The sequence below is a fragment of the Rattus norvegicus genome, chromosome 3, assembly GCF_021556685.1.
Source record: "Rattus norvegicus strain SHRSP/BbbUtx chromosome 3, alternate assembly SHRSP_T2T, whole genome shotgun sequence".
Classification (NCBI taxonomy): domain Eukaryota; kingdom Metazoa; phylum Chordata; class Mammalia; order Rodentia; family Muridae; genus Rattus; species Rattus norvegicus.
The window spans coordinates 154713673-154857851 of record NC_141536.1 but is presented as its reverse complement, the minus strand read 5'-3'; the positions used below and the strand labels follow the sequence as shown (position 1 = coordinate 154857851).

General features: G+C 50.0%; 4 long non-coding RNA genes across 8 annotated transcripts; 1 reads left to right on the top strand and 3 right to left on the bottom strand.

The window, feature by feature from the left end:
• Positions 1 to 24902: 24902 nt before the first annotated feature.
• On the bottom strand, positions 24903 to 27463 carry LOC147995814 (uncharacterized). The gene is made up of 4 exons (XR_015684850.1): positions 27387 to 27463; positions 27172 to 27306; positions 26395 to 26480; positions 24903 to 25912 (listed from the first exon to the last, which is right to left on the bottom strand). It is a non-coding gene; the product is annotated as an uncharacterized LOC147995814 (long non-coding RNA).
• Positions 27464 to 75244: 47781 nt separating this feature from the next.
• LOC108350523 (uncharacterized) lies at positions 75245 to 102802 on the bottom strand. Of its 4 annotated transcripts, none has more exons than XR_015684843.1 (6): positions 102651 to 102802; positions 81245 to 81450; positions 79654 to 79989; positions 78979 to 79047; positions 78455 to 78571; positions 75245 to 76593 (listed from the first exon to the last, which is right to left on the bottom strand). It is a non-coding gene; the product is annotated as an uncharacterized LOC108350523 (long non-coding RNA). The 4 variants fall into 4 exon arrangements; XR_015684844.1 differs by lacking the exon at positions 102651 to 102802 and adding an exon at positions 84733 to 85233; XR_015684846.1 differs by lacking the exon at positions 78455 to 78571.
• Positions 79570 to 81961, top strand: LOC134486477 (uncharacterized). Its single transcript, XR_015684847.1, has 2 exons — positions 79570 to 80233; positions 81030 to 81961. It is a non-coding gene; the product is annotated as an uncharacterized LOC134486477 (long non-coding RNA).
• A 9303-nt stretch (positions 102803 to 112105) lies between the features above and the next one.
• LOC147995813 (uncharacterized) lies at positions 112106 to 123771 on the bottom strand. 2 transcript variants are annotated; one of them, XR_015684848.1, is made up of 3 exons: positions 123455 to 123771; positions 118790 to 118901; positions 112106 to 115498 (listed from the first exon to the last, which is right to left on the bottom strand). It is a non-coding gene; the product is annotated as an uncharacterized LOC147995813 (long non-coding RNA). The 2 variants fall into 2 exon arrangements; XR_015684849.1 differs by lacking the exon at positions 123455 to 123771 and adding an exon at positions 123128 to 123297.
• Between the last annotated feature and the right edge of the window lie 20408 nt (positions 123772 to 144179).

The window sequence follows — 144179 nt, the reverse complement described above, 5'->3', positions numbered from 1 at the left end:
TGTCTCTCTATGCTCCTGGGCATGAAGAGTCCGCCTCCTCGGTGATAAAGGGTGGAGTCAACCCAGCCACTCTCAGGGATTTCTGTCACCAGAAGTCACACCCAGGTCAGCAGTGATGACTGCAAATCACCCTCCCCAGATCAGATTCACCACAGGGCATACAGCACAACAAAGCCCATTCTCCACCCCTGGGACAGGAAATCGATGGTCCCCACGCCCAGGGCAGATGGCTGATTTATAGGTGTTGTCCTCCGCTGAGGAACTTTCCTTGGGAGCACAGCCCTCTCCCATGGCCGGGCAGCATGAGAGCATCTGTATGCATCACTGTGCTTATGTAGGGAACAGATGGGAAACCTTCTGCAGGAGACACGGTGTATATCATTGCATTTCCCAAGGGGGCAGTGGGGACAGTGGGGACAGTTCCGATGAGCCAGCTTCCTGGAACCAACCACCCAGCAGTATTCAGGATGGGAGAAGGGGGTGTAGGAAAAGCACCAGCGGCTCTGGCTGCTACCACCTTGCCAACTGTCATGAGACCCGAATCTTCTCCCTCTACCTTGCAGTCCTAAGCAAGTCCAGTTTCCTGACACGTTCTTGTGGCCTTCTTCAACTATATCTAGCGCCTTTCTGCCCCGTGACTCTCCTTATGTGGACAAGGTCACATGAGGCAGAATTTAAAAACCTTCTCTCTGCAGTGACCTTGAAGAGAAAGGAGCCTCACTTTGTTCTTTGGAACTTGAGGACTCTCTCCCTTCAGGACCCCTGTCCTGATGTCTCTCCTAATACTCGCCCCTTTCCAGGACCCCATGGTGGCTATCTGTGGCCCTAAGCCTAGAACTCTCTTTGTAAAGCTCTTCTGTAAGAGTCATTTCACCTCAAATCCCTTGCTACGAATCCAGTGTTTATCTTATTTATAACTAAAGGAAGGGGAAGATGGAGAAGCTCAAAGCCTGGCTCCACAGTTGCCAGAGGGAAGACCCGGGCAAGGTTATTCAACTTCTCTGTGTCTGAGCTTAAGAGGAGTTAATGATGACCGACTCTGGGAGGTGGCTCCATGAGTCAGGACACCAACACTGCAGCAGGCCTAAGCTCCCCTATTATCCAAGCTTGTTTGTGTTAAGTCACAATGCTTGCTGGCCTCAGGGATCTCCAGGCTGCTGCTCCCAACCTGGTAGGCCTCTCTGTGCAGCTCCACCATCACCTGTGACCTGTCCCATGAAAGCAGCTGGTCCCAGAGAAAATACCTTCACTGTCTTGTCACAGGCCTGCTGCTGAGAGAGTGGGAAAGTTCAGAGCATTACCTCCAGGCAGGAAAGGGCCCAGAGTGGGCAAGCTTCTGGGAGATGAAAAAGCTCAGACCCCACCCGTCCTTGTCTCTTCACCTCCTTTGCCTGAGTAGAATTTGTGGGTTGGAATAGAACTTTCTGGGCTCTTTCTCTTACCTCCATATCAGCTGCAACTCCTGGGTCCCCAGCCAGCATCTTAGCCAGCTTCCCACAGGAGATGCTTGCTGATCGCATGCAGGGGGCTGCCCAGTTTGAGGATCGGGTGCCTCAGCTCCTTCTGCTAGCAGCTCCCCGTCCCTCAGCTGCAGGCTCAAGATGGCCACCACATCTAGATTCCCACTGTAGGAGAGGGACAACACAAAGAGTGGATCCCAGCCTAAAGTGGCAGAGACAACTTCAATTCACTCTGGTTGGTCAGAACCTGGCCATGTGACTATTCTCAACTCCAGGAGGCTGAGATGTAGTTATCTGCATATCTCTACAGCCCACTAGAGTTCTGGAACATCGTTACTAGGAGAAAGAAGACAGCAATGAAAGACAGCATGATCTAGCCCACCCCTGACCCCTCACTACAAAGTCCCAGCATTTGTGACCAAAGAAGTAAATGGTGGCTCAGACAGGGTTCTGGGTGTCTGGTTCCTGCTTTGAGGTGTGTGGAGAGGATTTGAACTGCCCATATGTGCCTATTCCTGCCCCTTTCTGCCACCTACCCTAGCTCTGCTGGGAGGCGGTGGGGTATCAGTACAAGTGATACCCTCTCCTAGCTGCTGATCCTCCGTGTCCCCATCTCTAGCCACCCTTCCTGTATTTCCTTCCCAGTGACAGACTAGAAGGCCAGCTCTATCCCAGCCAGATGGACACACGTCAACCAGGCGTGCCACACTCCTCCTTGCCGGGTCACAGCACTTGGCCAGGGATGTCCACTCTGCCAAGTGCCAGCATGTCGGTTATACACAGCATGGTGGCATCTCCCAGTCTCCCCAGGGCCATGGCCAGCTGCTAGTCAGGGCGGGCGGCACAGGAATTGGGGTAAGTCACTTGTCTGCCTAGGAATAGTTTGTTTAGGCAATGACCAGTCTACAAACAGCCCTTTCCACTGTCCTGCCCACCTGTCTTTCTAGAAATTCAAGGAATGAGTTTTCTACTGTCCTTTCCATCTCTGGCCTCAGCACCTGGGGACCCCTGGTTCAAGGTGTTCTGAGGGGAAGGAACATTATTGATAGGGCTTCCGGTTTCCACCTGCCCTCCACACAATCCCCATTTGGGTTAACAACAGTTGACTCTTCCTCTGGGGAATCACATACACCTCAGGACAGATAGTCTACTCTACAAGTGGTCACGTGACCTAGGCCTGGCCAACCAGAAGAGTCCATTCCCCTAGGCCGCGTGGCATGGAAAGTCGTCACATGACCCCAGCAGGCCAATAAGAGTTGGTACTAAGACCTTGGCCTGGCGGTCTGAGAAATGGGCTCTCAGGGAGTGAGATCTTCTTCCTGCCTTGCTAAGCTGCAGGATGCCTCAGAGCTTCAGTCAGCAGCTCTAGCCTCACAGGAGAAAAGCCTGCCTACGAACAGAGTGAAAAGGGAAGCAGAAGATGGGGTGAGAAAGGGGGTGCCCAAGCCCCCCCACCCCGGGCCCCACTTTACATCAGAGTCTGTTTCTGGGGAAGAAAAGATCTCTGTCTGCTTCTGCCACTTCTTCCTTGACATGCAGCATGGTCCTCGAGAAGCAGGGGCCAAGACCATGCTAACAGGTCACAGCCCAGTCCCGTCATGGTGCCATTTTGTACCAACTCCAAACCAACCCTCCCATGTCTCCTCACCCTATCCTCCAGCAGCCCCTCATGCTCACCCCAGCCCGTTTCCTTTCTCTCAGACCTGGTGGGTTTTATGCAGTGTCTCTCTGACTTCCTCTCCTTTCTTCTCCTGTGTCTTCCTCCACCTGAGACTCCACCGACCAGCCCTAAGGTGACATCACAGCTGCCAGGGGTTAGGACCAAGACTGCAGCAGGGTGCAGCGCTTCTGCGAGCCTTGCCCAGCTCCCCGTTGCTGTTACCGTCTCCTCTCAGCTAATACCGTTTATTTCACTATTGTGCAGGGGGCAGAGGGGATCGCTCAGTCTGTGGAGTGCTTGCCTGGAGAGCACAAGGACATGAGTTTGATCCCCAGCAGTCCTATGGTGCAGTGGTGTGTGCTTGTAATCCCAGCACGGGAGAGGCAGAGACTGTCAGACCTGAAGTGTGTTCATATACACAAATGTGAACCGTACATATCATAAAACCTACCACTTAAGTCATATGTGGCACTGTGTGTTCACCTCCACCAGCCATCCACAGAACCCTTCCCGTAACAAAACTGGAATTCTAACAAAATATTTACATTTTCTCTCTACTTCCCCAAGCCACAGACATCCACCCTCAACTTCCCATCTCTACAGCTACATCATGGGAGGGGGATCGTGTAGAATTTGTTCTCATGAGAAGACTGGCTTGTTTCACCGTAGTGTAAGCCTTCAAGCTTCATCCATTTGAATTCTCTCCCTTTCGGGAATGGAATACTACTCCACTGTGTGGATAGATCACATTGTCTTTGTTTGCTCATCTAGCAAGGGGCACATTGAATGAATTATATCATCTGTGTGTTTCCAATAATGCTGAGAACACAGGCGCGTGTGTACACTCTCGTTGCCTTAAGTTGTGGAAATCCATTCTTTGGAACAGGATGGAGGTGGAGGGATCATACATACAGTATGTGAGTTAGCGTTTCCTAGAGGAAGTGATCAGTTTTGTTAGATTGGCTAAAACAGTATCATCTGGGAAGTCCAACAATGGCTGTCTCACAGCGCAAAGGCCGAGAATCCATGAGGGTGGATGCTTCTGCAGGCCCAATCTGACCTAGTTGGCCTGGAAGAGTCCTGGAGAGTTGCTGGGTTTCTGTCCACCTTGAGAGTCTGGTTCTAATATCAGCGAAGGATCCTGCAGCAGCGGGATAGATGAACCAGTTGGCAAGAGTGAGAGCAAGCAGGAGAAAAGCAGCTTCCTTCTGAGTCCCCCATCCAGCCGCCACCAGAAGGACCTACGTGCTTGAGGTAATCCAATCAAGAAGAGCCCTGAGCTTGCCTCTTAGTTGGTTCCAGATCCAGTCAAGTTGTTTCCTCATTGGAGCTGTGGGGCAAGCCTGGAGCCTCAGGGGTACTTGGCAGCTGTTATTCTCACTTCTTAAGGAACTGCTTCCGGCATTGTCATCATACTGCTTCCGGTGTCGTCATCACACTGCTTCCGGCGTCGTCATCATACTGCTTCCGGTGGCGGCGTACTGCTTCCGGGGCGCCCTTGCTATTTTTACGTTCCCACCACCAGTGAGTGAGATTTACCATTCTCCACATCCTTCCCCCAAACTTATTTTCTGTTTGTGTTTGTTTCCATAGCAGCCATCCTAGTGGGTGTAAAGTGGCTTCTCAATGTTGATGTTATTTTTAAGATCTTATTATTTTTATTTAGTGTGTACAAGAATTCGCCAGCGTGCACGTATGTGCACCAGGAGTGCGCAATCCTTTGAGGCCTTTTCTGGGGAGTAGGAGCCCCTGGGACTGGAGTTTCAGAGAGCTATCAGCTGCCCCGTGAGTGCTGGGAACTGAACCTGGCGCTTCTGGAGGAGGAGCCAGAGCTCTTAACCAGTGTGCCCCCTCCGGAGTTTTAAATTAAAACCCCCGGAGTTTTCAATTTCCATCTCCTTGATGGTGAGTGAGGGGTGCACACCTCTTAATGTGCTTATCTTTCCTGAAGAAATATCCATCCAAGACGTACAGCTCACTCATTCATCACTCTCAGCCTTTATTCTTCCATTCAGCAAACATGTCTTAGGCATTCTCCATGTTAAAGATACAAAAGTGACCAAAGGCGGGGGTGGGGGGCGGGGAGGGATGTGGGGGGAGTGGAGGGTGGAAATCAAAGGAATAAATTAAATCAAAGGTCATGCCTCCACGACACCGACAATCTTCATCTACTTATAACTTGATTCCTGCCTCTAAGGGCGGTATGGAATGAAGTCATACGTGTGAACCCCTAGCAAAGACTGGGTACTAGTCAGCTTCGCTCCTGTGTTTAAATGTTTTCCCTCCCCTGCTCTCCCCCCACCCCCAGTCTCTCCACAATCTCTCCCTCTCCCCCTCCCCTTCCTCCTCCCCTCCATCTCCATCTCCCTCTCCCTCTGATAGTGGTACTGAGGATTGAACCTATGGACTTAAAAGTGCCAGGCAAGCCCTCTGCTAGTGAACTGTACCTCCGATTCTTTTGTATAGTGTTTCTTTTGAGATAGGGTTGTGATAAGTTGCCCAGGCCAGGTCTGAACGGTCTGAACTCACTCTGTAGTCCTCATGGGCCTGTTCCTGCTTCAGCCTCCCTAACAGCCCTCACCATTTTGTCTCCAGGCTGCCACCTTTACTGCCTTTGCACTCTCCACTCGGCTCCCTCTCTGGTCTTCTCTCCCTCACACCATTTTGGCTCCCCTCTGTCACCTTGTCTCTGAGCTCCTGGCATTACATCTCCCCCCCCCCTTTTCTCTTTGTGGGCATTTGAGTTTGGAGCCAGAGCCACTATGGACCTGGTGGAAGGGTTCATTCCTTCTTTAGTTTTTTTCCCTATTGCTTGTAAGCTCTACCATGAGCACTGTGCTTTTTAGCCCAGATGAGACCCGTATGAAGAAGCTGCTTTGGCAAGAGCCACTTCTGATGCATTTACTAGGAGTCTTCTACAGGGCAAAAGGTATATGAAATCTGAAAACGCAAGAGAACTCGGGTCCTCACAGTGAGGATAGACACATGGTATGGCTGTGGAACGAGGAACACTGACCATGAGCCACAGACGACTGGCTAAACACAGGTCACTATCTATCCACTTCTGGAACTTTCTACCCAACATGACAGGGTCTCTCAGCAGAGACCAAACAAGTCTTCCATGTCCTTAGGAAGAGGTGAGCAGTCCCCTAGTGAAGGCCCACCTTCTTCTCCAGGCTTCTCTTGGTCTTGTTTCTGTGCGTTCATGGAGGGATAGACCTCAGTGCATTCCTGGTCTCTGGAGGGTTGCATTCTGTACTGTACTGTCTGCTGCTGCTGGACTGACCCAGTAATATGAGACAGGAGGGAAAACACAGGAGGCAGCCAGCCGGGCCCTCCTCCATCAGGACTCCGCAGACCTGCATGTCTGAGCCAGGCATCCCATACAGATGGGCTCTGTTAACTGTGCACATGGCCAGGGGCTCAGTTCACGTCAACTTTGTGATGGATGGTGATGGGAACCAGCACTGCCAGCCAGCCACAGGAGATCTGAAACACACGACAGCACCAGGCTCTGGACCTGGGTTGGGGGCAAGCATGAGTCTCCACAGTGTGACTTCTACTAAACAGATGAACTCAGAAAGGTGTCAGCCACGATGAGAGCAGAAAAATCCACTCCTATGAAAATGCAGGAGGGGGTTGATGCCTCATGGGGTCCTGTCTTTCCTCTTCATGACTACTGTCCAGGTCCCCAATACTTTGAGTGCCTAGAGACCAGCCTTTTGTCCTTCCTGGGCTGCCCATGCAGAGAGCCAGTGACATTCATTCTGCCTCTTGGAAAGTTTCAGGTGTTTGCGTGTCTCCTTGACAACTGTGTGGTTCTCTGAGCTGCACCAGTCTGAGAAGCGAGTGCACAGGCAAACGGATGAGTCACTCAGAGTTCCTCCCGACAGTGTCTCTGATCAGCTTAGGAGATAAGAAGGCCCTGGCAAGATGCCGAGAAGGTTCCAGCACCCATCGGAGTCTCCCTGCTTGCTTGACTTTTGCAGGCAACGGGATAAAGGCTTCGTCTGAGTCGGCCACTGTCATACAGCAGACGAGTCTCCTTGGGACATTATTTCCGTGACAGTAGAGGCAAAACCCACTCTCAAGTGACTGCAAGTGGACGGTGGAGTCTAGTGTCCTCTGCATGGAGTAGGACAGCCTAAGGGTCAGCCCAGAGGGGAAAAGGAGAAGTGAGGGAAGGCAGGGAGGGGACTGGGGATGAAGATGCTACTTGGTGCCATCACGGTAGGCCGTCATGAGTGTCTTCCTGCGAGCCGCGTGACACATATTAATCCCAGGATCAATTGATCGACTTAGACCACTCTCGAGAGTAAGGAGGTCCAGTGGCACTATTGGGGGTTAGCATTACTTCAGGGCTGTCCCCCAAGCCAGAATGGAGGGTCGCACTAGACCTACATGGGTTGCTTTATCTCTTTTCCCTGGACCCTTGGTCAAAGGGATATCCACCTCCGAAGAGGTGATGTGAAGACCGCATTCCCTCCCAAGAGCACTTGGAAGATCCAGGAATGGAGTAAAGCATCGACACGCGCCAGCCATTGACAGAGTGGTCCTCGTTGTTTGTCCCCATTTAAAGTCACCTCGTGTCTAGAATTTCCCATCTCATAAGCTCACACCTCCCTGTGTGAGATGTTAGTCTTTTTTTTAAAGGTTTACTTTATGTATATGAGCACTTGTAGAAGGCATCGGATCCCATGACAGACAGTTGTGAACTACTATGTGGTTGCTGGGAATTGAACTCAGGACCTCTGGAAGAGCAGTCAGTGCTCTTAACCGCTGAGCCATCTCTCCAGCCCGAGATGTTAGTCTCTAATGAACTTTTTTATGCTTACTCAAGCTAAATTCATTTCTCCTCATTGCAGCTAAGTTGCATAAGGGCTAAACCCCACAGAGCCAGCCCTGCCTGTCTTTTTGCTCCCTCGACTTTTCTGTGAAAGGACTCCTACCTTCCAGTCTAGTCTGGATCGCTGTTACTGCTCACCGAGGCTTAACAAACACACACATTCTGTCAAAGGGGACGGGAGGGGGCAATAACACTTTCAAACTATAGGGCTTTAATGTGCCCCTCTCCACAACTGTAAAATGCATATATTTTCTCTTTGTTTTGTCTGCTTTTAGTTTTGACATCAGGCCCTATGTAGCCCAGGCTGGCCTCCAGCTCAGTGGGTAGCAGAGGATGGGCTTGCATTTCTTCTGGTCTTTCTATTTCTAACTCCTGAATGCTGGGATTATATGCACGAGCTGCTAAGGCACCCTCTTGTTCACTCATGAGTCCTGTAAGCAGACGGTCCCTGACTGCCGCAAAGCACAGCCAGGTATCTCTGGTCTTCGTCCGAGCATTTCCCACTCGCTACCTTTGAAAATGGCAACAGAGACTCCAGCTTTGCTCTGGCAGGCCTGGAGGGATCCAAGTGTCTTTGCCTTCACGCGAAAGGCCATTGTCTTTGCAAGGCCTCTCTTTCTGCTCTCCTTGGACTTGGGGTGTCCCAATTCCTAGAGAGCTTTGTGCATGTATCAGAACGAGAAGAAAACATGAAACGGCCTTGGAAAGCCACAGTGCCCGCCAACGCCCTCCCACCCTTGGTAGAGTCAGCCCTGAAGAAGGACAGGTCTCCTGAGCAGGCCAGTCCTCTGTGAGCCCTCTCTGACTGGGCCCGTTATCAACACCCCCAAGTAATTTATTTGGATATGAAAGAAACCTTCAGCCCAAGAGAAAAAATTATAAACATCTCTGGGAATAAAATCCCTATTCTGCTCCCAGCTCACAGTTCTGGCACTGTTTCTATACGTCCTGTCAGGGCCGGGCGCAGGGAGTGACAAATGGGGCGTCGAGCCCCGGCTGAGCTGAGTCTGTGTTTTCACAGGCAAGCACACATCTGAGGCTGCCTCTGAAGTGTGCAGCCTCGTCCTGATCCCCCTACAGGGATTTGCGTGTGGCAAGCCAGGAAGTGCATCCCCCACGGAAGGCAGCTAGAACACTAGGTTACCCTTTTTTAAAATTATTGTCATTTTTTTTTAAGAAACCTGGGTATGCTTTGAGAGACATCATCAGAACTATGTGAATGTAACTACCATGTTTTAAAATTATTATAGAGAAAACCTGGCCTTTATGTGGGGCACAGACCTGTGAATTTTAATGTGTGGACCACTTAGTGTAAACACCACCGTAGTCAGGATTCCCTCCCTACCTCTAATCCAAACCACCTCATTCCTTTCCCCTAGAGTCACCCCAGCCACACCCCTCCCCCCAGCCTCCTCTCTATGTCAAAGTTACACAAATGGAGATGTATGGTGTGTAGTTATGGAGTCTGTTAATGTTTGCCACATCCAGACACGTCGCTGTGTTTGTCTACGGTTCCCGCCTTTGTATGGCAGGTGTCAGTTGAGGCCCCACCTCGTGCCTGGACCACCCGGATTGTTTGGGCTATGACATCCGTGGCTTTGCGTTTCTGTGCAACTGTCACCAGGATCACACAGGCTTGGGCTGCTGGGTCGCCTGGCAGAGACCTTGCTTACCAGGGTGACAGCTCCACTTCTTGCTCTGAAAGCAGAGAGCAGGTGCTGTTCATCAGGCTCTCAAAGAGGCAGAGATGGTATCTCAAAGGGGCTTCCTTTGCATTCCCATAAAGGAGGAGGATGGGGAATAGGCTTCTTTAGTTTGTTTGTTGTTGTTTGTTTTGTTTTGTTTTTGTTTTTGAGATCCGCCTGTCTCTCTTTCTCCCGGTGCTGGGATTAAAGGCATGCGCTTTTTGGGGGTGAGGGCAGGAGGATATTTTATCCTGCACAATACTGCCCTCTGCTTGATCTCCATCCAAGAGTTGGTCCAAGGCTCCTATTGGGGCCTTTGTTTCCCTGCCGATTTGTTCTAAGTTGTTGTTGTTGTTGTTTGGTGATGATGATGATGATGATGATGATGATGATGGTGGTGGTGGTGGTGGTGGTGGTGGTGATAATGATGGTGGTGGTGATGATGATGATGGTGATGATGATGATGGTGGTGGTGAGGATGATGGTGGTGGTGGTGGTGATGATGATGGTGGTGGTGGTGGTGATGATGGTGGTGATGATGATGGTGGTGACGATGATGATGATGATTATTTGCAGAACTGGGGAGTGAACCTGGGCTCCCTCAGACATGCTAGGTGCACGCTCTAGCACTGAGCTACAGCCCCAGTCTGGGTTTTAAGACTCCTTTACATCTGTTGGCTATGAATACTTTGTCAGATTTTTTTTTAAATCAGCATTTATTTATTTCTTGTGTGCATGTGCATGTGAAAGGGGCCCAAACATGCGGTGGCATGCACACAGAGATCAGAGTGGCCATCAGTTGTCTCCTTCTGCTGGGTAGGCTCCAGGGATCGAACTCAGGTTGTCAGGCTTGGTGGCAAACCCCTCCCCCGACCCCTAGCCATCTTGCCAGCCCTGGCCTGGGTTCTTTAATTCTTTTTATCGGGCCTTTCACACAGTGAAGGTTTCCTGAAGTCGATGTTGTCAGCTTTTTTCTTTTGCCCATCTAGCAATAGTCTTCCTGGGCTGGAATCACATCTAAAACCCTTCTCCTTACCCAAGGGTGGGAGCTATCCCCCTGTTCCTTGCTTGGGTTGCTTTCAATTGTCCTTGAATATAGACTGCTTCTCAAGTCATCGGAGAATGACATTTCAGTGTCCCTGTTTGCAGCTCTCCTTTCTGGTGAGTTCTGAGTTCCCAGGTTCCTGTGTGCCAACAGATATGACTTCATCCTGAATGCTGCGTATTATGGAGTGAAACTCTGGTCTAGACCTTGCCTGCCAATGTCACAGGGTCATAGGAAGATTGGGAGGGAGGGAAGGAAGCAGAGAGAGAGTTCAGACTGCCAAACGTACCCTTGCCCAGGACTAGGGGGTTCTCCAGGCTCACCCGAGAAGTAGTGTTATCTGCCATTTGTTATCCATTCATCCATCCATCTGTCTATCCATCCATCTATCCATCCGTCCATCCGTCCATCCGTCCATCCGTCCGTCCATCTGTTCATTCATCCATCAATCCTTCATCCATCCATTCATCCATCCTTTTATTCATCATTTCTCTATCCACCCATCCATCTGTCCATCCTTCTGTCCATCCACCCATCTATCCATCCATCCATCCATCGCTATCCCTGCCTGATTTTATCTACTTCCCTGTCTCTTATTCATTTACTGTTTCTCTTTCTTTTTTTTTTTCTCTACTCCCCACCCCTACCTACTTTCAGTTTTGTGGATTAGGTCACATGAACACAAAATGTAAGAAAGTCACCGGTGCGGTGGAATTTGAATTTCCACCATCTGTATCAATGGCAATTGAGCCAGAGTCCCTTTGCTCCCTACTCCAAAAGGCCCAATGAGTGGAGGAAAAATTTCTGGAGCACCCAGTGAGATGGGGGCTAAGTGACCTCAAACACCCTCTTGTCGCACCCAGCTGCAAAGCTCCTTTCATCAAGGGGGAAATTGACCGCCCCAACCTGGCCACTGGTGATCATTGGTTGTTATATGGGAAATGGAGATGGGGCAGATTCAGGTATGCGGCCTTGATGAAGGGGCCTCACAGGGAGCAGGCTGTGTGCTCAGGGATTCAAGGGCTGTTCCTTGCAAAGGATGCTGCTCTGGCTTCGATATGACCTGTCCTCTAAGTGCTTGTGTGTTTGAGAGACTTGAAGGACTTTGAAGGTGATGATCTGAGAGCTCCGACAGAAAGTTGACGGCCCACACTTGTGCAGATCTGGAGAGGATAGTCACAATTGGGCAGAGTTTCCTCCTCAGGCTCCAGCCGATACCAGTTCTGAGTTCCCTTGGTGGCAGTAAGTGTCTTAAACACCTAGGACACAGATCTTTCTAAAACATGGAACTTTATCATGAGAACCAAAGGAAAGGGGGGCTCTCTCACAGCATCTACTTCCTTATCTTGAAACTGTAACCATTTCCCTAGCCCCAAAGTGGGTACATGTCCATCGAGTCATCAGAACCAGTGATGAACCACACGATTGCTCTAAGCCAGCATGAGGTCACCTTAGAGCTGGGCTTTGTGTGAGACTTGCCTTCCAAGCATGCCTGAGAAGTGAGGGTGCGTTTCTCCAAAGGAAATCAGTCTGTAAGTTGTGGGGGAGGAATCTGTGGTAGCTTACTACATAGTAGATTGTTTAGCTCAACTTTGACTTGAAACCTCAAAAGCGTGGTCTTGTCTTGGTTTCATTATTCAAAGTGATCTGTTGGTTCAGATGACCAATCAGATGATAGGTTTGGGGCATCAGGAACAGTTTCATCAAGGTTCCTGCATTGTCATCATTGTCTTCTATTATTATTACTATTATTATTATTATTATTATTATTATTATTATTATTATGCCCATCTCCTCAGCACAGCTTTCCAAGGTGACTCAAATACAGCTTTGAGGCTCAAAATTTCCAGATCCTTCCACACCCAGAAAGAGATTTCCAAGGAAATAGAGCATGTCATTTGTTGGGCCACTCTGGGCACAGAACACTGCTGGTTGGATCCAGCCTACATTTACTGATCTCATTCTATGGCAAAGGGACTGAGACCAACGGGGCTCACTGCTCTCTCTCTCTCTGGGAGTGTTAGTTTCTTTGAGCCTGGAAGACTACTGAGGGGAAAATAGTGTCCCCGGGAGAGTGTGGTGGGGAAACCAGACACAGAATTGGCAAATAGACACTTCTAAAACTGTCAGATAGAGAAGGTGGTCTTTCCGAACCTGAGAACCGAGCATGCCTCAGATGCTCGAATGTGCATGCCAGTGCTCACAGAGTACAGCATTTAGCAGACACTTGACAAAAAAGTGTTTCTAGTGAGACTGAATTAAGAGGACGGGGTGATCAGAAAGGCATGCATCTCTAATGGCAGTTACATCTGCTTCCCAGCGTGTTTATCACAGTGGTAGACGCTCTCGCCGAGGCAGGTATCTTTGCCGTACTTGCGCCTATGAAGAATTGTCAAAATATTTTGAAGTTAGGTGATGATTCTGTATCTATTAAAATCCTCTCCTACAAAGTCCCTCTCCAGCACACAGAGCATCGAGGGCAAGGCACACCAATGTCAAAACATTCATTTTACAGAGCCTTATCTTAGCTCCCAGACTAACCAAGCGCTGTCAGAAAGTGACACATGTCACAAAGCTCCAAACATGGACAGTTCTTAGGAAGAGAGCTGATGGCCGGCGTTGACACAGAGCCCCCCAACCCCCGCCGGGTGGCACCGATATCAAACGATGTAGAATTCTAAAAAGGGATTGTGCCTTCAAAACTCTTGGTCAAGGTGAGATTTGAGCAGAGGACCGAGAAGCTGATCTTGCAAGCCAGGTCACTGCTCTGGCGGAGAAGAGGGTCCCCAAGCAGAGCTGTGGAATCCAATAAAGGCGGGGGTTATATCAAAGGGCCCCCGAGCACACTCAAAAGGCTTGTTGTGATGTCTCATATCCCCCAGCATCCCGTCATCCATCCGGGCTCTGATTTAGTATTTACTTTAAGAAGAATTAAAAAGCTAAATGGCCCTGGGAAGAAGGTGCCTGGAGAAGCTGGTACCAGCTTCCAGGAACCCACAGGGCATGCTGAGTCCCCGACAATGATACCACATGAGGAGTGCTGTCAACCAAGGAGCTGATGAAAAACTGCTTGGGGGCTATGTTGGGGGGTAGCCATGGGACCTTCCCCAGTTTAGCATCGGTCAGGATTCTGCTACCGGAAGCCGAGCTGACACTCGGGGTTTGAATAGCAGCTTCCGTACCATGAGCTGCTACTGTCTGACAGGAGGCTCAATGCCTGAGTCCCAGCCAGGAGCCAGCCTATGGAGCCAGGCTCACTGTGGCGGCTCTCCTCTGCGTGACGATCACTTGCCCAGGCACTAAGGTCTGGTCTGTCTTTTTCTCCTATGGCTCCAGGCCATTACTCTTTCTTACTGATGTGTTTTAAGATCCTTGTCATGGTAGACCTTCATGGGTAAGGGGCTGGGCCTAGAGCCAGCTGCCCCATCTTCATCCAGCAGCAGGCGGGCAGGGGCATCATCTCCTCAAAGGGCTGGGGTGGCAGGGACCAAAGGACTATTTTAGCATCCACGGTGCAAAGGAGTGAGAAAGAGATTTTTTTTCAAGTGACAACGTTTACCTAAAATCCTAGCACATGGAAGGCCGAGGCAGGAGGATTGTCAGCCTGAGACCCTGTCTTACAAAAAACAACAGCAGGGGGCTTGAAGGAGTGCCCAGCAGATAAAGTGCTTGCCACACAGCACGAAGACTTGTCTGGATCCCCAGCACCTTGTAAAAGCCATGCACGGTGGCACATGCCTCTGACCCCAGCGCCGTGGGCAGGGAGCGAAGACAGACAGACTGGAGGTTTGCTGGCAAACCGGCTTAGCTGAAATGTTGTGAGCCCCACGTTCAGTGAGAGACTATTGTGTCTGCCCTCTCACACCCCAGCAGGTGCCTTGCCCTGAGCAGCCAGCAGACCAAACCCTGTCATTGTCTCTCTGTCCACCACCTGGGTTGCCTTTGGCTACAACTCTCTGCTCCAAAGATTTTCTCTGAGAGCATGGGGCTGCCTCTTGTTAATTTTTTGTTCAAACAACACTGGTTTCCATGGTAAGGCTTCGCTTCCTGAGGGTGGAGTGAGGGGTTAGACAAATACCAGCTTGATACCTAAGAGATTCTTGTTCTCCCGTGGGATTCTGGGAAGTAACCTTGCAGTTGCCTTAACAAGTCAGGCTTGGTCTTGCCTCCGGGTCTTGGCACTGGTTGCACAGTCGCCTGCTGCACTTTTAAATGCACTCTAAGTTCAGCGTGATCCTCCCTCTCCTTCTCTACCTCCTCTGGGTGAGCTTTCCTGGTCCCATTATAACAATGATTCCTCTTCTATTATCTTGTGTGTGTACTGTCCAGTCCCCACCGCCATCTGATGTCCAGCGTGAGTGAGGACCTGGGTTCAGTTCCCTATCATTGAAAATATAAAAAGAATAACACTGGCAAAAGCGGCCTCCCTCGGGCTCCATAGAGGACCTGGAACCACAGTAACCTGCCAGCTGTGGCCAGCCCGGCATACTGGTTGACAGGAGTGGAAAATGCTCACCCGCAGGGGTGGGCCCTGGCGCTGCTCACACAGGTCAGCTCTGCAGACTCTTCCTCAGCCGATCAGAGCAGGGCTTCAGGCAGCAGCAGTGAATAGGTTCAGAATAACTCCTTCCATGTTCAGCCTGGGCCCGCTGAAAGTGAACAGAGCTACCAGGACATATACCCTTGTCAAAGCCAAGCCCAGGCCCAAGAGCCAGCCAAACTATAGCTGCACATTTTATGTCCCCTCCCTGCCTAACCAGCACTCATGCCCGCCCACTGGTCAAAGCAACCTCTAGGCTGGCTATAAGAGACACACTTTCTCTCCATCCCCACGTGTGGTAGTCTAAAGGAGATGTGTCCCTGCTAGGCTCGTGTATGCAAACGCTTGGCCCCTGGATGCTCCTGCTGTTTGGGAAGGTCAGGGAATCTTTAGGAAGTAAAATCTTGCTGAAGAAAGCATCCCTCGTCCCTCGGGGTGGCAGGCTTTAGACTTGAGAGCCTTGTTGTATCCCCCCAACCCCCTACTCCCATTTGCTCACTCAGGTCTGTGTTTGCAATTCCAGATGCCATCTCTGCTTTCTGCTCAGGCCTCCCCTCCCCCTCTGCTATGCCTCCCCCACCATTAAGGGCTCTCCCTCCCTCTGGAACCTCGAGCCGAAATAAAAATTTGGCCGTAAGTCACTTTGAGTTACAGTGCGTTATCACGACCACAGAGAGCAACTTATACACCCCGTGAAGGAGGGGAAATGTGTTCTAGCCTGTGGTTCTCCAACCACCACACAAAACGGTGTGTGGCCCTAAACGGTGATCCAGCCCCATCTAATACAGCCGTGGGCTGAGTTTTGCCCGTCGCATTGCTTCAGTGTGACTTAGTTCGCTGACACAAATGCCACAGGCTGATATTCGGAGTGACGAGCTGGTGCAAACACATGCCATGGCTATGTGTCAGGAACCCCCGAAACCAACTGACACCAAACCCCCCTGGTAGATTGACCCCAAGGCATCTGTCCAGCTCAGGGGCGTGGCTGGGAGCATCGCTCTCTTAGCAGGTGGATCCGCGCATGGCTTAGCTCCGATTCCCACTCCAAACGGCAGCTGCTGTCGCTGCCTGGGGACCCCTATCCTTTTATTGTTATTGTAGACTGGTTGCCCCCTGCGGCAATAAAGAACCCTCGATGGGCTGTCTGGAATGACTGAATCAGTGCAGCAGAGCCTGGCGGGTCAAGAGGTCAGACGAGCTGCCCTTCAGGGGTAGGTGTGAGCCTCAGGTGAGCAGCCATAACTCCAAGCTTCGTAAGGCCACATCCTCTCTTCCTCCAGTGCCAGGCATATATCTAATCCCCTACAGAGCAGTAGAGGGGCCGCAACTGGAAACCGATGGACATGCCAGGAAGCAGAGGTTTACCCATCACAGTCAGCACTGGGAAAGCACCCACCAGCAGCGTCTTAAAAATCTTACTTGGTTCCCAACTGAGCTTTCACCATCCCACAGTTAGGCAGACGCTAGAGCAGCCCACATCAAGTGGGAACCGTGGGGACCCTAGGGGGTACATGATGTTTATAAAAGGGTCCCAGACACCTACAGCTCTAAATTAAAAAAAGAAAGCCGATCTCAGACCCTCAGTTGAAACGCATCTTGTTTTTCTGCTTCTTCCCTCGCAAGTACTGGTTTCCACCTTATGGAGCATGGAACTTCTGGCCAGGACAGTCGCACCACACAGAAAGTCACTCTAACTGGGCAATGAGAAAGTGTGACAGGAAATATGGACAAAGATACGGATGGCTGAGGAAAGGCACAAGGTAGCACATCCCCTGGGGTCTAGTGGGACTGTGGCTGTTAATTTTGTTATCACATGTGTCCAAACATCTGACGGGAACAACTTAAGGGAGAAAGGGCTTATTTTCGCTTATGGCTTCAAAGTGTTCCGATCCTGATTGCTTTGCTCCTTGGGCGTGGGCAGACATTATGGCCGTGACCCCATGGACATATGCACACACATGCACACACACACACACACACACACACACACACACACACACACTGCACACCTTTACATCTTGGTAGACAGGAAGCAGAAACCGAAAAACAGAAAGGGGCCAGGAATAAGACACAACCCAGGACCATCCCACTGCCCTGCTTCCTCAAGTTCAGCATCACCGCATAAAGTTTCCCAAACCTCCCAAGGTAGCAGCCACACTGTGGCTCCAGCACTTGCCACCTGACCTTATGGGGAAATCTGATATTCTAACTCTAACAGGTTCGAGGCAGGGCGAGGGGAGGGGGAAGTCTTTCAAATAAGGAGAAAGAGAGGCTGCATGGAACGTGAAGGCTGCATCATTCCGAGTTACAAACAGGTTTAACAGCCCTGGGAAAAGGTGTGCAAGCTCGCCATTCCCCGCCCCCACCCCTGCCATTATTGCCCAGTGTAGGAACTCTCCACCCCTAACTGGAAGCCACATGGGAAGAGAGCCCAGTGACACAGGTCACACAGCGGCCGGAGGAAGATGCCCCCACAAAAGATGTCACTCACCTGGAATTTTACGAGGATGCTATTCCTGCTGGGAAAAGCTCTCCAGGGAAAGATGCATTCTGAGATATTGGCTTTGTGGTCTGGAACACCTCCGATAATCCAGGACCGTATCTGGGTACAACCACATTCTTTGATGAGTCTCTTTTCAGTTCTTCCAAGGTCACTGAAACTGAAGACATCCCTCATTTAAAAACCATCGCACAGATTATAAAAAATATCTTTTGCGGAGGTCTTGGGAGATGGATCAGCAGGTAAGAGTGATCGATACACAAGCATGAGATTCTGAGTTCAAATCTTCGGCAACCACACAGTCTAGCATGGCCACACACATGCCGGTACCCCTGAACTGTGGTGGGGATGGAGATGGGAGGATCCCTGAAGCTTGCGGGGTGCCAGCCTTGCCTCATGGTCAGTGACTTTGTCTCAAGGGAATAAAATGAAGAGTGACATCAAGGAACACCCAGTGTCTACCTTTGGCCTCCATTTAAGACCTGCACAGACACACACACACACACACACACACACACACACACACACAGCACACACACACACACACACACACAGCACACACACACACACACACCATACACACACACAACCCCATCATATATACACACCACACACACACACTGCATACACACACATGCACACACACACATACTGCACACACACACACACACACACACACACACACACACACTGTGTGTGTGTCCTGGCTTCTTTGGCACCACTGCCCAGAGCCTTTCCTCATAAACAGTGAAAAGAGCAGGCTTATGTTGAATGTCACCAGCGAACTGTATGGACTCCTCTCAAGGTGCGTGCTAAAGCCATACTGTGATTGATCGTGATATGTTGTGTGTGTTTGTGCAGTTGAGTGTGTGCATGGTATGACAAGCAGTAACCATCCCTCAACTCAGTCTTTGTGAGCACAGCCTCCACCATGATGAAGGACAAACGCATCCCAAGGAAATGGTCTCTTTTATGATTAGTTTTTATCATGAGGTGTCTTATTTACATTCTGACCAATCGTGTTCTGCTAACTTAAAATGCTTTCTTTCTTTTTTTAAGATTTATTTATTTATTGATATATGAGTACACTGTAGCTGTCTTCACCAGAAGAGGGCATCAGATCCCATTACAGATGGTTGTGAACCACCATGTGGTTGCTGGGATTTGAACTCGGGACCTCTGAAAGAGCAGTCAGTGCTCTTAACCACTGAGCCATCTTCCCAGTCCCTAAAATGATTTCAAGTAAAATAAATTATTCTAAACTTCGAAGACGCTAAAATTTTTAAATTGTGTATGTGTGTATGCGCTCCCTGAATCAGCGAGTCCGGCCAGCGAGCTTGCTCCCGGGATCCGTCTCCATCTTCTGAACGCTGCGATTGCAGGTTGTTGACCACACACACCGGACATTTACCCAGGTGTTAGGGATCCAGAGTCTGGTCCTCTGCCTGCTTATCAAGTGGTCTGCCCAGCGAACCATCTCCTCAGCCCCTAAATTTTTAAGTTCTCAATTTCAGTCTGTGCCCGTATGTTTGCTGTGACACAATAGAGTGATCAACAAAGGCTTTCCAAGAATGAAAGATGATACTTAAGTCACATTCTGCAGGTTCAATGAGAAACAATGCAAAATTCCTGACAGAGCGAGGCTCCAATGTGTGCGTTGTCAATAAACTGACTCTTAAGAGCATCGGCCACCACGGTACCAAGGTCAACTGCTCAGGCTTGAAAAGTTGTTTTAAAATAGTCTCTTAAATATCAATATTTATAACGCGCCAAGTAATATCCACTTATTCATCTCATGTAAATATTCCAAATGCCTATGTATATAAAACATAGCTTCATCCAAATATGCATTAAACTCGAGATAAATATTCAGAGGACCGTCACATGACGTTTAACTCTAGAGGACATAATACAGGGTGTGTGGCAGAGTTCAGCAGGAGCCATGTTCATTAACAAGTGCCTTGCCTTGTCTGCCCATTGCCTGCTGACAAGACAGAAGGAAAAATAAAGCTCTCAGAGTCTGTCAAGGAGCCGTTACTCCGTGTGCCAAGTGACAGGGTGACCTCATACTGTCAGGGGTGATGACTTCTGGGACCTCAGGTGACCACGTGAGATTAGCAAGGACCTGAAGGAGAGTCAAAGGAGCTTGGTAATGTGGAGAAAAAGAAATACTTAGAAAGAGGCAACTTTGGGACTTGGGTCCTCTCACCTGCTGTCAGCTGAGCCTGCTGACTTGTCACTGTATGTCCTAACAGCCACACAGAGAGGGTAGCGGGCCCACCGCTGTGTACTCAGTAGTGTTTCAGGCATGGCTCTGAGACTCCTACATACACTGAGTATTCATTACCATCTCACGGTGGCAGAGTGTGACAACTTGAGGAAGGGATTGTGAGGTGGCTGTTCACATTGTGTCCCCAACCTGTGCTCAGCGGGCTTTCTTTTCTCTGTTCGGATCTCAGCTCATGGGATGGTGCCACCTGCACTCAAGGTCAGCCCTCTACCTCCTCAGTTAAACCTATTTGGGAAAGCCACCGCAGACACAGTTGTGTCTCCTAGGTGATTCTAAAGCCAGTCAAGTTGACCCTCAAGGTTAACTAGCACCCAGCACTCATTCTGAGCCACGGGTCCCTTATTGCTCCCCTGTCTCTGGGTGACACCCAGGCAGTCATTTCTTCTTTCTTTCGCTCTGTAAACGACTGTTGTGCGTTGTCATGCCGGGTGACACATAATGACAGTTTGGCTAATGATGGATCGAATGTGCAGCAGTGTAGTCCTGTAGCGGAGCTAGAAGGTCCCAGTTTCCCACCCAGCGACACCGCGGCTGTCATGATGTCACAGTGCAGTATGCTTCTCACATATTTGAATGGCACGGGTGTGAACAGCCCTGTCACTCTGCCAGCTGCTCACAAAAGGGTGCGTGGATTACAAACTGCACAATCTCGCTGAGGATGATAAATGACTATATCACAGGTTTGTAAATGTACTTAGAGGCTGGAGAGACGGCTCAATGGTTAAGGGCACCCACTGCTCTTACAGAGGACTCCGGTTTAGTTTCCAGTACCCAAAGGGGATCTCAAACCATTTTTAACTTCAGCTCCAGGGAATCAAATGTCTTCTTCTGGGTTTCAGAGGTATGCACGTGCATGTGCATGCACACACACGCCCACACACATACACACACACACACACACACACACACACACACACACATGCGCACACACACAGTGATAATAAACCTTAAAAAAACCAACTCTTTCTTAACCATGGTTTTCACACTGCTCCTTCTTCCAAAGACACAGCAACTCTAGCATCGGAGCCCACAGCATCTGGAGCTTTTAGTCAGAATGGTCCCCCAAAACACCCACACCCTTAGGAAGACTTCTAGCCCATAGGTAAGCTGTGGTGAAGCTTGAGTTTTCCTTTGGCTACAGTTTTCCTCCACAGTGGATAAAATCGCATCCGTGTCATATAAATGTGGCTGGTTTGTAGCTAGAATAGCCTCTCTGCAGTCAAGGAGGGCCCAGGCCCCTTCCGCCTTGTGGCTCTCATCTGCTCAGAAATAGTCTTTTCATGATGGCTGCACACATCTATTGTGGATAAGACCCCTGAGCCTGTGCCCAGTCAGCAGCAAGGGAAAGAGACACTTCCGTGGTAATATTCCCTCCATGAGCTATCTCTCAGAACTTAAATACAACACTCGGTATCGGGGATGTGTCTTGTGCACTGTGCATTCAGATGCTGATTTCTGTGCCCAGAGATCTGGTTGCAGTCTGGACATTGGCGTTACCAAGCATCTCCTGTCTCGATGGCGTGTGAAAATTGTTTCTGTCTGATTGGCTAATAAAGAACTGATCAGCCAATAGCTGGGCAGAGAAGAGAAGAGGCAGGACTTCCGGTCCCGGCGAAAGGGATCTCTGGCGGGGATGGCCACCAGATCTCAGGAGTGGCCATGGGGATGTGCATGAATGGGTCACCAGAGGAGTCTCCATGAGGACACTGGTGGAGCAGGGGCAGCCAGGGCACATCAATTATGGAAGGTCAAGGGCCACATGTCTGGGTTGTAGGCAGACACAGGCGAGTATCTGCCCAGCTGTAGATGAAGCTTTTAGTAAATATAAAGTCTCCGGCTCGTTACTTGGGAACTAGAATGGGTAGAAAAGCCCCCAAATGTACTTCTATAACTGAGCTCATCTATGAACTGGAACACAGTGGCCACATCTCCCAGCAAACCCGGACAGGAAATGTCACATTCACTCCGCACACTATGCTAAGGAACACCCTACCCCAGCACACACGCAGAAGGCTGATGCAGATCCTAGGAATGGGTCCACACCAGTGTGCTGCAGGGACTCCACACAACCTTCCCATCCCGGCTTGTGGCACCTTTCCTTCCTCTGGTCCCATTTCTCAAGGTGCTTGACACCCAAGCCTCATTCTCCCCACCTGGGATGAACCCTTTGTATTATCAGCAAGTGTTCGTCTCCATGGCTACTAGATCCAGTACTCAACAGCTCCAGGGACTTGAGCATCTCTGACATGTCATGTTTTAAATTTACAGAGAACATGCCCCAGATGAGCCCTTCCATCGATTTACAGCTCCATGCTCGTCTTCCGAGGAGAAAAACAAAAGTAAATAAAAAATAAAAAATATTTCCACCTCATTGGTCTGTCAGCAGCAGATGATGTCACCAGGAGATGAGCAGGAGGGGCCACGCCTGCCTGTCACTAGGGTGCTGGTTGTGAAGCATCTACCAGCTGTTCAGGCCTAGTCAGGAGTGCCTGCACGTGTAAGGTCTGTGCCACATCTGCTAGGTGCCTGCAGGGAGGGCACCCAACTAATGGTGTTAGAAATTCTTTAGTGGGAACAGCAACGCCGAGTGGTTGGATTCTATGCGGCCCAGAAAAATGTGGTATACATAGAGCCATGAGCTGGAAAACACAAGAAACTTCAATTTTTTTAACCACTGCCCCCTCATACACAAAAGGGCTCAGCATTTAAGAATATTTGCTGCTTTTGCAGAGGATACAGATTCAGTCCCCAGCCCTTAAGTCAGTCAGCCCATTACTGTTTGTAACTCCAGCTCTGGAATGACATCCAAGAGCAATGGCACATACACACACATGCACATGTGTACACATGCACGCACATGCACACCTGCACACACACATGCACACATGCACACACAGGGACACACACATGCACACACATACATGCACACACATGCACACATGTACACACAGGGACACATGCACACACATACATACATGCACACATATGCACACATATGCACACACATGTACACATGCACACGCATACATCTGTGTACACATGTACACATGCACACAAGCCAGATCTTTTTTTTTCCCGTCAGAAGATCTCTAAACAAGAAAGCATTGGAAGGAAGGAAGTACTTGAATTGTTCCGAACTTTGCTTTTAGAACCTGAACAGGGGAATCCAGGATCTCATGAACTCAGGTATCCCATACAGAACAGAACATTCAGGAAGCCAGCTGTGGCAGAGCATCCAGCCCCTGGGGTAGGCGAGACAAGAATACTAGGAATTCAAAGTCATGTCAGCCTGAGCTATATGACACTCTGTGTGTGTGGAGTAGGGGTCAGGCTACACGACACTGTGTGGGGTTGGACTATACAACATTGTGTGAGGGTTCGGGTTACATGACATTGTGGGGGTCAGGGGAAAACATCCATGTTGCATCCGGCTGTTGCAGCTACTTCACCAAGATGTCAAGCCAGTTATTCACAAGAAGGGGCCGAGAAATGAACAAGCAAGACTGGGGGTACTTGCTTCCAGGCCTCGCCAGCTGTGCAACCCCCCTCAGTTTGTCACCATTGTAGCCACAGTGTCACATAGCCCAGGCTGGCCTTGAGGGTTCTGTGTAACTGAGGCTGACCCTGGTCCTCCTATCTCCACCTTAGGAGTGCTGGGGTCCGAGGCTAGCACCACCACACCCGGTTTTCCAAGGGCAACTGCTAACATCCTGCAGGGCACTTTCCCCTTCTTCCTCCTTCTCACCTGAAGTAGATAAACTATTGATTTTGCTTCCGGGGTAATTTAAGAAGCAATAGAGCTCCAGCTGGTAGCAAACACATTTAAGTGTTACGATTAGTTATTTCGGCCATCACATCTGCCTGGGGACAATTGGGCCAAGGGACTGCCGTGTGGGCTACCCAAGCAGTATGCGGTGGGTGACATTAAGGGATTAGAGAGCAACTGCCCAAGGTTAGTGGATGCTGAAAAGGCCCTGCTTCCCCTCATGGCCAAAGCCCTCCCCAGCCCATGCTTGGAGAATGTTCTGCTATGTCCCTCTGCCATTCAGCATCCCCCGTCCCAGACTCCCCAGGGCTCTCCTGGCCCATTTCACTCCACTTCCCCCTCAGCATACAGATTCTGGGTTTCCAGCAACTTTACTGTCCAAACCTCGGCCACATCCCCACTTGTGTGCCTCTCATGACTTCACAGCGCAGAGGGCTGGGGCTAGAGCGAACCTCTTTTGATAAGGATGTGAGAGCTACCCAGAGTGTGGTTCTCCTGTCTGGTCCTTACAAGGCTGTGGGAAACTCCCAACCCCCTGCGTTTCATTTAATCATGAAATGGCCTTGGGCCAAAGGCAAAAAAAAAAAAAAAAAAAAAGACAATGTGACAAACTTTTCACGGTGGCTTGCCTGCGTTGATGAGCTGTGTGTGTTCGAAGCATGCGTGAATGTGTGTCGGCGGTACAGACTGCAAGGCCAGTGCTTCTGTCAGAGCTTGATTAGCACCGGAATGACTGCGTGTGACTCCTTATGTTAAATACACATGCAGAACTAATCTCTTATGCTTTTAGATGTTATAAATACTTAACATGGTATTGATCCCATTGCATTCTTAGTGCTCTGAGCAGAGTCCTGATTCCATTTTCAGGCAGCAAACAAGGAAACTGAGGCACAGTGATATGAAGTAACTTACCCAGAAAGTCATACGTGCAGCACTGAACCTTCTCCAAGAGAAGATGGGTGTGGCCTTGACTCCTTCTGGCTAGCATCATGTGGGAGGACCTGAGAGGTGTCCCTTTGGGGTCGATGCCTTCTATTATCATAGTGTTTCTCCCCCAAGTACGTCACACCCCTGGGTGGAGGGGGAGCTGTCACCACAGATACATGTGTTGCCGGGGTGAGGGACAAGTCTACCTTTATGAATGTGAATTCAGATTTGAGTTAACAAATTACCAACTCTGGTAAATGAGTCCATTCTGTGCGTTTCTTGTTGACAGATGGTGATGTACTCAAACTTTTATATTTGAAAAAAAAAAACTGACTGTGTACTAGAAAGAAGACTCCACGGTTAAGCTCATTGGTGACTCTTCCAGTTTTCCAGCACCCACATGGCAGCTCACAATTATCTGTAGCCTCGGCTCCCAGAAGCCTGATGCCTTCTTCTGGCCATGCAGGTATCGAACCTCTACCTGGCACACATACACACACGTAGGCACTCACACATACACATAAAAATACACAAAAAGCTAATAAAAATATTTAAAGAAAAATCTTAAAAATCACTCGAGACAGGCCTTACTATGTGTCCTAGACTGGCTTCCTCAAACTTAACGGCAATCCTCCTGCCTCTGCCTCCCAAGTTCTGGGATTGCGGGTATGCACCACCATACCTGGTTTGGTCAAACTTTTTTTAAAAGATTATATTAGTGTTTGCTGTTCTGTTACATGAACAGTTACGGTCTCATTAAGGACATGTTCCCTTAGGTAGGGGTGATCAGTGTGACTTAACTTGTTTGTTTTTAGCTAGTGTTCCTAGGGGCTTCCCCTGGCATCCACCACACACTGTACAATGCTCCTAGGGCCTCACAAACATGGCCACTTCAACAAGACACTCAGCTTTGGGTTAGGGTTTATGAGCATGGGAAACAGCGCCAGGACTGGCCAGGCAGTTCATGAGTATGATGTCTTTGGTGTCCAAACTGTCATCAATCTGTAGTTCAGAGACTATGAGAAGGCCCTGGCATTTCACTTCCAGAGCAAGTGAAGACAAGAAAAAGGCCGCCCCATCCCCTGCAGAGGAGAGGATCTTGCCTTTAAAGTCCAGGGATTGTCTTGAGCTCTCTGGATGCACACAGAGTAAGACCTAGGGAAGGCCTTGATCAGTCTGTCCCAGGGCCAGGCCTGTAGCAGAAAGAATGGTGCTCTGTGAGTGTGAGGTCTTGACCCATGAACCACAGAGGGTCAATGGAGCACACAACTTTCTTGATGTTCCCTGGGCAAAGTCTGTATCTGATCCGTACACAGGAAGGGTGCAGTTCTCCATGCAGCAAGGAAGGCCCAGTGAAGCCTAGCCTCAGGGGAAGAGTTTCCCTCCCTTCCTCCCTCCTTCCCTCCCTCTCCTCCCTCCCTCCAACCTGCCTCCTTCTCTCCCTCTTTCCCTCCCTCTACTCCTTCTCTCCCCAGTCTCCTCTCCCTCCTTCCCTTTTTCCCTCCTTCCCTCTACTTCCTCCCTCCCACCCTCCCTCCTTCCCTCCCTCCCTCCCCTCCATCCCTCCCTCCCTCTTTCCCTCCCTCTACTCCTTCCCTCCCTGCCTCCCTCCCTCCCTCCCTCCCTCCCTCCCTCCCTCTCTCCCTCTTTCTCCTTTCCATTCTCCCAGCATTACAATTGTGTCCTTCTCATTCCACGATGTCCTCAGGGGAACAGGATGGAGGTTGCAGGGAGCTGTGGCTCCCCTTCTGAGTCCCATCTCTATTAATTAGAAGACAACAACTAATATAAGAATTAAAGACCCTTTGCTTTACAGAAAATCAAATATTAATTAATAAATAAACTCAAGGACTCAGGTGTTTAAGAGTTTCTTGAGGGCCAACTCTTATATTGCAACTTAATTAAGAAACTCGTGGAGGAGCACAGGGCAATCAAACAGAGGGTGTCAAGTCCGTGATTCAGGGCTGCAGAGCGCCGCAGCCTTCATTAGTCCCGCTCGCTTCCCTGAAAGCAAAGTAGGCTTGTGCTCCAATCGGGGACTAATCCATTTGTCACTGCAAAGTCTCCAAGGACAGGGATGTCCATTTCAAACCTAATTTGCAGCTACTTGCTCACGTTAGTGGTTTTAGAAAGGAATTCGTCTGCTTCGACCCTACTATATTTGGTTGCTCCACACAAATATGGAGGTGCTCCCCTCCCCTGTCATGAAGCTGCGATGTAATATTCACAATTCGTTTCCCTGATAGCAGCTGTGTTTGTCAGAGGCTTGGACTCAGGCCCATAGAGAAATGTCACTCTCAGCCGCCACTTGGTGATGTGTTTTTGCAAGTATCATGCATGGCTTCGTTCTGTGATGATGGAGAGAAAAGACCTCATGGCAGAGGAAGGAAGGAGAGGATAGAAGGGGGTGTCCAAGAGGTGGACTGTTCAGACAAGAAGACCTCGCACTCACAGAAATGTCGCTCCCCTTCAAGGACGAACAGAGTCCCAATGGAACAGCAGCTGGCTGTACTGTGAGGTCCAAGGAACAGAACTAAGACGGGCCGGTGTTGGTCATTCAGGTTTCCCTGGGCCTGGGGCGACAAGCCTGGAGGTTGGAAAGCAGAAGAAGGGTTTTCAAACTTAAGCTGCCTCTCCTGGGGACATGGATACGCCTCATGTACTCACAGGTAAGGACACGTAAACACAGTACGTTCTGTCTCCGGAGCAAGCGCTTGCTGGTTCTCCTTTCTCAAACACTCTGTGTCTGTTTTCAAACAATAAAAGGCCACTTTTCCCTGCGTGGAGCCTTCCCATAAAGCTTTGCTTCTGATTATGAGAACCTCTCACACATTCAGTCAGGGAAGAGCTTAGAGTAGCAGTATCCTGAATTAGGGCATTAGGAACAACCCCATATTGCCACAAAACTTAGTTCCAAGGCTTAATAAGTATGCATGCACACACATGTGTGTTTGTGTGTGTACATGTGTGTATGTATGTGTGTATGTGTATGTGTGTGTATGTGTGCATGTGTGTATGTGTATGTGTGTGTATGTGTGTGTATGTGTGCATGTGTGTATGTGTATGTATGTGTATGTGCATGTGTGTATGTGTATGTGTATGTGTGTATGTGTATGTATGTATGTGTGTATGTGTGTGTATCTGTATGTATGTGTGTGTATGTGTGTATGTGCATGTGTGTATGTGCATGTATGTATGTATGTGTGTATGTGTGTATGTATGTGTGTTTGTGTATGTGTGTATATGTATGTGTGTATGTATGTGTATGTGTGTATGTGCATGTGTGTATGTGCATGTATGTATGTGTATGTGTGTGTATGTATGTGTGTATGTGCATGTGTGTATGTGTGTATGTGTATGTGTGTGTATGTGTGCATGTGCATGTATGTATGTGTGTATGTGTATGTGTGCATGTGTATGTATGTGTATGTGTATATATGTGTGCATGTGTGTATATGTATGTGTGTATGTGTATGTATGTGTATTTGTGTATGTGTATGTATGTGTATGTGTGTATATGTGTGCGTGTGTGTATGTGTATGTATGTGTATGTGTGTATGTGTATGTATGTGTATGTGTGTATATGTGTGCATGTGTGTATGTGTATGTGTGTGTGTATGTGTGTATGGGTATGTATGTGTATGTGTGTATGTGTATGTTTGTGTATGTGTGTATATGTATGCATGTGTGTGTATGTGTATGTGTGTGTATGTATATGTGTGTATGTGTGTGTATGTGTGTGTATGTGTGTATGTGTTTGTGTGGTGTATGGGTGATGTATACATGTATGTGTATATGCAGGTGTGCATACTTTGAGTGGCTCCAGTTAATGGGGAAAGTAAGAAAAAGTATAAAGCCCAAATCATGGAAACTGGATGGTACACAGCTGAGGAGAGAGTCACCTTGGCGATGTCCCACACTGGTGCGAGGCAGAGTGGTCTTGTTTCACTTCGTGAATCAACCGCTAGGCTGGCCCTGCAGAGCAAAGGTTCAGCAGCTGGGGAGATGGCTCAGGGGGTAAAGCGCTTGAGCTCCAAGTTTGAAAACATGAGTTCAGATCCCTTCAAACCTACATAAATGTCTGGAGGGTGTGGCTGCCAGCCTGTAATTCTAGCTACAAAAAAAAAAAGAAAGAAAGAAAAGAAAAGAAAAAGAAAGAAAAGGAAACAAACCAGAGCCAGGGAGCAGGTGCCCAGGGCAAGCTGTCTAGCAAGACAGGAAATATTGGCAAGCTCTTGGTTTGATTGAATCCTGCTTCAAGTGCAAGAACAAAATGGGAGTCTGAGGTCAGCCTGGACTACATTAGATTCTGTCTCAACAAGAAAAGCTAAAAGGAGGGAGGCAGACTTCAGAAGGAAGAGGTCCTGGAAACGTCTGCGCTTCCCTCCCTGTGAAATCTTCCCAGGAAGAGTCCGGAACTTGGTGTCTCTTCCACACCCATGTGCGTGGTAATTTTCCTGGATTTGCTTCTATGATTGGCTGTGTAGTTAACTCTTCAAATTAGCAGTATTGTGCTGTCTTTTCTACTCTTTGCCTTAAAAAAAAGTTACTGTTCTTTTCTGTTTCGTTGGGGCAATGTGCTTTCCTCCCTGCAAAACACACCCACTGTGGTTTGTCTGTTGATTGTCAGGACTTGAGAAGGAGCTGCCAAGACATCTGTCTGCCTGCAGGGACTGGGACTTCCTCCTGAGCCAGGTCAGTAACTGTCAGGTACAAATCAGAGCTGGGATCCAGGCACGAGCACAGCCTGGGCTGGACGAGAGAGATGTGGAACATTGCGAGAGACAGAGACAGAGAGAGACACAGAGAGATATAGAGAGACACAGAGACAGAGAGAGACAGAGACAGAGACACAGAGAGACAAAGACAGAGACAGAGAGAGACACAGAGACAGACAGAAACAGAGACAGACAGAGACAAAGAGACAGAGAGAGACAAAGAGACAGAGAGAGACAGAGACACAGACATAGAGAGACAAAGATACAGAGACAGACACACAGACGGAAACAGAGACACAGAGAGACACAGAGACAGACAGAGAGAGACAGAGACAGAGACAGAAACAGAAACAGAGACAGACAGACACACAGACAGACATGGACACAGAGACACAGAGAGACTCAGGGTCCTTGTTTCTGTCCCCCACGGAACCTCCAACCTCCCTGACAAGGACTAAGACTTGGACCCTCACCTCAGGACTAGGCCCGGTGTTAGTCAGATCTTCCTTTTATAACGGCTATGTTCCTCCTGAGCTCAGGCTGTCTACACTGTGCTTGGACCTTCTGGAGAGTGAAGTCTGTCCTTGGGGGAAGGGCAGAATAGCGCCCAAAGCAGGCAGGAGAATTGAGAGCTGAGGCCAGGGCTGACCCTCTCTGCTCTGCCTGAGGCCAGGGAACAGTTTCCTACAGTGGGCAGAAATGTCACCTCCCAAAGAAGGTAGACCTAGGTTGGGTTGGGTCTGTCAGACAAATGGTTCTAAAGACTTGAAGTACCAAACACCAACTGTCCTTAGCAGCAGGGCCTCCTGCATTCCTTAGCCCAGGTAAGGCGCCTCAGGCAGAGCAGCCATCTAGTGTGAGGAAGGGTGGGAAGAGTTACGCCACCCAAACCTACATGCATGTGTGAGGAATACCCCCTGAGCTCTGCTCCAAGCTTCTAAGTGAATCCCTAGTGGGCAGAATTTATGTGAAAGCACTTTCATGCCAGAACCCAAGCACCCGACTAAGACTTAAAGACCACACCTATTATCCCCCATAATGGAGGGATAAGTAGCCCAGCTTAACCTGCTCAGCCTCCCTCTGCTCTGCCTACCTTGGTTTCTTAGCTCCATTTTCAAGCTTGTCTGCTCACGCTAACATCGTGGTTGCTTTGGTGGAGTTTGTATGGCTGGTTTCTGTTCGCAACCTCAGAGCCGGGAAGAAGAATTTCTTCTCAGATCTAGTATCTGAAAGATCTTCCCTAGACAATGTTTCCACCCCAGGATGTTTTCTGCTGTGCCTTGTAACTGCTCCCAGCTGAAAAGGGGGCCTCTCAAGAAACCGGGGCCACACTGAGGCTCGATAGTGGGAAGCATCCTGTGTAAGACAGGAAGACCAAACTGGGGCTGACCACCCGGTGACCTGAAACTCCTGCCCCAATAACTGGCTCATCATGCCAGGGCACATAGTAGCATCCTTGGTCCCTCATATGAAAATTCTAGAAATCAGAGTCAATTACTGTGGCAGTCCCCTCTTAGATGTCTTCAGGTGATCTGAACCGACCTTGGACAAGATTTACAAACGTATGAACTTGGCAACATGGCTCCTGGGGGAGCCGGGTGCAGAGGGTGCACTCCACAGTCAGCCAGAGAAGCTATGTCACCAGTCTGCCTCATACATGGAGTTTGTATAACAAGTTTCCTCCCTCTCCCTGTCCCTGTCCCTGTCCCTGTCCCTGTCCCTGTCCCTGTCCCTGTCCCTGTCCCTCTCCCTCTCCCTCTCCCTCTTCCTCTCCCTCCCTCTTTGTCTCCCTTCCTCTCCCTCCCTCTTTGTCTCCCTCTCCCTCTTCCCTCCCCCTCCTGCCTCTGTGTGTGTGTGTGTGTGTGTAGGTGTGTGTGTGTGTGTGTGTGTGTGTATGTGTGTATGTGCTCACATGAGTTTACATGTTCTGTATGCATGCGGGTACACCCGGAAGCCAGAAGAGGGCATCAGACCCCTTGCAACTGGAGTTTCCGGTGGTAAGCCACCTGACATGAGTGCTGGGAACTAAACCTGGGTCCTCTATAAGAGCAGCACCTTCGTTCTCTTACCAGCTGAGCCCTCTCTGGCCCAGGCCTGGTGTTTCCGAACCCTGAGAAAACAGCTGCAGCTGGCAGACAGACCACCGGTCTTCTGTTACAACTGTTTCTGGAGTTCAGCCCTACGTGCACCAGAGATGGGGCTCAGGCATTCTCCGTGTCACCGCCCTCAGTCAGGGAGAGCTAAAGCAGTTCAGACAAAACCATCCTAGCCATGACTGAGTTCCCTCCCTCCCTCTCTCCCTCCCTCCCTCCCTCCCTTCCTCACTTCCTTTCTTTACATTTTCCTCACTCCTTCCTTCCCCCAAAATTCCCACATTGATGTTATGTTGGAAACAGAGGGAGAGTTTCGGTTGCAATTTTTATTTCTTCTTTTATGATGGGATAATTAAACTTGGCCTGGGATCCTTGCAGTTCCTTTCCCCCCAGGATATCTGTCTCTCCCTCTCCCTCTCCCTCTCCCTCTCCCTCTCCCTCTCCCCTCTCCCCTCTCCCCTCTCCACTCTCCACTCTCCACTCTCCACTCTTCCTCTCTGCCCTTTTACCTTCTCCCCTCTCCTCCCCCTCCCCTCTCCCTCTCCCTCTCCCCCACCCCTCTCCCTCCCCCTCTCCCCCCTCCCCTCTTCCCTCTCTGTCCTCTCTGATCTCCAGGTGGCCTGAGCACCTCCAACAGAGGGCTATAATCCCACTGCTGTAACAGAGAACCCCTAAGGGCGCTCTGGAGACTTGTGTGTTAACCCCACCCCTTTCCCAGAGTGATGACAAATTGATCTGGGGTCAGGACCAAATGTGACTCACAAGGCTCTAGGGACACAGTCCCTTGTTCTGGTCTTCTTGGATGACGGACGCCCGAGGGCGGTTCCATCAAGAGCATCGGGGGCTGCCTAGCGTGGTGAAGTCCGAATCCTTGGCCCAGTGTCTGTTGTGTTCTGACACAGACCATCTCTGTGTCACAGACCTCGCACCACAGAGACGGAGAAACGGGCGAGATGACTCAGCTGGCTGCAAGCCCAGACGATGCCTTCCTGAAGACAAAATAAAATTATTGAGAGGCAGAGCAGAGAGTGCTCTGCCTAATGTTCTCCAACCCGTCAACACGGAGGGATGATAATTTGCTAAAATCCAAATAGTCCAAGAAGGAACGACCGTGAGAGTCAAATTGCTTATTAAGTCAATTTATCCATCCCCACGCTCATTTCCCTGCCGGGGAGTACTCGCCACTGTCTCTGGACATGTGCTCCGTTCACAGATCTTCCTGACCTTAGAGTCCTGCAGACAGATGCCCACTCTCAGAAATAAATCAAAAGAAAGAGGCGGGTATTACTTCCAAGAAGACACAGTGGGATTCTCTCTACTCTATGTCATGCTGGTCTTTGGAACATGTGTCAAGACAGCTCCACCTCCATCAGACTAGATCACTGGTCCGCTGTGCCTCCTCCATCAGACTAGAACATTGGTCCACCAGTGAACGAAAGCCTCCCACAAACCCACATTGAATATATAGAATGTGAAGAGTAGGGGTGGGGATGGGGCATCACTCTCAGCAAAAACATGAGGACCTGAGTTCAGATCCTCCATATCATGTGAATGTCAGGATGTGGGGACTCCTGCCTGTAATCCTAGTGCTAGCAAGACAGAGACAGGAAGGTTCCTGGAATTCATTGGCCAGGTAGTCTTGGAAAATTAGATGAGCTCTAGGTATGGTGAGAGACCCTGTCTCAAAAATAAAGTGGAGAATGGAAAAAAAAAAAAGCACCCAGCTGTAAAAGTAATTTTTATTCGCATGAAGTGATTTTCATCTCGGAGGCTTACTGTCTCTGTCTGCTAGCCTTGGCCTAGACCTGGAAGCCTCAAGCCTCTACACAATCCAATCTAGGCCTTCCTTGAATGTTTTCAGCCTCTGAGACTTACTGCTAAATAAGCTCACCCTTTCTAGCTCTTTCTGAACTCTGGCTGGCTGGTTCACCTCAGCTGTTCTTACTCAAACCCCACTCCAAGCTGACTGATTCAATCCTGCCTCTCTCTTGATCTCTGACTTAATTGCTCTGCTTGGCCTCATACCAGCTTTGGCAATCTGTTCTAATCTTCTGACTCCTCATTCTCTGTCTCAGTATGCCTTCACCTGCGTCTAGCTTGTTCTCTCTTCAATCTAGCTCTCTAAAACTCTCCTGGGAAAACTGCCTCCTCTCTCTCTCTCTCTCTCTCTCTCTCTCTCTCTCTCTCTCTCTCTCTCTTTCTGCACTGCCCCACAAATAGCTTCCATTTTCTCTCTCTTGAAAGTTGGGCATATCCTATTCTGTCAAATCTTTTTCTGATTCATCATTTTTTTCTGCCACTCAGTTAGCCATCACTTTCAAACATGGGTGTCTCCTTCTACAATCTAATTTCACCTTCATTGTTTGGGATTAAAGGTGTGTACTAAGGGCCTGTCTGCACTCCAGCCAGAAGGATTAGAGGTGAGTGCTAAGAACTAAGCCACACCACAACTAGAATCTAGGTTTTTCTGTTTAGTAAATAGCACAATCTCAGTAAATAATACAGTTGATCAAATATCCTGCAACACCCAGCATAGACCACTAGTCTTAACACACACACACACACACACACACACACACACACACACACACATACACACACACCACTAAAGGGTGTGGTTTTGTTTTTTTAGTCTTTGTTTTTCTCTTGACTTTATTAAACTATAGAGATTTGGGTCCTGTTTGTTACCTCGGCCCAATCTCGCCCACCCTTACTATCATGCCAACGTTCTCCTCTACAGTGTCCGATGGATACACACCATGAGGCCCTGTGTGGTAGTCAACATCAGCTGTCAACTTGAAAGGCTGTAAGAGACAAGCGTTTGAGCGCATCTTTAAGTGAGATTCTAAACTAAGGAAATTGCAGGGGGAAGACCCACCTTGGATGTGAGAAGCACCAACCTTCGTGCTGGGGTCCTCGACTGAACTAAAAGAAGCAAGCTGAACATCAATACTTAACCCCTCTGCCTCCCGACTGTGCGTGCAATGTGACTAGTGTCCTCAGGCGCCTGCCTTTGTGCCTTCCCCACCGTGGTGGGCTGTCCCCTCATCCTATAAGTTCATATTGCAATGAAATAACTGATATGCAGGATATCTGACACGTGACCCCCTGTGAAAGTGGCCTTTGACCTTTTCTAAGGGTAGCAACCTACGGATTGAGAACCTGATTTAGCGTGCTCCTGATTGTCGAGCTCCTCCAGACCAACCCTTCAGTACTGTCAGAGGAGACAGGCGCTGACTTCGGCGGCCACCGGGATCTGCACCCTGTCACCTAGTCTGATGAAGAGACCCGATCCAGGCGCTGTCATTGGAGACAGACAATCACAGCTGGTCAAAGGGGGTTGGAAGCAGAAGTGTGGGGTTCCAGTAGGGACATGCACCCATTGGACTCAGGCACTTGGTGTTTGAAATTGTTTGAGCTGCAGGCCTCAGCCACGTCAAGAGCATTTCAAGTCTCTTAAGGAGAAGACTAGTGGAAGACTATGCCCTGGGCAGGAAGCAGGCAGATGCGCCTTAACCACAGCTCAGAAACCAAATGAGTCCTGATGGCTTTTGTTCCGTAAAGAGCATGCTACGGGGAGATGTGAGAGTGCAGGAAGCCTACAGATGCGAAGTGACAGAATTAATCTCACTTTATTATGGCTTTTAACGGAGTCTTGGCTCAGCATGCAGACCCTCGATAACTGTCCTCCGAGGCTCACTACTCGTAGGAACAAAGTACTCCCCGTGTATCTTCCACTACGCCATCCCCAGCCCTGCAGCTCCAAGTCAAGAAAAATGAAAACACGTGTCCACACAGCCCTGCGTGTAAGTGCCCACGGTATTGTCACGCAGACTCACCACACCGTGGGGGGACAACCCAGACCCCTGTCCCCTGGTGGGTAAACTTAAAAACCATGTCTCAAAACAAATAAGAAAAATGTAGCAGAAAAAAAAAACCTGCCGTTTTAGGGTGGTACAGTTGCTCTGTGCCCTGACTGAGATGGGGTACAGTTTATCCCCATGTCGATACATCGGTCTATCTATACTTACGGTGTGGTGGTTTGGAAGAGAATATAGAATGCAGAATAAACACAGCTTAAGTTTGGGTAATTGGTCCCAGGTTGGTGGAACTGCTTAGGAAAGATTAGGAGGTGTGGCCTACTTGGAGGAGGTGTGTCGATGGTTTCAAAATATCCATGCTATTCCCATTCCCCCTCCCCCCTCTCCCCCTCCCCCTCCCCCTCTCCCCTCCCCACTTACACTTCCTTCTCTCTCTCCCTCTCTCCCTCTCCCTCTCTCCTTCTCTCCCTCCTCCCCCTTCCCCCCTCCTCCCCTCTCCCTCTGTCCTTCTCTCTCTCTTTCTCTCTCCCTCTCTCTCTCTTTCTGCATCAAGGTTGTAAATATGTGATGTGAGCTCTCAGCTGATTCTTCCCTCTGCCATCATGGGCTCTACCTTCTCGGAAGCCATGAGACGAACGCTTCCTTTTAGCTGTTTTGGTCACGGTGTTTTATCCCAGCAATAAAATGGTAACTAAGACATGTGTTTGCCATCACAGACTTGTGCCCCACAAAAAGCTGATCTGACTATATGATCATTTTTAAAAATAACATTTCTAAAATGCATCTGGTTCTGGAGCCAGGAAGGTGGTGCAATGGGTAAAGTGTCCTACAGGCGTGAGGAACTGAGTTGGGATCCCTGATACCCACATACAAAGCTGGGCAGGAAGCAACACACCTCAATCCCAGTGCTGCGGAGGTGGAAAGAGGCAGAACCCCAGGGCTCACTGGCCAAAGCAGCAAGCTCCAGGCTCAGCAAACAAGGTAGGGGCTGGAGAGATGGCTCAGCCACTCAGTGTAAGTTAAGAGCACTGGCTGTTCCTCCAGAGGTCCTGAGTTCAATTCCCAGCACCCACATGGTGGCTCACAGCTATGTGTGATTTCAGTAGCAGGGGTTCCGACACTCTTCTGGGTACATGGGTACCAAGCACATAACATACCTGCAGGCATTCACTTCTGTACTTAAAATGCATTACATAAAACTTAAAAAACTCAGAGAGTGACTGAGACAGTGCTCGGCACTGATGTCCAGCCTCCACATACACACACACGCTCACACATGTGCATATGCACTGTACACACACACACACACACACACATGCACACACACATGCACACGCATGCTCGCACACATGCACACACACATGCACACGCATGCTCGCACACATACACCCACATATACACATACACACATACATGCACATGCACACGCACACATACACATGTTTACATCCACATGCACGTTGACACCCACACGCACAAAAACTTATCTGGTTTAAATTTGACTTTTGGAACCTAACGATCGTTTTCAATCAGAAATTCTTTGGGAAAGAATTGGATAGTCCCCTTTATTCAAAGGAATCTTTGGAAAAAATACGTGTGCTTGGTACTTGAAAGAGCTGATTCCCTGAGGCTTTGTAATTATTGTTTTTTAAGTAAAATTTCACCTTGAGTGTTGGCTCTGTTGGCATTCACTGGAATGTTTAGCTCAATTCAGGTGAGGAAAAAATGTTTATTTATGCAATTAACTGTATACATGAAGGACTCGCTGTTCAGAAAACGTGGAAATGCAGCTTTTGAAAGCAGAAGGAGTTGTCACGCCTCAGGAGCTCCGAGGTTCAGGTCCCCTACAGTGTTGACAATGGCTCTTGGCTCTAAGAGAAGAGAGGGTGGGGTCGTAGCAACTCAGACCGTAATTAATCCTTATTAATATTCAAGGGACAAAGAAGAGAGCCGGACAGAGGTGGGCTCTGCCCCTGGATCCTGCTCTTGGGGTTTTTTGGGGAGGGACGGGAGCGGGGGGTGTCATCTTGTTCACTTTTTGATGGAAGTACACACACAGGTGTGAGTACACACACGGGTGTGAATAGGTACACACACGGGTGTGAATAGGTACACACGAGATGTTACTGTGTGCTCAGGTTTGTGTGTCTGCACGTGCAGAGACCAGGTCGACACCTCCGTCCCTTTTTCCCTTAATTCTTGAGACAGAGTCTCTCACTCAACCTGGAGCTCTCTAATTCAGCTAGGTGGGCCAGCAGGTCAAACCTAGGGATCCTTCTGTTTTTCCCTCCTCAGCACTGGGGCTGTGGGCATGGGCTACCACAGCCGACTTTTAGCTGAGACCTCTAGCGTACAAGATGGACACTTTAACAACTGAGGTGTATCCCCAGCCCAAGAATTTTTTCATTCAGAATGGGGGCACCCATGAAAGGAAGGCAAAGGGCTGTTGGTTCTTGAGAGAAAACTCCCCATAAGTTAACACCGGTGGTCTGTCAGAGTCACCTGCCTGTCAACCCTTCAGGGCTAACTGAATCCTGCTATAATTTGCCAAGTGGTGTTATCACAGCTTCAAAACCATTCCAAGAGTCTCTGAGTATAAGGCACTATGTGAAACTTTCAGGAAAACTCTTTAGAAGAGGTCATCTCAGCAGGCAGATAGATCTGTGACTGCCTGTCCTGCTGACTGGAGCACCGGCAGCCATGTTGGAAGTGTGAAAACAAAGGCAGGGGAGTTGGCGGGATCAAGGAAGCAGCTCCAGATCCCTGAGTTGCTCATGGAACCGCCGTTGTGTTCCCGGGCTATCTTGTACCCTCAGTTCCTAAGACTTAGGTACCATGAGAGAAAACAAACACCCGAGTTATTCAGTGAGGCATGAGGGGCCTGCAACTTTAGCCAAAGCAGGAGTCAAGAAACTTGATGCACGCTTGTCGGGCACCCATGAGAAGGAAGCATGGCCCTGATATGACAATAAGAAGCATGTCCGATGCTCCTCTTTCCAGTAGAGCCCTTCCTTGCTCGAACTGGCAGACACTTGTGGTTTTTTTGCTTACGACCACACAGACATCCTAGATACTGTATGGTCTCCACTTTGGCACACAGACGAATCCTTCTTTGAAGCCGATAACAAGAAAGCTTATCCCTAGAGTCACTTCCTAATCACAAACGGTGGGATATGTATCCAAATGACTTCCCCCTGGTGGTGGTGGGTGGCGTGGGGTGGGTGGGTGAGGATGGAGGGTGGGTAGGGATGGAGGGTGGGAGCTAAACCCCGGAGGTCTCAAAGCTATTTTGCCAACACAGATGCAAATAAATCCTCAGAGAGTTTAGAAAGTCCAGGGAGTGCTTACAGTCCTCAGCAACAGGTTCTGGTGAACCTCAAACTTCTGCTTAGTTTCATGAAAAGCTGTGCCTTACCCAGTTGATTTATGATTCTGAGAGCCTGCTGCCTCAGCAAAACCCTCTCCAGTTCTCTCCTGGAGAAAAGACCATCCAGTTGGTGCTGTCCCTGCCCAGATGCAGCCCTGATGGGGAGAAAGCGGGGACTGTGGACTCTTGGCTTTTCTTCTGTGTAAAGAGAAGGGACCCTGTGGCCTGTGAGGCTTCTCAGAGGGTCCGGGAGGACTCCAGAACTTGTCAGCACCTCTTCTGTCTTCTGCCCTGGGCTGGTTCCCAGTGACATTCTTCCCCATGGTTGTGCCCCCTGCTCGTTAAAACCTACAGAAGAGTCAGAACCACAAATGACCCACATGATTGATTGTCCCTGATTGAGAGACAAAGAAGGAAGTCAAGAATGGGTAGAGTCAGGTCGTAATGCACAGTCCAGATGTTTCTACAGGAAAAGGTGTTTTTAGCATGAACTTGATGTCATGATGAAAGCCATTTGGTTTTAGAGGAGAAAGCTTTCATACCTCTCTCTTCTCTCTCTCTCTCTCTGTGTCTCTCTCTCTCTCTGTCTCTCTGTCTCTCTCTCTCTCTCTGTCTCTCTCTCTCTCTCTCTCACACACACACACACACACACACACACACATACAGCCCTCCTGTGTGTGTGTGTGTGTGTGTGTGTATTAGAATTCTTAAAATGTTAAAAGTGTAATTCTCACGAGCTGGATGGAAGGATCTATCCGAGCTATGTAATTAAAAATAAATTAATAGGGGTGGCAGAGTTGATTCCCAACGGGAAGTGAGAATAGGAACCCCAGGTTGTCAAGGGACAGAAGGCACACTGAAGAGCACGCTGAATTAGAAGCAGCCACTTCCGTATTTAATGGACAATAAAACCTGTTCGCTTGAGCTGTCTTTAATACCATCAAGAAAAACGGCATACTTTGTAGAGTTTGTATTTTTTTTTTAAATTTTACTATTACTTGTGGGGTGTGTGTGTGTGTGTGTGTGTGTGTGTGTGTAAGCACATTCATGTGAGTGCTGAGAACTAAACCTGCATCGTCTGCAACAGCAGCAAGCACTCTTCACCGTGATATCATCTCTCCAGACCCTTACAAACCACTTTCAGCTGAAGCAGCTTTGGGACAGTGTTCCCCATCCGTGCTATCACATCAGCACTTAGAAAGTTTATGCCAATGGAGAGATGGCTCAGTAGGCAGAGTGACCACCAGGAAAGCATGAGGAGCTGGATTTGTTCCCCAGAACCCACATAAGGAAAGCCAGGGGCATCAGAGGTTAATCCCAGCAGTGTAGAGACAGAAACAGGCAGGTGCCTGAGGCTTGCTGGTCAGAGTCTCAACACTCAGTGAGTCCTGATTTAGAAATACCCTGTCTCCGAGAGGTGGACGGCACTGAGGAACAACACTCAAGGTCTGTGCCCCCACCCCCACATACACATACATGTACAAGCACGAACATGCACACACACGCACACATGCACACATACATATGCAAGTGTATGCACACATGCATGCATGTGCCCATATGCCTATGTGAGTTCCTGTTTGGCTTCTGGGATAGTTAGGATTTCAGATTAGGGACACTTTACTTATAAGCCCAAGTCTGGTACCGTCTGAAAGTCCAAAGTCCCTTAGGCATGCTTGTTGACCTGTCTCTGACTTCTGTTCCTCATAACCACCCATATACCTGTTTCAAACTTGACACTGTTTTTCTTAACATGTGTCTAAACAGGTGGCCACACCTCAAAGTCACTCTTCGCACACGTGATCATCACGCTGGGCTTCTTTTTGGGAACTCAGCTGGACGATGAGGAAGAAGAAATAAACGAGACCTGATCCCAACCGGAAGAAACAAGAGCAGGTCTCACAGACTGTGTACTCTTGAGTTCCTCTAAGTAACAGCTCAGAGCCACGGGAGTTGGGGAGGTGGATGTGAGGGACAAAGGGGCTCTAGCTGGTTTGAGCATAGCAGACGTGGCTCTGCAGGCCTTGCCCTTACCCCGTTCCCTCTTCCTTGCTTAAAAAAAAAATTTAGATTCCATTCCTAAAGATAGCCATCAGGGTTCATTCCCTTACTTGGCCATTCCCTCCTCCTGAGCCTGACTACTAAGTTCTAGCCCTCAAGGAAGTAAGTCCAGCAATCAAAAGCTCCCTTTGGCTCACCTAGTTAACATGCGCAACTAAAATGAGACACCTTGCCCTACTTCGGGGTTTCCCCCTTTTACTTTTTTAAACCACCATTGCCTGTGGACCATGTCTGTCTGCACACTTATGCAGAGGCAGTCCTTTGTCCCTTTAGGACAACACTCTAGGTCATTGCCCCCCAACCCCAACATGCATGCACTCACACACATACACACACATGCACATGTATGCAGACACACACACACACATGCACATGCACACGCATGCACTCCCGCCTCTCCCTTGCTCCCCTCCCTTTCTCTGTCATCCCATATTTCCTGGCTTTGTCTCTTATTCCCTCCCCGCTGTCCCTTTGGGGCAAATAAACCTCTTTTGTGCTGAGAATTTAGACTTGGGTGCCTTGCCCAGGAGGAAGCCATTGGGCCTTGACTTGGAAGGTGCTATTAGTCTGTTTTCTGTGACTATAACAAAATGCCTGAGACCCTGAGCTTGAAGGCAGGAGTCTGGGGCATCTGCTGAGGGTCTGTTTGCTGCACCATTATAAGCTGGTGTTGGCATCACGTGGAGAAACAGAGCAGTCGAGCCAGCCCCGGGTCAGCAAGAGGCCCTGTCCAGAGAAGAAAGCTTGAGGGGTCTTAAAGGTCTTAAAGAAGGACAGCTGAAGTTGACCTTGCCCTGCACAAGCATGCACACACTGGAACACACACACACAGAGAGAGAGAGAGAGAGAGAGAGAGAGAGAGAGAGAGAGAGAGAGAGAGAGAGGGAGGGAGGGAGGGGGAGGGGGAGAGAGAGAGAGAGAGAGAGAGAGAGAGAGAGAGAGAGAGAGAGAGAGAGCAATAAGGATTGAGGGGTGGAGATAGGCAGCTTCCCTCCTCTCTGTCTTCCCCAAATGCTTGCCCTGGATGAGACCCATTCGTGACATGGATCCCTGGAATGACTCTCAACACCTTTCCTCTGTACTGGAAACAAAGCACAGTTCTGTAAACAGGAGGGAGATCCCAGATGTCATGGATGTGGGTGACCCCAGATCTCATAGGGGAGACCCCAGATGTCCTGCGGGAGACCCTGGATCTTGTGTAGGAGACCCCAGATGTCCTGCGGGAGACCCTGGATCTTGTGTAGGAGACCCCAGATGTTCTGTGGGAGACCCCAGATGCCCTGAGGAATCTTGTCCTGGCCAGAGGACTCCACAGCGTGTGATGTGTTAGGTTCACTCCCAGGCTCATGTGTTTTGTTTTTGCCTTTTAGTTTTCATCTCTGGAAAATCCAGCCATCCTCTCCCTGAGGGCCCACTCCCTGCAGGCCAGTGCACATTCTGAAGGCACCCCCTCACCCCCTTCACTCCACCCCCAGAAGCAGCCTAGCCAACAGTGGCTCCAATGAGGTGTAAGGCGGCCTGCCCTCAACACTTAGTAACCTCCATCCCCTCCCTCCGAATGTCGGACTTCACAGTGATGACATCGACTAGGGAAGGCTTGTAGGCTCCAGCTATTTTCTGAAGAAACAGATGTTTCCTCTCTGTCTCACACCTTTATTGCTCCGAGTGACACTGTCATACCAGCCTCTGCCTAATAGAGCTGCTCAGGCTCGTCTGTCTTGCGGCTAATTGCAGCCAGAACCAGCAAGGCGTAGGGTCCCTGGCCTGCCAGTTGGCCGTCCTCCTACCAACTGTTGCCACTGATTCCTTTGGATTTTTATTTATCTGTATGCATGTGGGTGTGTGCACACGATTGCAGTGACCCTGGAGGCCAAGAAAGGACACTGAATTTTCTGGAGCTGGAGTTATAGGCAAGCAAGGGTGAGCTGCCCACTATGAGTCTTACCCTTCAAGCATGGAGATTCCCAACATTGCCTCACTGGTTCCCCGACATGGGAAGAAGCCATAGTCACGCAGTGCAAATACTCCGAGGTGACAAACATGGTTTCGGGTAGGCTTTGACCGTTATTACACATCAAAAGCCGTGAACACACTCTCTGGTGGAAGCCAGACTGGCAGGGACCACGTGACCCCCTCTGAGCTTCTCCTCCTCCTTGCCCTTCACAGTTCATCCCTCTCCTTCCTCCTCTCAGCCGTGGGCACACTGATCTGGCTGCCATTCGGAAAAGCCAAGTTCGGTCCTGCCACAGGATGATTGTGTGCTTACCACATCTCCCGGTCTCTCATGTTGCAGATCTCTCGGCTCCATGGGTACCAGATTTAGTTTGTATTCTTTGCCACTGCCGCTCTAGGGGCCTCCAGGAGTCTCTCTGGTCACAGAGTGGTTTCCATTTTGGAGATGACAAGAGAAGCCACTCACTCTGTCGGTCAGGACTGAGACCCGCAGCACCAAGTGTCAGTGGAGAGGAGGTCCTGTGCTGGTTGCTGCTTCATCGGGACGTTTTGCGTAATTAGTCAGTGAAGTTAACCGCAGTAAAGAAAATTAACTCAGATGCCCAACGGTGGATGAAGCAGAAGCCTGAAGCAGAGGGAACCAGTGAGCTCAGTGGACCCTGCCTGGGAAGGAGGCCTGTGCGCTTAAATCAGGGCTGCGGTGGGACCGGGACACAGGGTGAAATCAGATGCCCCCTCTCCAGCTGTGCCCTGCACTGCCCTCTTAGCGGCCACAGCACACGGGCACACAGGGGACCTGGGATGACCAGACACACATGTGGGGCTTCCATCACTCCGTGCTCTGTGAAAGTGTCTGGTGGAAGCCACTCCACAGTGCCAGGGGTGACGATGGGGACTGTCACTCTCCTACTTCCTGTGTGTGTCACATCAAGGCAGAAGAGTAAACGCTGAGCTGTGCGCGAGAGTGCCCTGCCTGTGCTCCTGTGGGAACAGGAAGAAAGCCACCCTCAATCCATGTCCCAGATGGGGACGATGGGGGAAGGGAAGGGATAGCGAGGGCCCTCTTCTTATGGATGCCACCATTTGTTCCTGCAGCCTGGCCCAGCCTTATTTGTGTTTTATTCTGACCAATATGGAATTTTCTTACTGGGTTGAATATGAAGACAATAACAGTGTCTACCTCCTAATCCCCAGAGCCCCAGAACTGGGACTTCACTGGACCAAAGGGACTCTGTGAAGAGGATTAAATGAAGGACTTTGAAATGGGAAGGTAAACCTAGGTATTCAGATGGCTCTGGTCATCATAGGAGGGGAGGAGTCACCTATGAAAACGGAGTGGGGTTGGGGAAAGGAGGACAGAAAGACAGACACAGATAGACAGAGAGAAAGACAGAGATAGACAAACAGACAGATGGGTACACAGAAAGAAAGGAAGAAAGAAAGAAAGAAAAAGACAGGAGTCAGAAAGAGCAGGCAGCTTCTGCAAGAGGGAAAAATGCATTAAACGGCTCCCCCTGCGTTGATAGCCCAGAGCCGAGCTCCATCCCAGAGCCGGATCTGTGAGGCATGAATGGACGCTCTATTAAGATACATGGAACTTGTTAGAGGAAGAAACAAGTGTTTTATGGACAGACTGCACGAGATGCACATGGCCTTTCCCAAGTGGCTTTAATGTAGATGAGTATTCAGGAACTCAGATTTGGCAAACAAAAGATGTATTCTACAGAAATGTGGTTTGGGGGCTGGAGAGGCAGCATAGTTAGTAAAGTGTTTGATGTGCAAGCCCAAGGACGTGAGTTCAAGTCCCAGCACCACTGCATAAGCCAGGTTTGGTGGCACACAACTGTAGCTGCAGAGCTGAGCCAGCAGAGACAGGAGGGCCACTGGGGTTCCTTGGAGAACAACTGGTAAAACATTGTTACCAACCACTGCCCTTCACATGCGTGTACACACACATGCACATTTACACACATACGCAATTGTGGTTTCCCTCTTTTAAGAGTTAAAATCACCTTTCCACTGGGGCTGGGGAGATGGTTCAGTGGTTAGGAACCCCTTCCTGCTCTTCCTAAGGACCTGAGTTCAGTTCCCAGCACCCACATTGGATAACTGCAAACTCCAGTTCCCAAGGGAAGATTCAGGCTCCCCCACTGGTAACTATACCTACGTGCCCCCATGCATAATCATATAACTATTCTAAATTAATAAATCATTGGAATTAGTAATAATTAATAATAATTTATTCAAATCAATTAATTAATAATTTTAAAGAAACCAACTTTTTTGCGAAAGAAAATCACATTAAAAACTTCCGGCATAGCTGAGCTCAGATAAGGAATATGGCTTTATAATTTCACTTAATCAAAAGCTCAGGGTGTCTGCCACCCATTGTCCCTGCCCTGTATTTTTGTGGAATTAGGTGCAGTCATAGTTTGCGGCGGGTGTACAGTTGTTGAGCACCGAGGTCCTTAAAGTGCAACATCTCACAGACACCAGCTGTGGGGAAGGGGACCATTCGGGGCCTCTGCCTCCTCCCTTCCTCCTCAGGGCATCCCTGACTGTGAACATGTTCATGCGTGGGTCTGCAATAAAAGGCCTGACCATCAGTGTGCAGGTGCCCGTGGGTCAGAACACCAATGCCACTTTGCATTTTGTACCCAATATTTATCCCAGCAGGGGACTGTGGCACGCCACACGCTGCTGGCGCCTTTTGTCAGGATGTCTGCGAACTGCCATGTTCCCGTCTTTCCCCCTCAGCGATGGATCAGGCCAGTGAATAGGCAGGACTCTTAATAGCTGGTGTGACTGATTGGACGGTGGCTGGGCTGTCACTGTGGAGCACAAAGGTTACCTTCCTCAGAAACAATCAATGGATCATTAGCGTGCACGATGTGCTTTGCTTGGTCAGTCCACGGCTGCTGCATAGGCAGACCTCAGGGTCATTCTGAAGCCGAGAGCCTCAGATCATTTCTGTGGCTGACCCTGTGGCGGAACAGGAGGATTTCGGGCCTTCCTGTGGCTGCGAGCTGGATAAGCCACTAATGGGTTCAGGGGAGGAAAGAGGGATTGTATGTCTCCTACTGAGAAGGACGGAAATAGTCTGAGAGGAAGGGAGGCCTTATTAGCCTTCACAGGGACCCCTGCTTTGACCGAAAGAGGTGGGCAATGAGGTCATTAAAGAGACCTGTGGCTAGGATTGGGGAGATGATTCAGTCAGTAAAGTGCTTGCTCTGTAAGTGTAGGAATGCAACTCCATACCCAGAACCCACGCAATCAAGCCAGAAGCAGCGACTCGTCGGGTCTTAGGGTGGAATATGTGAGCTGGTTGGGCCAACGAGCTAACCAACCACCCAGAGCCAGAAATAATTGACTCAAAGTTCTCCATCTACTGTGACCAAAGTGTATGGTGTCTTCGGGAATAAGGTCTTAACCACAAGTTCTGGTGAGTTCCAAGAGCAGTGGCAATATCTTCTACTGTCTTGAGAGTTTCTGGGACACCCACCGATGACCAAACTGGAGGGGAGGTATCCCACACTGAGCACTGGGTTTTCAGTTTGGGAACCTATGTATGGCTTTTGGAAGGAGCATTGTCTTCTGTGTAGGGCAAGGCCAAGTCAAGTCTTTTATATGTATATGTGTATGTAGAAAGCTTGGATGAAATTTAAATGGACGTATTGCTCAAATTCAATACAAACTGTCGCCCTTTAAGGAACGAGCCCTAAAAGACAGAAAGGATTGGCCATGGAGCGCTCTACATGGAGGCTCAGAGGTTCCTCGGCCTTCTGTCTTTGTTTTTCAGTCTCCGCGGACAGACCTGAAAGCCAGGTGAGAGTCTTGTTCCCACTGGTTGTCCCCCCAACCCCCGTGTTTCCTTGAAGCTAGCCAGCCCCCTTATGCTGGTGGGACCCTGTTTCAGCTCCCCTACCAAATCCTGGCACCTTAGAGCATGCCTCTCAGCCCTGATCTGGGCATGGCCTGAGAGTGCAGGTTCCCTGAGTCCGTCTCCATCCTGGGGCTCTCTGTGAAGGAACCAGTCAGCAAAGCCCTTCCTCACCCAAGGATGAGCAGCAGTCCCTATCGCTGTGCTTCCCTCACAGCGCAGCACCAAGAGAGCTCTGAGCGTGGAGCCCCCAAGCAAGCTGACCTCTCCGCACACTCCTTGTCCTAGAGTAGCAACGTCCAAGGTAACAGATGGGGCGGCATTTCTGTGACTACTTGACTGCTGACACAAAAGCCCTGTGTCCTAATGCTGCTTGGGTCTGAGGTGCCTTCACTCCAGTGAGGGGCGATGCATCCGTCAAAGCCTTGTAAGGCCACTGGGTTGATTCTGGATGAAAGGACCTTGGCCCGCTGTGAGTTGGGGGACGGTGAGAAATGGAGACAACTTTGGCACAGTCGTCAGGGAGGAATAAGAAGAACCATGAGGATTTTGCAGGAATTAGGTGGTAGTCAGGGCCGCAGAGGAGAAGTGAGCCTTTCCTGAGGACCCACAGATGAGGACGAGAGACGTGAATGGTGGCCTGGCCTGGAGACATCTGGATGGAGCTGCTGAGAGGAAGGCTTGAGTCCCCGATCTCAGATAGACCAGAAGGACGCTCAGACCTGGCGTTCCATAGCATTCGGCTCCATGGTGTCGCCCTGTATTTTAATTATCCCTGTCTCAGCTTTGGGTTCCCAAGAACAAGTGGATAATCTCTGTCTCCATGTCACCGGTGTCATAGCCAGTGCTGGAAAACAGAGCAGTCGGGCTGTGCTTGTACTAGAAGCACCCAGAGCTGGAGAGGTGTGTGTGTGTGTGTGTGTGTGTGTGTGTGTGTGTGTGTGTGTGTGTGAATCCAGCTCTGAGACTCTAGCGAAACACAAGGCAGGAGGGGACAGGGGATTCAATCTTCAGTCAGATTCTTTTCTAAAATAAAATTATTTATATATGTATGAGTGTTTTGCCTGCATGCGTGTCTGTGCGCCACAAGCATACCTTGCCAGCAGAGACCAGAAGATGTCAGATCCCCTGGAACTGGAGTTACAGAGGGTTGTGAATTACCATGCGGGTGCTGGGAATTGAACCTGGGTCCTCTAGAAGAGCATTAGTACTCTGGGCTTTCTCTCCAATCTCTGGAGTCAGATTTCTAAAAAACATACTTTGTTATTAATTATGCTGTTTGACACAATGCTTAGGACTTGGCTTCATTTATTAAAAATAGTATTTGGATCTGCCTGAATCTTATGTACTTAGGGAAACATATACACTCCCACATGCACATATATGTATACATGTACACATACACTACACTCATGCATGCACACACTACACTCATGCATGCACACACTACACTCATGCATGCACACACTCATACTACACTCATGCATGCACACACTACACTCATGCATGCACACACTACACTCATGCATATACACACTACACTCATGCATGCACACACTCACACTACACTCATGCATGCATGCACACACACTACACTCATGCATGCATACACTCAAACTATACTCATACATGCACACACACCACATACTATACTCATGCATACACACACACTCTACACTCATGCACCCACGCTACACTTATGCATGCACACACACTATATTCATACACAGACACTACACTCATGCACACACACTACATGCATGCATGCACACACTACACTCATGCATGTACACGCATGCACACACGATACACAGATACAAAGATGCTCACTGTAGTCTCGCCCATACTATTGAGGGGCATGAGAAGAGTGCACACACTTCGTATGCAAATGAATAAGCAACCCCAGGGGATAATCACAAAAACACAGTCTGTGGTAAAAAGAATTCAAAACTTTATATATCAAGACAAATCTCAAAATAAAATACCCCCAAGGGGAAAAAGCCATTAGCAAAAAAAAAAAGCAATGTGTTTTTATTTCTAGATTAAAAAAAATCAAGCATGAAAAATGCATTCTGTCATTATTTAATTATAACTTTTAATCAAAGTCAAACAGAACTTTAGAATTCTATGAGTTTTAGTACTTTTTAAAATATTGTTGGTTCTCACCCTACCCTCTCCAAGACCAGCCACTTTAGTTCCTGTAGTTTGTGGTGTTTCTGTGGATTTGGAACTTTGTATTTCTAAGCAATTGGATTATCTGCTGGGTGATCCCTTTTCTAGCTCTCTTCCTGTGCCTGAGTTACTAGAGTCGCTTTGCTACCAGCCAAGGATCTTGGGGGTTGATTTCTCTACCGGTGAAAGAATTAAAAAGCAGAGAAGGAGCTCAAGACCCAGCAGGTGACAAGGATTATTACAGGTGAGAAAGAATGCAGAGCAAAGCCCTGAGAGGCTGGGGGTTTTAAGTGACTTTGGTGGCCTGAGATGGGTCCCCTCTCCTAATTTGGGGTTGGTCAGCTTGCACAAAGAAAAAGAAGCTCAGAGGCCTACAGCCTCAAGTAACCTGTTCAGAACAGTCCTTGAGGATACCTGACCAACCTGGGCCCGTCAGCAGAAGGGGTCCTGTCAGCAGGAGAAAAAACCCCACCAGGCTTTATCTCAGGTGGGAAAGACAAGGAAGCTGGAAGTTGGCCATCTTCCTTGTCTATCTGTGGCCCTTTCCCTATCTTTTTGCCTGTCTCGGGCCTGTCTGGCTCCTAATGGCTCCTATGAAACCTGGTCCAAAGAGTTGGTTCTCAGTCCTGTGTCTCTGCCCCACTCCTCACCCCTGACCTGAGCCAACCACAGCAAGTCCTCACTGGCAAAAAACCCCAGGGGTCTTGAAAGCAGGGAGCTAGGCAAGACAGTAAAGGTTTTCTGTAATGAGTCACTCACTCTGGGGACCTTATGGGCAGAGCGTTTCCCACAGCGCATGACAGTGGCCACACTGAAGTGCTTAGACTTGTGGTTTGCCAAGAGAGTATGCCGTTCTGCCATGCTCTGGCTACCAAAGGAAAATAAAGCCACAGAGGTGAAGATCTGTTTGTGTGTTTGATCCCGGTTACTGAGTCTCAATACAGGGGTTCAGCAAACCACCACATTGCACATCTTATACATACATACTGTATGTATGTATGTATGTATGTATGTATGTATGTATCTATGTATCTATGTATCTATGTATCTATGTATATAGAACATATACATATACATAGATACATATACATAGATACATAAACACATATACATATATGCATATGTATGCGCACATGCATGCACACACACAAACATACACACACACACACACACACACACACACACACATCCCAAGGAAGAGAAGGGTAGCACATGCGGCAACCTCTGGTACTGTTCCTGGCCTTGCATCCCATTTGAGACTGTGTTTCTCAGTTGTTCACAGCTGTGGACCGAAGGCTAGATGGCCCGCAAGCTTCCGGGAAGTCTCCTGTCTCCATCTCCCTCTCTGGTCACAGGAACTCCAAGTTACAGACACTACTACCACCCCCAGCTTCTATGTGGGCTCTGGGGATTCCAACTCATGTTTTCAAGGCAACTTTTCTCTCTGAGTCATCTCCCTGGTCCCCGAATTTCTACTTATTGATTTCCTCACAGAGCTGGCTGGCAATAGAGAGCTATGCTTTCTGTTGGCGTCATCTTCCTCCAACACCCGGCTTCAGCTGTCCCCGTCCGTCCTTGAATTCTCTCCCTGCCCGTGACCCACCTCTCAGCACATCCACTCAGGTAGGGCATGGCTTTCTGTCTTCCTTAGCTACACCCCAGGAAGGAGAAGGGCTGCTCCCATCTCTGCTTCAGAGCTAAACATTCCCCTCTATGTTGGGGACTCTGTGTCCTGAGTCTGGGATCCCACGGCGCCCTCTTCTCTGTCTCCTTGTCCTCCCAGGGCTTACTGAGAAAGGTCTCTGCCATTCTTCCTGTCTGCAGTGACCTCGCCCTGACTTCACCCCTGACCTCCCGCAGGCTCTGCAGCCTCCTGAGACGTGTGAGCCCAGCTCACTTCCAGCTTCTAGCTTATGCTCTCAGCCTGGTTGTGGTTTGAGCTCAGCTCCTTCTCTGTGGAGCGGCCAGTGTTTCCCAGTTTCCCCAGTCCTCCCGAGACCGTGACAGTGTTCCCAGCGCTGCGTCTTTCCGTTTTAATTTTTGTAAGGATTGTGGGGGCCTGGAGAGTGCATCGCTCTGTGAGGGGTGTCGTGAAACTTAGTTTAAAATTCAAAAAAATGTCAGGACAGAAACACGACTGTTATTCACGGTTTCTTCCTTCAGTCCATCGGAGTGAAGTTACTGTGGCAGGTTCCTCATGCCCAGAGCCTCCCTGGATGAGACTCCAGACCTGGGGCCACTGTGCCAAGAGCTCTCTTGACGCTCCTCCAACCCAGACAGGCTCTCAGGAGACACTCAGACTGGGCCTGTCACCTGCACAGTGTGAGGCAGGCCAGGCCAGTGCTCCCCAGGCAGAAGGCCTTTGCTGAGGTGACCTCATTGGCGCATCCTTGGGGATCTGGAAGCAGAGCAAGCACCTCAGAAGTAACTCAATCCTCACAATCCTGCCACCCCTTTTCCTTGGAAACCTCTCTGTTTTCCTTTGACTGCTGAGGGCAGAGAGCCCTCCAGCCATCTCCTGTGGCCGACCACCTGAGCCTTCTATGTCCCGCAGGGCTTGGCCCCAGCAGAGCCCTGGGAGGCAGGCATCGTGGATGAGTTGGAGCCTTCAGATCCAGTCAGAGTCGGCTCCTCTTACCACCTACCCTTGCCTTGAGTTTTCTTTGCTTGAGCTGTAGAACTGAATAAACACAGGGTGTGAGGATGGATCCTGCCTGGTTGTGGATCCCTGACTCCAGCTGGTCTGAGCCCCGGTTACCACGGTCTACAGAGTGAAGATGCAGGGGGACACCAGGGCCTCCACCACAGCTGACTGCAGAAGGGCAAGGGTTATCTGACAGTCGTTTGGGATGCACTGATTGTTAACTTGCCATGGCCCCTTTGCTACATCTGCCCCTCACACCCCAAGCAGATGAACATGCTAATCACTGGTCCCTAGTATCTGCCCCTCTCCCTTCTATATATGTAGCTGCCGTCTTTCCAAGGGTACCCTGGAACTGTTCAAACAGCAGGCTCCCCACATCGACTGCTACACGTTTGCTGTTAGTCCCAGGGAGTCAAACATTGCATAGCATATTCTGTGAACCTCTTGGCAGAATATGAGGCCCAGCCTCATTTCCCTGTAGAGAAAAAAGAGGCCTGTCCTTGTTAACATTTTGTGCAGTTATTCTAGAATTAGAGTCTGCGTCTTTCCTGTTAGCCATTTGTGTGGCCCTCCCCTGTCCTTTTGTCTTGCTTTCTATGGCCAGCGACTTTGTAACTATTTCCATGTGACAAATCTTAGCTTGGTTGCTCCTGTTGGGCATTGTGCTTTCTGTGCCTATAAGAAGGGTCTTTCTCTCTCTCTCCCACTGCAGGATCTGCCTGATTTCAAATGGTGCCACTTCCGGTATGATACAGCCGCATGGAAACCCTGGAGCAGTCCTTACCAGCCCTCTGGAGGCTGCTGTGTTCCTGCTACCCCGTGATTTAACCCAGCAGATGCTAGAGCCCTGAGGGACTAGAGTGTTGAACTTCTCATCAAATGTACACACACACACACACACACACACACACACACACACACATACACCTCTTGTAGAAGTCCTCCCGCTTTCTTGTGTGCCTGCATGTTCTTCTCACGTCTCTTCTTCCTGACAGACTCCTCTGGGTGTTCATCTCAGTGCAGAATGGCCTCTTCATTTCTGCTTCCTTAAAAATGCATCCACTACGTCTGCAAGGTTTCTGATGGGAATGCGGCTCACGGCTGCTGGCCCCTCGACACGCATTCAGTGCTTTAATAGCTGCCCTTCCACTTCCCCCTACTTCCATTGTTCCTATTGGTAAGTCAGCCGTTCCCCGACTGTTTCTTCCTTTGCTGGGCATGGCTAGCTTTGCTCGGCTAGAACAGCAGACATTCTTAATGGCTGAGCCCCCTCCAGTCCTTCCTTTGAGGATTTTAATTACTCATTCTCCATTTCTCCATAGTACCCCACACATCCTAGTGCGCTTTCTTTTTTTTATTATTATTATTATTTCCTGAGGTTTTTGTTCCGTACCTCCTCAGCCTGGATCATTTTAGCAAACTTATGTAGGCCTTGTCTAAACGATCGGTGCCGGCCTCGCGCTGCGTCCGCTGGAACTTGCTTTTCAATTGAACACAATTTGGCTCTATTTTCAAATTCAATTCATCTGATAATGTACCTCAGCTTTTAATTAAAAAAAATAATAAGGGGCTGGGGATTTAGCTCAGTGGTAGAGCGCTTGGCTAGGAAGCGCAAGGCCCTGGGTTCGGTCCCCAGCTCCGAAAAAAAGAACCAAAAAAAAAAATAAGCTGCTAATTGATGTTGCAAACTTGTCACTAGCCACTTCAGTGACCAAGCACCCGAGGCCTCCTGCTTCCTGTTTTTCCACCACTTGACCTCTGGTTGCTTTCCCCCTGTGAGGTCTGACCACCTTCTTGTGAGATCTGGAGATTCTGGAAATTGTAGTCTTTTCATGGTGTCGTCTATGGCAGAGGAAGGCACCTGTTCAAATCCAGGGTCAAAACACTTTAAAGCTTACCTTTACCTTCACAGAGCAGAGTTTATGTCAGTTTGCTCTTCTCATGGTACAACCTCCTAAGGGACTCAATGGGAAGCCTTCTGTATTTCCTGGAATTCTGTGTTGTTGAGCCTTGAGATCCAGCTTCCGTTGTAATGGCATCTGTGATATGGGTGACACCCATGCTTAGGTCAGTTCAGTCCCTGAGCACTGGGCTCTGTGCATTTTATGCACCCTCAAAGTTCTCTGGGTACCAAGTGCTGGTCCAGACTGACCCAGCTGCCGGGACTTTTCTTTCCCTCTTGCCCCTGGCTTTGTGGGTCAGCTTTGGTCTCCCCCCAACTCCTGAGCCTAGCACACAGCTCTCAGCTGGCCGAGCAGCACTCGCGAGTTGCTCAGAATGATGGGGCCACCTCTGCTTGGTGCTTTTCCTCTGGGGCACAAACCGCAAACCCTGGCAGCCTGGGTTGCCTTTTGAGTGAGGCTTTTAAAAAATACCACCCCCCCCCCAACCCCTGTGTGAATTTGTCTGTATGTTTTTTTGCCTTTCTAACTCTCCCTGGCCATTCTTATTTGCCAGAAGCTATTCCATCAGATCACAATATACATGGGGCCCTGCTTAGGTTTCAATGAGGCAGTAACACTCGGAAATCTGGGGTTTGCAGATGGACCTCATCGCCAATATAGATGAGTGAAGAATTATTTCAGCTGTTGATTTCTCATGAGTCAAAAAAACAAAACAAAACAAAACAAAAACTACAAGACCGAGGTCTGGGGGTGTTGCTCAGTCAGGAGAGTGCCTGCCTAATACGGATAAGGTTCTGAGTTCAGTCCCCAGCATCACCTAGAACCTGGTCAGTTGGCACAGCACCAAGGAGGTGCATGCAGGAGGATCGGAAATCAAATCATCCTCTCCTACAAAGAAATGTTGAGGTAAGCCTGGGCTACATGAGAACTTGTCTCAAAAAAACGAATTACTTTTTTTTAATGCACAACTGTAGCCACGGACAGAGATTAGGAAAGCCTCTGTTTAGAGGGAAAGGGGGAAAGGAAAACTCTGGGGACTGAATAGAGCAGGAGGTTGACCCTGGTCTCCCCTGTGAGAAGGCTGGGCTGCTTGGGGCATGTGGGAAGTTGGGAGAGCATCAGCAAGGCAATTGCTTTGACAGCTTGTTTGATGTGAAAACACATATGGACAGATTCTTTTTAAATGCTGTGCCTTTAAGACGAGGTGGGTGCCAAGATTTACATCAGAGGCTCGGGAGTCCGGAGTCCAAATCCTGCCTTTATTCCCTTTTGGCAGGAGGCCATCTAGCACAACTCTGAGGTGGAAGTGATGGTGAACTCACCTGCCTACCTCACAGGAGATGTGGGAGACCTGACAGGTTTGTATATGTGAGACCCAGACTCTGCTGTCACCTGCCTAGAAAATCTGTTGTTAAAAGCAAACCAGCTCTCGAACCAGGGCCCTTCTTTAACCTGATTCAGCTCACAGCCACCATGTCTAAATGTCCATCTGGTCAACCTGCCTTATGCTACTTCACTCGAGGTGCAGAAGCAGGTAGGATCTGCTCAAACACACAGGCAGGCTGGTTGATGCAAAGTGGGTGGATCACTTGACTTCTCTTGTGTGCCCCATAGCCAGGCAGCTCCCCTCTGCTGCAGGCAGAAGACACAAGCTCCCTCCGACTACAGAGAACACTGTAGCTGGCTCCCGGCCCTGACTCCCTTGTGGTCATTAGCTGAACCCCTCGTGCTCTGACTGTGACAGGAGAGGGTGGCCCTGACACACCATCGATCATCCAAATGTTTAATAACTCCATCCTCCACTCGCCGGGTAACCAAATCCAAACCAGGGATCCTCAAAGCCACAGGCTAACGAGGCCATGAGAGGGAAGATGTTTCTGTAATGAAAATTTCATCAATGCAGATTTCACATTGAATATCAAGGTCTCAGCGTGAAGACAGCATCAGAGTGGACGCTGCTGTGACACTGCCCTTCATCCTCAGAGACAAGAGCAGACTTGGTAACTGCAGGAAGGAGGCTCTGGGGTGGGGGAGTCAGCAAGGCCCCACCCCATTCCTTCTGAGGGGGTCTCTGCTGGTTGGGTCTTGGCAGCTCTGCTTTCCTCAGTTGACCCTCGGTCCCATCCCTATCCAATCTCAGCCATCTCTGTCCCCTTATCCAGCTCTCTCCTTTTGCTGCTTAGCTGAGCACAGCCCGGCAGGCTACATTCTGAGTCTTCTTCTTTAAGCTACCTTCTCCAGAACCTGTGAGTCCCCAGATCTTGTGTCAATCCAGGACAAGGAGTACTATCCAAGAAGAGTCCCTGGGTGGTGATGTATTAAGAACAGCGGGTGCTGGCTCTACCTGTCCCAGTCCACCTGCATTTACCTACTCTCTCTCTCTCTCTCTCTCTCTCTCTCTCTCTCTCTCTCTCTCTCTCTCACACACACACACACACACACACACACACTCTCTCTCTCTCTCTCATACACACACACCACACCACACGCACACGCGCACACACACATGCACATGCACACACACAGATATACACACTCACACAGATACACATACTCACACATGCACACATACCACATATATACCACACATACAAATATACCACATATACCACACATACACGTATCACATACACACACCACACCGAACACACAGATATACACACAGACACACACACAGACACACACACAGACACACACACAGACACATACATACACTCACATACACACATGCACATGCACACACACACACCACACTACACATACACATGCACAGGTGTGCACACACACACTTACATTCATACCATACACATGCACACACATACCACATATACACAGCACACACACAAATACCACACCACACACACAGATACACACATACACACACAGAGAGATACACAGAGACACACACACTCACACATACACCACACATACCACACCACACACACAGAGATACACATGTACAGACACACACCACACATATACACCACACTCATACCACACATACCACACCACACACACAGAGACACACACGTACAGATACACACCACACACTCTCACACATTCACCACACATACACCACATACTATACCACACACAGACACTCACATATACCACACCACACACCACACCACACACACAAACACACCACACATACACCACACATACAGAGACACACACATAATCACACACATATACCACACACACTACACACACAGAGATACACACATACTCACACTCTCACACACACACACGCGCGCGCACGCGCACACACACACACACACACACACGCACAGAGTTGGTGGGAGAATCACAGAGATGAATGTACACCATGCACTGAGACTAGCTTTTCCTACAGCATCTATATTATGCCTGTGAGAACTGTGGTTCCCCTGTAAGCCAAGTGTAGCCTTGGTGAATTTAGCATCTCATGTTAATAAAATGAGATCCTTTGATATGATTTAATCCTGCACCTGTGATTTAGGCTTCTAGAAAGCCTTGGTTGGAACCCAGGGCTTCCCTCCCCAACATTCTAACCCGTGGTGCCACAATGTGTTGGGATGTCTCTGGAGCAGAGGCTGTGCACACACCAAGGACAGATGCACCGGTAACTCCAGTTCACTTATTTACAGCCTGACAAGAAAGCGTATAGAAATTACTCTTCTCTTTCATACAGTGCCTTTGTGAGGCTTCCAACAGTGAAGGAAATAAAGACACAAGCAACTCTAGACTCTAAGTCACCTTTCCTTAAAGAACGCCAAGGGAATGCACAACGAGCCTTGCTTGCAGGTTCTGGATCTTTCCAAGGTCAAGACAGTTTTTAAAAAACTCTTCCAAGCATAGCTGTTGACCTTGACTGTATCAAGTGCTTACGGCTTTGTACTAGACAATGGGGGCCATGGGAATCAAAGCTAGTAGTTAAGAGGAAATTTAAAGGCTGGTTCAGGTAAAGCTTCTGAGTTTATGGTGAGAAAGAAAAGCTGTATGCAAGAAGAAAATCTACGGTGAACAGGGCTTCTCTGAGGTCTCCACAGCATGAAGTCAAGATGCTTTAAATTTTGATGCACCTTTTCCTATTGAATATGTGTTTGTACGTGTTTGCATGGTCATATGTGTTTGTACATATTTGTAGGTGCATACGTGTTTCTGTGCTTAAGAGCTCTAGAAAACAAATGTCTGTAACCTGTAAGTCCCACTTGCTCAGGGACAGGTAACTTCCTGGAATGCTGGGGGCTGTGGTTCACGCAAGAAAACAGGCCATGTGTTCTCAACAGGAGGTACGCAGACATCAGGCTGTACGCTTGCCTCTGATTGGACAGAGACAGGAAGTATGCAGCATTGTGAGTTTTGCCCTTATAAGCCCCTGACTAATGTAATCTGATGCCATATTCTGAGCACAGGTCCTGGGTATGATCCTGGACAGTCTCTAGTGAAGCTTGCATCAAATTTGGCTCAAAACTGGTGGTAGTGGTGTTTTCTCGCCCAGTGAGATTAACAATACCTGTTTGTGTTTGCGAATCTGGGCACATGCGTGTGGAGGCGAGAAGTTGGGTGTCTTCCTCTCTTCCTCTCTGCCTTGTTTGTTGAGACAGGGTCTCTCGTTGAATCTGAAACTTGCTTATTTGACTAAGCTGGCAGGCCAGCAAGACCCAGAGACCCGCTTGTGCCTGCCTTCCCAGTACTGAGGTGACAGGCAAACACCACCACACTTGGCTTTTTACATGGGTTCCAGGGATCTGAACTCAGGTCCTCTAGCTCTTTGCTGAGTGAGGCATCTCCACAGACCCAGAGGCCTGTGAGGTTCAGCCCTGAGATGATGCAGTTTCCAAGTACCAGCCAGTGCACAGCACACAACAAGGGCAGCAGAAGGCAGGAAAGCAATATGATGAACAACCAGCCCAGTCTAGCCCAGGAGAATTGGACCTGGGCTTTTATCAGCGAGGGCGATCTCTGTGGGGTTTCATAGCCTCAAATATAGACTCTTTCAAATAGCCCAGGATGGCCTCTATCTCTCCAAGTATCTAACGATAGCTTCAGGTAGCCCAGGATGACCTTTATCTCAACATCTATTTAAGGATGGTTTCAGGTAGCCCAGGATAGCCACCCACGGTACCCATTCCTGCATGGAAATACTGTCTGTTCCAGCTCAAAATGTAATGGTATCAACCAAGAACCAGCTGGATCTGCTTCTTCTGACTAGGTCACAGATCAGACATGGCCACACAGCATCTACAGTTTCCACTAGGAAGACCCGAGAACCCAGAAGTCAGGGCACCATAGGTTGGTTGGTTTACCTGGGAACTTTCTTCATGTGTATGAAGACTGCCTGAAAAGCTCAGAAGCCAACCCCTCTAAGACAGTGAGCAGAGATCTAAGAGACTCTTCCACCATTGTAGCTGGAGCTCTCTCCCAGCATGGCCACCTCAGGGTGGTCAGGCTCTTTCTGTAGCAGCTCAGGGTCCTAAGAACGAAAAGTCTAACAAGATGAAAACTGAAAGTCCTCTCCCGACTTGGTTTATGCTCTGGAAGCCCCAGAGTCATAACAGGGAGGGGACAGGGATTCCATCTCTAGGGTAGAGGCCTGTCGGATCTCAGTGACTCACACAGTCAGTGGCTCCAAGTGCATCCTGGGATTATCTCTGCTTCTTTGTTCTCCTAAGCCCAGTATAGCTCCCTCACCCATCTGACCACAGATCCTCAGTTCAGACTGTGCTTGGGGCAGACCCCAAGCCAAGACAACGCACAATTTCAACCTCCAGCACCCCAAGACTCACAAAGGAAACAGGTTCTACCCTGAGCCCACGTCAACCGAAACTCATGGTGGACTCTATAAGGGACAATCCCCCAGAGACACGTTCAGATGTCAGTACATGCTGCTCTCTTCCACAGAACTGCTGGGGTCTTCCAGGTCCCATTTATCTCCCCGGTCGCAGCTGCCTGCTTTTGCTTCTGCAGCACAGTCTTCCGAGAGCTTTGGAATGGGCTTTGCACTGCGGCTCGATGAAGGGAGAAGCAGGCGGTGGATACACAAGGGTTCACAGAGGTGGCAACCGCCCTCCTTTGACTGCGCTTCCCAGGCACCAAGACAACAGGCAGAATTTGGATGGATTCCCACTGCACCACTCCTAAGTGGCTCCATTTAAGTAAACACCCCCTGGGAGTTCATATCCGTGTTCTCTGCGGGTGATCCACTCTTCTCCTACCCACTTCGAACATATAAAATTGAGAATATGTCAGACCTCGAATGGTCTCTTTACAAAGTGTTCCCCATTAACCAGGGCCATTTCAGCCGTGTTCCTGCCCTCCTCTAAAGGCGGCCCGCGGCATTTCCATAATAAAGAGCCGTTTACAGGCTTGAAATCTTGACTGGTTGAAAAATGAATTCCAAAATCCCACTGGCTGATTTATTGCCCATATGCTTCTTTTGTTGCCGTGGTCGTCATCACTGGTTAAAGATAGAACATTAGCTGTCAGGGCTGGAGAGGTGGCTCAGCAGTTAAAAGGCTGCCTGCCCTTCCAGAGGACCCAGGTTCGATTCCCAGTACCCACAGGGCAACTCACCACCCTCTGTCATCCCATTTCCAGGGCATCTAATGCCCCCTCCAGCCACCAGACACCATGGGGCATGCGGACATACATGCAGGCAAACACTCACACACGTAATTGTTTTTAAAAGAGATAGTATTGTCCCATCAGGATTATACATACCGTGTGCATAATTATACTTAGTGCATAATACACTTAGTGTGCAGAATTATCATTTTAACCTTGCTGGTGGGTAATCTCTTAAAATCCTTGATTTGAGAATCCTAACTGGCCAAAATCGTGTGAACCCAGAGAGATGCTGCCAACCCAAGAGTGGAGGTCATATCATGGGTCAGGGTGTCTCTGAACGGTGAAGAAGTGGTTGCCATGGAGATCTCCATGGAAGTGCACTGTCTCAGCCTGGGGGGTTGAGGGGGGAATACATTGGGTGGGAAGGGGACCTGAGTCTGTTGACCCTTAAAGTTATCAAAGAAAGTACATGGTCCCCCTGCAGAGGACCTGAATTTGAATCCCGGTACCCACATTGATCAGTTCGCAAACACCTTGTCACCCCCAGCTCCAGGGGTTCTGATACCCTCTTCTGGCCTCCACGGGCACCTGCCCATACCACCACGCAGACATAAGCATCATTTAAAACAATAAAAATAATTCGTTATTTAAACTGCAACCAGTGTCTGGAGGCTCAACCGTGAGCGGCTCTCCCCCTGTGGGAGTCAGAGCTTCAGGGCCGTCCTCACCTCCAGATACCTGCACAGATAACCTCCTCCCTCTGCTCTTCCCTGTGGGCTCAGTGGGTGACCAGCCTCATACCCACGAGGCGGACCGTGAGACCCCATATGGTCGTGCTTCTTTCCCGAGCAGACTAGCCAAGGTCACAGCCATCACAGGAGCCAGACCACTGTTCAGTGAGCAGCATCCAGGAGGGCAGAGAGGAGGCCGGCTCACGGGTTTGTCTCCATTTCCCTCCTTCTCCGAGAAGAACAAATAACCCCTTCGTCACTTCCATCCGTCATCTGAGGCAAAAAAAAGAAAAACCAGACGATAACGATGTGAATATATTAATCAGACTCTCCCTGCAGATGAGTCTGCTTTAGTTAGAGACGGTAATTTGGTGCTGTGATTTTCAAAGTCAGTGAAATGCTAAGTAGAAACATGTCAGCTGGTATCAGATAGAGCCCCGAAATAACATCCCTCAGAACAGATCCTTTGATAAAATATCCCCAAAGAATATCAAGATATACATAATGGGTTTGGTTGGGCTTTTTTTTTTTTTTTTATAACCGATTTGGCAGATTTCTCTCCCTTAGCTTCCAGCTCTCTAAGGATGATTTCCTTCCAAAACGCTCTGGAAGTTTGCAAAAATGCGCTTGCCACTCACCCCGCCCTCCCAGCCCCCACCATGCTGAATTGTCTTTTTTTTTTTTTTTTTTTTTTTTTTTTTGCATTTTGCCGTTCATTTTGAATGGAAAATTGATGGCTTCTTCAGTGCTGAGTCACTGGAACGGGAGTGGCCCGATTTCCAATTACACTTGAGTGAAGAGCAGTCTCCCGGAGGGTCTGCGAGCCATAACGAGGCTGAAAGAGGCCAAGTCCTTGGCCAGAGCTTGAGGACAGAGGCCAGCAGGGGGTTCGTCCCTTCGATGTTGGCTTTGGGTTGGTACCTCTCTTTGTTCCAGCTACTGTTCCTTGAGTCTGAGGACAAGACGGCCTAAGAAAACTTTTGCCTGGCAGCTCCATTGATGGCTCTAGGATTTGGAGGCCAGGAGGTGACAGATCTTGGTGTGAACTAAGATTTCGTCGAAAAAAGAGAAACATGCCAGGCATGGCAGCTCATGCGTGTGATCCCCGGCACAGCATGGGGAGAGCTGGGAGAAAGACCCTGTCTCCAAGAGCGCCTGATGGTCTTTCAGGGGACCCCGGCTCGGTTCCTAGAACCCGTGTCTGGGAGCTCACAACCACCCCTACCACTCTGTCTAACGGATGCAGCAGCCTCTCCTGGCCTTGGCAGGCCTCCTCGCGCACATGTACACACCCACACGCAACACACACAGATAATTAAAAGCAAAATAAATCTTTTAAAAAAAAAAACAACAGCAGCAGAAAGAAGGATGGAGATGTATCTTTATGGGGAGGGCGCTGGGCCACCATACACAAAGTCCCAGGCTTGGCTCCTCAGTACCGTGAAGAATGACCCTGTATGGACGAGTGCTGTAATCCCAGAGTACAGAGGGCGGATGCAGGAGGATCAGAAGTTCACGGTCATTCCCAGCTCCAGAGCAAATTCAAAGTAGTCTGGGATATGTGAGATTCTCCCAAAGAAAAAGAAAACCTTATTTTTAGTAATAAGATCGTGGTTTTAAGAAAACATTTATTTTTAATGAAAAGAAATAGATGTCATGGGAGAGGCTTCAGAACCCCGACTCTTGAGTACTCCTGACTGTGACTGTATTTGGACATAGAGTCACCTTAGTTATCAAAGTTCAGTACATTCTTAGAGCGGGCCCTGACCCTGTAAAGGCAGCATCTGTCTGAGAAAGTATTGGGGCACAGATGTAGACCAAGAAAGGCCATGTGAGGTGAAAGGGATGAGGGAACCCCACTCTCCCAAGGATTCTGGGGAATCCTTAGGACCTTTTAAATACAGGGTCAGACACAATTAATGTCACTAAGTGTTAGGGTTTAAATCTCGGACCGTGCCCGGACAGAACACACCAAGCCAGCATGTTTCCATGTGGAGAGGTTTATTGAGAGAAGAAGAGTAGAAGGGGGGAAAAGTAAAGGACACTGGACTGCTTCCTTCTCTGCTCTCACTCTCCAGGCTCGAGGGTTATGCTGAATTCCCCGTCTTCTGGGTCACCCACCACGTCATGGATAGAGTGGTCTCCCCAAGGAGCAGCCGTGTCACATCCTTCCCTTGCTTGCTGACACCTCAGTTTCTAAGAACATTTCCCGGGCCTTATAATCTGTGTTATCAACCACACACACACACACACACACATCACATACACACACATACCACACACACACACACACACACAACACACATACACACACACATACCACACACACACAACACACATACACACACACATACCACACACACACACAACACACATACACACACATACATACACACACATACATACACACACACACATACATACACACACACACCACAGACACATACACAAACATACACAGACACACACACATACACACACATACATACACACACACATACACACACACACCACAGACACATACACAAACATAGATAGGCACACACACACACATATACCACATACACAAACACAGATAGGCGCACACACACACATACACAAACATACACAGGCACACACACACACACATTCACACACTCACACACACACACATACACACTACCCCATGGCAAGACTCGGCAACTGTTAGAACTATTGGATCGTCGAATCTTCCCGGTGGGATCTGGAAACGCAGCGGCCCAGCTTCCTAGTCCCCCCACCCTAGCCCTTGATCAGGAATGCTTGACCAAGAGGCTGGCTCCGCCCAGCCTGTGTCCTCCTTTGCCTGCTTCCTTTGCACCAAACTGAAAGTAATTACCAAAGGCAACCGTAGAAAATGGCATAACGTGGTCGTGCCTGGGTGCCCAGCAAGCAGATTATAAGCAAAGCCCCGTGTCATCCCGACGCCTGTGAGGCTTGGAAGTGACTTAACCAGCCGAGGCCGTAGGGCCAGTGCTATGAGCTCAAGGCTTTCTCTCCTGGCAAGGCGCCAGCGGGGGCTGTGTTTTGCATCAGCCTGAGAAGACATGTCTCTCCCAGGTTGTCACTGGGCATTGGTGTATCTGGAAAGGATTGTTGCTCCTGAGAGGGAGAGGGAGTTGTCCTACCTTGGCAGATCTCCAAAGCTGCCCTGAATCCGTCCACTCAAAGCTGGCATGTGGGGCTTCTATCCCAGCTCTAGGGAGGGTAACGGGTCCCTTGAGGACCCCTGTGCCTGATAGGAGCTGACCTCCCTTCACAGCTGCTGAAAGCCAGGCCTGTAGGGGGTTTCTTCATACTCAGGGACAAGGGCTGGCCAGATGAGCACAAAGGCCACAGGTGTCACAGCTGTCCCGATGGGCATTATGTCCCCTGTGACTGGCCATCACCTGGGTCTCAGTGTACTGGGCTCGGGGCAGATCTTGAACCCTCTGACACTTACCTTGTACTCCTTCTGGGGTCATCTGGAGCCACTACCTTTTGCTGTCACTCACTGATGGGCCTCGGGGACCTGCAGTCAGGATGGTGAGGTCATGGAAGAGAATTATGACGGCCATGCCAAGCATCAAACTCCCAGAGTCCAGTGTATATGAGGACTATGAGTGACATGGTGAGGGTGCTTTTGTCCCTCCTAAAAGTGTGGTTTTTGTCATCGAACAGTAGCACAGGAGCCGTTGCTCTTCTGCCCACTCTCCTTTAGGCCCTTATGTCTGTCTGTCTGTCTGTGTCATTCTAAGCAAGAGTCACCTAAAGGGAGGGAGACTATTAGGAAAATGGCTCCATAAGATCCGGTGTAGGGCATTTTCTTAGTGATTGCTAGGGCCTTCATTGCGGATAGTGCCACTCCTGGGTTGGTGGTTCTAGGCTCTTATTAGAAAGCAGGCTGAGAAAGCCACAAGGAGCAAACCAGTGAACAGCACCCCTCCGTGGCCTCGGCACCAGCTCCTGCCTCTAGGTTTGAGCCCTGCTTGAATTTCTGCCCTCATCCCTTTGATGATGGACTGAGGGTGAAACCAACCCTTTCCTCCGGAGGTTGCTGGGTCACGGTTCAGTCACAGCAATGGTAACCGGAGGGCACCTCTCTAGCTCCCACGTGCACAACAGCTTTCAGGGCCAGATCACCATTGCTAATGAGTGCCCTGGGGTGGAACAGGACCCTGCCTGGCTCAGGGACTTTCCTGCCTGGGAGCATTAGGGAAGAAGACCTGGGTTAGCCCAGCTACGTGCTGCTGGGTAACAGATCAAATGTGCTTCCCGCCAAGCACAGAACAAAGGGTTACAAAGTAAAAATGCTCAAAGGGGCTGGGAGCTCTGTGGTTAGGAAGTCAAATGGGCTGTAATGAGGTGGTTCATCAGCATGTCAATGGCTGGCACCTTTCAGACAGCATCTTTGTTCAATCTGCACAGGCAGGTAGCAGCCAGCTGAAACGTCAACTCGTGCTGTCACCTAGACTCCCATGTTCTTCCTATGGCCTAGGTGGGCTTCCTTACTCCATGAGGGCCTGGGGACTGGGGCCTCTGACATGCTAGCTCAGGCCCCCGGAGCCAGTCTCCAAGGATGATTCAATAACAACGCTGCCTTTTCTGATCTGGCCTCGGACAGCGCAGTGATGTCATTGTCACCTCTGTGAAGACAGACACTGACCTACTTTCCCAGCAGCGGGGATGTTAAGGTCAGGAACCTGTGAGACAACTTGTTATTGGAGCCGTGGGCGATGGCTGTAACAGGGTGAAGAAATGACCTGGACTAGACCAGAGGTGAGTGCCACACACCTCTGTGTGTCTGCGAGAGAACTGTCGTGTGTGACGGTGACTAGGATAGTAAGAGCCACCCTGAGCACGGTGCAATGTCACCCAATGGTCTGGCAGCCCAGACAGAAGGAAGTTGGAAGAAGGTTGCACGTGTGTGCTCATACCCCCTTTTCTGCACACAGGTGTAGCTGCAGCCACTGTCTGCTGCTGTTGGGCTCTGGTTCTTTGGCCTCTGTGCTCGATTCACCAGCAAGTCTCCATGGGGCCTCCAGCCCTCACCACTGGCCTGCTACTATTACGGCATCCAGTGTTTCCAACTGAACTCTCCTAAAGGCTCACGGTCAGTTGTGGACTACCCTGCCCTGTTGTGTAAGCCAGTGCGATCAATTCTCCTTTATAATACATATTCAATTGATTCCGCTCCTCCAGAGGAGCCTAATACACCATCCTTGGGTGACAGACCGCTACAGCTGGTGCTTACAGAACAAGCCTCTCTCTTGATGAAGCCAGCTTAGGGGGGAAGCAGAGGCTGAGGCGTGGAGAGACTTAACTACATCATGTGAATACCTAGACCCGCTCGTGCCTGAAGTCAGATACTTTGAGCTTTGTTCTTGCATGGGCCGATGACTTCCCTTTTAATCTCGAGAGCAGAACTTCCACTGTTTGCAATTCTGACTGGTAGAGAGGGGCAAAGAGGAAGCTCCTTGGAACAGGAAGGCTCAAGTGTGAATCTCCCCACCCCACCCCTTTTCAAGCTGGTTAGGCTTGGAAGTAAGTGTTCACTGACCTCTGCTGCTGGATTAGCAGAGGCTTCCAAACCGAACGCAGAGGGAGGCAGAGGCACCGTGCTTTTGGTGTGAGGAAAAGATGATGAAGAGTTTGAGCTCTGTTCATTCAAGGCACTATTACGAAAGTAGAAGAGATGGGAGCACAAGTCTCCAGTTGGGGGGAAGTCACTACTCAGCACAACCTGGGTGTTAGTTGCTTTCCTATCATGGTGATAAATCACATAACCAAGGCAACGTATAGAAGATTATTGTTGGGGCATACAATTCCTAGACAGAGAAAGTCTATGGTGGCGGCAAAGAAATGTTGGTAGGATCAGGAAGCTAGGAGCTCACATCCTGGACTATAAGCACAAATTATCAAGAACAAACTAGAAATGTCTCTAAGCCTACCTCAAGCGACACACTTCCGCCAAGAAGGCCATGCCACCTAAGCCTCCCCATACAGCAGCATCCGCTAAGGACCAAGCATTCAAACGCCTGAGACAGCAGGGGACAATTCATGCAAGTCTCGGTGGCCCTCTGCCAAATGTAGGACAAGTTTAGGTTGAAAGACCCCCAAAGCAGGGAGACCCTCACTCAAGTCTCGGGATGATGCGACCCCTTCAAGAACTCACGAGAGACCGTCCTTGCTGTAATCATACAAGGTTTATTGACAGGAACCAGCATGCAGGGGTAGAGGAGATCGACCTGGAGTAGCTGGGAGAAGGGGTATTTAAAGGAAGAAACCACAACCCAAGGAGGTAGGGAGGGCGTCATTGGAAAATGTCGAGAATACCAGTGAAAAATCACCAGGGGAAACTCCTTGTTTCTCAAGATTGTTCTCAAGATTTTAATCTAACTTTTATGGTCAGCCAGTTCCTGGAACAGAGTCACTGAACTGGCTAACCTACATTTTTGGCTCTTCTCTGATTGCTAGGGGGTCTGAATTTTTCCTGGTCTTTCAAGGTGAGGGCCCTGCCCTGGCATTCCTTGGAAGCCTTGGTTGGAATGCTTCCGAGTGATTCAGACTCACTCTGGGGTCTGGAGAGATGGCTCAGTGGTTAAGGGCACTCGTTGCTTCTGTAGAGGACTTAGATTTGGTTCCCAGCACCCACAGCAGGTGGCTTGCCACTGCTTATAGCTTCAGTTCCACGGGATCTAATGTCCTATTCTGGCTTCTACAGGAACCAACCTGCATGCACACTCAGGAATGCACATACACACAAAAATAAAAAATAAAGTAAGACCTGTTCTAGAGTCCAAAGAAAATATTCCCCTCTTTCCTTCCCTGCCACTCCATGGTGTGTGTGTGGGGGGGCAGCTTTTAGGATAGAGAAAAAAAGATAGGGAACATTACATTTTACAGTGAGGTCCCTGGGTACCAATGGTCAGTTTGTCTCAAAAGTGTCCAGATCAACAAAAACCTACCAGAGCCTGTCCTCAAGGCATCGATCGTCCCCTGACATCTCCCTTTGAAGTTTCTTTGCTATTCAGAACCTGAGGGTAGTGTTCAGGAGTCGCTGTTACCCAAAACAGAACTTCCAAATGTGACCTTTGTCGTCGACATGAGCATGTCGTTCATGCGGTCCTGTTTTCAAGAGTTTCACTGTAAATCCACCGGTGAGGTGACTAGTGAGTGGTATTTTGCCAGTTCTCACACTCCTTGCCTGGAAAGGAGTCTGAGTGTATCCGTAGTCCAGCAGAAGAGGTGACCCCACTCACCCCACCCCTGCAAAATCTCCCATCTCGGTTCCAAACTTGGGTCTGTAAGTCCGAAAGGCTGAATCCTCCTTGGCACCCAGGGGACATCAGCAGTCACAGCTGCTGCTCTGGAAGCCCCTAAGAAGCAGGCGAGTGGGTCTACTTGCACTTAGAGGTCCTTACTTTGGACTCTTCCTTTGTCACTTCTTAACTGAGGACAGAACCCGTGTGCAAGCACAGCCAAGCTCTCCCACTTGGGTATGAACCATATACCCAAGCCCCTCTTAACTTTTCCTTTTGAGGCAGGGTCTAAGTTCCCCCAGGCTGACCTTGCACACACTCTGTGGTCCCGGCTGTCCTGGATTTGAATTCCACTGCCTCAGCCTCTGGGAAACATGGGGTTCAGGTCTATACCACCATGCACAGCTAACTTGGGGCTGCTTCCTAGAGTCCTGACCTTCTGGTCCCTCCTACTGTCTTTGCATCCTTAGGGACTTTCAAGGACATCTCAATACACCATGTCAGCCTGTGCTTCAGGAGGTCGCTTCAGATCCTCAGAGGATGTACTGGGGTGAAAGCTGAATGCTAACTTCCCTCCCCCATCCAGAGCTGTTTCCTGTCACAGTAGGTCACAGCCCTAGGGGACTACATTCGGAATGCCCAAGTGTCTTTCTCTGGTGTTCCTGAACTTTCCTTAGAGGCCGCTCTGTGTGAGAGCCAAAGGGGCCCTGTCAAATTCTCTGAGGGCTGTAGACAGTCTCCATCCTGTCCCCACAGGCTTGTAGTTAACAGATAGGACCATCAGTTGTGGGGAAACCTGCCATCCTTGCCAGACGTTGGCACCCGGCACTTTCCCCAGCGTGGCTCCATTTATCAGTGAGGCCTGTCTCTGGAGGGAGTCATATCCAAGTTGGCTCCTTGGCCCTGCCTCTTTGTTGTCTCTCCGAAGTTCATGCTGCCTCATCCAATCTCAGGGCCTCTGCCATGATCTGTAATGAACACACATTTCCATAGAGATTTTGTTAATTGGCCCCCACCTTCTGGGATTGCAGCGTCCACATTATACACACCCCAGGGTTCCAAACCGAGCCGGGAGTTTAAAAGCAGAGCTGAACCTCATTCTCTCTGATGCTTGAGAGAGACACTTCGCCCAGCCAGCAGCGCAGGGTACCAAGAAAGCTTTAATGTGCTTTCAGTGTGAGGAAAAGATGAGCAGTTCGAGGGTCAGGTTCTAGCCTCTCCTCCGTAAGGGCCGATAAAACATTAAGCCACTTGAAAAGTATTTATTTTTTTTTAACTTCTTTGTGTGAAGCCCTCTCAGATGTGATCAGCTGTGAGGAAGAGAGGGATTCAGTTCAAGCAAATGAAGCACCTCACCGTGAATCCCCACCCTTGCCAACCATTCTGCTGCAGTCTGAACGATGCCAGTGTGACACACGGCCCACCAACGCAGGTGTCAGTACGACATTTACGAACTCAGAACGCTAATAAGACTTCGGACTGAGGCTCCTAGGCAGACTACATGCCTAGGAGGCATGAAACGGCGGGTTCAACCCAAAGCACTCAGTAAACCAGACATGGCGGTCCATACCTGTAACCCCAGCACTCAGGAAGCAGGAGCAGCAGGAGCGGGAGTTCAAAGCCATCTTCAGTACACAGGAAGTCGAAGGCCTCAGTTTCCCACGCTGTGAGTATAACACTAATACCTGCTTCCTCACGTGTGTAAGGTGCAGCTGAGAGCGGTGCCCAGAGTAGGGGTGCCTGTTACTGCTGGGGATCCCATGAGAACCGCGTTGTGACCTACAGCTGTCAATCACATCTTGGTCTGTGAGGCCCTGCCGGCTCCAAGGGCCTAGCTTTACGTCCAGATATATGCAGAGGCTTCAAATGCGGGAGACGCACACAGTACAGAGCTGTCCCTACAGCGTGGGGGACACTCAGCAGAGAACAGGTTCACTGTGTCGTTGTCGACCTCCCCCTGGGTGGCTCCTATCAGTCCCGGGGAGGGGTGCATGCGTTGAGATGTCGCAATAGGTAGCCATAAAAAGCTAAATGTTAGAATGCAGGGAACTTACTATTGCAATGTCTTAGCGGCCGGGACTTGGCATAGTAGCCTTCAATGATGCACAATGGTTCTCTCCAGTTTGGGTTGTCACAGGGGATGGAATAGTCTTTGTACTTCCTGGATAGAGACGGGGGGAATGTAGGATCCTAGGATGGGCTAGGCCATACAGGTGATACACATAGGTAGAGAGGGAACTGTTGGATCATCCAAAGCCAGATACAGAAGTCACGGGAGCTTGATGTATTGTGCTACTACTGATCGATGTCTTGCAGAGCCTTGTGGGAGTGGGGACCACAGTGTACAGGAAGATGGGGGGTAGAAGAGTGTCTGGCTTGGCTGGAGTGAGTGTGGTTACTCTTCCGACCCTTGTTTCTCTTCTGTAATAGAACTCAGGCTGTCACAGAGTGAGTCCTTCCAGTAAAACACTGAATCCCTCTCCTACAGCAGGTCTCTGATGGGTGGGTGTGTCTTGTCTCTGGTCTCTTGTTTCCCCCCCACACACACGCACAACCCTGCTATATGAGGTAAGCAGTTCACACCCCCCTCCTTTCCCTGTTCTGTTCCTGTTCCTCCCCCCCTAGGCAGGCACTGGACTGTACTCAGACCTGTGAGCCGCAATCAACCTTTCCTCCTTCAGCTTGTTCATGTCAGATGCTTGTCAACTGTGGTGGGGAGCTAACCCACATCCAATCAACATGACTGGTTACGGAGGAGGAGGAGGAGGAGGAGGAGGAGGAGGAGGAGGAGGAGGAGGAGGAGGAGAAGGAGAAGGAGGAGGAGGAGGGGGAGGAGGAGGAGGAGGGGGAGGAGGAGGAGGAGGAGGAGGAGGAGGAGGAGGGGGAGGGGGAGGAGGAGGAGGAGGGGGGGGAGGAGGAGGAAGAGGAGGAGGAGGAGGAGGGGGAGGGGGAGGAGGAGGAGGGGGGGGAGGAGGAAGAGGAGGAGGAGGAGGAGGAGGGGGAGGAGGAGGAGGAGGGGGGGGAGGAGGAGGAAGAGGAGGAGGAGGAGGAGGGGGAGGGGGAGGAGGAGGAGGGGGGGGAGGAGGAAGAGGAGGAGGAGGAGGAGGAGGGGGAGGAGGAGGAGGAGGGGGGGGAGGAGGAGGAAGAGGAGGAGGAGGAGGAGGGGGAGGGGGAGGAGGAGGAGGAGGAGGTGTGAAGCCCAGTGCAGGGGTCGGGGTACACACCTTTAATCCCAGCACTCTGGAAGTGGAGGCAGCGAGTTGGAGGCCATCTTGGTCTACATAGCAAATTCCAGGCCAGACACACTGAAATAGCAAGATTCTGTCCATAAATGGCTCTCCCCTCTGCCTCTGAGCACTGTGACAACTGAAGCCTCAGCCCAGCTCTGCCTGTCCCCAAAACTCCACAGAGCATTGGGACCACCAGAGGAGGGCAGTTCCAACTGAGCCCCAAGGTTCCCATTCAGCAAGTCCACAGCCTAAGAATGACATTACCAATAGGCTAGGAGGAGCAGAGGAGGCTGGGCACTGAGAGGACAGGGACTCTCTACCATGTTCACCTGAAGATGACAATCACTTGACCTGGGTCTCCTAGTGGCTTACTCAGTGGTCTCGCTATGTGAGAGCCTGTGGCATGTGGCTTAGGGGTTCATTTTGTACACTCAACTCCCTTCCCCGTGCCTGGCTCACAGGTCTCCAGCCACACCTTCTTGCTGCTCCTCCTCCCCAAGGATTGCTGGGATCTCTCCTCTCCCAGGGCTTTTACACCAGGTTTGCCCTCTTCCCGCCCTGGTCTCTCTAGGGCTCTATAACCCTCTCAGACCGGCTACCCATGACCTTGACCTTGACCTCCATTATCCATTACATCACTCATCACATCCCAAAGACCCTGCAACTGTGTTTTTTGATGACAACAGCTTGCCCTTCAGTATAGAAAGTAACAGGCAGGGACATTATTTGGATCCCTCCTGTCTCAGCACCCAGAGCACAGCTTGGTGGGCCAGGGCTCCATGAACACCTGCTGGTGATGTCACAGGAGCAGAGACTGTGACCCAGGCTCCAGATCTGCCTCCCCATGCACAGCGGGTGACATTTTGGTGCCTGCCTCTCCTGCTACTTCACTCTTGTCTGGGAGAGAGAGGGACTTTTGGGTCCTGGAGGGAGGGGGGCGGGGGAGGGACGGGGCCCAGCCTCCCGAGGCACCCTGCAGGGCTGCGCCTGTCTGCTCTTTTTCCTCCTCTCTGGCTCTCAGCAGGAGACAGTGCTCCGAAGCTTTCATTTCATCCATTATGACAGAAAAAAAAAATAAAAAGAAAAGAAATGCTCTCAGAACACCCGGAGGAGGTGGCGGCTGCCTGCAGTCAAGGGGGCTCCATTCAGGGTCTTCACGGTTATCAGTTATTGGCCGAGTCCTTATTGCACTCCTGGCGCCATCAAGGCAGAGAGGACACAGGGTCTGGGTCCTGGGCCCCCCCACAGAGGGCTCGGAATCCTCAGGGCTCAGCATGCCCTTGGGCCGACAGCTGCACCTCACCCTCAGACACCATGGCTTGCTCCTCTCTCTGGCCTTTCACTTTCAGTATTATTCCCTCTGGCTTCTGACTTGAAAAGCAATGGAGTTGAGAAAACATCTCTCGGAGATAAAGAAAAATAACCTCCGTCTCCAATATGTGTAATGCACGAATGAAAGTCTTCCCTGGTTATGAAAAGAAGTGGATGAGTGTTCTTCAGGGTGTGGGTCGACTTTTCCTCCACAGGGCATAGGTGTATCCTTTATGGAGAAAGTAACCTTCAGAAAACAACCCCTGGCTCTAGAATTCTTTCTACCTCTGCTGCTGGATTCAGGGCCGTCTCCTTTCATTTTGCGTTCTTCTGTTGTTTTCTTTGCCTCCTTGGTTGTTATAAAGAGCCCTGTAGTGGGCATCCTCAGCCAGGAGTCTCCGCTGCCTCTGGCTGTCATCTTGACTCATGCTGGCTGGAGGATGGAGCTGACCTTACCTGTGAGGTCTGCAGGTTGGCAAGGTCTTATTGACCCCCACAAGCCACACTCAGATCCAAAACTGAGCCTGAGACCTCCCAGGATCATCACCTAACATTGCCTTTCTCAAGAGTGAACCAGGTACAGGGTCCAGCTGGATCTGACCGGTGCACACAGGAATTCCCTGAGCCACGTGGATGCTGAATAGTACAAACTGAGACTTAAGCAAGGTCCACCTCCTCCTCCTGTTCCTCCTGCTCCTCCTTCTCCTCCTCCTTTTCCTGCTTCTCCTCCTGCTCCTCCTCCTCTCCTTCTTCCTCCTCCTCTTCCTTTTCCTCCTCCTCTTCTTCCTCCTCCCCCTCATTACCCTCCTCCCCCTCCTCCCCTTCCTCCTCCTTCTTCTCTTCCTCTTCCTCCTCCTCCTCCTCCTGCTCCTCTTCTCCCCATCCTCCTCCTGTGTTGTAGCTCAGTACAAGGCACTGTGTTCCGGGTCATGTCAGGAGCTCTACTTCTCTCTCACCCAAGAGGATGAGGGAACACAAGGCCTCTTCAGAGCCTCTAGGTGGAGAGTGTGTCCCAAGAGGGGACACTCCTGTCCCCTTCTCAAGCACCAGGCAGAAGTGATGATCACCAACACCTGCAGTTTTAGAGTTGAAGTGCCTTCCGTCTCTGTCCTAAAGAGTCATCCAGTAAATTCTTGGCTCATTTTTACAAGATCGCTTTGTGTGTGTGTGTGTGTGTGTGTGTGTGTGCGTGTGTGTGTGTGTGTGTGTGTGCCTGCATGAGTGTTTGTGCACCATGTATATGCAGACGCCTTCAGAGGCCAGAGTAGGTCAGATCCCCTGAATTTGGAGTTGCTGACAGTTGTGAGTTACCTGATGTGGATACTAGAACCAAACCTGGGTCCTCTACAAAGGCAGTCAGCGCTCTTAACTGCAGAGCCATTTCTCCAGCCTCTGGAGCTCAAACATGGTGACACTAAGTCGTCCCAATTCTCCACTCTTTCACAAGGATCGTTTTTAGTTGATTTTTTTGGTGGTGGTAGTGGGTTGTTTTGCTATTTTGTTTTTTGTTTGGTTTGTTGGTTGGTTGGTTGGTTTGTTGGTTTGGTTTTCTAAAGAAAAGATCTTACATAGCTCAGTCTAGCCTTGAACTTAGGATATAGCTAAGAAAGACTCCATCTCTTCATCCTCAGAAGTGAAACCTCCCAAGGGCTGGAATTATAGGCGTACAACATCACCACACCTCCCAACAAGAGTCTTTTTTATCTAATATATATCTATGTCTGTGTGTGTGTGTGTCTGTGTCTGTGTTTGTCTGTGTGTGTGTGTTTGTCTGTGTCTGCATCTGTGTCTGTGTCTATGTCTGTGTCTGCATCTGTCTGTGTCTGTGTCTATGTCTGTATCTCCATGTCCGAGTCCGCGTCCACGTGTGTGTGTGTGTGTGTGTGTGTGTGTGTGTGCCTCTGTCCATGTCCGTGTCCATGTGCATGTGTATGTGTGTGTGTCTGTCTGTCTGTGTCTATGTCTCTGTGTGTGTGTCTGTGTGTGTGTGTCTGCCTGTGTCCGTGTCCGTGTCCATATGCGTGTGTGTGTGTGTGTGTGTGTCTGTCTGTCTGTGCCTATGTCTCTGTGTGTCTGTGTGTCTGTGTGTGTGTCTGTCTGTGTCTGTGTGTGTGTCTGTGTCGATGTCTGTATTAGATCCTCTGTGGGAGACCCACAGAAGTGAGCAATTTCTATTCGCTCTGGTCTGTGCAAACCTATGTTAAAGGCTTGGTCTCCACCCATAGTGATGATGGGAGGCCAGGCCTTTAGTAGGGTGTAGCCCAGTTGGAAGCCCTCTGGTGATGGGGAGGCATGCTCTTGGGAAGGATACCTCCAGCCTCTTCCTTTTCTCTTTCATCCTGGACATCAGGAGGTAAACAGCTTCCTCCTCCTTGTGCTCCTACCATGACGGCTTCCTTGCCACAGGCCCCAAAGCAATAAGCCAGTTACCCACAGAAACCTCCAGAACTGAGAGCCAAACTAAGGTTTTCCTCTTTTGTAGTTGATTATCTTGAATGCATTACTGTATTCTGTCACCATGATGGATGCAAAGCTGACTGGGGCTCTCTCTTTTTGTTCCTGGTTCATGTACACCAAGCAAATCTTTGTCCGAATCCTTCCTATGCTAAAGAGGTACATGATGATGATGGTGGTGGTGGTGATGATGATAATGGTGATGATGGTGATGATGGTAATGATGGTGGTGATGGTTATGGTGTTTTCTAGTGACACGGCCCACAAATGGATGCCTTCCAGAGCAAATGCCAGAGCACATCATAAAAGCACCAGAGAATACTGAGTACACAGACCACCTATATGTTTTTATTCCCAGGAAAAGGCTGACTCTTGTTTGACAAACAGCTACTTCTTTATTAGGATGTAGGCTATATGAGCCAATGTGCTGATATCCTCGAGGGCTTTCTCCATAGCGGACAAAAATGGGCCTTGGTGGTCTGATGAGAAGAAGGCAAAGCAAACATACTTAGAAACACAGACCAGAGGAGCATGGACCGACCCCGTGGGAAGGCACACATGTGGAGCTATTGCCAAGACAAATGCATGAACTGCGGGGACAACATCTGGACACGCTCAGATGCAGCTCTCACAGGAGCGAGCTGGCAGATACTCCAGGGCCCTGGCTCACGGGCACAGGGGCCTTTGTATTTTGGCTGTATTTAGTCTGAAGTTGAAAGTCCTTCACTGCAGCCAAAGCTTTGGTCTCTCTGCCCATGTCCTCCAGGCAGACTCAGTAGGTCGGCTGAAGGTGGTGTCAATTGTATAACACTGTGTCACGGACAAGGATAGGCCTAAGCCAGAGCCAAGGGCAGGTACAGCTGTGTAGGGAATAGCCACTTCCGTCCGCAGGACAAGGTCCTCATATGTTCTGGACTTTTGTTATGACCCAATCTCCATCAGTGGCCAGTCAGTTGTCCCTGGAGCATCTGCGTGCACTGTTTCCAGTTTCCAAAGCCACTGTGTCAGACATGGATGCTGAAGGAGGACTGGCAGCGTGCGCCCACGTGTCACAGACACCCATCACGATACCAACTCTGTGAGTCAAAGCTTATTTTTCCTTTGCTTTTCTGTGAGTCTATTAAGCATGGGCAGGTGCAGTCCAGGACACCACGGGCTTTGCCATTCTCACCACCGGTGTGGAGCTGTGGAGGGGTGACCTAGAGGTCTGAGGCTGCTGCTGAATGAAGCTCTGGCTCTCACATGACCCAACCGTTGAGGGGCAGCTTCTAGGGAACAATTCCTGGACACTGAGATTGGTGGCTGAAGTTCTCTGTGTGACACAGAAGGGCACTGACATCGCGTGGTGCCACCTGCACAGGCCAGCCACCTTGACAGCAGTGGTCCCTACAGTGTCACTTTGGCATCCAGAGGACACTTGGCAATGCCTGGTTTTATTTTCATATTGGAGATGGGGTGCTCAGCTGGTGGGTAGAAGAGGTCACAGATTCATGCAGCCATGTTTCCTAAAGGGCACGTGATGGATCCCAAACAGGCTTGTCATTCCCCGAGAGGTCAGGAGAATTACATCAGTTGTTTTTGCATTGCTGACAGAGTCTGGCAGCATCATCTAAGGCAGGACAGATTTATACTGACTCAGTCTGAGAGAGCTGTTTGGCTCCGTGGGCTTGCGCTGAACCTTAGCAGGGGCGGCTGTGGCAGCCAGGCTGTGGAACAAGAAACTTCTTCACATTGTGGCGAACAGGAAGCAGGAAGCAGAGAACAAAAAGGTGGGGCCAAGAAAAAGATATATTCCATCAAAGTCAGGCTCCCAGACACCTACCCCCTCCCACTAGGCTCCGCCTCCTAAAACAGCGTCACCAGCGGGGGATCAAACATTCTGCACGAGAACCTACAAGGGATATTTCACATTTGAACCAAAACAGAAGCCAGAGAGAGACTCTGATTTTGAGCCTGGGTGCACATTCCCATCCATCACCAGGCCATCTCTGGGGTACACACAGTTACACACAGCTGGACATGACTACCCATCAGCCTCTGCTGGGTCCCTGTAGAACCAGGCCTGTGTGAAAATCCAAATAGCCCTCGCTCTCCCACTGCCTTCCTGCCTTTCTTCCTAACCATTTCTTCCCACTTTGATTTTTTTCTGTTTCTGCAAAAATAGCGGAGGAATGCATGGTAGAGTTGTTTAAGATGTTCGTCCGTAAAACAGCAAATGGAAGTAATGGCGCGTGGCCCAAGACATGATCGGAATCAAAAAGCAGAGCGACAGAAACAAAGAGGAGTGCCCAGCTAGCTGGTGGCAAGACAGAGCAACGGAGACCAGGGAGCTGTGAGCCAACGCTGCAGTGAGGCAGGGCCAGCTTCCCAAGCTAAACTCAGTCGGTGCCCACAACCAGCATCTTATAAAATGAAGTACTAGGATTGGATGGAAAACATCTGTGGTGATTTGAATAGGAATGGCCGCCACAGATGCATGCGTTGGAATGCTTGGCCGTTAGGAGTGACACTAGTAGGAGGTGTGACCTTGTTGGAGGAAGTGTGTCACTGTGGAGGTGGGGCGGACTTTGATGTCTCCTATGCTCAAGCTACACCCAGCGTGGCACGCAGTCTCGGATCAAGATGTGGAACTCTCAACTGCTCCTCTAGCACCTTGTCTGCCTGCATGCCGACGTGTTTGCCGCCATAACGGTAATGGACTAAATCTCTGTAACTGTAGTGGGCCCCAGTGCAAGGCTCTCTTTTGTAAGAGTCACTGTGGCCATGGTGTCTCTTCATAGTAACGGAAACCCTAAGACAATGTTCAAAGGCAGCATTCGAAGTGAAGGGGAGAGTTGTTTTATTACGTTTTATATCCGTGTGCATGGGGTGTGCTCGTGTTTGAATGCACATTTGCTGGGCTCCATTCTTGTAGACATATGTACATGCGTGTGCGCGTGTGTGTGCGTATGTGTATGTGTGAATGTGTATGTGTGTGTGCATGTCTGTGTATGTGTGTATGCGTGTGTGTGTGTGCACGTGTGTGTGTATGTGTGTATGCATGTGTGTGTGTTTTGTAGTGATTTGAATAAGAAATATCCCCACTGTCTTGGGCAGTTGAACCCTTGGTCCCCAAATGGTGGCATCGCTTGGGAGGTTCACATGGTACAAACAGCCTTGTATGTCTCTGGGTGCAGGCTTTGAGATTTAAATGCCTCCAGCATTTCCAGTTCGCCCTCTCTACTTCAGGTTCAAGATGTGAGTTCTTTGCTTCCTGTTCCTACTGCCTGGAGCTTGCTGCCATTACAAACCATTATGCACTCCACCATTATGAACTCCAACCCTCTGGAAATGTGAAATTCTTTACTCTATAAGTAGCTTAAGTCATGGTGTTTTATCACACTAAACATAAACGTGACGAAGACCGAATATCCCTTGGGGGTACCCAAGATGGGAGCTAGGCTCTTTTGCCATGCAGCCCCCTCTAGAAAATGGATTTCTTCTACTGAGTCACAGTCAACACAGCTAGACAAGACGGCAGTTGACAAAACCATGAACGGGTTTGGGAAGAACTATCTGTCAACAAGTTTGCGAGGGAACTATTACCTGGGATAGAGAAAAGCTACACGAGAAAAGTCTTAGCCCTAATGCTTGCCCAGCTCTGCAGAGAAAGACATGCTAGCTTGACGCATACACCATCCGGCTACCCGCGGGCAGGACTTCCTGTGTCAGAGAAGGTGACAGTGTCAGAGAGAAAGGGGTAGCCTCTGCCCTTCTGCACTGTTGGTATTGAGGCTCCCTGGGCAACATTATATATCAATGAATACAAGGGGCCTATTTTTTATTTTATTAGTAATTTAATAATATTTTAATAGTTACTTATGTAGTTTATGTAGGGAAAGAATCAAAGCTGTGATTTCAGCAAGGTAACACATAAGGTAGGGCCATCGTGAACAGAAGCTTTCGGTGACACAGGCTTGGGTTTAGCCGAGAACTCGTGAGAAAACGTCAGTGCAGGCTCCACCGGCCTCTGTATCTCTAGAGACGGTGCTTCAGGGCAAGAGCCAACAAGCCCTGTGTCCTTAGAGCTCCCCCAAGACCCCAGCTCCTTCCCTATCCACACCCATTACCTCGGGAACACCAGACCAGGTCTCAGGACAGCAAAACTAACACAGCAGCAGGTAGGAGACACCAAACGTCTGTACAGAAAACACTCATGAATGACCAGCAGTGCAGAAATCATGGTGGTCTTCTCCTACAGAGTCCTCTTCCTAAAGTTCCCCTCCAGGCACAGGGAACCCAGCACAAGATGCTCACAGATGCCCTTGGCTGCCCAAGGAATGGGCTTTGCGCCCTCCATGGTTAATGTTCTTAGCATGTTGATACTTATTCCAAGGCCCTGTGCAAGGCTACAGTCTGACCTCCAAGGGTCAACCCCTGGATTTTCCTCACTGTTAACCCCTGACTTTTGCTTACTGTGACCTGTGTCACACAGAGACCCTGTAATTAAGCTCCCGAATCCCCACTTCTCCCCAGCTGCATTCACACACAACTTTTCATTGTTCCTCATAGGGGGGCAGGATTCTGACCTGCTCTGGCTTCTAGTTTCTGCCAAAGCCCACTGCCTTCCTGAGGTCAGGGGTCACTGTGAGCATCTATGACATCTGGAGTAGGTCATAGCTCGAAGCCCTGTGTATCCCTGGGATCCCAGCACATTCCCAAGAAGCCCAGTCTAGTGAACCAGGTGCAGGCCAGATGTTATCATCTTGACTCCAGCGTCCCCAACAATGGAAAAGGGAAATGACCTGTTTGTGACCCCTCTGCCGGATTGTAAGGAACTCAGTCCTCTCAGGCTGTCAGGCTTCCTGAGAATAGTCTGGAATGCACTGACTTGGAGCTTGGCTTGCCTGGCATCTGATGTTTTCACGTCAACCTAGAAATCTGTACAGGTCAGAGTCCGCCATCTCCTCCATCACCCATGTGACCTCAGGCGTCTCCCAAGGTCATGCTTCTCGGCTGGAAAGCCAGAATGGTATCAACCTGGGTCTCATGTGCTCACCAGAGCCATAAGAGACACCCCGGGGAGGTTCAGCAAGGTCCTGGATGATGTCACTACAAGGAGATCACAGCTGCAGGGAGATCTGGGAAACATGAGGATGGAAAAAATGAACCAATGAGCAGACAGGCTCTCCAAAGCAAGAGTGGACGGTTATCACAACTCTGCAGAGACAGCCACCCATGCAGCCCCAGGCCCCACACTGCGCTCTCTCAGCCATTACAGATCACTCGGCTAGTGGCCAGGCGCTGAAGAGCTGAATCCCAGGATGGTAAGGCCACCTCAGGACACCAACATCACGATAGCCACCATACCATCTAGGACACCAAGTAAGTTTGCAAGAGCCTTGGGTCCGACTGGCTGCCAAAGCCAGCATGGAGCAAGCTTAAAGGAGACCCAGGCATGAGACCTGGAATGCAAGAGAGTGGCTGGGTTGGGCACAAGGCCAGAAAGCTGTCCAACCCATGGTTTCCCTCCTCCTCCTCTCTCCTCTGTTCTCCTCCTTCCTGGCTGTATCCCCAAGGCACTGCCCCTCCCAGTCTGTGTCCTGAGACACACACAGCGGGTGGAATATCAGAGCTCTTTGCCACAGCCACCACCCAGCTTCCTAGGTGTGAGCTCTGCCTCCAGGAAGAACCTCTCCCCCAAAGTCCACCTTGAAAAGTTGCAGGGGCTGTTTTTCCAAAAAGAAAAAAACGCCCTTCCCCCCAACTCCTCCACGGTAGGTCCCCAGGTACAAAGTGTTTTCTTTCTGTTGCAGAACCCTGAACACTTGTGAGGTTTTATTAAAAGATGAATTTCTGGGCCAGGCCAGATATCTCTGGGGGCAAAGGTGCTTCCTGATGGCCCTGCCAAACCTGCCAACCTGAGGTTGTATTCCTAGGACTCACATGGTGGAAGGAGAGAGCCAATACCTGCGAGCTGTCTTCTGACCTACATATGTGCATGTGAACAACACACACACACACACACACACACACACACACACACACACACCACCTTTTTTCCTTTTAAAACTGTGTCTTGCTTCCTGGGATTCTGGTTAATATCAATGGCAGGCCTCTAAACTGGTTTATAATGAAAGATCTAGAGGAGTTGGCCCTTCCAAATGCCTCTGTGTCTCAGAATCTAGGCACATAGCTGGACCCAGAAGCCTGGTGTCATCGTGTGGTGGCTCTGGTTCATGAGCTGGACAGAATCTCTCTGTGGGAGCCAGCTTTGCTGAGCCTCAGAGGACAAGAAGAAGAGCTGGTGCCAAGGAAAGAAAGCTAGGCTGGAGTCCTGGAACCGCACCCAGGCCTCTGTTTACTCCTTGAGTGACACCAGTCCTCAGGTGTTACCTGTGGGGCAGCAAGATGGCGTCCAGTCTGTGACCACTGGATGGAGTTCTAGAAGTCCATGCCTGGCTTCCAAAGCCAACCTCAGTGCTCAGCTTTCTCCATATCTGGGACTGGATTGGTTTCCATGGTTCCCTGGTGACAGTGGGGCCTCCAGGAAGCACAGAGCCCCAGAGTCACAGCATTCCTGTGATCCAGGGTCCAGAGACCTGCCCGTGACAGTGAAGCATTAAATCATCAGCCCTAGCAACATTAACAAGCTCCTGGCTGGACTGTGATGTTTGGTAAAGGGATCATTAGCTGCTGGCAAACACCATGTGCTAAGGAAGGGCCTCGGGCTCTGACAAATGATAAATGAGAAAATTAAAGGCTTGGAGAAAATGTAAATACCATCCTTTGTAAGTCTGAGAAGATGTTTCCTCAGAGCGCTGAGCCATTTCTTCTATTCTCTCCTCCAGCGGGAAGACACTGTGGCTGTCTTACATGTGTTTGAATATCTTGATTTGTCTCCTACCTCCCAGCAACGGTGGGATAACAGGCTTTCGTGTCTGTTCGTTTCTACTAATCCCTTGCTTCCCCGCCCTTGTTTCTGCATCACCCTGGAAGGAAGGCGTTCAGCATTTTCTTCTTCCTTGACCCTCGTGAAATTTTAAACTGCAGAGGTACTGTACAATCGTAGCACTCTGTAGTTATCCCTGCGTGTTTTCATAAAGCTAAATCTTGCTCTGCCGCATATCCCATCTCTACTCCTCCTGCCGAGAACACTTTGGCCTGTGATTTTCTCATTCATGCATACCACAGAACAGGGTCTGGGGACACGGCTGCATGAACAGCAGGACCTGAGTTTGGAATTCCAGCACCTCCATAAAAGTTGCATGTGCCATCAGGGAAGGCAGAGACAGGAGGGTCCCTGAGGCTCACTGGCAATCAGTCTAGCCAAATCAGGGTGCTCCAGTCCAGTGAGAGACCCTGTCTCAAAATCAAGCCATGGTGGGAGGCACTTGGTGTTGACCTCCAGCCTCCACATGCTGTGCCCGCACATGCATGTGCACATTCACACGTACAACACACAGAGAAGCAGCAATACTCATTTGGGACAAATTTCAGTCAATCATGTGAGGGGCACTGCTCGGGCATTCTGAGCCCTGTCGTTCTGGCACTGATGTAGGGTTTAAGGACAGTGACAGACCCACTCGTGGGTCCGTTGCAGATGAATGGATGCTGCTGTGGATGAAGATGCAGAACAGGAGGAGAGGAGCACTGGATGGATTCCCAAAGTAACCTTGCAGCCCAGATGGCTTTGCAGACAAAGTGGGAGAAGCTGGAAAGCAGTCTGGGTTGTGGGGTTGTGGGGGCAGAAGGTGGCAGGGCACCATTTTGAGAGGGATAGAGAGAGTTGAGCTTGAGACCTGCGTGGCTATGGTTCAGTGGTAGAGGATAGTGTGTGTGTGTGTGTGTGTGTGTGTGTGTGTGTGTGTGTGTTAGGGGGTGACCCCTGAGAGGTGACAGGTGATAGATCACAAGGATCAGACAACAAACACTCAGACCCAGGAGGACTTGGCTAATGGGAGCCTTGAGACTGTGAGCAGAGATAGAACATGGTCCGGTCACGTTAACGGGTCTAACTTTCTGAGAAGAGGTTGGGTATGCAGCGAAGGCTGGTGTGGAAGACCAGCAGTGAGACCGGAGGCCTGAGCTGGTGGTGGAAGAGAAGAGGGTCCTGGTGCTACCATCCCTGCAGGATTTGCTGAGCAGTAAAGGGAAGGGAGAAAGGCTTGGGGGACTGCCGCCTAGCTGCTGCCTGGATACAGTGGACCCGGGGGTGCACGGGCACAGGGAGATGGGCGGGATGGAACTAACAGTTCTGCCTCGCTGTGGAGGGGTGGACAGTGTGTTTGAGAGTTGACAGTTCCACGGGCCGCTGCAGCTGACTGGTTTTTGGATCTGTATAAATGAAAATGTGTGGGCCATATATCATAAAGCAGGACCAGAATGCCATCAAAGAGACTGTTCCGTCTGTCTTGACCTGGCATGCCTCTTGCTTGTCCTGGTCGGTGGGCGTGGCATTTGTTCACAGGCTATGCTCACACAACAGGACAGACCCTCACGGGCAGAGGACAGACCCTCACGGGCAGAAGAGCGAGTCTCCAAGCTTGAGCCTTCTTCTCAGCCATGGGTTCAAAGGCATGTGTTGGTGTGTTTGGTTAAAACCACAATGAAAGGTAGCCCGTTGGGTATAAGGGTGCTTGCTGCCTAGACTGAACTAAACTCAACCCGGGGACTCAGACGCTAGAAGGAGAAAATTGACTCCCACTAACTTCCTGTCACATCGTGCATGTGCACGTGTGTGTGTGCGCGCGTGTGTGTGTGCGCGTGTGTGAGTGCGCATGCACGGGTGCGATCACTAAGTTAATGAAAATACAGGTGAAAAGTATTCGGACTCTTTGTGGTGAAACTCTCACCTGCAACTGAGCTTCTGCAGACTCAGCATATGTCCTCATGACCCCTCCCCCTCCTCGAGCCTCGCTGCCCTGGGCCCCTACCCTGTCCTTCTTCCAGCTTGCCTTGCTTCTTCCTGCTTTTCTTCCTCTTCGAGCTGAGGGCGCCCAAATCAACCTGTCCCCTTCAGTCCCCAATGCCACTTCTACTGTACCCTCCAATGAAGTCTAGTCTCTGAAACAGAGCTTGTCCTCCTCATCCTGGCCTCACCCCTGCTCTGGCCACGCCCCCTCCCTCCCGGTGCTGTGTAAGGTAGAGAGGGGTCCGGTGGTTTTCCTGAGCAGATGCAGGCTCTGTGTAATATCGGTCTGTAGGTCCATCTGTAAGCCTGGTCTAAGGAGCTGTGAGGTGTGTTATCAGGCAATGTCCCTTCAATGGTTTGGGACCAGCACCTTCACTAACCCAGGTAAGGGAGGACAGACAAATCCTTTTTCCAGTCACAGTCACAGCCGCTCCTGACCCGCATCTGCTGTGGGTATTAAGTAAGGCACCTGACGCTTTATTTCGATCAAGGAGCGTAAAATCACAGTCCCTTTGCTGTGAAATCAATATTGTACAACCTGAACAGAGTCCACAGCCCTGCCTGTGGGAACTGCAAAGTCCGGAATGGGAGATCAATATGCACGCATGCGCGCCAGAGACCTGTGAGCGCAGAGCGAGGCCCCTGAGAGTCAGGCTGCCCGTGTGTGTGAGACACATTCAGATGCAATTTTAGACACATATAGGCTGTCCAAAAGCCTCTTGAGTCCAGCTACTGCTCTTGCCTGTGGGGTGTGCTCTGAACCCCAACACCTGTTGCTTCCCATATACACCCCCACACACACACTTCACACCATCCACAGCCATGTCTTGACCTGTTCTGGTTCAGACTTTGGCTCCCGCTGACCCTGCAGGAAACCAGTCCCACCCTGACGCCCTCCTCACACTATCTCTGCCGAAATCCCTGGTGGCCTCCCTGACTGGTCTCCTACCCCCAGATCCTCATCGCTTACCTTCCTTAGGGTCACCCCACAGATGCTCTGCTCCGGACACTGAGCCGGGAACCCAGTGGGAAGTTGTTGGACATTGGTTGAAGACATCAGTATTTACGTGTTTTGTCGGAGTGACTACTCAGATGGTGGAGAGCGCAGAAACAGCCTTGCGCAGGGCGCCCACCCAACCAGCAGAGACTTGACTCTGTGCTCCTGGTTCAAGTTTCATTACAGGGGGATATACACTTGTATAACAAAGACTAATTTCATGCAATAACTGTTTCACGATGAAGGGACAGCATTCTCCTTTCCCTTGATGGAAATAAAACAACTCTTAGTGAACTAAAATAGTCCCAGCAATAATCACACTGGCCCTCCACCCACCGTGCTCGGCTCCCAGATTGCTGAGCCTTCTGCCTCAGAACAACACAGCAAAACTGTGGGAAGAGTGTCACGATTCCTCCCATTTGGCAGAAGAGGACAGCTGTGTGACTTCCCTGCCTTGGGTACTAGTGGGAGGATGTTAGGCAACCTTTCACCTGGTCCTTCTCCGCCTCTCTACCCAGCAGCCCTTGGGGCTGACCCCGCCCCCAGCCCCAGGACTAGGCTGTGATTGGCCTGATCCAGTGAGACCACCCCATTTCCCACAGAGCGTGGTCCCCAGGGGTTCAAAAGTAAGGGGAAGGCGCTGCCTCTATGTGAGCCAGGTGGGCAGGCTGTAGCACTCAGTAGCTGTGGGAGTTAAATGAGGGCTGACCTGAAAGAGGAGGCAGAAAACGTGAGATCATCCTGCCTGATCCTGGAGGGCTGGAGCCTTTAAAAGGCTGTTTACAGAGTTCTCTGTCCTTGATGGCCATCAGCCACCTGCTTCTGGCTCGGGTATCACACAACGTGACCTGTAGATAACAGCCCAAGTCTCCCAGACTGTCTCTGGGGATCTGCACCTTCCCAAAGCCAACCTGGCCTTTATGTCTAAACACCACAATTAGACTAAAGACTTCCAAGGTCATTCTGAAGTCATGCTGTGTCCAGTCCCTAAGGTGACCCTTGGGACAGGGAGGCCCTAAAGAAATAAGAATCTCCATGGCAGGGAGGGGAGCAAGGCTGGGCATCCTACCACCAGCTGCCGATGTCCCGTGCTAATTAGAACACAGAAGATCTGCCGCGATGAGACATCCTGGGCTTCTCAGGGAAGAGCAGAGTTCAGTCCCTACCTGAAGTGAAGCCACCCCACAATGTTCCTACCCCACAATGTTCCCACCCCATAGTGACCCCACCCCATAGTGACCCCACCCCACAGTGACCCCCACCCCACAGTGCTCCCACCCTATAGTGCTCCCACCTCACAGTGCTCCCACCTCATAGTGCTCCCACCCTTCAATGTCCCCACCTCACAGTGAACTTCCACATGGGTAGATAAACCATCCTTTGAGAAACCCTCAGTTTTGGGTCACCTGGAGTTATAGCCTTTCTCTCCCAAAGTAGAGACTTTTTGGAAATTAATTCTATTTACTTGGCCCCACCCCTTCAAAGTGAGTTGTCACACACATGGATTGTGATAGGAGCAGGCAAGGAGCAGAGCTCACTAACATACCTCTGACCGCTGACCCTCCCTCTGGCTGTCCCATCCCCCAGAATCCTGTTCTCTCTCGTGGTTTCTCTCCCATCTCTAAGACAAGGAGATGCAGGCACTGACGTGCATCCTCCTGGCCCGGAAGACTGGCCATGTGAGGCGCATCCACGGTGGAATTTTGCAGTGCGTGAGTCTGTCCAAGGCTGAGCTGGCCTGGCTCAGGGTCCCCACACAGGGAACCAGCCCCGCTTCAGTGGCACTTGGTAGCCTCCCTTCCCAGGTAACAGCAAACACTGCGGGCCTGTGTTGCTCTCTGGCAAAGGTGATGCTGGAACCACGAAAATAGCTGCAGTCTGAGGCCGCTGTAAGTGCTTTCTGGTTTCTCCTGAGCTATTAGTGGTAAGAGCTCACGTGATGGATGCTTGGCATTGACCCTCCTTATAGAGCCAGGCATCAGTGACAGTATCTCACTTCAGCTCAATCGGGACAGGATAACACAAGGTCAGTGTTCATAGCTCAGGGTTCCTGAAGGGGAATAGATCTCATAATTAATTTTTCATGATTTTACAACCAAGATTAATTACTGAGACATGTTGAAATACACTTAAATTTTATTGGAAAAAATCATCCGGGCAGCTGAAGTCACCATGGTGTTAGGCTGGGGATTTTAGACATGAAGAGGTCTGTTAAAATCCTGGCTTCACCATGTGCCTGCCAGATGGCCCTGGAGTGGACTCTTACCCAAGGACATTTCATACCTGACAGTGTCAATTACTGAGGCGGTCACGGACTTGAGAGATCTCTCACCCAAGAGGCCATTTCCCTGGGGAAAATGTCACCCACCAGGGGCCACTTTCTCAGACTGCAGTGAGGATTTCAGGTGACCTCGTGAAGCCTCACCTCCAGCTAACTGCTCTCCCATCTCACTTGCTAAAAAGATGGTTTCAGGAACCGCTCAAGCCCTCCTGAGCAGAGTCTGGAATTTAGCACAGACCAGGAGGCACAGGAGGTGCCCTGGTGCGGAATCACCTCCATAAAGCACTAGGTACTGGCTCATGGTGCTTGGTGCTAGCAGGAGCTCTTGGAAGCTGCGGGGGTGGGGCACTACTCTCCCTCCCAGCAGCATTTGCTGCTGCTGTGAGGTTTCCCAGTGGTTCCTGCAGATTGCATGGGGTCATGTTGATGGGTTTGTAGTACTTCCTATTTGATGTGCCCTAGTGTTGTGCTATTGGGAAACAACACCTAGGGAGCTGCCTTCCACACAGACCTTTAGGAGAGGAGGAGGAAAAGAGAGAGAAAGAAGACAACAGAAAAGATGTACTTACCTGTTTGGAGGTACAGGATGTGTGTGCCTGCATTTATAGGAATGGGAATGCAGAGGCAGACATCCCAGAAACCAGAGTGATAGGGTGAGGTGTGAGCATAGCTCCGTGGCGCTCATCCCAGAAAGATTGTCACAAAAGGCTTCGCCTGCCGAGGACCCAAGAGCAGACAGACATAAGCTGAAATGGTTGAGCTCCTTGTGAGCAAAAGCAACCCAGCCCTCCCCAACTTCGTTAATGCCTGTCCTCTCCTGGCTCAGGCAGTGTCTTATACTGATAAATTAAGTGGAGGGTTTCATGAAGAGAGCTCTAGTAAGCTACACTCAGAGAAGACCTCCTCATCACAACAGCCTATCCAGAAAGCCAGAGTCAGTGCACCCAATTTTTGGGTCCCTCACCCTTCACTGCCGCTGGTCAGCCATGACAAGCCAACTCCTCCCCTAAATCTGGACGTGGAGCTAACCTCCACACAGGGAGGGCTGCTGCTGTGACCAAGTACTCAATAACAGAATCCCCCTGTCTGGGGCCACCGCCAGGATGGCCCAGAGAATGAAGCAAGTAACTGATTGGATGTGAGGGGCTCCTAGCCCTGCCTCTACCCCAGAGGTCACCATGAATTGGGTAGGGAGAGGCTAGTATGGAGCTAAAGGGAAGCCACTCTGTCCTTCCACCAGCATTTACTGACTGGCTGCTCCATGGGGTAGAACTCAGGAGGCTTTGTGTGGTAGAGGCAGGAGGGGAACTGTGTCTTTCTCTTAAGGGTCTACTTAAAGGTCCCGCCCTTGGTGAAAGGACCATGGACTGATCAGGCTGGAGGACTTCAACAGTCTGACTAGTCAGCCAGCACATATAATCATCCTTTCCCCTCTTGTCCACTGTTCATGGCTAGGACACTTCCTTCCCAGGTGCTTCCCACAAGGACTCCAAGGTGGCCTCCCTGGGTGAGTCAGGCTTCAGGGCAACATGCTAAGGCTTCTTTCTGTACCAATGAGGACCCCAGTCCAGATGTGGTTTTCTTCTATTAGAACTGTCTGAGAGTGAACATCCCACAATGCCAAGGCTCTTATTTCACCCAATAGCTAGTTCCCATCCTCTGGGGTCACTTGGAGCTCAGTGATATGCTTACATGGACCCATGAGACCAAGGGAAAGGTGGGAGTCAAGGAACCCCACTGCTTAAAAACTCTCCCTGAAGTCTATAAGACCTTACTTCTCTTTCTGTACATTGCACAGAGTAATGTAGCTGCACTGAGCTGCAAGGGAGGCTGTAGCTGCACTGAGCTGCAAGGGAAGCTGTAGCTACACTGAGCTGCAAGGGAGGCTGGGAAGAGCAGGATTTGCTCTGAATGTGGTGCTCTATGTGCATATAAAAACTTCAGGTCCTGGACTGGGGAGAGCTGAGCTGACAAAGTATTTGCCTCTCAAGCAGGAGGTCATGAATTCTGTCCCAGAATCCAGGGTGTCCTCTTGTGCTTGTGACCCTAGTCCTGAGAGGCAGAGACAGAATCCCCAAGGCCACTTTCACCTAATTGGTGAGCTTCAGACAAGCAAGAGAAAGGAGGGTGACTGGCTACATAGGTTGTCCTATGACCTCCACATATACACATCCACACATGCTTAAACAACCACAAAGAGACTCATACTCACACACAGCCAAATCTCAAGAAAAAAAGAGAAAGCCATACCCTGTCAGCTCAGAAAGGCAGGGAAGCAGTTGGAGATGAAGAAATGCAGTTGTTGACACTTTACAGCACTAGTTGGTTGAAGCGTTTGCTATTGAATGCCTGACTGCACCAGGGTCAAGGAGAAATTAAGCAAATACAGCCATGTAGAGGCAAATTTCCCCAGCACAAGCAGTCGAACCTCATTCCCACGAAGACTGTCCTAAAACAGGCTGTGCTGTGTTGCATACCCTCTGCTATTGCAAATCTGAAAGCCTTTCCTTCGAGAAGGAGTGGTTTGCAGAAAGTTAGCTTTGCTGCTGTGATAAAACACTGACTGAAAGTAACATGGGGAAAGAAAGGACTCACTGGGCTTACAGTCTGCCTTTGAGGAAATGCAGAGAGAGCTTAAATAGGACACTGAAACGGGAACTGAAACAGAGACCATGAGGCGATGCCGGGGTAGGTTACTGACTCACTCCCTGGCTCATGCTTACCTCGTTTTCTTATATAGACCAAAAGCACCTGCCTAGGGATGGAACCGCCTACAGTGGGCTGCATCCTTCTACATCAATTAGCAACCCAGAAATAATCCACAGGTGTGGCCAGGGGACAATCTGATGGAGACGATTTCTCAACCCGGGTTCCCTCTTACTGGGTGTGTCAGGTTGACACCCATGCTTAGACATCACAGTATCTTTACACAGATGTTCTGGTGTCTCACTGAGGTGGAGGTCTCCGGGATCAACTGTGGGAGGGGAACCCATGATCTCCTTGGGTAGAACCCAGGGCTGACTAAGCCAGGTCTCACACAAAGCAGGCTCCTTCCTCACCAGGCCTCCCATTCTTTGCTTACAGCATCCCAAAATAAGGCACAGGAAGTGTGGTGGCCATTGAGGATACTTGTGTAGGCAAGTGCCGGGGCCTCTTTCCCTGTGCAAGTGGAAAAACCAGTGACATTGAAGAGGCTGTCCTCCCTTTTGAGTCCTGCTGGCTCTGCCCACAGGAAGCTGGCAGTTTGCCTGAGCCTCTTGTTTTCCTCTATTTGATTTTTGTAGTTTCCAAATAAGATGTAAAGGCAAAAACATACACACAGTGCATAATTATAACACTTAGGGGTTTTTTTTGTTTGTTTTGTTTTGCTTTTTAACTACATCACTGAAGTTTCCAAAATGTTCTTGCAATTAAAGGGCACAAAGAACCTGCTCTCGGGAAAGGAGGCAATGAGTCCTTCCAGGATGGAGAAGGCATTTGTTGGTGTGTGTGCATGCATGTATGTGTGTGTGCCTGCATCTGTGTGTGCATGTGTGTGCATGTGTGTATACATGTGTGCATGCACATATGCATATGTGCATGCATGTATATGTGTGTGTTTTCTGTGTGTGTGTGTGTGCGTGTGTGTGTGCGTGTGTGTGTGTGTGTGTGTGTGTGTGCTGTCTGTGTGCATTTTAACCAGGTTTTTTAGGCTGTGTATTCCACTGTTTCAGCATGTGAGGTCCTTGCTGACAATCGAGACCTGCTTTTGCCAGGGTGGCCAACCTCCAGACTGCTTGCCTGCAGTGTCTCACTCACGACAAACCAGATCCAGCCCAGCACACATTCAGTACCTTCCTCGCTGGGCACTGGGTCACTGCACACCTGCCCTAAACGCCCCTGCAAAGGTCAGGTCCAGCTAGGGACAGCCCAGAGCTCTCTGAAACTTTCAATTAGCCAATCCTAAACTTGCTTGCCCTGCCTCACCCTGTCGTTCCTTCAAAGGCCACCCACCCTAAAGGCCTTTGTGCATACTTGTTCCCTGCACCTGCTCCAACCCTAGTACTTCTTGGTGGCCTTGTGCTGTGTACTGGTTCCTGCTCAAGGGACCGGCGAGCATAACTTTTCCCTTTTTGTGACAGTCTTTTATATATTATACCCTTTTATGTGTATCACACCCATGAAAAACAAGTCCCAGCACATGATGGAAACCATGTGCTTCCGCATCACATTCAACATGCCACACAGGACAACTGTGTGTCCCTTGGCCCCCAGTGTGTGTCTAGACAATATTTGACTTTGCATCACAAAGAGCGCCCTGTGATGTCAGAGGAGCCATGAATCACAGTGACAGCTCTCCCCGTATCCAAGAGACCTCCCCGGCTGCTAAGTCACCGTCCCCCGTCCCTCACGGCCCCCTGTGAGAACCAGTCATTGTATTGAGCATCAGCTGAAGCTCCCAGATTCCATGTGGAATGACCCACACTGTGGGTGCTAAGGACCAGTCAGCCTCTAGCTACCTTCTTGCCTCTCAGTGTCCTGGGAACCGGTGCTGTTTGCTCCTGTCTGGAGCCTCTGTGGCTGTGCCGAGCACAGGCTGCCCTGGACACTGTTTCTACTGCTGCCTCCAGGCTCCAGGCTCCAAGCTGCTGCAGACTATGAATGAGGCCATTCCTCTGCCCTCTGTGCTCCATGCCCTCTGCATGACTAAGCTTCCTGTCCTGCTCCTTCAGATGTGTTTGTTGATATTTATCTGTCTCTGATGGGTAGAGGGACACATGCTCACTGAGTACAAAGTGCCTGAGGCCCAGATCTGCTTCTCCTGCGCACTGCAGTAAAATGGCCCTATTCTCCTTGGAAGGGACAATTCCAGGAAAGTGCACAGGCTCAACCAGCCTATTTCTCAAAAAGGAGGGCAGGGTGGGAGCCAGGTGTGAGGGCACACATCTTTGATCCCGACAGGGTCATATAGATGGATCTCTCTAAGTTCCAGATCAGCCAGGACCACATAGTCAAATGTCTCAAAAACAAACAAACAAACAAGCAAAAACCAGCAGTGATAGAGGGGGGGAAATCCAAAAGCAGGAGTGCTTGCTTGATATGCTCCCACCCCCAACCCCCATCACACACATCATTTAAAGAAGTTGGCACAAATGAACAGTTCAAAGCTCTCAGCCCGTCAAAGCTGTTCACATGACCAGATCACTCTCTGGACACAGATATTGACACCCCCCTACCCAAAGCAACAACATAGGGTGCTGACATCTAAGACCCCTCATTAACGGACCTCTGGGGCAAACTCGGATTCTCCAGTCACCCCAGCAGGTTCTTCCATGAGGCTCCTGATCCTAAAGTCAAAGATTCCAGCTGAGTGTGTGTGTGTGTGTGTGTGTGTGTGTGTGTGTGTGTACAAGTGCACATGACTAATACAATCAGAGTCCCTGACCAGCCCAGAGATCCCAGAAGTGGGAGAGAAGCATAATTGGAGCCCGTGGTTAGGCGGCTGCTTCTAAGGTAAGGAGTTGGTGGGAGTTTCTATTGGGCTCAGAAGAACGATGGAAGCCAAGTGTGCTGGCACTTCCGGGAATCACGACTGAGGCCAGCGAAAACCACAGAGAGAGAGACTCCATCAGAGAGGAAAGCTTACAGGGAGGAGTTTACAGGAGCAAAGGAGAAGAGGAGGAGGAGCAGGGAAAAGAGGAAGAAGGGGAAGGAAGGAGATGAGGAAGAATAGAAAGAGGAAGAGGAAGATGAAAAGAAGGGTTCAGGAAGCAAGGAAGAGCAGAGGAGGAGGTGGAGGAACAGACAGAGGAGGAGGAGGGAGAAGAGGAGGGAAAGGAGGAGGGAGAGGAGGAGGAGGGAGAGGAGGAGGGAGAAGAGGAGGAGGGAGAGGAGGAGGAAGGAGAGGAGGAGGAGAAGGGAGAGGAGGAGGGAGAACGGAGGGGTGGGATATTCCCTAAGGTCATATGGCATGTGGCCACAGTTTAAGAGCTGGTTTCTGTCTAAACCACTGATTGTGCAACACCAGAAATGTGCAATATGTCCCTTAGTCATTTCTGTCCCTGGCAATGACAGACGGCACCATGCCAATAGCCACAAAGGCCTCCTCTTCAAGTCGTGAGGACATGGCTGGGTGCTGTGTCCCTCCTCCTTCTTGCTCATCACAATCGCCTTCATGATCAACATAGCTGTGTCCGAAAGAGTTTTTATGCTGTCAGAAGTTGACACAGTCTCTGCAGATGTGGAGTTCCCGTTCACGAAAGGGGATATAGGCGGACGCAGAACTGATCCCATGTCAGGACTAACCCTTCCCCCATCCCCTGTGTCTGTCACCAGTGTTCACAGAGCATCATCACCATACCTGGTTGCTATGGTCAGGGACACTTTCTTTGAGGTTGAGGTCAGAGAGGGGACATATTGGCTAAATAGTCACTCACACAAATGCAAAGAGGAAGTGAAGGCCAACAGGACCCTCTAAAGACAGCAAGACCACAATGGTTTCCCACTTCCAATCTGGCTCATTTTCTCTCCACACACAGTAAAATCCAGTGTCCCATAGACTTGGGGATGACTGACACTGGAGACCTCTCTGCTCTCCCAACATCACATCCTGACTCTAGCCCAGCCACGTACATCTTTCTTTTTATGGCATAGGCTGTTACCTGACACAATTCTTCATGACCTGACACTATTGTCCAACAGCTTGAGTCTCAAATGTCCCCACAGGCTCATGGGTTGAAAGACTGGTCCCCACTGGCGGTGCTGTTTTGGAAAGTTCCGGAAACTTTAGACAGTGAGACAAGCAGGACCCTATGCCTTTGAAGGTTATTCTCATATTCTTACCATCCCCCTCCCTCTCTCTGTGAGTGTGTGAGTGTGAGTGTGTGTGAGTTGTGAGTGTGAGTATATGTGAGTGTGAGTGTGTGTGAGTGCGAATGTGTGTGAGTGTGTGTATGAGTGTGTGAGTGTATGTATATGAGTGAGTGTGTGTGTGTTGTGAGTATGTGTGTGTATGAGTGTGTGTGTGTGTGTATGAGTGAGTGTGTGTGTGTGTATGTGTGTGTGTGTGTGTGTGTGTGTGCTCGAGTGCATGCACATCAGGCTTCTGTCTGCAATTCCGCCCCACCTCAGGAAGAGGCCCAGGATAAACAGAGTGAGGACTGTGTGTTGAAGCCTCTGACCCTGCCGAAGCTAGTCCTTCCTCTCTTGGGTTGTGTCTGTCAGGTGTTTGCTATGGCCGTGAAAATTCTAACTTGGAAGTAGCTATCTGTCTTGAGGGCAGCATTTAGCTACCAGGCTCCATGAATGAATTTGAAGTATGATATGGTCTGCCAACATCACCGATGCTAGTAGGGGACTGTCCACAGTGGGGGCACATAGAATGATGGCTATGGGAGTTTTGGGGGCGGTGTGGTGGAGACTGTATCCTCCCAAAGTGTGAAGGACTCCAGGCTTCCCTCCCCAGCACCCTTCAGACACTGAGGTTGCAAGAAGAGGGTCTGTGTAGCTAGTAGTTCTCAACCTGTGGAACTACAATAAATCCCTTGGGGGGTCAAATGACCCTTTCACAGAAGTCACCTGAGACCACTGAAAACACAGAGACTTACATTGCAATTCATAGCAGTAGCAAAATTACAAGTATGAATAGCAATGAAAATAATTTTATGGTTGGGGGTCACCACAACACGAGGAACTGCATTAGGAAGGTTGAAAACCACTGGGTTAGAGACTGAGGCTAGGGTTAAATGGGCCCCCAAATGTCCCCACATTGATAATCTGGGTTACACAGTCACCTTGCCAGACTCCAGCTTCTTCATCTTGGAAATAAAGCAATGGAACCCTGGAGCCCCTGGCTTACATGACCCCACCTAACCGCAGTTCTTAAAGACTTGCACGTTGGCCCCAGGCCAAACTGGGGGAGGAAGCAAACCTTGGACACAAACATCTCTGTGTCTGGAATTCTTGCTCAAGTTCATGGCTCCTTCAGCTACCCCAGGAAGGGAACCTCATCTTGTCAGAAATGAATAGGTGACAGGGACATGTCAACAACCAAGGTGCACTCTCCCACATTCCAAGTCCCTCAGTGCCCATCCCCTTTGCAGTCTGAAGGCCACAAATCTAGCAGGAGAACACACAGCTTGGGCTGGGGCTGGGGCTGGGGCTGGGGTTGGGGCTCAGTTGGCAGAGTGCTTGCCTGATATTTACATAGCCCTGGGTTCCATCCCCAGTGCCACAGAAACCAGGAGTGGTGGCACACACCTGTAATCCCATCAAGGAAGACAGGAAAATGAGACAGTCACCGGGTCTTCTTCAGCTACATGGCCAGCCTGGGCTACAAGATACTCTATCACAAAAGAGAAAAGAAAACGGACCAACACCTGAGAAAGAGACTTAGAAACTTGAAATTTGCTCCTGCCATGCGGGAGCAGCTGGGGCAGCCCTTGTGGCCTGGACAGTATGAGCATCTGGATGAGCATCTCACCATAACCCGAGCTCCTCCCACCTGAGGGTTTCCTTTGGCCTGGGTCAGCCTAGAAAACTGACATCCAAGACACAGCCCCCTGCCTGTGACAGTTGGGGACCACAGGACTGCAGACATCAAGTATTTGCCTCCTACCCAACAACTCTCGCAGAACATCCCAAAATCACCTCAGAGAACAGGCCCCTAACTCAGATCCTCTCTCTTGTGTATTTCTGGGGCCCCTCCCAGGCCTGTGACTGTCAAGTGTGATAGCAGAACAGAACAGGGGCCATGGAGGGGATGTTTTAGCATCTGATCAACATCCCAACCACTGCCTGAGTCCTTGAAGCAAGAAAGTAGTTAGACAGGACAAGAGAGCACACGGCAGCCATGTCTCGGTAAAGCTTTATTTATGAAACCAGGCGATGTAACCAATGGGACTGTGCTGGCAAGAGAGAAGATATTCTTAAAGGAAACATCTGTGCTATCAGAAGATGGGGACGTCGAACTCCACAAAATTAAACTCTCCATAAATCCCATGCTGGGGGAGGGGAAGGCTGAAACTGGCCTCTGGAGAGAGGTTCCACACATTCTGATAACTCATCAGACCGCTCTGCGGGGGCAGCCAGAGCCAGAACAGTGCGTCATGACGGACAAGGCCTCTCAGCCCCGAACCAGGCCTGCTGAGCTGCAAAGACCTCTCACCCCTGTCTTGAAAACCAAACCTCATATCAAGACCCCACAGAGATGTGGGAGTCGCTTCCTGGTGAGGCCACACGGAACACATTTTTGGTCTCTTTCATTGGTTAAGGGGTCAGGTAGCCAAACCTGGCTTGTTGGGCTTCCTGGGGGTCTGGTAGTTGATGGTATCAGGCCATTGCTCTTGGTTGCTTCCTTGTCAGCAGCGCAGAGGTTGACCAAGGGCTACCTCAGATAGTGATGAGGGAGGGCCTGACTGAGGACATTACATATTAAAGGAAGGGCCCACAAAGAAAGGTCCAGCACGGCCATGAACGGGATGGGGAGGGGGTAAAGAGAAGGGACAGGGAAGAGGGGAAGAGCAGAGAAGAACAAAGAGCAAGAGAGGAAGGAGGGGGCAAGCAGCCCCTTTATAGTCAAGCACAGCTGGCTGTTGCCAGGCAACTGTGGATCGGAGCATACCTGGCCAGCATACCTGGCCAGCATACCTGGACATCATACCTGGACAGCATACCTGGCCATTCCCAGGTAGCTGTGGAGGTGGAGCTTAGACAGAATACCAACAGGTGACATTGATCCAGCACTGATCCTGTCTGTGCCAGACCCCGCTTCTCAGAGGGTCACGGAACCAAACATCTCTAATTAGTCCTGTAGAGTAGGGGATGATTGCTACCATGGGACCAAGGAGGACACAAAAGCATACAGAAATTGTACCATTGGCTTGAAGTTGTGGGTTAGCTAGTGACTGAGTTAGGATACAAAGCCCGGTCAAGAGGCCCCAGGAACTCTGTGCAAACATTATGCACACATGCAAACACACATGCCTTTGTGGGTGAACACACCTTTGCTCCATGCATCTATCTCTCCCCTGGACCCTTCACCTTGGCACCCAAACATATTTTTGCGTGCATGCACGCAAACACACGTGCACACTCCTTCCTGTGGAGGAGCAGTGGCTTTAGCAGGTGTTACAGAGGCTAGCACAAGCCACATCTGCAAGGCTACCCTCCTGGGTTGCAAGTCACAGGTCTATGAGCTGACCCAAGAGCTGGAGCCCAGGAGCTGTAAGGTAGCACAAGGCCGTCTGCCCTGTTCTGCCAACACTGGGGTCCTTGGATTCAGAATGTGCCACCACGCCCAGGCTGTGACTGACGGCCCGCAGTTGCCTCTCTTAGCAAACCCTGAGGACCAGCAGCACACCCCCAACAACCTGGCCTTCCATTTCTTACCCATGGACAGTGTGAACCCCCTTCAGAGGCGCTGAGGACAGCGTGAGGTTACACCAGTAAAATCCCAGCGGCCATGACCTCACACAGTAAGTACTCAATAAATGCAGCTGTAACAAAAGTCCTGTGCACCCACGGTCCCCAGGCTCCCAGCACCAGGCAAACCCCGGCGCCTCCATAAGCAAGCCAGGGCTGTTCGTTCTTTCAAATTCTCATTGATCCAAGCACGCAAATGAAATGTCACTGTCAACCGCGGCCACAAAATCACCCGCTTTTATTTCCCTGTGCCAGCCAGACTGAACAGAGGTCACATAACTTTTTTCTTTGTCCCTCCTGTTCCTTCTCTGTGGGCGTTGACCTGAGATGGCAGACGCACCTGGACTTGTTTAAATCACTTCAGGAATGCACAGGAAATTGTACGGCCTGAGGACATGGCATCGCAGGGGTTCATAAGGCCAAGAGGAAGGCCAAAGAGTGGGAGAGAGACGCACCCCCCCGGTGGGATGGGATCATTTAAAAACAAAAAAAGCTTCCACAGCTTACTAAAGCTAAAAGCACTCCCAATTTTGTATGTTTCAAGGGAGAAAGGATGACCCCTCCCATCGTCCAGTGAAGATGAGGAAGTGGACCTGTTGTGTTCCCAGGTGTGATAAACCTGTTCCCACCAAGGCCTTCCTCTGGGCCACAGGCCTGGTCCTCCTCTTCTACCAGACTCTCTGTTCCCCACTGTGGAACAGCTGTCCCGGCCTTGCTGCTCCTGAAGAATAGCAGGGACTGTCCCTTTAGAGCCTGCCCTTACTGTTCCTGCCTCAATCTCAAGCCTCTGCAGTCCTAACTGGTCACAGTCCTAACTGGAGACAGAGAGTTCTCCCATGACTGTGGAACAGCTGTCCCGGCCTTGCTGCTCCTGAAGAATAGCAGGGACTGTCCCTTTAGAGCCTGCCCTTACTGTTCCTGCCTCAATCTCAAGCCTCTGCACGCAGGTCACAGTCCTAACTGGAGACAGAGAGTTCTCCCATGACTCTGAGTCTGAGGCCACATGCTGCTGTGCCCTCTCTGGGCCTGCTCTCTCCCACCTTCTCCCTCCCACACTCTCTGCTCTCTGCCCTTCATCACCCTGTTGTGCTTTCTTCTCTGTCTCCTTCTGAAAAGTCCTTAAGTAGCTATCAGCTCCCTGCACTGTGGGTGAATTTTCAGGAGAAGCTTACAGGAGAGAGTGCCATCTCCTCCATGCATCCTCCAGCCCCAAGCACCTAGGACGAATACATTCTCAGCAATGTATACATGCCTTGTACCTTGTTAGGTGAATGAATGAGTGGATGGATGGATGGGTGGATGGGTGGATGGATGGGTGGATGGGTGGATGGATGGATGGATGGGTGGGTGGGTGGATGGATGGATGGATGGGTGGGTGGATGGATGGATGGATGGATGGATGGATGGATGGATGGATGGATGGACGGACGAGTGGGTGGGTGGGTGGATGATTGGATGGGTAGATGGTTGGTTGGATAGATGGATGGATAGATATATGGATGGAATGGATGGGTTGCCCTGTCCCTATAGAAAGAGGTTTTTTATTTCTCCTTACAGCACAAACCCTGTGCACATTCCCTGGCATTGTGTTAAGCGACCATCTTGTGCTGCCCTGCACTTTGATCGTGTCCTTTGCTCTTGCCCAGCCCTACCCATCTAATGCCAGCTTTCCCTGAAAGACCTAGAGCTCCTGGAGGTCAAGGGCTGGCTTCTTGAGACTGCTTCAGTAAAAGGCTTTTTGCTTAACCATCTCTCAGATACCCCAGGCTGGGCTGCTATGGCTGAACCAGGCTGGGATTATATTAGTGAGGAGGGGGAGTGACGGGAGTGGAGTGGAATGGGCCGGAGTCAGGTGGGTAGGGTAGAAGGATCGGATCGGTTGCAACGGATTGGGCTGTACAGTACTGGGTTGGGTTCATTGAGTTCCAATGAGCTGGCATGGAAAACTGAGTCACCAGCAAAGCTCACTCTCCAGCTCTCCCGGGCGGCATGAGGCTGACCCATCAGCAGTAGCCGGTCAGGCTCCTGCCTCTGAGTCCACTGCTACCTCAGTCCAGGGCACTTTCCCCCTCTGCTGCTTCCAGTGAGCTCCTATGTGTCCCTCTGTCTCTATCCCTGCTCTGTGTCCCGCCCCCTCACCACCTGGCCCCAGCTCAGTCCATTGCATTTTCCCCATTGTCCATTGCAGCGTCACACACCAGGTGCCTGGCCCGGGCTTTCTACCGCTAAGCCCCACACACATTCTGAAATTGAGCAAAGGATCAAAGTAATGACAAAGCCAGGTGGGAGGGTACCTAAAAGCCCATGAGACGCAAGCCAGGCATTGGATGTCCACTTCCCCCTTGGAGAAGGTCAGCTCCTAGAGGATCGTGAGCCCTGGCTTTGCCCTTGACCAACCCAACCCAACCCAACCCATCCCTCCTGAGAGAGAGGTTCAGAAAGCCCTCGTTGGACACTGCCTCAAGGCCATAATGGGAAGAGGAAGTGACTCAGCCCAGCCCAGGAGGCGGCCTCAGCTGGCAGATCCACATCCAGCCACGAGAATGACAGAGTGTCTCTATGCACTGCCGTCTGTGCCCTAAAGCCACAGCAGCCACTGTAGACTTGAGCAGAAGAAAGGCAAGCAAACCTGGAGAGAAAGGTGAAATGGGGTCACAGGCTCAAGATGAACATGAAAGTTCCCTTAGACAGGTGGCCGGAGAGGCCTCCCTGGGGAGAAGACATTACAGAGGGGTCCTGGGTGTATGGCAAAGAGGGAGAACACAGTTCTTGGCTTACAGAGGCGACACACAGAAGCCGCAGCCTAAGATGGCCACGACCTTGGCCTATGAGCAGGAGGAAAGTGGTGATCTATAGGGGTGATCTACAGTGGTGATCTATAGGGGTGATCCAAATGGGGTGATCTATAGTGATGGTCTATAGGGGCGATCTATTGGTGTGGTCTATGGGGGTGATCTATATGGGGTGATCTATATGGAGTGATCTATAGGGGTGACCTATGGGGTGACCTGTAGGGGTGGTCAGCCTAGAGGAGCAGACAAGAGGAGGTATAGCCAGAGGGGTTTTCTAGGACCCACAAAGTCCAGAGCACAACTCCACAGCTCATGGGGACTAATGCACACATTGCATTACATACATTGCATTACACACATTGCATTACACACATTGCATTACACACATTGCATTACATACATTGCATTACACACATTGCATTACACACATTGCATTACACACATTGCATTACACACACTGCATTACATACACTGCATTACACACACTGCATTACACACACTGCATTACATACATTGCATTACACACATTGCATTACATACACTGCATTACACACACTGCATTACACACACTGCATTACACACACTGCATTACATACACTGCATTACACACATTGCATTACATACACTGCATTACATACACTGCATTCTCCTGCATCCAAACTGAACTTTGGGATAGTTTTTTGGTGTTTAACATTTTTGAATATTTGATGAAAAATATTAATATTATTATATAGCATAAGCTTTTAAAAATAGTAAAGGGAAGAACTTTTAAAAAGTAGGAGATTCATCTCTGCCGTGTTTGGACCAATTTCTCAAAGATAAAGTCATAGCTATTTCACAAACATCAAGTAACCATGTATCAAAATTTCACTTAACTCAGTAGCTAATGAGAGATCCGGGAAGATTTTAGAGCCAATTCAAGTAGACCAAGCTGTCTGACTGTTGACCCCCAGGGATTCCCCCTGTCCCCACCTCCCCGGCCCTGAGATTCCAGGCCCACCCCACAGCACCAGCTTTTCTGCCGTGTTCTGGGAATCTGAACTCAGGTCCTCATACTTACTCCAACTGGACAGGCGCTTTCCCAGCGGGCCATCCCCTCAGCCCTCGGTGTCCTTTGATGTCTGTGGAGTGTACCATGCCCTGGTGCCCACCCCACGCCTGTCTGTGTCTCTTGGAAGCAGGTAGTTTCTGAGGTCTTGCTGCTTGTGAAGCCACAGGATTGTGCATCTCTCGGGAGCCTCACATCACAGTTTAGAAGCTGTTAAGACACTTTTTTTTGCATAGTAATACTGTAGAAATTTACTGTCCTTTTTCTGTTATAAACACTGTCCTATGAGTCAGTTCCTTTTATCTGTCCTTGAGTATCGTGTTAACAGTGCCTAGGCTGGTCATTCTGTTTCTACATTTCATTCCTCAATAAGAGATCATCCTGAGGTAAAATTCAGGAGTGGGGTGGCCGGGGAGCTATTACTGTGGGAGGGCAGACAGCCATGTTCCCATGGCCCATGTCTTCTGTGTTTTCCCCCACGATAACAACAGCCCGGTTCTTTTCAGGAAAACAAGACCTTCCCCCACACACTCAGGAAGGCCTGCCAATCAAGGTGACTGGCCCCTCACCCAGGCAATGTGTGCTTTCTTCCTGGAAGCCGCTCATTAAGTGGGGTGACCAAAACATCACAAGCAGTTGAAACTGGTTCCTCTGTGGCCAAACCTGTTTTTGTTGATCTCAGAGTGCCCTGACCCAAAACAAAAGAAAACAAACCATGAACAGAAATACCATTGAAAAGGCTGAAAAGACTGCTGCAGGCAGGGGTGCTCCACCAGCTGGGGTGGGGGGTGCAAAGGATCGCAGGTTCAATCCCCAGTAGAGGGGGGCAGAAAAGTCTACAAAGAACGTCAGTGAAGTGCACTGGAGGGGCTGAGGACCCGAGTTGAATTCCCAGCTCCCATGAAAAAAGCCAGTCACTGCTGTAAGTATGCCTCGAAGCCCAGGACTGTGGGCATGGGAGACAGGAGAACCTCAGGGTCTGTCTGTCTGTCAATCTCACTCCATAGAGTAAGGCGGCAGAAGACATCCTCCCCGAAACACATGCATGCACGCACACATGCACAGGGTTGGGGGAGGGAAATCCTATTAATTAGGGGCAAAAGAACAATTAATTCATCCTTGGACAATGACTGTCGTCGCCAAATTTTAGCCAGGTCCTCTAGGCTTCTTCTCAACTAGGCCTCAACTTTGACCCTGTCCTCACCAGACCTGCATAGCCACGTCCCAGCAGGAATCCCCACTTGACTCACACACGTTTGGCCTATCCCCAGCAAGGACCCTGTTGATGGACCAAGAATTGATCCATGAGACTGGAATCCTCGAAAACCTCCTCCCACGACCTTCGACCAGCCCCAGTAGTGAAACTCACCTGTTTCTGAGGTGGCTGGAGTGGAGCTGACCTCTCTTTCCTATTGTAACAAATGCTTGATGTGAAATGTCACCCACGATGTGTCACAGGTCTGTTACGTGATCGTTACATGATCTGTGTTCATGTAACAGAGCTGACGTGATGTAGTGACTGGCTCCTTTAAGAGGTGGAGCTTGTGGGGGGGTTGTTGCCGGCTCATTTCCTCTCTCTGGCTTCCTGTCTCTCCCTCTCTTATGTATCTCCCCCTCTACCCCCATGCCATGATGCCATCTGTCACTAAGCCACACTGCCCCGCAGCCCTCACCAGAGCCAGCTTCCGTCCTCCGAAGTGTGAATTAAGTAAGCATCTCTTGTCTTTGCAGCGATCCAGCCTTGGGTATTTCGTTACATTAATGGAAAACAGACAGATAAAATATTTGCTGCCGTAGGCCTAAGTAAAGCTTTACTAGTCCAACAAGAACCTGATTTTTTTTTTAATCACCTTATTCAAAACTATTTGGCAGACCCTGTGCCTGCAGTGGGGACAGAATGCAGACGGACTTAAGAGCAACTCCTGCCCCTGTGAGAGGCTTACACAGTTGGGACTGGGATGGGCACAGAACCCTGACAACCAGCAAGTTGAAGGTAACACAGACCCTAAAGCAGGAGAGGCACAGTTATGAGACGTGTCCAAACTGAACTTCTGTAAAACGAACCTCACTGGGAAGCATCCCCCAGCCCCAGGTCTCACCTGAAGCCTTATTTAAAACAATAATCATAACTCCCAGGGTGGGGGGTGTACTTGACATCACCAGAGAAGTTCTAGCTCTGAGCAGATGTTTGATAATGCCCAAAGAATTGCTGCCTCTAATCATTTTCAGACAAGATCTGATATCCTGTCTGTACTGTGAGAAGAAGCCCTTGCCGTTTAGAGACACGTACTAAAGTATTATAAAGTGATGCGAGGTCTAGGATTGACCTCAAGGTAAATCCAGTACAGAAGACACAAACGGAGTGAGGCGTAGGTTCCCTGTGATGTTGGAGCTGGAAATGGATAAGCCCCAGGGCTGCCTCTCACTAGCATTCTGCTTCGCACATGAACTGTGTAACATGCCAGGCAGTGGGAGCCTACACTTTTAATTCTCGCACTCGGGGAGACAGAGGCAGGTGGATCTCTGTGAGTTCAAGTTCAAGGCCAGCCTGGGCTACAGAGTGAGTTCTAGGATAGCCAAGTGTACACAGAGAAACATTGTCTCAAAAACAAAACAAAAGAGAAAGAGAGAGAGGGCCTGGAGAGGGAGAGTGGGAGAGAGAGAGAGAGAGAGAGAGAGAGAGAGAGAGAGAGAGAGAGAGAGAGGATGCATAATGTAGAGATAAGGTGGGAAACCCCTCCCTGGGAGCAACAAGTAGTAAGGGAATGGTTAATCTCATTCCATTGCTGTAACAAATCACCTGAGTAAGTCGAGTTACATAAAGAAAGGGTTATTGAGTCAGTAAGCACAGAACATCTTGGTGGCCGGAGCATGTGGCAGAGGGACAGACTACAGGGGCTAGGACCCTAGGACACTAGAAATGCCTTCAAAAGTCCATTATGATTGCCTTTCTTCCTCCAACCAGGCCACACTTCCTGCTCCCACCAAATCCCAGTGTCATCATCTTAATGATCCTTCAAGGTCAGAGCCCACCCCGACCCTCTAGGGCATCCAGCCTCCCCCATGCACTCAAGGCAAGAGCCTGGGCAGACAGCTTCATAAATGCGCTTGGCACTTTCAGGAGCAGGCAGTGCCAAGGAGACTGGGGTGTCTGCCACATGGTATGTATGAAGCTGTGATTCTGGGAGCCCCTAAAGGCAGAACTCGCTTTATTTTCCCAACCTACCTCAGTGGATAGATAGAGACGCATCTTACATATGGTGCGGTATAATTGTTTTTCTCCTTAGGTGACAGAAAGAATAGTCACGTGGGAGAGGACATTATCGTGTGCAATGGCCAATTTTCTCCTCTGTGTACATTGTGTGTGTGTGTATGTGTGTGTGTGTGTGTGTGTGTGCCCACATGTTTGCTTGTGTGCATATTCATGTAGGTGCATGTTTGTGTGTGTGCTCCTGCATACTTGTGCATATACATGTCTGTGTGCATTCATGTCGTGTGTCTGCACATATATGAGATTACATATGCAGAAACAAGAGGTCGGCATCAGATGTGTTTCATTGCTCTCACTTTGGTTTTTTTGTGGCGCCTTAAGAGAGACCCTTTGCGCTCTTGGGTTAGGATGAGGCCAGAAGAGGGCATCAAATCCCTTGGGATTGGAGCTACAGAAGGTTATGAACCACTATGTGGGTGCTGGGAACCAAACCTGGGTCCCTTGGAAGAGCAGTCGGTGCTTTTAACCACAAAGTTGCCTGTCCATTTCTAACATGACATTTCTTTGTGGTGGCTGGATACAAGTTCTTCCCTGGCGGGCTCACAGTGTATACATAGAAATGAGATGTAAAACAACATACCCCATCTCAGAGATTGTCACGGCCACCATCCACGCACGAGCTAGACCTTGCAGTCAGTAAGTTCTGAGGAGCTGCCTGTCTTGGTCCCCACCCACACCAGGTTTTTACACAGAGATCCGAACACAGGATCTCATGGCCCTGTGACTAGCACTTTACCAGCTGAGCTATTTCCAAAGCCCCATTTTCCCCTTCTAAAAGAGTAACAAACTCAGGATAAATGGACAGAATAGCTGACTTTAGAGGATATCTCCTCATCTTCAGAAAACAAGGTTTTTTAGTTAAAGTCAGTAGGTGGGGAGAAGTACTATGCATATGTGTGGCACATGAACATGAGTGAGTGTGCACCCGTGCACACACGTGTGAAGGCCAGAATAGGACTTCAGGCATATTCCTTTATCACCTCCCTCCAGTCTCTCGTTTGGTTTTGCCTTGGCCTCCCCTCCCCCTTCCCTTCTCTTCCCTCCTTTTTCTCCCTCTCTCTCCCCTCCTCTCCCCTCCCCTCCTCTTCCTCCCCTCCCTTCCCCTCCTTTCTCTCCCTTTCCCTTCCCTTCCCTCCTTTTCTTACCCTCCCCTCCCTTCCCCTCCTTTCTCTCCCTTTCCCTCCTCTTCCCTTCCCTTCCCTTCCCTCACCTCATCTTTCTAACCTTCCCTTCCCTATCCTCCTTTTTCTCCCTTTCCTTCCCCTCCTCTCCTCTCCCCTTCCTTCCCCTTTTCTCCTCTTCCCTCCCTCCATCCCTTCCCCTCCCCTTCCCTTCCTTCCCTTTAAGGCAGGATCTTATTAAGCAGTGAGGTTGGTCTCCGCTCTCCATGCCCGTCTTCACCTAGTGAGCATTGAGCTCACAAGCACACACCTACACCCGATCCATTGTGATTTGTGATCTTCGTAACAGAACCGTCAGGATATACAGCTTATTTCCAATGAGCCTCAGAGAGTGCGAGCGGGTTCTATTTTAGTTCGCATTCCTCAACAAGAGCGTTCAGAGTTCAAACCCTGCTGAACAGGCTCCAGTCACTCACAGATACTGAGAAAACCTTCAAAGGAAGGATACTCCATTTGGCAGGGAGGTGGTTGTATAATGGGGATATTGAGAGCGTTCTGAAAAAGTGTTACTGGCCCGGTGAATCAATGCAACAGCCCAGACTGGGTTAGCCATACTCCTCTTTAGATATTGGAGCCACTGTGTCCTCCGCCTGTCCACTTAGCTACTGAGAAACTCAGCCCTGTTCTGTCCACCCAGCTAGACTCGTGTGAAGTAACAATTACATTTAGGTTTGGTCCTGGCAGTGACTATGTGGATGAGACAAGCAGGCAGGCAGGCAGACAGACAGACAGACAAGATTTCCCGTTTTCTTTACCAAGCATTCTCTGTCTCCTGTTGAGCTTCTCCAAACCAACTCTCTGGAGTCACATGGCAGACACCATGATCAATTATTTTGGATCTGAACCAGACACAGGGAGGGAGTCCCTACTGCTCCCAGGTAAACACTGTAAGCTTGTCCCAGTCTTCAACACAATTTGAACATTTCCACTGAATGTGATACAAACGGACGCTGAGGGTTCATTTGTTTGTTTGTTTGTTTGTTTTTGTTTCCCAGCTGGCATCAAGTTCACCACAAGCTTCCTGCCTTAGCTTTCTGAGTGTTTAGATGACACAGAGCCACCACACCCTACTTCCAGATAGATGTTTTAATGGGAAACATGACTCTGGTAGAAACTGTAGTCTCTGTTTCCCCCTCCCAGTGCACACAGCCCTGGATTCACAAGATGGGAATCAGAAGCCGAGATCCCTGCTCATACCTGTTCTTTGTGTAGGTCACTGGCAGCCTGTGAGTGGGCAGAACTTGGCAAACAGACCTCCTCCATCACAAACGCCTGCAACTTGAGCCCACTCCCTCCCACCCGGGTCTGTAAACTGCCCTCCTCACAACTCCACACTCCAGGCCTGCAGCAGCTCAGGGCCTGTAATTCTCATCTTGACAGTGATTTCCTTAACCTCAGCAACCCTCACCAGACTTTTTTTTTTTTCCAATCTTTTAAAAAATTAAAATGCTCTATTCCTCTAAAGCAAAACGTCCTTTAAGGCTCTCAGTTAGTCACTTTGTTGCCGGCTTGACTTCACACACCTCAGAGATTTCATTCTGCTTTTGGTTTGTGGTGACGCCTTTTCCAGCAGGGTTGCTTTTTCTTTTTTACATTGTTACTTATTTTGTGTTTGTGAGTGTACACAGGCTGGCAAGCCACAGTGTGTGTGTGGAGGTGAGAGGCTGAAACAGGCTTTCTCCTTGCACCACAAGGTGCCAGCAACCATGGCCAGCGTCACTGCCCACTGATTCATTTTTGATGGCTGCCGTGTCATTTAAAAAAACAAAACAAAAAAAAAAAAAAACAAAACAAAAAAGCCATCCACCGGATGTTCTACATCTGGGATTCCCTGCCTCCAGACACCCGTGGAGATGCCATTTCTCCTCTCCCTGTAGATCCTTAAGGGAGTTTCCTCCTTGGGTTCTACTCTGCTCTTCTGGAACGTGGTGGGGACATGGGCAGGGTTCTGAGGGTAGAAGAGGGGTGACTGAATCCATGGAGGTGACACAGAGTGGATGTCAGGATTCTGATGGCTGCATTTAACACCCCTCCCCCCAAAAGGGTTTGTTTGCTGGAGGAACTGAAGTGTTTCCATTCCTACGGTCTGCCAACTAGGACAGTCCTTTAATGACTCAGACAGTATCTACCAGGATGATACACAGTTGCCGAGGTGGGCAAGAATTACAAGTGTGTTTATGCTATAAAGTGTTATAAAGATGGGTGCTTTGGTTTTGTTATGGTGTTTTCTCTTTGTTTCTTAGTATTTTTAAAATTATGCTTTGACTCTCTTCACAGTAATTTTAGAATAAAATTGGTGCTTTTATTTTATGTATGTGAAATTCTCCAATTTTTTAATTAAAAAAAGTCAATAAAGTTGCAGGATACAAAGCCAATTTTTTAAATTCAAATAAAAGTGGCATGTCACTAAAAAAAAAAATTAGAAACAGCTCAAATTCTGACTCCTGGCAAACAATAGATGCAGTCTTTAAATTTTTGATGTTTTGGGTTTTATAGACTTGATTACACTGGTTTTGATTTTTAATCCACTGCATTAAAATAATATTTATGGGGCTGGGGATACAGCTCAGTTAGTAGAATGCTTGCCTGCATGCATGAAGGCCTGGATTCTACCTCAGCACTGCTTAAACCTGATAGCGGCAGCCACCATTAATCGTGACACTTGGGAGACAGAGTCAGGCAGATCTCTGTGAGTTCCAGGTCTATACAGTAATATCTATTTCAAGACAAAGAACAACAACAAAAACAAAAAATGGCGTTCCTCTCTCTACAGATCATCTGAGTCTTGAGCGTGAAGAAAAAACTTTGGCATGCAGGAACAGAGTTGCAGGCAGGGAGAAAACACTGCCTTGGAGGCTCCCATCATGAGGGTTCAAAGCTAATGGGGCCAGTTCCCTCCGTGACTGTAGTTGGGGAGGGAGTGTCTGCTTACAGTGAAATCAAGGCGGTGAAACCAGAGAAGCCAGGACTGGACTCTGGGTGGCCAAATACAGCCACCACCCATGAGGGGCAGGGAGAGCTGGCTCACACATTCAACATGAAGCACAGAGAAAGAAAAGGGTGTGTTTGTGGGCACAACCATGAGACTATGTTGCTTTTTAATTGCTCTCTGTTAGGTTAGACAAAAGAACCATAAACAACATAGAAACACCTCCCCAGAGTTCCGAGGAATGTGAGTGTGACACTGTATTGCTGGAAAGTGTAGCGGGCTCTCCTAACCAAAGGAATGAGGAATGACCCTCTTCACCACGCGAAGCTGTCTAAACACATTCTTCCCGAGTTCGTTTCCATGGAGAGATCACGATGTGTTTACCTGTATTTAAAGTTTTCCTGTGGCGCCTTAAGAGAGACCCTTTGCGCTCTTGGGTTAGGATGACCACCCAACTCAATTGATCACCTGATCAGCTAAGCAAATTTATAACCTCAGAGGCCTGGAGAAGGGAGGCCCACGTGCCGTGGAGGTGGGGTGGAGACTGAGTGTTCGGCCAGGGGTAGCACATCCTAGATGCTGAGACTTTAATCAGCACAGTGCCAATGCTGTTCCCTCCTCTTCCTGCCCGCTTTGACAGTGGCTAAAGTGTATCCAGACCGCGTCTCTCACCACATCCCTCTTCTAGCATCCCAACTTGTCCCCCAGTCCTCTGCCCTGTCCCTTCCTCTGAGCCTATAAATGTGCTATTCTTACACCTAGTTAAGCCCCTCAGGTCTCCCTTAAGGGGTCACCTCCTCAGAGAGACACCCCCTGTATCCCACAATGGGAGACAGTTGCCCTGCCCCAGGCTGCCCTCTCTCCCATCTGCTTCTGTTCCCACATCAACTTCCCCTGAAGCCGCCTGCTAATTTGTTTGCCTGGACCCTGTCATCCTCTGAGGCAGGGCCCTATTGTCAACAGATGGATCGTGTTCCCTGCCATGTCCAAGCAGCAAATGCAGCAGCTGGGGTGGCAGGGGAGGTGCCCGTCCGTATGTTAGGTAAAGGAACCAGTTCGTGCGTGGATGGTGGCCGTGACAATCTCTGAGATGGGGTATGTTGTTTTACATCTCATTTCTATGTATACACTGTGAGCCCGCCAGGGAAGAACTTGTATCCAGCCACCACAAAGAAATGTCATGTTAGAAATGGACAGGCAACTTTGTGGTTAAAAGCACCGACTGCTCTTCCAAAGGACCCAGGTTTGGTTCCCAGCACCCACATAGTGGTTCATAACCTTCTGTAGCTCCAATCCCAAGGGATTTGATGCCCTCTTCTGGCCTCTGAAGGCACCAGGCATACATGTGGCATAGACATACATGCTGGCAAAACACCCACACGCATAAAATAAAACTCACATTGCCTGACTGGGTGCTATCTTAATCTTCATTTCTATTGTCCTGTCATACATGTAAAAATTGCCCTCAAAAGATCAGCATAAGGAAGAAATGGTTTATTGGACTCAGAATTTTAGGTCACGAATTCCTTCTTTGTGAGGAAGTCACAGGCGACAGGAGCTATTGAGCTGTGTGACTTCCTGTAGCTGGTCACACTGCATCCAGTGTCAAGAGCAGAGAGCCACGAATAAATGCATGCGTACGTGCCAGTGATCCGCTGAAATCCAGGACTTCTTACCCAACAAATGGCACTGCCCACAACAGGTGAGCCTCCCTGCTAATCAAGAGAGTCCGCCCACCACCAGACACGCCCATCCACAGGCCACCGTGATCTAGACAGTCCCTCATTGAGACTCTTATCCCAGTGATTCTAGACTGTGTCAAGTTGACAGGTAAAATCAGCCACCACAGACAGGATTCTCTGACCGCCCGAGATCCCTCATCTTTACGGGTAAAACCCCAGCCTGTCATTTTACCAGGAGTTTTGATATGCACTCTTTGAGCAAATTGTTGGCGTCGACAGAGACCCTCAAAAATAAATGCCTGGGCCTGGCGCATTCTAGGCTGGCACCCCACAACCAATGCTTCGAGACACTCTTGAGCCAAGAAGGCCCTTGTGGCTGTGATAGATGGAGTCGGGGCTGGGTTGATGTCCTGTACTCAGCAGCCTTTGGAAATAGCATTTCCGGGTGTGGTGCTGGGTGAGGTGATACGGCAAGGGTCAAGCATGCCGGGAAACAGGAAGCATTTCCTCTGACTCCGGAAGGAAGAAGAGGTACAGAGCCCAGGAGAGGCTGCATATAGAGATCCTGACAGGGGAGCAAGGGCAGGGCCAGAGTGACTGTCCTAGCAGGAGGCAGGATATTCTAAAGAAAGACACTGTGTCCCTCCCTTTGGCTATCAGACCATTGAGACAATGTTCCCCAAGGAACTGATGCCCCCAGAACTTGATGCTGGAGGAAAGAAACCATCACCAAGGCCCCAGCCATACCACATTCCAGTGGAGTGACTTTGGAACGCCTTGCTCTAGTGTCCAGTTCCTCGTCTGTAGAGCAGGGACCACCATACCATGGCGCCCACACATCTCATGGAGCAGCTGGGAGGATGAGGAGAATGGAGATGCTTCACTCGGTGCCTGGCATACAGTATGTGTGGGCTGGGCTGCTGATGGGTGGGTGAGGACGGCAGAAGATGCAGAGAATCCCTAGCCATCCAGGCAGGATGTCCGCCCTGATGCACGAGGTGCAGTTGTCCTGCAGAATCAGTTCCCCCAGGGTCAGCCACACGCTGCCTGCCTGTGCCACTGACCCTCAAGGAATCGTGGAGGGACCTGCTGCATACATAACCGGGCCTGGTCCTCAAAGCAGCACATGCCACCTACTCCCAGGGCTTCTGGGTGGGATTTCTAGCCCCATGTACACAGAGGGTGCTGAGGACAGCCGGGGTTGCATTTACTACAGGGGACAGAAGGACGCAGAGGGTGGACCTCACATGCGTTGTGTGGCTCTCATATGTAGTTCCCCTTGTGACAAGCCATGTGTTCCCATCAGGAAGGGGACAGGGTCGGAACCTGCAGAGAGGAGCTGAGTGGGGCTGAGCTGGCCTTGGTGATCAAAATGAAGCAGCTTTAAAAGGGACTGAGATGTCCCCAGGGACTTCCGAGAAGCGATAAAAGACTCAGGTATGAGTTGGAGGCTACTGGAACAAGGACAAGAGAGTTGACCTCCTCAATCCTCCCAGCCCAATTCTCTCAGCTCAGGGCCAGTGCCCAGGGCAAGATAGATGCCTTGCAGAACTGGGCTGTCCCTGCCACACACGTGCTGCAAGCCAGAGCAAGGCCCACAGGGCACAGCAAGAGCTGGGACAGTGACTTGTTCCAGAGAGGTTGCAAAAGGGATTGATTGCCACTGTTTGTCTGGCAGACACTGAAGGGAGACAGAATGAGTGACAGACACTCGATCCTCAATGGCAGTTCCTCCCCCCAAGGTCCCAAGAAGCAAGAATTGGGATGGAGAAGTAGCCTTTATTGAAAGACCAGAGAGCCACAAATCAAGATTCATTCTTCTCTGCCGTGGTAGCCCCTGGGGTCCCAAGTACCAGCTCCCCTGTACAACCTAGACCCCCCCTTCAAAATTAAGGAGAGTGGACCCCCATCCTGATGACTTAGGGAACGTGGCTTGCCCCCTCCTGTGCTGCTGGACACCCGAGTTCCAGGGTGGCTGGGAAGAGAAAGCTAATGGCCCCTCCTGGTGCTAGCACATTCGATAAAATGGTAGAACAGGGCATATATGACATTAGCAGCCAGGGTCCCGAAAGAGCCCCCACCACACAGCGTCTGGTGGCTGAGAAGGGTCAGGCACTGTATCCATGGCTCTCGAGAAATCTCTCGCCCCATTGAGCAGCTGGCACGAGTGACTGCTTGGCCATTGCTCCCGACTCGGCTCTCCAGTTGGAAGCAGACCAGGGCAAGGCCCCTCCTCAGTATCAAAGTCTGCTCAGCTAGAAAGCACAGGCAGATTTCACGGGTACTTACTTAGGAAGCCGCCGGGGCCATTGCATAGCAAGTCCCCCTCCCGGCTAAAGGACAGCAGCCAATGGCTCTGTCATCGCTCACAAAGGAGGGTTGCTTCGGTCCCCGCAGAGCATCAAATGCTCAGCTCTGGTGCTTGCCACTTGGCATTCTTTGGAAGTGACCCCTAAAGGAGAGGCACCATTCTGAGGACACAGACCCACTGTGTCCCACAACCAGAGAACACAAAATGCAGAGCTTAGAGCCTGCCAGCAGGCCTGGGTTTCCACGGCCCTAGTCACCCCCAGTCACTAGAGAACATTGTGTGGGACACATTCAGACCCGTACGTACCCCCTTCTATGCTAAGGTGGGGTTGGTTGAGGGAGGGTCCATCAAGTTGCCGAGTGTATATTTTACCCCCTTCCTACCAGACACACCAGACTTTCACTGGGTCTTATATAACCTTGGGGGGTGGGGTGGGGTCAGCACTTCGATGCCACCAGCACTATAAGCCACAGCCTTTGGCTCTGTTCACAATATTTAACCCCCAACCTCACCCTAATTGTACCAAACTCACCCCCCAACACATACTACATATCAGGCGTCTGTCAATCATGAGTCCACTTTCTGAGATCCTAGGGCAGGATAAACAGCTGAGCAGACGGGTCTACATGAGTTAACATGAGAGACTGTGTCAGCCCCTGGCTTTTAACCTGACAAACAGGTGTCAGGCTGGTTGCCATGGAGAGGTGAGGGGGTCACCAGGGTCAACCGGGACTCCCTCCTATGATGGGCAGGTCCTAGGGGAGACCCAAGCATGCCTGGCATTTTAACTGTGCCTAGCTTTGTCTGACTGTTAGTGTGATGTGTTTATGTGTAAGCATATATGTCTGTGTATATGTACGTTATGCATGTGTGTGTGAATGAGTACATGAGTGTGCATGTATATGGAAAGTGTATGAATGGGAGCGTGTGCGTGTCTATGCGAGTGTGTGTGTGTGTGCGCATGCATGTGCATGCATGTGTGTGTGTGCATGTATGTGCTCACATGGGAAGTGTGTCAGACTGTGTATGCATGTCTGCATGGGTTGACAGACATATAAGAGTAGGCATGTGGGTAACGGGTGTGCCTACGACTGTGTGTATGAGTGTGTGAGTGTGTGAATACAAGTATATTCGTTGGAATTCTCTAGAGCAGTGGTTCTCAGCCTTCCTAGTGTTTCAACCCTTTAAAACAGTTCCTCGTGCTGTGGTGACCCCCAAACATTGAAATTGTTCTCATTGCTACTTCATAACTGCAACTTTGGTACCGTTATGAATCTGATATGCAGGATATCTGATATGCAACCCCTGCAAAAGGGTCATTCAACCCCTCCAGGGGTCACACCCCACAGGTTGAGAACCACTGCACTGGAGGAATAGAACCAACTAGAATGGAATTTATCGGGTTGGCTTACACACCATCTGCTGGGGGCTGAGTGCCTGCTCAGTCCGAGAAGCTAGACACCCCTGCAGTCTCAGCTCCATGTTGAAAGCCCGAAGGACTTCTGGGAACCTCTGGTGTTCAGTCCACATTGGAAACCCAAAGGCACTGGGTCATGAAGTCAGTGAAGGTGTGCGGCCATAGTGGTGGGAATGGCGGCTGCCACCAAACCAAAGCAGCTGAACTTGCCAGCAAGATGCGAAGTCAATGAAGCCACAAGCCAAGGTTCTCCCATGATCCCCCTTTATCAGGGCTGCTGTCGGAAGGTGCTGCCCATCCTTAGGGTGTGTCTTCCCCCTTCAGTTAATAAAAGCATGGGAAGCCCACCCCCACTCACATTCTCAAGAGCTGGCCTCAATCTAGACAGTCCCTCACGTGAGCACTCGGGTCTTAGTTGACTCCTGGTCTAGTCAGGTTGACAACCGACATGAATTATCAGGAATGTGAGTCAATGTGCGTGTGTATGAGCGTGATAGGGGCTTATGTATGAATGAGCAGGCATCTATGTTGGGGAAACTGAGGCCCAGGCAGGAGATGACCTGCTCACATCCCTGACTATCCTTAGTCATTGTGGCCAAATCTTGTCTCATTCTGACAGATGCTGGGGTGGTGCTCCCCTGAATCAAGGCAAGGACTGAGTGACGTGGGACACAGCAGAGTTCTCCAGTGATGTCTTTCTACCCCAGCACCAACCTGCACTCTGGCCAGGCTGGAACACCCCCATATTCCATCTCCACACACAGCCCATGCAGCTAATGCAGGACTCGGGCCTTGGGTTCCCCTGACCCACTTCCCTCCACTGAGCAACTGTCAGTAGAAACACACAACTTGCGGGGCTGATGGCCCTGGCTCCAGGCTCCTTGGTAAGCCAGTCAGGTGTCTGCCAAGAGACTGGTCTCTTTATCCTCACTTAATTAAAAACGGCACGCCATTGCCGAGCCCATCCACTCATGGCTCTCTCTTCCCTCAATAGCCAGCATTAACCTTTACGAAGATGTTTCATGAGCCATTTGCCTGCACCTCTTTCTGCGTGTCCAGGTGTAATGAGGTTCAGAAACGGCCAGGCCCGGGAGAGGACAGATGTGAGAGATACTCCAGATGACAGCAGGGTACAGCAGGTCCCGGGGCTGCCACACAGGCATAGCTGTGTATGTGACCATGCCAAAGCCCAGGTCTGAACCACAGACCCCTGGATTGGCCAAGGCCAGGTCTTCTCAAACAAGCAAACTCCCATGAGCCAAGCATAGCAGGGGCATATTGATTAGGTCCCACTGCTCTTCAGTCCACAGCCAGTCCATCCAGCTCTGCCTGTCACTCAGCCCGTGTGGGTCAGCCTCCTCCGGGCTCTGGATGCCATTCTCTACTTTATACTTCTCTGTCCACAGACACATTCATCAGGTTGAGCCTAGAGGGACAGAAGCAGCCACCAGAATGAATATTTCAGAGTAAACGATAATACCCTCAAAACAGAGAAAGAGAAGCAGAGGCAGTCCAATGGGGCTGGGCCTGAGGGACAAGCCAGAGACTCAGTCCCAGAGAGTAGGACTGCTCCCAATAGCCAGCAGCAGAATAAAGACACATCACCTGTCCCCTTTCCCCCTTGGGACACCTCGCAGCAGGGAAAGCACATGCACAAAAGGGCTGGAGCCACAGCAACAGTGTGGACACAGAGCAAAACCAGACACCTAGTGACTGCCGGCAGCAGGTGCCTCCTGGCAAGGACACATTACAGTGTGATTGCTTCACAGCCCGGTTCCAAAGCCACTACTGGTGCCAGGCAAGCATCAGGACCTGAGTCTGGATTCCCAGAATTCACATACAAGCCAAACCTGGGGCCAGAGGGATGGTCCAGCAGTTACAGGCACAGAGAGCTCTTGCAGAGGACCCGAGTCTGGTTCCCAGCATGTATATTGGTGGCTCTCAACTGCCCGAATAACTCAAGCTCCAGGGATCCCAACATTCTCTTTCTCCCAGCCTCTAATGGAACCCATACCTACATGCGCAAACCCACACACGGACACACATGCATACACCTAATTTTTTAAAAATATTTTTTTAATAAAATCAGGTCTTAAGGAACACTCCTGTATCCCTGACTCTTTAGGGAGGTGGCTGGGGACAGGAACATTGGGGCTTTCAGGCCAGCAGCTTAGCTCCAGGTTCAGTGAGAGTTGTCTTAAGGAAAAGAGGCAGAGAATAAGAGAACAGGACACCCAATGTCCTCTACACACACACACACACACACACACACACACACACACACACTCCAAAGATGAAGGTCTATGGGTTTCTTTTTCCCACTCTTTATCTTCCCCAACCCAGTTGAGGGAGAAGAGAGAGAGAGAGAGAGAGAGAGAGAGAGAGAGAGAGAGAGAGAGAGAGAGACTGTGAATCTAATTTCTTTCTTGTTACTTCTTTGAGCACAACTACTACCAAACTACAACCACCAACTACCACCCACACTGCCTAGCGAGGCTGTAGCATTTTTATGCCCTCTGGAAAGTTCCCAGAATTCCAAACATCACACAATCGCAGGAACTGTCTACAGCTGGCAAAACCACACCTTTGCTAGAGGACGAGGCAAATCACAGTCAACTTCCGCAGATAATCTGAAGCAGCCCCATATTCCACACCTGGGATTAAAACAAAAACCATATTCTTAAACTATTTCTCTGTTTTTTTTAAAGAGACCCAAATCCCAGAATTCTCACGACATGTTCCCTCTGAAGAGAGAGGGCCTTCAAGAACAACAGAGGACATATTTCTTCAGATTCAGTTTTTTTAAACCAGATGGAGGTCCCACGCATCCACAGCTCAACATTCTTTGTATGCTACTCATGCCGAGTGAAGGCTGGTCAAGAAGGAAATATTAATTTTGTCCAAGGGAACCTGGATAGGTCTCCATCTGGATGAGCTGGGCCACTGTGTGGCTCTCCAGTGATATCTGGCATCACCTTCAGGCTGTAAGCAGGGCTCAACAGCCAAGGATCATGGGAAATTATCGTACTCTAACCTTATACAGAGTTACAAGGAGCTGAGAGGAAAGTTCAGCGCCCTCTCTTCCTCAAGCTCAGTTCTCAGGTTAATCTCTACCACCCGCGGCTTTAGGAGCTGTCCAGAGTGTTATATCCATGTCCTTTCATCTTGATATCTACCCAAAGAGGTAGCCATGTTCACAGATGCACACATAAATACATCTGATAGCTGTGGTTGGGTTCCAGTACTGCTAACGTCACTGTCTTATTTTTAAGCCTTACCATTCCTAGGGATATTGGTCTGGTTCTTTCTGCTTTACGAGTAAACTCCAAAGGTTTTACTTTGAATCTGGTTTTGTTTTTAATGGGGTTGGGGCACACAGGCCATGATAGAAGTGTGGAGGTCACAGGTCAACTCAGGGAGCCCATTTTCTCCTTCTACCTTTATGTGTGCTCTAGGTGTTAACTGACGTGACTAGGCTTGTGTGGGAAGCACCTTAGCCACTGAGCCATCTTGCCAGCTCCTAGAGTAATTAAGAGCATCGTCATGAGCAGTCTTCATCTTGCTGGGGGGGCACAGGCAGAGCTGAGGTCTCAAGTGTCGTCGGCATGATTCCCTTCAACCCACACTTACCACCCCAACTTTGACTCCTCCGTGTTAACCTTGTTTTTAGTGAAACCCAAGCCACGAGCTGGAAAGATATCAGAGGCAGCTCTGACCCTACAATCTCTCCGCCCGCGTCTTCCTCCAAACCCTCAGAAGTCTCTCTCATTGACTTCAGTCACATGCCCATGACTGGACCAATCACAGTGGCCAGGAGATGATAAGGAGCTATTTGGTTGAAGCACAGAGGCAGGGATGCTCCCGGGATGCCACTTTCAAGGAAGGAAGGAAGAAACAACTAAGCTCTGAACTAGGAAACAGAAAAAGAATGCACACACACACATATTCAGACAGCAAAGTGTTGACACTCTACACCCATGTGAATGGGTAGTTCTGTGTGTCAACATGCCTGGACCACAGTGCTGACATACGGTTAAACATTGTTTTTGATGGCTCGGGACATTGGGTGAGATCAACATCACATCGCTGGGCTTTAAAGGAAGCAGATTGCCTTCCATACTGTGTCAGGGGTAGTGGGTAGGGGGGGCTGGGAGGTGGCCCATCCAATTAGCTGCAGGCCTGATTGGAAGAACATACTGAGCCTCCCTCCCTCAGGATTTGACTTTGGATTTGAACTTCTGCGTTGGCTTGTCTCAGGCTTTCCAGTCTGCCAGCCCACCCACAGATTTTGGACATGATCCTTCCATAACCGCAGGAGCCAATTTTCTAAAAGATCTCTCTCTCTCTCTCTCTCTCTCTCTCTCTCTCTCTCTCTCTCTCTCTCTCTCTCAGGTTTTTGGGCCCATGGTGACTTCAAACTTGTTATGTAGTCAAGAATGACCTTGAACTCCTATTTCCCCCTGCCTCTACCTCACAAGTGCTAGAATACTAAGTTTGTAGGGTACCAGGGATCAAACTCAGGGCTTCATGCATCTAGGCAAGCACTACACCACTGAGGTACATCTCTAGCTATAAACATGCACACACATGCACACCACACACACACACACACACACACACACACACATTCACACACATTCACACACATTCACACACATCAGGTCAGTCCTCTGGAGAGCCCTATTTAGTACACTTGTGTCCTGGGTTCATCACTCACCAGAGTGTCTTCAATGTGGCATTATCTGGGCAACAGTTGCTCTAAAGCCCCTCACCTCTGGCTGTACCCAGTTCTGTGGCAGACTTGATCCATTCCCATCTGCTGGCATTTCCTGCAGGGAAAAGGCCATTTGACAGATTGACGCTTCCACCCCACCCCCATCCAACTTACTTTGTTTCTCTAAGGTTGGTTCCTGCTCATTATGGAAGGCAGGATGGGAAGACGAAATTCAAGGCCAAGATGAGGACAAGCGAAAAACGGTAAGCTTGTTTGTGTTTTAGGGTGTGTGCATAAGTGTGCGCGCACATGCATGTGTGTGAGAGTGTGTGTAGGTGTGTGTGAGCGAGTGTGTGCATATGTGTATGGTGAGTGTGTGTAGGATGTGCATGGTGAGTGTGTGTAGGTGTGTGTGAGGGAGTGTGTGCATATGTGTATGGTGAGTGTGTGTAGGATGTGCATGGTGAATGTGTGTAGGTGTGTGTGAGAGAGTGTGTGTATATGTGTATGGTGAATGTGTGTAGGTGTGTGTGAGAGAGTGTGTGCATATGTGTATGGTGAGTGTGTGTGTGTGCATGTGACTGTATGTGTGCTTGTGAGTGTGAGTGTGTGTAAGTGTGTGTATGAGTATGTGTGTATATGTGTGAGTGTGTGTATGCTTGAATGTATGTGTCTGTATATATGTGCAATGAGTGTGTATGTGAATGTATATGAGTAGGTGTGTACATGTATGTGTTTGCACGAGTGTGTATGTATTGTGCACATATGTGGGCATGTGTGCACAGCACGATAATCAATACTATCTTCTGAAGAAAGGGAGGGAGGTTGGTTTCTGACAGAGTTGTGAGGAGGATGGAGAGGAAAAGACCCCAGAGCAGACCCTGACGTGGCCCTGCCTACTGAGAGGGTAACCCTTCCTTTTGCTCTGATTCTGCATTCACTTGACCTGCTGAGGAGCCGGGCAAGCTCTCTTGATCATACCTGCTATGCTGGGCTGGCCCTTGCACCAGCAAGGAGGCCCAGGATGCTCCAGGACTTCTGCTCCTACCTCTGCATACTCCCCCTCTTTCTGCCTTGGGACTGGAGTCCGTCACCTGCCAGCTGGGAACCTGATCAGTGACCCCACAACCATGACCTGGGGGCAGGGCACAAGCCCAGTGTTCTAGGAGTGTTCTACTGGAACATTGTGAGACAACTAAGGAGCTCTGGGAAGCCCCAAAAAGACTTCGGGACCTCTGAAGCACTGAGAATAAGAAGAGCCCTCCAAGACGGGTCATGGAGACCTGTGGGGATGTGGAGCAGACTGAGGCAGTGCTCAGGCCCTGGCATTGTGACTTGGGTTCTTGGCTGAGATTCCACCTCCCAACATCTCCTGCCAACTGTCAGGTCACCAACTGCCCCTCTTTTGTCCCGAGCCTCCTGCCCACTGTGACCTTGAGGGCTCTCGGGCTCTGCCCTCCTGCAGCCGCAGCCGGGAGTGTTGGCAGTTGGGTCAATTTGCATATCCACCTGCAAGGCCTCTGGTGCTGACAAATGGATTACAGAGAGCATCCCTCCCTGCCTGGGTCACACACACACACACACACACACACACACACACTCACACACACAGAGACACTCACACACGCACTCACACAGACACACACACACACACTCACACACACTCACACACAGACACAGAAAGACACATACACTCACACACACTCATACACACACAAACACATAAACACACACACACACACACACACACACACACACATACACATACACATCTGTCCCTAGCAAAAGTCATCTCAGAAGAGATTAGATTCCCACATCTGCAGGGTGATGTCACGCATCAGCTCCCTGAAATGAGACTGGGAGACTCAGGCCCCAGCCCTGCTGAGCAGCCACTTGGATTCCACTGTTGCCGGAGTGGGATGAAGGGGTTGTGATCAAAACGGTAAATTGCAGCAGGTCCAGGGCCCAGCCTGATGCCTGGATTAAACCGATTAAAACAGAAATGGGAACAGCTCTAATCGGCCTCCTGAGAGCCATGAAATAGGTTTGGGACATTTGGGACAACCATGGGGTAGGGGCTGCAGAACCAGGGATGAGATGGAAACAAAGGGGGGCCACAGACACAGTGCTGTTGACATGCCTGGGCCCGCAGCACTTGGGAGGCTGCCAGGGTGAGTCTGGGATACCCGGAAGCCACATGCTAGCCTCCTGCCACCTCAGACTCCATCCCAGAATTGCCAAGAGCCAAAGACCAACTTCTGAGTCCCAAGCAGGGCCATGCTTGAGTTTGTCACAGAGCAGCTGCGGCCACTGAGTCTGGAACACACCGACTGTCTTTTATTCTCTGTACTTTGATGGCTTCAAGACAAGTTCCCATCTGTTCCCTAGAGAGTGAAAGCAAGGGGCCACTTCCTGCAACGGCATCTCTGGAACCGAGCTACAAAATTTATCAGATCAAACTAGCAAAGCCATCGGACTGTGAGACACTTCGAGCCCTCGGGATGGTGAGACCTGGCTCTGGAAGCAGCGTGGTGGGCTCCTCATCAAGAGTCTGGAAGGTTCTTACTCCTGACTCACCTGGTGGCCCTGGCTGTTATAAGATTCCCATTCAGGTAAGGTCTCAAGGGCTAAGGTGGTTCACACTTCAGCAGTTGGTGAGTAGAGACAGGAAAACTGTAGGTAGGAGGGCAGCCTGGGCTGTGTAAGACCCTGTGTCAGGATAGAGAGAGAGAGAGAGAGAGAGAGAGAGAGAGAGAGAGAGAGAGAGGAAAAGGAGATGAAGGAGGGGAGTGGAGGCGCCTTGTTCAGTGAGGTGCTTGCTCCACAAGCATGAGGACCTGAGTTCTCTCCCCAGCACCACGGAAAGGCTGAGCGTGGCAGCACACACCCATAATCCTAGTGTTGGGGAGGCTGAGACAGGAGGATGTCTGCAGATCCCTGGGCAGCTAGTGTAGACTAATTGGCAAGCTCCAGATCCCAGAGGGAGACATAGAAAACCAAAGGTAGAGGAGAGCTTCTGAAAAACGATAACCAAGGTTGACTTCTAGCTTCTACATGCACACAAGTGTCTATGAAAACACATGCATGTGTGTGTGCACAGAGAAAGAGAGAGAGAGAAAGAGAGAAACTCACTCTAGCCTCCACATGCACACATGTGTCTATGAAAACACACGCATGTGTACACACACACACACACAGAAACCCACACACACAAACATAAACATGCATGTATATGAAAACACATGCATGTGTGTGCACACACACACAGAGAAACTCACTCTAGGCTCTACATGCACACATGTGTCTATGAAAACACATGCATGTGTGTGCACACACACACAGAGAAACTCACTCTAGCCTCCACATGCACACACATGTCTATGAAAACACATGTGCACGTGTGTGCATACACAGAAAAAGAGAGAAACTCACTCTAGCCTCCACAAGCACATGCGTGTCTATGGAAACACATGCGTGTGTGTGTGCACACACACACACACACAGAGAGAAACTCACTCTAGCCTCCACATGCACATGCGTGTCTATGGAAACACATGTGTGTGTGTCCACACAGAGATAGGAAGTCACTCGGCCCTGAGGCTGTACAGATGTCCATCACAGTGTTGTTTGTAAAGCACAACTAGTAACATTACAACTATGGAAGCCACGGGAGCAAAGAAAGAGATCGTGGATCAGAGGACACTGGGGACTTGTTGGTCTCTTTAAAAAATTATGATCTGGGGCTAGAGAGATGGCTCAGTGATTAAGAGCACTGACTGTTCTTCCAGAGGTCCTGAGTTCAATTCCCAGCAACTACGTGGTGGCTCACAATCATCTGTAATGGGATCCGATGCCCTCTTCTGGTGCGTCTGAACACAGCAATGGTGTACTCATATACATAAAATAAATAAATCTTTAAAAAAGAACAAACACTATGATATCATTCTAGAATAACTCAGAAAATGGTCATTCTGGGCTACAGTTGAAAATAAAAGTGTTAGATCTGTTACTGTACCCATCATGGCCGCCCCTCTGCCTCCTGCACACACCCCTATGTGGGGGGAGGCGGACAAAAATACTACGAGGAAGTGTCATCACCTGCGGGGGTAGAACTAGTTACACCCGGTCTTAATTTTCTCAGGACCACTTCTACAAATTTCCTAAAACCAGGCTACTCTTTTACCGCCACAAATATAAACGTTTTCCACACCACAGCGGCAGCTGCTCAGGACCCAGATATAGCAGCTTTACTCACCTCTGTGCCTAAAAGAAAAAAGGAAAAAAAGAAAAAAAATGGCAGAAGTAACGGAGGAAGGAAGGAAGGGTTTGACTGTGGCTCACCATCGAGAAGGCACAGCCCATCATGTGACAGGACGTCGTGGTGGAGCTCACGGTGGCCGAGCCTGTAGCTGGGACTCCTCAGACCTCACTAGACCAGGAAACCAAGAGCCAAACCTGAAGCAGGTAATGTCTGTGATTCCCCGCAGCCCAGGGACGCACCTCCTCCCACTAAACATTTCCCATCCAAACCTCATCGGGCCCGGGTGCTAGTATGCAAAATTTAGGGCTGATCACTGAAGCACACAGTTATTGATACTCGATTTCTGTCAGGCTTAGGCGGTTTTCAAAGATAGAGTCTCATGTAGCCCAGGCTAGATTCAGACTCACTATGTAGCTGAGGATGACCTCGAACTCCTGATCCTCCTGCCTCCACCTTCCAAGTCCCACACACAGGGTGAATGGTCGTTTTCAGTTGCCATGGAAATGATGACATCATGACAGATCATTGGTGGTGGGGGGGGACCACTCATCCGGCTTCTCATGAAGTACAGTAGTCAAGCACCTAGGAGAAGGATCTCACACGTGGTTGTCTCTCAGATTGAGGTCTCCTCTCTGCTCATGTGAGTCAAGAGCCTTTTCTGTTCTCTGTCAGCCTTGCAGTCAGCCTGCTGGAGAACGCCAGCAGGAATGACCTTTAAAAACTTAATTATGAGTTTCCTTTTCCGTGATCTTATCACGGGGCTACACATGAATATTCAAACTAACTTCTGCTTTAGGCTTCGGAAGAGGCGTGTGATCCCCTCCTAGCTGGCCTGGGTGTCCTCTTGGCTGTCACATACCGTCCTGACTGGTTTTGGCCAGCCCAGGCCTGATTCTTGCCGTGCCCTCTGCCTTTCCTGAGCCTCCTGTCCTTTGGTGAGCAGCTCTTCTCTCTTCAATAGATGCAGGCTGCTCACCGTCTTACACACACCCCTGGGTAATCTGGCTTTCCTTGGCTAATTATGATAGATTCTGACTCTCGAAGCACTCTGAGGCAGCTCACACCTGTTATCGCTTGGACTTAGCCCTGGCTACGTCATCATATTCTAATCCTGTTGCCCGATGCCTGGGAGTTATCTTACTCTATGCTCGGTTCCTCAGAACAGCCGTGCACGCACCCACAAATCATTGAGCAATTTCTACTTATTTGCCCATTAGCTTTCCTCCCTGTAAAGTGTGAACCCCTGAAAGACAAGCCAGGCTCCCAGCACTCGGGAGGCAGGTGATGTTGAATTCAGGACCACGCTGCTGAGTTACAGGCTGAATTGAGGCCATGTCACTATGTAAAAAAGTGAAAAGCAGACTGGGATGTAGCTGCGTGTGTGTGTGTGTGTGTGTGTGTGTGTGTGTGTGTGTGTGTGTGTGTGTGTGTGTGAAGTAGTGTCCTAGCATAGATGCCTTAGTCAGGGATTCTACTGCTGAGATACAACACCAAGACCAAAGTGAAGGGGTCTATTTAGCTTACACATCCAGCACTGTTCATCAGTGAAGGAAGTCAGGACAGGAACCTGGAGGCAGGACCTGATGCAGAGGCCATGAAGAGATGCTGCTTACTGGCTTGCTCGCCATGGCTTGCTCAGCCTGCTTTCTTACAGAACCAGTACCTCCAATTCAGGAATGACCCCACACACCATGGACTGGGCCCTCCCCAAAAGAGTGCCCTACAGCATCTCTTATGGAAGCATTTTCAAAACTGAGGTTCTCTCCTTCCTGATAACTCTAGCTTATGGCAAATTGACATAAAACTAGAGTCCTGTCTGTTAGCACAGGATGGCCACAGCTGATGTCTACTAGGAAGGGAGGTACCACTAATCCACACAGTCAGGCTTTCTTGGAACTCCTCACGTCACTGGGACTTCCAGGTAAAGCCAGATCTGCTTTGTGGGTGAATACAAGAAGAGACTCCCAGAGGAGAGAACGGCAGGATCCGAACCTGATTGACCCTTTGCAGAAAATATAGATTTCACTGAGGTCTCCAGGAAGTGGGTCTTGGTCAGCATCTTTGAGGGACACTGGAGACACTCTGATGGCTTCTTGGTGTCTCAGAACACCATCTGTTTGCTTGTTCCCCACTGCCAACCCTGCACCATCTGCTCCAGGCAGCAAACCAGAGCTGGCCTACGCCCAGGGCCTTCTGCACCTGCCCAGTGCTGGTGGGTCCAGAATACCCTTCCTGCTTTCTAGAAAAGCGTACTGGGAGTAGAGTGGGGGTATTAGAACTTTTTCAGACAGCGGTTTCGAGGCCAAAGTAGAAGGGTTGCTGCGAAAGTCGAATATTCTCAGGGGTTCGAGCAGAACACTAGAGGAAGCACACTAGGCAATGTTTCCAATTTGAAGGGTCAGAGAGGCTGAGGTATTTGACTGGTCACAGAGCTCCTGAGGAGCAGGAGGAAGACCTGAGACGCTCACTCAGCCGCCAAAGGAGAAAGCAAAGGTGCCCACCTCGCCCGGGGTGGGGCGGAATGGAATTGTTCAGAACAATGCAGTTCTGTGATGGTCCAGATCCAAGTGTGTAGAAAGATTGTCAAAATATAGGGTGGTAGAGCCCTGGGGACCTGGGGACCTTGGGACCTGGGGATCTTGGGACCAGGAACAGTAGAGGACATTTTTGTGTCGAGAGCACACAGGAGGAAGAGCTCTGAAGAGAGCATTGAAAATCCCTAGGCTTCAGCACTGAACTGTGTGGAAGATGTGGAGGTCAACCTTGTGAAGGGAAACGTGGAATGCAGGCTGAGCCACCTCAGGCTCCTGCACCCATCACACCTGCTCCTGAGTAACCTCATCAGGTGGGGCTCTCATTGGGTCACAGTGATGGTGTGGTGAGATATGATTGGCCCAGGGTTTGGGGGCTTGGGATTGGCTCAAACACTGTGTCTAAGCTCACATGCTGCTCAATAAACTCAGTTCTGCACCCCGACGCTGGTCTCCAGAGTCTGATTCCTGGGATTCCTAACGTGAATTCATCATCCCCGTCCTCGGTCCTGTTCCCACAGAGCTACAGGCCGAGAGTCCCAGACAGAGCAGAGTCCCAGACAGGCAGGCCATTGTCCTCTGAGTACATCTCTTTCTAGGTCTGATGCTCTGGGTAAGTATATCTGACCTACACCTGGAAGTCCAGCAACACCAAGAGGGCGTCTCCATCTTTGCCTCCTAGCCGCTCAACCTTCAAAAGCAACACTGCGGGGATGGGGGCTCCTGACACCCAGCCCTCCAGCCCAGAGCAATGTAGCAACAAACAGCAGGGACCAGATGGGAGACTTACCACAGAGCCAGCCTCAGACTTGTTACAGGTGATAAAAAGCCTGATTCTAGCTGGTCCATGGAAGGACGTCCACAGGTGTCACAGGAATTGCACCATGGGCTTCTGTGATGAGGGCAAGCCAGTTGTCACCTCCCCTTCCACTTCCTCGACCTCAGTCTCAAGACCTATTGTCTTCAAACGGAAGGATTAATCAGAGACATGTGGGGCCGGTTTTTCAGTCGGTTATGGAGACACATTTGAACCTCACACTGCACAGGAGAACCTACAAGTCTGCCCAGCAAGTAGCCAGTGAACTCCCGCAACCGTGTGCTAGTTCCCAGTTAGCCTCTAGCCTAGGCGGCACACGGTCAGGAGGAGCAAAGGGCTCAGTGGCCCTGGGAATATGTAAAGGTAGAGAGGCTGTAAAGCAGGGCCATGGAGGGGGCCACAGGAAAGGCCACCAGCACTGTGAGTCTCAGAGACAAGGCTAACCTCTGACCACAAGGTCAAGGCAGAGTTCTCGAAGGATTGCTTGCATCGGTTCCCGCTTCTTACATGACTGGAGAGATGTGAGGCAGACCGTAGTGTCCCTCCTCTGTCGTCTCAGATCACAGGCTCTGCACAGAGAGTCATCCTGGTCACACACTCTACAATTGTCAAAGAAAGGAGTGTGGGGTATCCAGGAGCATCCTCACTGGCCAACGGATAGGCTGAGGCACAGACATCAGGCCACCCATGCTGGCTCTCCTAGCATCCCCTGTCTCTGAAGCTCTCTCTGGACAGAGCTTGAAGTCTCCCTTCCTCTTGAGATTCAAGCCTGGTCCCTCCCCACCCCTATCCTCACCTCTAGACCCAGACCCAAGACAACCTTGAATTACAACATTTTTCTAGTGCCTGTGACTCCTGGCGTGAAGGCTAAGTCACATGGTGTGGGACTTGATCCTCAAATAAATAAATAAACAAACAAACAATAGCAAATGAGCTACTCCTTTTGCTTCTCTGAGCTGACAGCAGGGCCCCACCATGCCATCTGTGTTGATGTCTCTCCTAATGAGGCTTCTTTCCAGACTGGAAGGCTCACTCTTCCTCTCCATGACTGTCCGTGGCCACGATACCCTAAACTCTCCTAATGAAGCCCTTCTGGGGGCGACTTGTACCTGCTTCCTTTCTGCTGAATCATTTTGCATTTAGTTATCTCTTATTATCCGAACAGCAGCTGTATTATTCATGACACTTTGAAAATAAAGCTCAGTTTAGAGATTCAATCCAGGTCTCTGCTCGATGGCGTTGGTGGTGACAGCCAACGTGGGCTGCCATAGCCCAGCTACAAAACTCCAGACGGCCTGTGCAAAGGGCCTTGGGTTCACTCTGCTCCACTGAGCTCAGGATCCCTGACCCCCAAGTGGATGACAGTTGGGGTGAGGGTGAGGGTACTTGAGATGTTTGCGTGCAGAGAGAGAGAGAGAGAGAGAGAGAGAGAGAGAGAGAGAGAGATGCCCTTCACTTAAAACCAAAAGAGATGGAGGACTGGGTCACACTCAACCTCATGCCAAGTGAAAAAGACTAGCACATGGTCACGTGCTTCTGTCTATGGGAATAGACAATAGCCATGTCTATGGGAATGGGAAGTAAATCAGTGATCCCATAGGACACCTGGGTGTGGGTGAGCAGTCCCAGTGGGCACAGGGTGACATATCTTCCGCGATTAGAAAAGCTATGTTGAACTTAAACCTCGCAAATGCTAATGACCACTCAGTGTCTGAGCTGGTGCCTGCCTTTAATCCCAGCATTCAAGAGGCAGGTAGATCTCTGTGAGTTAGAAGCTAGCCTGGTCTACATAGTGAGGGCCAGGACAGCCAGGGTTACACAGTGAGAATCTGTCTTTTTAAAAAGTAAATAACTTCAATTGTATTATTTTACAGAGTGAATTTTATATTAATTTATCTCAAATTTAAGTGAAGCAAAATAGTAGTTTGGGTTTTTTAAATGCTTTCTATTTCTTTACTTTCTACGTGTATTGATATTTTGCCTGCGTGTGTGAGTGTGTGTGAGTGTGTGTATGTGTGTGAGTGTGTGTATGTGTGTGAGTGTTGTGTGTGAGTGTGTGAGTGTGTGTGTGAGTGTGTGTGCACCGCATACATGTGTGCTGCAGGAGGTCAGGAGAGGGAGTCAATCCCCTAGAACTGGAGTTACAGACAGTTGTGAGTCCTTGTGTGGGTATTTGGGAGTCGAACCCAGGTCCTCTGGAAGGGCAGCAAGTGCTCTTAACCACTGAGCCATCTCTCCAGTTCCTACGTCATGATTTTAAAAGCAGGACTAAGAAAATTAAAGACTTAGTGTGGTCCGAAAAAGCTAGTTCATGGGCCCCTTTCATCTGCACCCTGCCCTCCCTCGGTAGTGTGGAGATCCATGGCTCACCCATTCTAGGCTCGCACTGCACACTCAGCCACAACTGGCTTTGTGTACCCACTTTCTGTAAGGAGAAGGAGCCTGGGGCCCACAGTCATCCTGTTCACACACCCTACAACTGTCCAGAAAAGGAGTGTAGGGTGTCCAGGAACATTCTCGCAGATGGGCTGATGTACAGCCAATGTCCTCAGCCCCCGGGACAGTGTGTGAGATCAGGCTCTTCACAGGGTGGGGAGACCAGGTTGGAAAAACAGAAGCTATGGTGGCCAGGGCACAGCATCTCCACCCTAAGCTGGGATCCTGGGGCACATCCCCAGGAGGAGTCCACCCTCTGTCCTCCCTCCTTTTCTTCATTCACCCAAAACCTCAGGGTACCAGGGAAGAGCATGTACTAGACCAGTGTCCCTGCCTCAGGAAGCCAGGGGGTCAGTGGAGATGGACTACGCCCCTGGAGACCACTCCTGCAACTCCTCCACTTGAAGGGAGAAACGCGAAGAAATCGTCAGCTTCATAGAGAAGCGGATGGGGGGTATAGCTCAGTGGTAGAGCATTTGACTGCATAGAGAAGGGGATGGTGGCAGACAGGTCCCATCTCCGCCCCACGGTGAGCTCTGAATGCTCAGTTAATTGCCTCTAGAGTGGAAAGGCACGACACAGCTGGGTCTTTGTACAGAAAAGGCAGGTCCCTCGGGCCATCTCTAAGGCTCTAAATTCTAACTGAAAGGTCACAAGATAGTGCTTTGGGGGCTGGATCTTTCATGATAAAATCTTTTTACTAGAAAATTGAAAATTTGCAGGTTCTGAAGTAACTAACTAGAGATATGTTTGCAAGGTACACAATAAATGCGACCGTCTTCAAATCACCTTTGGCCCTCACTGTGCCTCCGGCATGGGGTTCCATGCTCAGGACAGCGGGTCCCATGGAAACAGCTGCTCCATGTGCCCAGCAGGGCTCTCATTCCACTGATGTCACCCTGACACTGTTGGCAAGGAAGAAGGAATCAGTCCCAGACCACTGGCAGCCTGTGTGGCACCAGGGAGGGGTTGGGTATGAAGAGGAAGGAGCAGAAGTCCTGGAGCATCCTAGGCCTCCTCGATGGGGCAAGGGCCAGCCCAGGGTAGCGGGTGTGATCAAGAGAGCTTGTCCAGGCTCCTCAGCAGGTCAGGTGAATGCAGAGTCAGAGCAAAGGGACAGTAGCAGGAGGCAGGGCCACGTCAGGGTCTGCTCCAGGGTTTGCTCCTCTCCATCCTCCTCACAACTCTGTCAGAAACCAACCTCCCTCCCTCTCTTCAGAAGATAGTATTAATTAGCATGTTACACACACACACACACACACACACACACACACACACACACACACACACGCTCATCTTACTGCCAGCCTTGCTGGTGCTGATGAGATTTCTGGTCTCTGCTGGGTCCTCTCCCTTGCAGGCCTGTAGGGCCCTGGGTTGGGAAGGGCTTTCTCAGGGTTACTTACACCCTTCCTTGATCTGCACTGCCCAGCAAGCATTGTGCTACCCACTGCCCAGCCGCCCCAGCAGCAAGCCCATAGTGGTCATGAGGAGGGGCTCTGGAGGACATGCTGTGGCCTTTACCAACCAGAGAACCACTCTTGGGTTCCAGAAGGGTAGATGGGAGTGGGGAGGGCTTGGTTCCAGGAGGTACCATTGTCTCTGTTTCACCTGAAGAAACTTTCCAGGTAGCCATTCATGCTTTGGGACTTTGTGTGTCTCAAGGTACCCTATGCTACAGACCTCAACCTCGGGGTCCTGCCCAGAGCCTATCAAAGCAGACAGGGAGGACTATGAGGCCGTTTAGGGTAGGACGGCCTGTCAGTTCTCAGCTATTCCACTTGACTTTCGTGGTTGCTGGTCAAAAGATCCTGCATGTCACATCTGGGACAAAATGCCTGGACAGTGACTCACTGTTTCCTGTTCTAGACAGAGAGAAAACATGTAGACAGTAACATTGTGAGTGTGAGGTTCCCGGGACCTGCCAAAGGGGCCAGATGTCACAACCAGGAGGCCAGGGGAAATGACTCTGGAAAGTGACCATGCCGGTAAGGGACAGGAGGCAAGAAAAGCCAGTGGCCATTCTCACATGTCCCCAGGGGGGAATCTCAGATGCACCAGGACCCAGGTTCTCCTACTGGGACATGACCCTGTGCAGTGCCACCAGGATTGTGTGTTTAACATTGGGGCACAGAGCAGGGGTCAGACCCATGCTCAAAGCAGGTGTAGGTCACAGAAAGGAGACAAACCATGTGCACCACTGACTTGATGCTCATTGAGGGCAGAGTGGATTGTGTGGGGCAGAACCTGGAGGCTCTGCCTGGATGACTTTCATCTGCTGATAGAAGTCTCTGACCCAAAGTCCCAGGAGTCTCTGACCCTTGCCCAGCTCTTGGTCAACACTGATCCCGAGGGTCCCTGGGCAGCGCTCTGGTAACACAGAATCCTCTGCTGGAGAGGAGGGACCAGACCACACCATCTCCATGTTCCCCCTCGGTGGTGCTGATCTGACTACATGGGCTCTGTCATATCACCCCCACAAAGAATCCACAAAAGCTAAGGCAAGGTCAAAGGCAGGAGGAGGGACAGGTCCTGATTGCTTGACACTCTTAAGTGGCTTCTTATTCACAGGGACACAGATCAGGACCTGGCACATGCAGACAGGTTCGTACATCACCCGCTCCTTCTCAGGCAGCGCCAAGCTCCGATTTTCCTGATGCAGGAGGGAGAGGATGTCTGTGAATCTGAAATTGTGCTGTTGACCTGCCAGGGACCTGGAACTTGAGAGTGTCCTTCCTCAGCGTGGGGCAGGTGGCCAGCAAGGCAGGAATGCTGTCAAGTCGCACACATGGGCATCAAGAGAGCGAGCTGGGGAAGGGAAGGGGGCCATGCCAAACTGAGAGGCCCTTCAGGGCTTCAGAGACACCTAGAGAAAAAGCATCAACAGTACGGCTCCAGAAGTAGCAGAAAGAAAGGGCCACATTGGGGACAGAGGTCATTAGCAGGGGCAACAGGCAAGCTCTAGACGCTGCAGGAGGGAAGCTCGTCCTGTCAGGGAACAGTGTCTTTTATTCTTTCTCAGGAGCCATAATTTTCAGATGATGCCCCAGGATGGATCCTTCGAGGACGATGGATGGCCTGAGGAGGCTTGGGTGACAGTTCCTCCTTGGGTGGAGAGGGAAGGTGATAAAAATCCAGCTCTTCAGAGCAGAAAAGCATTGTTCAGAGGCAACATCACTGCATTGGTAAGAATGAAAGCTGAGAATACAGACATAAACTTTAATTAAGGGAATCGTCAGCAGGTCTTGCCATGTAGCCCAGTGGAGGGGACAGGCTGAAGAATGAGCCTCCTTGAAATTAGGCCACCACTTGTCACCCCTAATTAGCCACAGTATCCCTGTTGCTGTTTCACTTGCACTTTGTAATTCTCCTACTCCTCCCCCACCCCTCATCCGCCCTATGCAGAGTTTGGACCCGGGGAGTTATTGGTGTTACATAATTAACTCTCCTAGATATACAGTTGTAGCCAGAAGGACTGTTTCTCTCCCCTCCCCCAACAACTCTAACATTCTCAGCATCATGCAGGGACATAGCAGTGGCCAGGAAGTCATTTGCAGAGACAAGCTAAGTATCTCTGTGTCCCTGGCAGAAACAGACAGCTAGAAATCCCTAGTCCACACCTCCCTCTCACCCCCAGAGAGGGTGCCTCAGCAGCCCCTGCGTCCGCACACATCCTAATGCTCTACATCCGAGCCCCTAGAGCAGGACCTATCTCCTAGCACACACCATCCCAGCACTTCTGGCCTCTTCCTTCCTTGGACAGAGCAGGCTCTGCAGCACCTCAGGACCTTTGCACATGCCGTCCCCTCCCTGGAATGTTGGTTCCCTGTCAGGTCTCAGATGAGTTTTGTTTTCCCAGCGATCCATCCCTGTCTTCCATTACTCTTCCAACTCTAGGCCCTGGGTTGGGGCCAGTTCACCCCACGCTCCTCTTATAAACAAGGTGCCTTTCCATTCCAGCAAAGACCCCTTCATGGAAGGAGCAGCAAAGACAACTCGGGGTTAATATAATGAAATCAGGTGCAGGGGTCCCCAACGAAATCTTCCAACTTTGGGAATAGCAGAACCTTAATGCTGAACCTCCTCTGTAGCCCCAAGCTTTTGTTTTTTGTTGCTGTTGTTGTTGTTTCGTTTTGTTTTGTTTTGTTTTCATTTTTTTTCCTTTTCTCTATGTTTGGTTAAGGTTTGGAGATTGTTTGCCAGTCACAGCGCAGTTTCAAAAGATTCTCTAGTGCAGACACCTCACCCTCTTGCAGACACACACACCCCTCCATGCAGACACATTCCCTATTCCCCCATCCCCACCCCTACCCTGGTCAATCTTTATTGTCTGCTGATTGGGAGCGAGTTTAATTCAGGATCAGCTAAGTGGCCTTTGCAGATGACACCACCATCGCGAGGCCACAGTCTGTGCTTGTAGATGAATCTGGGCCTTGTGGTAAAACTGAGGACCTAAGGGGCGGGAGTTGTAGAGACAAAACCAAGAACAAAGTTGCTACATAGAGACAAAAACCACCTCTCTGCTCCCACAGGAGGCAGACCACACCCACTTTGGTTGCTGTTGGAAACAAAATGTTTCTCTGAGTAGAACAGAGCAGAGTCCGATTCAAAGGTTCAAGGGCCAAAGGCAGCAGTGATGGCATAAAGGCAGAGGTGCCTGGGCTGTTTATCCCCTTTCGGTTGCCCATCAGCTCTTACAGCTCTGGCGCTTTAAGCAATAGCAACCTTCGGGTGTCTGCAAGGTAACCAGGCAAGCATTATGAACCTCACCTCAGAGGCACCATCTGCATGGCAGCTGTCCTGCTGCTCTGTGTGACCTCTGAGATGGGGGAGGCTTACCTTAGCTAAGCAGGGGCAAAGTGAGGGCTTCTTCAGATCTGTGCTCAGTAGCAATCCTGCAAGTCTTGCTGATCGTGTGCACAGCATATAGAAATTTAGCAGTCGCGAGTGCCCTAGTTGGACAAGACTCGTAAGCATTTTGCCCTATGAGGCTCTCTTTCTTTTGGTTTTCTTTGTTTGTCTCTTTGGTTGGTTGGTCGGTTGGTTTTGTTTCGACAAAGCTATTGAAAGCATGCTTTTAGCAGGTAACACATGAAGGCCCTGGAATGTATTATCTGTTGTCCCTGCCTGTCTCAGTGTGAGGAACAAAGTGTCGAAGACTTGCCCTTGCCACAATATCTGTTCCCTGAGTCATCTGATTCTGTTTCCCCCAGCTTCCGTTGCATGAGAGAAAGACAGAGAGAGAGACAGAGAGGAAGGGAGGGAGAGAGAGACAGGGAGAGATTGCTAACCAATTTGACAATATAACACAAACAATATGATTCACCCTGTCACGTGACAGGAACAAGGTCTCAGGGTCATGTCATTAATTGATTTTCATCTGCGCGCCAATACCACACACGTGCACCTCACAGATGCAGCCACACAGGCAAAGGCCCTTTAGCAGTGAGCCTGATGGACAGCACCCGTGCCAAGGTTCCAACTGGCACCCAGAGACAGCATAAATGGCTTCCCAGCCTCCATCTGCAGCTACCCTGACAACAGTTCCAGGCCTGGATCTAATCGGGGATACTGTGGCTGTCCTGTAAGCCACGGGGCTTGCCTTCCTGTTTATCCTACCTGGGCAGCAAGGGAACCCTTGCCTTCAGGAGTGGGGAGAGCGCTCAGGAGCCCCAGTCCTCAGAGTCTTAGTCATTCCAGTAGCCTCTCCATCAGAGGAAGGAGCAAAGATCTGTCCATTTCCTTCTTCTGATCCAACCAGAAGGACCAGATTTGGAGACACCTGACACTAGGGTTGTGCTCCGGGCAATTTCTGGGCTCTTCCAACCCTTCGTTGTATGGCTGCTGTAATAGAACCTATTATAGTCACAGCTACCAACAGGACTACTGGTCACAACGACATCCGAGAGTGTCCTTTTAGAAGCCTCAGCAAACAGAAAACAAAACAGGAGACGTTATCAGCAGGCCGAGCCGGCCATAGACATGTGCCTGCCCGTCTGGTGGGCTTTTCACGTTTATAGGATCACGGAACTGCAGGAATTCAAAGACACATGAATGCACACCAGTGTGCTTGTTTGTTTGTTAATGTTAGTTATGCTTGGAGGTGGGGAGAGAGAGAGAAAGAGGAGAGAGAGAGAGAGAGGAGAGAGGGAGAGAGAGAGAGAGAGGAGGGAGGAGAGAGAGAGGAGAGATAGAGAGAGGAGAGAGAGAGAGAGAGAAAGAGAGAGAGAGAGGAGAGAGAGACAGGCAGACAGACAGACAGACAGACAGACAGACAGACCCAGAATGTATCTTTAGAGTAAACAACTTCCATATGACTCCATGTGTTCAAATACACAGCCATGTCTGGGCCAGAAGAGGCTCAGGCTGAGATGCCCTGGCCTCCAGTATCAGGGAAGTTAGACCCTGACATCATCAGAGACTGGACAGGAAGAAAACCAGGAATGACAGGGGTCTCTGAGCCAGTCTCAGAGGGTAACAGACAAAGATGGTGGCAATACAGGACAGAAAGAATTCCTGGTGCAGGACAGCAGCTGAGCGCCAGAAGCACAGGTGACGGTCCACCCTAGGATACCGAGAGCCAGAGTGACAGGCTGCCCTCTACAAAGGACCCTGAGATTTCTCCCCCTTACTCGGAGGTGGGACTTGTGTCTCGAGTAGGATCTAAATCCTGTTGATCACGTGACAGGGCAAAGGTAAAGGGATTTTGGGGGGATGTAATTAAGGTTCTTCAAACAGTTGGCCCTGAGTTAATTAATAGGGAGATTATGCTGTATGTACCAAGCCTAAACAGTAAATGCTTAAAGAGAGAATTTAAAACTTCCTTGAAGGGAGATTCTTAAAGTCAGAGATGCCTCCCCACATCCACTCCTACACAGCCCCTTCCCCAGCCCACACCTCTATCCATCCCCCAAACACACACACACACACACACACACACACACACACACACACACACATTCTAGTGCACATGTGCCCATGCACACACAGGCATGTATGCACATGTATGTACTTGCACACACATACACACACACATGCAAACACATGCATGCACACATACACACTCGCACACACAAAAACACTGTGGCTGCTCAGAGGTCAGCAGTCACGGGTGATGAATTCTTCAACAGTTCTGGAAATGTGGAATAGCGCCACGCCACATATTACCTGCAATCTTTGTGTGTGAATATACAGTTTGTGTGTGTGTGTGCACATGCAAGCAGATGTGTTCACCCACTCATGTACACATGGAAGCCAAAGGTCTGGGTGTCTTTCTTTGTCATTGTCCACATTGACAAGGCTTCTTCACTGTACCTGAAACTCGCTGTTTTGGCTCCGTGGTCCCGCCAGCGAGGCTCTGCAATCTGCCTGTCTCTGCCTCTCCAGTGCCAGGGCTACAAACTCAGGCCCACATGCTTACACAGCAAACGCTTTACCCACTGAGCCCTCCCCCCACCCTCTGATTGAAGCCTTCGAGATTCTGACTTGGGGGCCTGGCTAAATCAGACCTTCTGTCCTGATCCACAGACACCACACATCCCAAGTTCAGGGTAATTTAGTGTGCAGCCAAGGAAAACTGAAGCAGCCTGCCGGGTGACAGAACCCCTGAGGGCTCTGGGGAAGCCACATTGGGCAGTCTGGACCTGCTTGCCTCTAACCTGCTGGGGCCTCTGGTCAGTCAGAGGCAGGGGACAAATACACACAAGAAATTCACTCAGCCGCCAAGCTACTTTTAGAAAAAGGCCCATCTGAGGGGGCACTTTTAAACCGAGACACCACCAATCTCAAGGGTAAGGAGGTATTGATTATCTTAGATATGAAGGAAAGGCAATCCCAGCTCAGGGAGCAGCATGTGCTAAGTCTGGGAGACATGACGCATTCATTGGTGTTTGCCTGGGCCACAGATGAAATCATGTCTTACCAAACACAGTTCCTGGCTGTCTGATGCCATAGGCTGGCATGGTCATGGAGTAATACCACAGCTTCCCCACACCAAACTGATGCTACGTTATGTCCACTCAAAATACCTTCCTCCTTACGGTCCCCAGCGCGGCTCGGGTGGTCTACTGTGTGGTGGGGAAGGCTCTGCAGATGTGACCCCCAGCTGGAGTCTTGGAGCTCACAAACACAGACTGGGACACGGGCACGCACAACAGCTGGGCTGTCTGTTTTCCTTTCTGACCCTTTAAAAATATATGTATTTGTTTTTACAGTTGCCTGCTATTTTGGCAGTGAGTGGTGATTTGCCATTAGTGTTAGTGACATAAAGCTACTTTTAAAAATAAGCTTTATGGGAATTTAATTGCAGACAGTGGAAGTCAGCGGCTTTAAGTGAGCGTTTTGATGAGTTTTGACAAGTGTAGGAAACCTCATAACCACCGTGACAGTCACCATCTAAAAGATGCCATCACCAGAGAAAACACAATCCCCTCCTGCCCATCTTCCCGGCCCCTGCAAACCACTATCCGTCAACGTCATTTTAATTTTGAATGTTCCAGAATCACCATGCAAGTGAAGTGGTGCATTGTGTCAGACTTCTTCGCTTAGCATAATACTCTTTGAGATCCGTGCACAATGGTTTCGTCAGCAACCTTATCTCTTCCTTGCAGTGAGCAGCCTTGTCCTCTGTTTCTATCCACTCTCCATGTTGATGGGCATTGTGGTGACTCAAGTTGAACCTATTCTGAATGAAGCTGTTCTACTCTTCTGGAGGTGCGCAGGTCATAGTGAAGTTCAGTCAGCTTTCTCCTACCCAAGTTCTAGCCAGGCTGACCCTGCTTAGCTTCTGAGGTCAGGATATGGCTATAGAGTAAGGGCTTAGCCTCCAAAGACACTGAAACTATTGGCTCATGGTGGCGGTGCCTCTTGGAGAACCACCATGATGCAAGGTGTCTTAGGGTGCTCTGCAAACCTCTGATGTTTGTCTCTGTGATTTTTTTCTTGAAGGTAGTCTGTCACAAGGTGATTTTGCCTGAGCCTCTGTGCCTGTGCTCAGTGGTCACACATGTCTCTGAAATTTCTGCTCAATATTTTCACCCTTTACCAGTTGGGTTATCTCCTCACCATTGGATGGTTTCCTTGAAGCTCTGCTACCTAATGTGTCTCCCACAGTCACATTAGTTAACATGGGACAAGGGACTTCATAGATACAACGAGAATGGCAACCGGCTAGCCTCACCATTTCAGTCAGTCCCACTATCCCACAAGCCCTCACAAGCTGACAGAGGAATGCACTTGAGGTGTGAGGGGAACCCACACACATGGGACAGTAGAAGATGGAGAACACACGGGTGCACAGAGCGATAGTTTCCATCATCAACCAGAGACATTGAAAGATGAGTGGAGTGAGACCAGCCTGGGCTGCGTCCACCTCTGTGTCAAAACGAAACAGTAAGGACATTTTTAAAAATACCAATCAATAAGGCATACACGACAAGTTCAGTCAAAAGCTAGAGAGAGGGCTCAGCAATTAAGAGCACTCCCTGCTCTATCAGGAGACCAGAGTCCAGATTTCCAGGGCCCACATTAAGGGCTTACCAAAGCCTGTCACTCCAGCTTCAAGGGATCTATCTGATACTCACCTTTGGCCTCTGTGAGTGGACACACATATACATGTGCATACATGACCATGCACACGTGCACACACACATTCACACTTGCACACACATATACGCATACATGCACACACAAACACATGCATGTTTTCACACACAAACACATGCACATGTCCACACACATACACACACACACACACTGAATTACATAGTTCTGTCAAGAGTTCCATAGAGCTTGGGAGATAACTCAGCATTGGAAAGTGCAGCCTTTGGCATGCAAGCATGAAGACCAGACTCTTGATCCCCAGAAACCAATAGAAATGAGAACAGTGGACTTCCTAAAACCGCAGCCTCTGAAGGCAGACAGGGATGTCCAGAGCAAGCTGAATGGCAAGAACTTGCCATGCCAGTGAGTTCTAGGTTCGACAAGAGACTCTGCCTCAATGGCCAAAGCGGAAGATCCATCAAGGTGATAGATTCCCAACCTCAGGCCTCCAGGTACATACACGTTTGTACACACACATGTGCACACTCATGCACACACACATACACATGCACATGTGAAAACTGGGAAAAGAAAACGCCAAGTTCCTTCAGTTCCAAGAACAGTTGTAAAAGGGCCAACTCCTCAGAGTGACTAAGTATTTTTTTTTTCTGAGCTTAACTAAGCAGATAAAATGCACTTACAGGGAGAAACAGTGTATCCTGTTTCACTCCCGTGGGCCTCCTACCTGAACCCATGGCAACTGAACTGGTGGTTCTAGCTTCCAAAAATTCTGGGACTCCCCGAGCTCTCCTCCAGGTCTCCTGCAGTGAGAGCAGGAGTCCCTGGCCTCCATCCTCTGGACTTCCCCATTTCTCCAGTGACGCCATCCCAGTGTGGCCAAGTTTCTATTTGGAGGTATTTTCTTCCTTCCTTTGTGCTTTCTTTTTAGTTTCCTTAGAACCAGGAACCAATCCAAGCAATGTTTGCTTCCCACCATGTTAGCCCCAAGTCGCCCCTTTCTGAGGAGAGACTGCACGCGCTGCCTTAATTGCACGGTTGCTATTGAAACACAGAGTGAGAGACAAAGCCCTTCATTTGGGAGGAAAATTAATTGTACACAAACAAGAACACATTTCATCGGGAATTAGATTCTTCCACAGTCCCCTGGCGGAGAACTTTACGGCTGCTTCCTTTCTGTCTGGCGTTCAGCTTTCCCCCCTTCTTGTCTGGGAGACTTTCTTGGCAAACCAGGAGTGGAGCTCCCCCAAGGTCCCTTTACAGTCCCTTCCCTTACACCGAGGCTGCCATTGCTCCAGCCCAGCTCCAGCTGCGACCCTGTCAGCAGACAGTCCCCTCTCCTCAGCCTCCAAGGAGTGACCAGCCCCTCAGTCCCCGGGGCCCCTGCTCCTCCCCAGCCCCCAGATTCAAAGGTAAAGGAAAGATTAAGCGTGATGAATCACAGGACAGGAGGTAACCTGGGGAAAGAGCTCGCCTGTACTGCAGCTGCGAGATTTATTGCTGAGAGCCGCAAGTAATGAAACCATCCATCTCCCACTGCCTGGGAAAGGAACCCAGCGCAAGTCTGAAAAGGGCAGAGCGAAAATCAGCCTTGTTGGAGCAGTTGGTGGCCAGGATACTCTGTGATCTCCTTGCCTGGTGGATGTGCTGTGAACAGACTAGCCCCATTGTAACTGTTCTGACAGGAGAGAGGCACTGTGTCCCTCTCTCTGCATATCAGACTATTGAGGCAATGGAACCCCAAGAAGTTAAATTTCCCCAGGAATCCCATGCACAGTGAAGAAGGAATTCCCCAGCCAGAGGAATCTGCCTTTCAGACAGAGATTCCACGCACTATTAGCAGGTCTCAGAACAATCCTGGGGGCCTGAAGCTGAGACAGTGATGGGCAGAATCATGCTTTAACCAGGACTGCGGAGCTGTTTAAACCTTGCCCTCTGTTTAACCTAAACCTCACGTCAGGAACCCTAAGTTAGAAAACTCTCTTCTCTGCTTTTCACTGAGCCCTGCCCCCTTCGATCGGAATATGGGGACGGACGGCTCAGCATAGTCTGGCAGGGCTGCCAGAGACCTAACAGTTTTGGTCACATCCTAATGTTTGCTCTGAGGGAAGAGGGGGCACCACCAGCACCCTGGCCTGCCAGCTGAGGTGCCATCCTCAGCCCAAAACTCACTGAGAGCTCAGGTGTTCGTAAAATGTACTCATTTCCAGGGCCATCGCAAGAGCCCTGCCCTTGGCCCTGAGCCCTGGACACATTTCAAAGTTCCCAAGTTCTCAAGATATGCCCTGCCCCCACCCCGGAGTTCTCAACCTTAGCAGACACATCAACCTTATCCCAGCCTTCTGGAAGCAGGGTACCGTCCAACTGGATCAACTGAGGGTCACTTTATAAAGAAAGAGCTGAAGGAGGTGTGCCAGCGAGGGAACATAAAACAGAACGGGAGTGTCGCTGAGCCTTGGTCTGCAAGTCCGCCCTGACAGGACAGAGAGGGCCTCCACACTCAGCAAAACTGTCCTGCCTGGCCCAGGAACACAGGTGACTCCTTAGAGAATCTCTGAGGCCCGGCTGTGGACTGGGCAAAGCTGAGTCAGAGGGCAAAGGGCCCAGACAGCGGCACTTAGGGGCCAGCTCCATGGGCGTGGGGCAAAGTACAGACGGTATCCGTGTTGGATTTCTGCAGCTGCTATGCTACCGTATTCGACGGCGTGCCCTTATATCTCAGAACCTGATGTTTAGAATTGATTTATGGGCTGTGTTCCTCCTGGGGCTCCCTAGGAGAGTCTGTCTCCTGACCTCCTGTAACCTCTGGGGGTCACGCCTATATAGCACGGCTCCTGGCCTTATCCCCAAAGCCATGCAATGCCCCCATCCTCCGCCAATATGTGTCTCTGTCTGTCTCTGTCTCTGTCTCTGTCTGTCTCTGTCTCTCTCTCTCTCTCCCTCTCTCTCTCTCTCTCTCTCTCTCTCTCTCTCTCTCTCTCTCTCTCTCTCTGTGTGTCTCTCTCCCTCTCTCCCTGGTCTTAGTTTCTTTCCTGTTGCTATGATTAAAATATCCAGACAAAAGTAGCTTAAGAGAGAAGGGTTTTTTCGGCTCAAGTCCATCACCACAGAGAAAGCATGGCAGCCGGCATTTGGACTGGAGCAGCCGGTCAGGAACAAGAGAGCAATGGCTGCAGTGCTCAGCTCCCTCCTTTCCATCCAATCCAGAGCCCAGCCTATGAAATGCTGCTGCCCCCCTACAGGGCAGGCCTTCCTGCCACCGCCAATGTTAGCTCAGTTAAGAAAAGAATCACACGATGAGGAATAATCTCCAGATCCACAGTTAACTCCGTGAACTAAGCACACAAAGGTATACGTTCACGACATTCAGGAACTCCTCCGCTGTGAACATCCTGAGGACTGTCTCTCAGCCATAGACAGGAGCTGGGGGCGGGGAGGCTGAGGAAGGAACCGCTGACAGGAACTGTCACGCTCGAGCTTACTGCACCTGTTTAGAGACATACTTGCCACCACACAGGAGTCTCTGGGCGCAGGTCCAGCCGTGCTGCAGGACTCTGCGCATGCCCGGTAGAGTTATTTACTGCTTCTGGACCTCTGTGTGACTGTCCTACTTGGTGGGCAGACTTCTGTAGCCTCAGCCAGCTCCGGGGATATCCTTTCTTCTGACTCCCACTTCTTTGTCTAAGCTTCTGCCCACCCTCTAGCTGGTAGGCCCCGCCTACCCATTGCCCCGCCTACCCAGTGTCCCTCCTACCTGTCCTCTAAGCCTGAGTGCGTTTAAAGGCAAAACAAGCTTGGAGCACACCCAGACAGGACCAGTTCTCCACCCCAGGGATAGCTACTGTGCTAGTACTACTCTCCCCCTCTACTCTCCAGCCTCTTGGAAAATCTCAAACCTCACAGTGGCCACCAAGTTCTCCCCTCAACCCCATCTCCTCTCTGCTCTTCCCTGAAGTCTAGCTCCCCCATCCCTCTTCACCACCTCAGTCACTCTGGGACCAGGGCAGTTCTCGAAGGGGCAGGCTGTAAACTCACCTTGTTGCCGAGGTCCCCCAAGGGTCTATTTTTCATCTTCTGATTAACCCTTAAATTTTGTAAGAAGGTCTTCTTCCACCATAGCTCCTGCCCTGGACCCCCAGAGCCAGCCATGCACCACCCTCACCCCCTTATGTGTGCATATGTATGTATGCATATATGGATGAATGGGTGGGTGGGTCGATGGATGGGTGGGAGGGTGGACGGATGGATGGATGGAAAGAAGGATGGATGGATGGATGGATGGATGGATGGATGGATATCTCTACTGCTCACTCGCTCTCTCCCTCCCGCCCCCTCTCAAAAGTACAGGGACATAGTCTAGAGGTAGAGCGATCACCCAGCATACACAAAGCCCTGGCTCCCATCCCTTGTATTACACAAGAGTTTCTCTTTGTTGTCTCCTATGTCTAGAATGTGGTTGTGACCCAGTGGCTGCTCAGCCAAATATTCACTGAGGGAGCCAAGAGCATCACAGTGCCTAACTGCAATTCCAGCACTGGAGAGGCAGAGCTGGGGAGATACAGACTTGCCACTCATGTCTCCACCTCACTTCCTGAAGGCCACATCCCACAAGGCAGGCACAGGCCTCCTGTTAAACCTTCCAGTGCCCTATGGTCCTGACTCCTTGACTGGACCATATTGCATCTCACTGCTCACTCTGCCCAGACCTGCTGCTGTCTTGCGAAACTCCTACGTACGAGGCAGGCACTCAGTGTAGTCAGGGACGCTGTCCCCTTGATATCCCTACAGCTCACTCAGCCACGACCTTGCAGAGAGGCCTTTGCTGTTATTACTGTGAGCGCCATATGGCAGTGTTCACAAGATTTAGCTATTTCAAGGAGAGTGGTTTGTCCTATAATGCACCGAGCTTAGTAACCTGGTGAGACAAGTGTCAATTCTTTTGTTCTGGTCTTAATTACTAATATTAGCTCTCACATCACATAGCACAAGGCACAGAGGAGGTATATCTGTATCTATACTACATATCTTTACAGAGAGAATACAGGTTGAAGAGGCTGTAGTAGAATTCAGAATGCTTTAGAAGTGGCCCGAGAGTCTGTGTTCATAAGATAACATGGAATAAAGACGTGGTTTGCTGGTTAAGAGCACTGGCTGCACTCACAGAGGTCCTGGGTTCAATTCCCAGCAACCACATGGTGGCTCACAACCATCTGTAATGGGATCTGATGCCCTCTTCTGTTATGCAGGTGAATATATAAATAGGGAACTATTGATAGATAGATAGATAGATAGATAGATAGATAGATAGATAGATAGATAGATAGATAGATAGGCAGGCAGGCAGACAGACAGACAGACGGAGAGAGAGAGGGGTGTAGTGAGAATTTTTTGTTTCTTTAGAAACAGAAATATGAATATGTTTTTGTTTTAATTCTAGGTATCAGATAATTAGATAATGGGGCTGCTTCAGACTGTCCACAGCAGCTCACTGTGATGTGTCTTATGCTCTGGCAAGGGTGTGATTCTGCCAGCTGAAGATAGTTTACATTTGGAATTCTGGGGACTCTTAGGAGGGTATAAAAATGCCAGAGCCCCAAGAGATAGTGGTGGCTGCTTCTGCTGCTGCTGCTGCTGCTGCTGTTGTTGCTGCTGTTGCTGCTGCTGCTATTGTTGTTGGTGTTGCTGCTGTTGTTGTTGTTGCTGCTGCTGTTGTTACTGTTGCTGTTTTTGCTGCTGCTGTTGTTGCTGTTGCTGTTGTTGCTGCTGTTGTTGCTGCTGTTGTTGTTGTTA